Raw genomic sequence first — 115,344 nt, 5'->3', positions numbered from 1 at the left:
GTTTATTTATACAATGGTACCTCGGGTTAAGAACTCAATTCGTTCTGGAGGTCTGTTCTTAACCTGAAACTGTTCTTAACCTGAAGCACCACTTTAGCTAATGGGGCCTCCTGCTGCCGCTGCACCGCTGCTGCACGATTTCTGTTCTCATCCTGAAGCAAAGTTCTTAACCCGAGGTAGTATTTCTGGGTTAGCAGAGTCTGTAACCTAAAGTGTCTGTAACCTGAAGCGTATGTAACCCGAGGTACCACTCTATTAAGTAGAAGAAAAATATTGGAACACCAATTCTTCAGTCCCTGGAGCAGAATGGGCACAATTCCATCTCCCCAACCATGGTCTGGTTTCAAAGCAAACCTCTCACTTTTTTTGAGTGGGAGTGTCCTGTGGAAGTATCAGTGGAGCGGTAATAATAATAATAATAATAATAATAATAATAATCCATCTGGCTGGGTTTCCCCAGCCACTCTGGGCAGCTTCCAACAGAATATTAAAAACACGATAAAACATCAAACATTAACAACTTCCCTAAACAGGGCTGCCTTCAAATGTCTTCTAAAAATCAGATAGTTGTTTCTATATGTCTGTCTATAATATGTCAAGTGCAAAGTTCAACAGTCAAGAAACAGTCCCATAGAAGTCCTGGAACATCCATGCCAACATGGGCAGACACAGCACTTCAGCTCTGCTTCTTTTTGCACTTTACCTGCTGATTGCAGCATCTGGACTTGATGAGGGTGTGACCCTCACCTGTTCTGAACTACGGTACTCCAGCTGAGGAATCGCACACCTCCTCCCTGAGCTAGTGAGCCTCACCTGGCCAGCCTCAGCTTCCCAGAGTGTTCTCTCACTGCTGCCAACACTTCGGAGCCTGCCTTGTTTGTGGAGACAGGTCTCTCTGGTTCTGATGAGAGGTCCTGCTCTTCTGGTCCCTGCACACCGACCCCCATCCCCTTGCCATCCTCTGTAATCCCGTGTGTACTCTCCGTAACCCCAACCTCTCCTTTTCCACCCCCAGCTTGCCCCAGTAGGTCCCAGTCACAGCTGACCCCTCGCCAGGATCCTCCTCCCCTTTGTCCTGCCAGTTCATGACAGCGAGTCTTTTATCAAGAAATTGGCATGGAGTGGTTAAGACCCACACCGTGTCTTTTCTCAATTATGCAGTTGTTACTGCCATGATTTAATAGCTCTCCATTACGCTGAGCAAAAGCTTCTCTGCAGTGTTGCTGCTTCAGCACAGCCCAAGCTCCATCGGGAGCTCAGCTCAGAGCTGCACTCTCAACAGCAAGGAAGCTGCATGTTGGCTAAGTAAAGCCACAGAGGTTATGTCTGGCCATCTTCTTACCGTTCACCTTGCAAGACTTCTGGCTGCACATTCAATGTATTTGTGCAGCTGGCAAATAAGGTTGGAATATTTGTAAATGGTTGAGAACGACAGTATCTGCAAGTTGTGTTACTGAAGTGTCTTTCCTCCAATTTGGCCAAAACCATTCAGGAACTTTTTGCTACTGTACTATAACAGTTATACAGGCGCACATGGAGCTTAATTATTATGCTAAGACTCCGTGTTGCCATGCATGATGCCATAGTGGAGATTCTTTTCTTCCAGGTGCATGCATGCATGCACTTTGTAGTCACTGAAGGCAAACTGGAAAAGGAACAGCTCTGGATTTGCTGGCTCAGCTTCAGAACCAGATGTTTGCATTGACACCCAAACAAGATTGCTGCCCGCACTCAAGATGTGCCCTGCAGCCCCCTGCAAAATTATGCACCAAGGCTTATAGTTGTACGATTGCAGCTCTTGGGCTGGCCCTGCTGCCAATATTTATGCCAAGATTGTCAAACTTGAACAATTGCCATGTTGTTAGAAGTAGGTGGCAACTGGTTCCTCTATATTATTGCTTACATGGAGTGTGTCTCTGTTTTAATTGCTTCAGCTCAAGATAAAGAAGCCATAACACGACAGAGTATGTGCTTTATGTGCATAGTCTCAGGTTCAGTTATCAGTACCTCCTGTTAGGAAATGCCTCTTAGTAGCCTGGAGGGCTGCTGCCAACTGCAGTATAGGAAGAACATAGGAAGCTGCCTTATACTAAGTCAGATCCCTGGTCAATCAAGCTCAGCACGGTCAACAATGACTCTTTCAGCAGGGGTCTCTTCCAGACCTCCCTGGAGATGGAAGGGACTGAGCCATTAACCTTCTGTATGAAAATCATTAGCCCCACCAACAAAATGCAACCCTTCAAATAATCTTCCCAATAATATTATATGCCAGAGTCCAAAATTAATATAAATTATTGCAAGGGTCTTCCTCTCTTAAAAGTGTAGTAGTTTTTATAATTTTGTGGTCAAGGGACACGGTGCCTTTCTAATGTCCTCATAAATGTATAATTGGGATGTGCGATGCAATTTGAAGCATGTTGATGCAAAGGTTCCTTTGCAATGCTTCTAGCCAACAAGACAAAAGGGTTATCCTTCCACCACATATAATCTGCACAGTTAGTGAGACAGATAAGAGGGCCATCAGAGCAGAAGCAAACTGGAATGCAGTGTGATCTAAGCAAGCCCACTTCAGTCAGGATTTGGGAATCACTTGTTAACAACTTATCCTGGTGAAGCTCCACCAGAGGAATCAAATTGTCCCTTTTACATTGGAAAGGTTGTAAGATTCAAGGTCCTTTTCTACCTCTATGCTGGGTGACCATTTGTGAATGATTTGTGGACAAAGGTGTTGGCAGTAATCTCAGATACATTAATCTGACACACTCCTCTGTACAGTGGAACCTCGGGTTAAGTACTTAATTCGTTCCGGAGGTCCATTCTTAACCTGAAACTGTTCTTAACCTGAAGCACCACTTTAGCTAATGGGGCCTCCTGCTGCTGCTGTACCACCGGAGCACGATTTCTGTTCTTATCCTGAAGCAAAGTTCTTAACCTGAAGCACTATTTCTGGGTTATCGGAGTCTGTAACCTGAGGTACCACTGTATTTAAGAATCCCCCCCCCCAAAATGGATTTTTTTTCACCAAGAAACTAATGTTCTTATTAGCACTGAGGTGACTAAAACCAGCATGGGGTACTAAACCAGTATCAGTATGCTAGTGTTTGGCAAGTAGTGTTGCCTGAAGAATTAAACCTGCCCCTGCAGAGAAACTGGGGGGAACAATGGTTCAAGACCAATGTCTAGAAAGATGGTTTCCTTTTTCTCTCCTGCATGAACCAATTGATGCAAGTCTTTAGCCTCAGCCATCTTTTGCCTGCCCTGTGGTTCTTTTCATCCTTTGAATAGGTAGTACTCTTTATAAATCAAGACTCATCAGAACTCAGACTTGTACTCTTTTTCTTGTTCATTATGTTCAACTTTGCTTTAAAGATAATTTTTATGGGCTTTTCAAGTTCTCTTGTATGTCATGCAGGAAGAACTGTTGTTCGGCAGCTTATGAAGAGAATAAATGGAGCTTAGTCCCTAGAAAATATGTTTGACCATCTTTAGCAATACTTCTTTGTTGGTTAAGTTTAATATCCTGCCCTTCCAAAGGAGCCCTTGCATATACTACATATATGCAGATTTAGTAAATTGTTTAATTGGTTGAGGCCAAGATGATTAATTCCCTAATGCATGGATAAACCTACTTCCCCCAATATTATTGCAACCTCCAGGGCTGCGCCTTGGAGCTGCAATTAGGTTATGGAGGCGAGCCCTTGCGCCAGTGCTTTTAAAAAAAATATATGTTTAGGGGTACTCTAATTTTTCTACTTTTAAATGTATTTTTAATCTTTGTTGGAAGCAGCCCAGAGTGGCTGGGGAGACCCAGCCAGATGGGCGGGGGTACAAATAAGTTGTTGTTGTTACTCAGATTGAAATAATGCCCCTCAATGAGGCCAAACTTGGATTCACAAAATATTTAGGGGTATGCATACTCCTGTGTCCCCCCCCAGAAAAAAAGCACTGCCTTGTGCAAACCTAAGTCCTAGTTCCTCAGTGATAACCAGCTACTTCTGTGACCCACAAATAACCGGTGGAGATCCCCTTCTCTAGCAGGATCCAGTCCCCTAAACCTTAAAGTCATAGAATCATAGAACCAAATGTAGAGAGGGAAGGGACCCCGGGGGTCATCTAGTCCAACCCCCTGCAAAGCAGAAATCTTTTGCCCAATATGGGGTGCAAACCCACGTCACTAAGTCTCGTGGTCTACCGACTGAGCTATCCCTTCAGACAACGACGCTCGCCTCGCAGGATCGTAGCGTCGCCCACGAGCGCGAGAAGCTCCTCTCCAATGGCCTTCATCTTCCAAAACCTTCCCAGTTTCCGCCCACGCACACACAGAGGCTTCTGCCCCTGGGGTCAACTCCAGGGGGTCGGCACCCACAATAAGATATCTGTGGGGGCTGGGCCTCCCAAGTCGATGGGCAAAGTTGAAGCCCTTCATTGCGGACTCCGCAATCTTCAGTGCGAGAGCCTAGGGCTGCTGGCACGTTCTTCCCCGCAGGTTGCTCGCTGAATAGGGGGGTGCGCGCCCGCTCCGTCTCCCTCTAGGACCCCGGCGGAAGCTGGAGCCCGGCCACGGCCGGAATGCAGACCACTGCGCAATGCACACGATTTCTAATTCAGCAGCGGGGAGATCCTCGGTCGGCGGCAGCCGCCGGTCCTGGCGCGGGAGGGAGGGAGGGGGCGTGGTGGAGAGGCGAAGGCTCCCAGGAGCTGCTGCTGCTGTTGCAGCAGGCGAATGAAAACGGCTGCGGTTGCTGGAACCTGAACGCCGGCCGGCCCCGCCGCCCCCCTTCCCATTATTATTAGCCTTTGCTCCATGCATTGGTCGCCGCCTGCGTTTTGCTCCTTGCGCACACCCCTGAGAGAGAGGGGCGGGAGAGGCGCACGCGGCGGGGTTTGCAGAGGGAGCCTGGGCAGCGGCCAAGGCAGCATCTCTCCGCCGCTTCGGGCGGGTGGGGGGCTCTGGCTGGTTTTGGAGCAGAGCCACTCGCTCGTCTGACTGGCCGCGCACTGCAAGCAGCTCTGCCTCTCCTCGTTGTCGTCGTCGTCTGCCCCCCGCCTTCCCCCCTGAAGCGAGGCCGCAGGGAGGGGGCGCCCGGAGAGCGGGGTGCTGCTGCTGCTGCGGGGAAAGTTGCCGCTCGCTGGCGGGGAGGGAGGGCGATGCCTTCTGAGCGCGAGCTGCCGCAGGGGGGAGAGGTCCTTTCTGCGGCCGGGAGGGGCAGAGCCCCGCGGGCGGCGGCGGCAGAAGCAGAAGCAGCAGTAGCAGCTGCACAAGCCGGGTGCGACTGAAGAAAGAGGCAGGCGAGCAGGAGGACGGAGAAGCACCATGCCGCCCTTCTTCCCGCGCTGGGCGCCGAGGCTGCTCCTGCTGGCCTGCGGTGAGTCGTTTCCTTTCCCAGGAACCCGAGAGGGATGCATCGGGAAGCGCAGATCCTGCGGTCCCCAAAGGCAGCCCCGGACAAAGGAAGGACCCCCCCCCCCCCGCTGGGGATCCGAGGCTGCCTGCAGCGTGGGTGGGGATCGCCGTGGGGGAACCCCACGCTGGGGGTGGATCGGTGGGGCAGAGGATCTGGGTGGTGGTGGCCTCGGGGTTCCTAACTCGGGGGCGTTTTTTCCTGGTTTAAGGCACGGATGCGACACAGCAGCTTGGGCGATTGAGGTGGGGGGCAGAATGGAAATAGAAACTGTTTTCCTGGAGGTGGGGCTGGGTCGCGCAGAGAGAGGGGGCGCGCATACACCTTGGCAACCTCTTATTCTGGGAGGAAATACACATATAAAGGGGGAGGGGTTCGTATTAACTTTATTTCCAGTGCCAGTGTTTGAAAAGCTACACTTTGCGCGGGGGAGGGTTATTTATATTCTTGGAAGTTCCCGCTGTTGTTCCAATTCTCCATGGTAAAGTATAGACTGTACAGCTTCTGTCCTTCCTTCCACATTGCTTTCTGCCTCCCTTTCCTTCAATGGAGTTTAGGTGCTTCTTATTTTAAATGCCTTTTCCAGTAGCAAGGCTAGTTGCCATTCTAAAGGCGATGTGTCACCCCTTATTGACCACCATTGATGTTTCAGTCAGTGGGGTATCTTTCTATGAGGAAAGGTGTTTCTGTCATATGGGGCCACATAATACTTACCTGTAGAAAACAGCCTGGTGAGAGTGTCTCAGAGGTAAGCATTTTGCCATTCCATTTTAAGTTTTACTTTATGGTGCCATGGAAAGTCGTGAAGCACCTGCCCTGGCACTAAATAATGGCTTCTTTGTGTGGTGGAGCAGGGAGTATGTCAGTCTAGGCAACCTGGAACTCTCTTGTCATGGAACAAAACTTTGCAATTCAGAGATTTCTAGCCCAGTTTCAATGCTGTGAAATTCAATGCTGCTTCACACAACATATTGGGAAGTGGTGTTATATCATGTGGCTACAAGCGGCAGGGAGCTACAAGAAACTGCAAATTCACTGCAGCCTATAGCCATATAACACATGGTGGGGGGTGGGGTGGGGGTGGAACATCAAATGTATTTATTCTGTGCCCACACTGCAAACAGTGGGTGATATTTTTCCACTGCTGTTCCTCTCCATTTCAGGGAGGAGGGGGGAATTACTATAGATTTCACTTGGACATTTGCGTGGCATAGTTGTGATGAGCATTGTGAATTAGCATGGAATTTACTAACGCCAGCAAAAAAATAAATTAAATATAGTGGTTAAGAAATGTAGTGATTCAATTACCCTTTCACTGAAAAAAAAATGGCTAGTGAAGATTTGGCTGAAATGACAAAGTTAACTGCATAGACCCGTTTAAGAGATGGGCAGCAAGTAGAGACATTTGAGGGAAGATGGTTTCCTTTCAGTGACTTAATGGACCTAATATGTGTTTGGATATTAAGAATGTTGATCTACTGAGAGTTGTTGTTAATATGGATTTGTATGTTTCAGTAGTGTTGTTTATTGTTTTAGGGGTTTTTTAAGGGATGAACAAAGCGTCCCTAGAGATTGTTGAAAATAGCCTTGATGTAGTACAGTTTCTGCGTGCCAAAGCTGAGTTAGGATTCCTGCATACTGTATTTTCCTCTAGGGACTGCATCCAGAATTACTTTGTACTGCACTGAGAATCATTTAACCCATAACATTGTCCTGTCACCTTTTCCCCCGTAGGGTATTTTGATTGTTTCTCTTTCACCAAAAATATGCTGTCGAGAAGTCCTGACACCAAATTAGACTGTAGTTCTAAAGAGCCTAATCTGTAAATTTTGAAAAGGGGGGTGGGGTATTAATTAAAGCCGATTAAGTACAGAAGTAATTATAATTAGAATAGGTAGGAGGCCTGTGCTTCTAATTTTGTATAATCTCATTGGAGATATTTAAAGGCGGAGACCCCTTTCAAAAAAAATAAAACGAAGAATGTTGGAGGGGGCTATTTTTCTTAATAATGTGAGTGAACAAGCTCAGTTTGTAATCTTAATGAACAAAGTAAAATGGAACTTTGTAACAGACCATTAAATGTTTTCTTAAAAAATATAAAATTAATCAATACTTGGCAGCAATCGGCCTGGAAGAATGAAGACCATCTGGTCATTCTGCCAGTGATGGGATTGGAGCAGAGCATGTTCACCCTTCTGCTTGTAAATTGTGTTTCATCTCTTAAGTATTGAGAATAGATCCTTCTGTAAAGAGACACAAGTAAAGTTATGCTAGCCATAACTTTCCAAGGGGAAAAAATCCAAAATCCATGTTAGAACAATATCTTTCTCAGGCCGTTCAAAATATCACAAAATAGTATGCCAGCTTTAAAGTCCTGCAGAAATCTTTTATCAGACTAGATTGTTTATTTAAAAAGGGGGGAAAGGAGAGAAAACCTGGCTGGTGGTAACACCGTAAGTCTGCAACTGGTAATGGCTTTAAAAAAGAATATTTGAGAAGGTAGCAGCCACTCAAATGATGCACTTCTAGGGGCTAAGCAGGCAACAGGCTTCACTAAGGCCTAGTGGGAAGACGAAACGTAACTGGCTGATTCTCCATCTCTGAAAATACAAAAAACTGGCTGTTACCCAGGTTTATCTCCATCCACTAATGAAGCACACATGTTCCTTGATAAGGCGGGGGGGGGGGAAGAATGACGAGAAACTAGGGCAGGAGTTCCTTAGGCATGGCACCACCACAGAAAAGGCCACGTTCCCACCAGCCTAACCTCTTTTGGAGGAGGAGTATACAGCAAGACCTTGCAGAAAATATTATACTACAGACAGGCTCATACAGGAAAAAGATTTCATAAATTCTCTCCCCAGTCACTTAGGGCTTTATAGGTTAGAACCAACACCTTGAATTTTCTGGTCACAAATTGGAATGCAGCACAGTTAGTGAATGGCCAGTGTAATATTGAAGCACACACTAGAAGACATTCTGCTCTAGCTGCAGTTTCTGAACCACCTATTATTTATTTAAATATTTCTATACCTTGGTTTTGTAAAAAAACCATACAGCCTATAGAACATTACAATAAAGTCTTATAGAACCCAATGGAGCCATTTGGGATCCAACTTCTATCTAAATAGTCTCCGTCACCTGCTTCTTGGTGTGATCATAGAATATGGTAGAACTCTGGGACCTCAAACTGTTAGTTCATGTGGTGTTGCAACAAAGCCTTTAAATAAGTTTAACTGGTTCCTAGCAATAGGTGTTTTTCTACAGGGGAGGCGACAGGACATCAACAAAACTGCTCAAAGGTATTATATGCTGTCTTGTGTACTGTATAGGTAAAGGCATGTCATATTTCTTAGTCCTCCTACAACTCATGGCAGGTGATAGATGGGCTAACAAAACACAAATATATGCTTTCCATAGATGGCAGCAGGTTCTAGACAAGACTGATTTGAAAACTCAGTGGGCAATCCAGTTATAAAATGGTTGATACAATCCTTGTGCCAAGTCCTCTTTCATTTAGTGAAAGTCTATTATTATTTTAAAAAAGCAGGCAAAAGTGGAAGCCTGCAAAAAAAATCACAAATGCTTTCTATTTGCATGCACACACTTACTCTTTGTATTCATACATCCCTATTCACTCCATTTACATGTTATAATACTTGACTTCTTTCTCTGCACCCATTTCCGGTTTTCTGAGACAGCCCCCCCTTTTCTGAAAATTAGAGCCATTTTTAAAAATTGTGTTTTGCATACTTAATTTGTTTTATTATTAATTTATGTGATTTTAGGCTTGTAAAATAAAACAAATGAAGATAAAACAAAATAATAAAAAATCCAGCAAGACAAAATGCAGCATTAAAACAAAATCAAATACCGGTAAGTCCAAAAGTAGATACGGCAAAATAAATTTGAGAATGTGTGTGGAAGGAATCAGCAGAGTTCAATTAAATGATTTAATGCAAGGATGGTTAACTCCTAGTTCAATGGGCCTAATTCTGCCAACCAGTAACATTTTTCTGCCCTGATGGGGATGGAAATCGCTCCCTCTCCTGTCAATTAGGTGAGTGGAGAGGGGGCAATAACTACCCTTTAGCCAGTCTGTATGGATGGAGTCCCTTGAAGCCCCCCAAAGTCTTGCTGCCTCTGATTTAAGAAGCTTGGGAAAATAAAAGGTCTTAGCACCTGACCCAGAAAAGTAATCAAAGTTGGTGGCCAAGTAGACTTCTCTTGGGGGGACATTCCACAACTGGGGTGCCACTACTGAAAAGGCCCTTTCATCTCATTCACCTCTGTCCAGCCATAATTAAGTGCTCTAACATTTATCCAAAGCTTGCTTAACTTCACAAGTAGGCAAATAATAAATGTGGACTGGCAAAGAAACTCTGAGGGGGGCAGGACAGGGCAAAGGGGAGAAAGGGCTTTCCATCTTATCCTTCCTCTCACTGTCTTTTTTTTTTTGGCCAATTTTTATTGCTTTTCAAAAAAATTAACAAGTTCACATCAAATTACCGTGGTACCTCGAGTTAAGAACTTAATTCGTTCTGGAGGTCTGTTCTTAACCTGAAACTGTTCTTAACCTGAAGTACCACTTTAGCTAATGGGGCCTCCCGCTGCTGCTGCTGCTGCTGCTGCTGCTGCTGCACCGCCGCCGCGCGATTTCTGTTCTCATCCTGAAGCAAAGTTCTTAACCCGAGGTACTATTTCTGGGTTAGCAGAGTTTGTAACCTAAAGCGTATGTAACCTGAGGTAACACTGTAATTTGAATTTAATGCATACTTAAAAGTTGACTTCCTACCCTTCCTTGTTCTCCCTCTCTTGCTGCATTATAAAACATTTATTTATCTGCTTACCAATTTATGATGCTGCTCATCTCACTGTCTTAATCCCTAAATCCCCATGTTAGCTTCAAGAATGTAAGGTTTAAGCTCACTCCTTTTCCCATTTGGACCTGAAATGCGTAATTTTGCCTTGGACTCGGGATCAATATGGCAGGCTGCATTCATCTCTTGCCCACAAGGCACTCTGTGCTCTTCAGTGGCGTAGGAGCCAAAGGGAGAACTGAGCTTCCTTTCTCTCCACTGTGGCCTCAAAGAAACTATGGGGGCTTCTGCGAGGCTGAAGGGAAGCGAGTGATGGGCTGCATCTTAATTTCAACCACTCTAAACAGCCAAGTGTGACCAGCTGGGACTAATGCCTGTATGCCGTCATCTTGTGGCCCTCCAGATGTTGCTTGACTAGAACTCCCATCAGCCCCAGCCGCATGGCTGATAGTCAGGAATCATGGCTGTTGTAGTCTATCCACATCAGAAGAGCCACAGGTCCCGTCCCCCCGATGTATATAGATTTGGCCTTCACAAGTTTTGCAAACAAGTTATTTGTTTGTTTATTGCAAATTGGGGGGGGGGGCCTGAAATATTGGTGCAGACCATTTCTGTCCCTAAGTTACTAAGAGGTTGGGGGTTGCCTTTAACATATGAGATTCACTGAAACAATAACTGGGTATTTTAGGTGTAGTTCAATACCTAACATAGTTTTGAGGTTGCCTTTAAGTTCAGCTCCACAGTTATGGGTTACTGAGATGAGGAAAGCTTGTTCCCATCCTTGGAACATGGTGGTCATACTGAAGGGAGTGCTTTCACTAGGAAACATTGCCACGTCCTTCTGGAACGGAAGCCCTGCCAGGCTGGAGGAACAAGACCATTGTAACATTAGGGTAGAAAGACATTAAGTGTTAGAACATGTAATTTCTCCTGCCCCAATCCATAAGCTTCTCCAAAATCTTCATTCCTTCCAATGCCTACAGAGACATTGCAATAACCTTGCAAACGCTAGCCCTGCTTTTTAATAGGGTTGTTAAATTCAGCAAATTAAAAAGTCATAAAGCACTCCACAGCAGCTGTTGTTTGAAGACTCCAGATGTGTGAGCGATTGGGAAATTGTAGCTGTGTTTGGACAATGATATTAAGCCAATATTGACAGGTATTTTGCCCATCCATGCAGCTCCTTCACTTCTCACTTTGTGACATGAGCAATCAAATCAGGAAGTTTCTATCCATAGCAATAATGTGGTTACCAGGTTCAGAACGGGATATTATGCCATATTCAAGCCATGATTTTAATATCCCAGCTTGTTCTGAAGCTGCTGACCATAGTTTTCCAGGTTGGCTAATTAGATATTTCCTTGTTTAATTGTGGCTTGTGTGAAGGGGCAGAAGACTCTTTCATATTTCAGCTTATTAAATTGAGAGATATCATCCAGACTGAGTCCCTTTCCCCCCCCTTACTTCTGACCACGGAAAGGAAAAAGCAATGTGCCTGGTTGATGGGACACTCAACTATCATGTTGTGAATGAAATACTTTCATTGGCTTTGATCAATGGGAATTGTTCTTAAGTAAATGGAAATAGTTTCTCTGCAATTCCAGGCCAACACTTCTAGAATGTAATAGGACATGGGTAGGCAGACTAAGGCCTGGGGGCCAGATCCGGCCCAATCGCCTTCTAAATCCGGCCTACGGACAGTCCGGGAATCAGCGTCTTTTTACATGAGTAGAATGTGTGCTTTTATTCAAAATGCATCTCTGGGTTATTTGTGGGGCCTGCCTGGTGTTTTTACATGAGTAGAATGTGTGCTTTTATTTAAAATGAATCTCTGGGTTATTTGTGGGGCATAGGAATTCGTTCACCCCCCCAAATATAGTCCAGTCCACCACAAGGTCTGAGGGACCAGCCCCCTGCTGAAAAAGTTTGCTGACCCCCATAATAGCACAATGCTAGAACTTTGTTGCAATGTTACTGAATAACTAGGATGAATAACTAGGATGGTTTGCCCAGGTTCATCCCAGCAAAGGTAAGAGTCCCTTCCCTTAAAGTAGTGCCTATAACTTCCCATAATGAGATCTTCCATCTGCCAGGCACAAGATTGATCTCGGTCCTTGAGACTCCCTGGGGTTCTCATTCACGTAATGGCTCCTAAATAATTTTATGGTGATGAGAGGTAGCAGATGCAATCTGCTGCTAACTAAATTCTTAGCCTAATTAATAATCAGTGAAGGTTGTGGCCGTTCAAATGCTTGAACTGATTTTCCTGCTGCTACTGGGAACACGGATTTTATTTCACCAGAGGTCACATCAACATCACATTTTGAATACACATTTAGAGCACTTTACTCCCCTTAAAGAGTCCTGGGAACTCTAGTTCCTAATCCTGGTAATTGTAGCACTATAAGAGGTAAACTACAGTTCCCAGAATTGCTTTGGGGGGAACCATGTGCTTTAAATGTCCTTTAAATGTATGGTGTGGATGTGATCTATAGTGAGGATGGGTTCTATTGCCACAATAGGTAGCCTCAAGTTTTCTCTGGGAACTTAAGTTTATTTCTGGAATTAGCAGAACAGGAATTACACCACTATTGGAAAAGTTATATTGGAAACTGAGGGTAAAAATGTGCTGCAGGCTGCGTTTAAGCCTGGCACTCTGATGGCATAGTAGCAGACATTCCTCAGCTAAGCTACATGGAAGTTGATTATGTTTACTACACAGTTTGGATGAATGAGCACTAGAGATGAGACCTTTCTACAGAAGGACATCTCTTTTCCTTCCTCGGTCACCCTGTTCTTTTGTGTGTACAGTGCTGTGAGATTCCAGAGGGTGTTAAATGCATCTTCCTCCCTTCGGCTATCTTGCTTGACTAATTCCTTGTTAGTTAATCTGCTGGACTCCAGCAAATTGGGATGGCTACACATCCAACGCAGTCAATCTTTCTAAGGAACCGTTTCTTTAATTATAGGCACCCGAGGTTTAAATAACTATATTCATACTCCAAGGGAGAGCTCCAGGTGACAGAGTATGAATTAGAGCACACATTCCTCCCTTGTGCTTGAAATGAGGAACAGCCTTGTAGGATGTTGTGGATAAATAGGCAAAATGGGAGCACTGAAATTGGCCAAAAGGAAAACTAAATGGTCTCCTAGAGCCCAGAGGCTGTGCGATTTGCTCTCAATTCTCAATGCTACAGTAATTTGAATGAGCCGTCCCCAAAGAATAAGCCTAACAGATATTCATTTACATGAATATAGCTTGGGTGGATTCACACATGAGGCAAGGGGTAGCTGGGATTGCAAATCTTAGTGCTTCTGGGTTGTGCTTTTCACTTGCAGAAGCATCCACATACTTTCTCTTCAGCAACTCTCCTTCATATGATCTGACAGGAAACTAGTGGGCAAGAGGACCCAGAAAAACACTGTGTTGTGGCTGGGACTATTGCCTTCCCTATAGCTCCCTGTGTTGTTTGAGCAGCCTACCGAGCCAACGCTTTTCCTACCGACTACTCTGCAGGTCTAGGAGAGGACCATTGTATTGTTCTTTTCCATCAGAAATAGGAAAGGGTGCCTTCACAACCCTCTGTGGGCAGTTTTGGACCTTTAGTGGAGGTTGCCCATTGGCTGTGAGTCCTGGAAGACCTGCTCCCTGGCCTTGCAGGCCCCTGCCTGGCCTGGTGAGGTCCTGACTGACACCCAGTTGCAAAAGCTGAGGCTGCTGAACAGACTCTTGGGTTGGGGTATTTGGGGGGGTGTTACTGTTGCTGATACTAATTTTTTGTATCTCTATTTTTAGAGCTTCTTTTCATGTATGTGGAAATTGTTCAATTTGGTTGTGTACTTTTTCATGTCCTTTATTTATTACTGATGACTACTTCTGCTATATTTGCAATTATGTAATTTATTTCATGTTGTAAGCTGCTTTGAGCATGGTTTTTACTATGAAAAGGTGGTGATGGAAATGAAATGATGTATGTATGTATCTACGTACGCTCTATTTTCCTGCAAGTGTACTGGATCTCTGCTGCCCTCACTCATCTTTAGGTTCTTGGGATATCCATGCATAGACATCCTACTTAGAAACAAATAGTGTGCTCCTTTATCTCTTGCAATGGAGAAATCGGGGGGGGGGGGTCCTGTTAGCAGTTTCTTTCCATAGGTTGACAAAGAGGTGGGATTATAATTCCAAAAAAACCCAGGATTTTTTAAAAATGCAAAATCAATTCTAACAAACTGCTGGTTTACAGTCTTTACTAGTCAATATTCCCGTGTCCCCTACACAACATCATGGGTCATTAAACTGACATTTGCTTCCTGCTTTTTGCTACTAGCCCAGAAAATATACAGGGCTCCTGGGAATGTGGGTGTGCTAGAATCTCTGTGGGGTGCCTGCCTCTTTCCCGGCTTGGTCTGTGCCAGAGGAATGCTGACCTCTCGCCTATGTTTTCTGCAGTCCTAATTAGAAGTGATTGCTCTGCTGGGCTTCCTAATCCTGCATTCAGAATGTTCTACTAATAAATGAGAGACTGGCAGCAAAAGTCGGGGGGGGTTGTAGATATAGGGGTGCAGGACTCATTTCCTATAGAGAAGGAACCAGGGTCAGATGCTTTGGAATAATCATGGGGAGATAGACAAAAGGGCTCTGTCTGGGCTCTGAGCTCTCTCTGTGTTCACAGGCGGAAGCCACTGAGATTGTGGCTTTCTTGGTGCAAACCTGCAATCCTGGTGAGCCTCCAACATTGTGCGTGCAATCTGCACTACGTCCTGCACCGCCAACGTGGAGCAGCAGGATATCAGCCCAATAAGCACCACGGACACGATTGCAGGAGCCGCTTAAGCGTGGAGTTGCCTCGTACTGCACCATTTCTTTGTCAAGACAAACGGCTCATCAGGCACCTGCTTTTTTTGACTGCGGAAGAAGCGTGTCAAATCACGATGGCACAACATTTCTGCCGACTCAGGGATTTTAAAAATATATAGTTAAGCTGTGATAAACTACAGGAAACAATAGCTTGGAAGAAGGTGCAAGGATCATAAAGCCCACAGGCAGCTCCTCGCTTTTCATGTAGTCAAATTTTCTCCTTTCTAACCATTAAAAATGTTCCTCCTCTACTCAGTTGGGAATAAAATGAAACTCTCAACCACCCCTGCTCTCATTCTGTATGAAAGAACACAGATAATAGCATAGGAAAGATGATCATGGGTTGGCAATGTGTTTGTTTTTAGCGCTACTTCTGGATTGGTTTTGCAGCCCTCTGCCTGTAAGAATTGTTCTGCTTGATGGTGCTAAAGATCTGTCTGTTGTGGAGGCAATGCACTGGGGCAGCAGGGGCCAGATACCACCATAACGTTCACAAATAAGAGCACAATGGGTTCAACCACCCCATTTCTTTCCAGCTTCTCGTAATCAGTTATACTGCCTTTGGACATGAAAGTTCCATTCTTCGTTATTATGTCTGATAGCCATTGACAGACCTTCCTCCACAACCTTGCCTAATCCTCCTGGGGGAGTGGGTGGGTGCAAAAATCTAAACATCCTGTGCTAATGGATTTCATAAGCCAATTACACATTTGCGTGAATAAGTAGTTTGTTCCATTTTTCCTGTATTTTTTGCCTGCCAGTTCCACCAAATCCGTGCGGAGCCACTGTATTTTCTATAAATGATTCACTATTTCCCCACAGTAGCTTAACTCACTGCTATCCTGCCCTCAAATTTTCTCCCTGACAATGTGTAACAGAAGTTCCTTGAGATCTCTGCCTATCTTTTTCCACCAGTAGCCTGTACATCAGGGGACATCAGTGGCAGATGCTTCTTTTAGCTGATCATTGTTCCCCTGTCTCAAGTGATTATCAATAAATGACCGTTTTGGACCGAGCTCCCTATTTTGAATAACATCTGCTGGACAAATGCTTGGGCACAAATTTGGGGAGCCTCTCAAATGAAATCCAGATATAAACTGAAGCAGGTTAGCATGGGGTCCTTCTATGAGGTCCTACTCCCCAGTTGGCATAAACTTCACTTGTAGTTTGTTCTGAATGAGGTATTTTATCTCAAGCAGCAGATATTGAGGTACTTTAAAGAACAGGAATAGCTGTTTGAGTTCATTTACACAAAAAATTGTGCCCCTCAATAACACTCAAGTATGGTAGTAGTTACCGCCTGCTGCCTCCACATTTATTCCTCACTAATGTATGTAGGAGATAGTCATTGTGTCAAAATCTGAGTAGACCAATATTTGTGTTTCCCATCACCTTCATTAAAGCTGCTGTTCCTCAGGCAGTCAAACTGGGACAATGAGGCCTGCGTCTTCTGCCTTTCCTAACTCTTTGTCTTGTGAACCTAGAAGAATGACTTTTATTTTGTACTGTGTATCTCTGTGTGACAGGAATTTGCCAGAGGACAATGTTTTTACTCTTGAAGGAAATTCCTTATTTATTATATGTATTTGGGGCAGTTTAATTACACTTGCTGCTCTGACATTGCTCTGGTTCGTAGGCCAAGTTGGTAAAGATGTGTTGAATTCCTGGCTAAGGGCAGAGAGGTTTAAGTGCTTCTACGCCAGCCTTTTTAATAAATCAATCAATAAATATAATTTTTCTTCTTCCCCCTACACCATACTTTTTATCCAGTGTTGCTCATTCATCTCTGAAACTCCAGATGACATTCCTTCCAAACCATTGCATTCCTATCTCTCTCCCCTATTTGTTTTTTAAATGGCATTAATATAGCCTTTGTTTGTTATATTTCTTTCCTCCTAAACATCGTAGACTCCACGTTATCCACTTGAACCTCACAATTATCTAAAGCTGCTTTGTCGGTCTTTTTATTCTAAAAAGGGTGGGGAATCTCAGACCTGAGGGCTGAATGGAACACCCCAAGCCAGGCCACACACCCTCTCCGGCCATATCGCCTATGAGTCCTTATTTGCACCTTCCTTGGGTGTTTTTGCTGGCCTGGAATGTGTTCTTGAGCTCTGATAATGCTTCTTGGTTGCGTAGATGGCAAGATGACAGAGGTGTGTGAGTGTGTGTTGGAAAAAGGCCCTGCTGTACAAAGGTAACATTTACCTTCATTATTCCACCCACCTTTTCCTCTGGAAGGATGCTCAGGAGGTTCCTCACCCCTGTTCTAATGCAGCTTAAATAATATTTGGATCCCCATTTCCTGCACCTAAGATAAGCTAAATGTTCCCTGCTCATTTTGTTATATGTAGCAGGTACTGGTGTCTTCCTCCCCTCCCACCATGAATGTGTGGTTCAGAAGTATCCTTACTGACCATGAGTTTGTAAAAAACACTTCTGTTCTCAGTCACTTAACCAACAGAACTCCTATTAGCAGAATCCTTTGTAAGAGGCAGTCCTAAGATTATTGGCAGCTCTTGCAATCTGACTCATTCAGTGTATATGGGAGTCCCTGCATGGTGTGTGTTGAGTGAGCTCACTGAGCGGGGAGCAGATGGCACCAACTAGCAGTGCCCCAAAAGTCAGCTCACACCCTTCTGGACATACCTTGATATCTGTGAATCCAGTTGAACATGTGAAGCCCCACGCCCCTCAAAAAAAGTGTGTGTGTGTTGAGGAGCTTCTCTGCAGTCAGAAGAACCCTGCACCAACTGATTGGAAAGCACAGCCAGATGGATGTGCTATTGTTGGTGATGCAGCTAGCCGCCTCAGTGCATGCGGGTTTTTGCCTGTTTGTTTTGTGGGGAAAGAGCTTTACTTCTCTTCCTATTGGTGTGACCCTGGGAAAAGTAGGAAGGCAGATGGTTTCAAGGCTTCCAACCTCATAGGCATTTCTGTTCCTGGTCATCATCTGTGGCTGTAGGTTGGAGACTATAGGTGTGAAAGTGCCCCTCGTCTTCCCCTAGGAAAAGGTCTTATCCTCATTCCAAGCTTTGGGAGGGAGCTTGCCCCCTCTTGTTCACTGGCTCGTGGCCAAATGAGATTTGTTTTAAATGCCTGCTGCTTCTCTCATACCCAGGACATGTTGCTAGCACATTTCATCCTTACATTATTATAGTTGGAGGTAGTGTGTGTTGTGTGTGGTGGCATTCTCTCCAGTATATGCTTACTATAGGACTCCTTTCATTATTTATTAATGCATTGTTAATTATTACATCCACCTTTCCTTGAAGGTAGTCAAGATGGGGTCCATAAGTTATTTATTTCCGTTACGTCCTCAAAACAGTTCTGCAACCTGGGTCAGGCTGGGAGAGTGCCTGGTCACCCAGTGAGCTTCCTAGCTGAGTGGGAAAATGAACCTGAGTTTCTCAGGTCCTGTTTGTTATTACTTTGATGGCTGTGTGACACATTTCACTTGGAAACAGAAAATCCATACAAGAGAAATCCAATTTAGCCCCATGTGTCAGGGAATTCAGCAAGCTAGGGGGAGAAGCTAATTTTGGGATATAAGCAATCAGTATTGGGGGTGTATTTTAGTTAAGAGGTTCAACCATTATGCCATACTGTGGGGTTTTGTTTTGTTTTGTCCTGGATGCTGCCTCAGAGAGTACCATTGCCTTGGTTGGTGGCTATGAAGATAATCAGCTAAGAGGAGGAATTTGAGGAGAGGATTATGATGGCACTGCCACATGATAATAATGCTGGGGTCCTCCCTGCCAGAACATAGCCTCTGTGGATTTAATGATGCTTTCAGACACCCCCATTGGATTGGATTAGATGATCCCTGGGGTCCCTTCCATCCCTACAGTTCTATGATTCTTTTTATTTATTTAATTGCAGGCTTTGGGGGGGGGGCTTGGTTGCCTGTTTTGGGAGAGTGCCTATCTTTTTTGTCTGCATTTAATTTGTTTTTGTTTTTTGCGGGGGAAGGGTATAGGTGTTTTGCCTGTTTTGGGGTGCATTCCAAGAAACAGATATTTCATGGTTTTTGTAACAGATTTTCAGATGCGGCCCCCGATCTCAAAAAGGTTGGGGACTTGCACAGCTGGGCCCAGGAGGTTTCAGGGTGAGAGTACTAAAGTTGTAGAGAGGAATACAGTGCCAGATGCCTGTGCGTGTGTCTGTCTTTATAATTTCGCAGGGAAACTCACTTGTCAAAGGCTCTCCTGCTTTTCAGCATTGTGCTTTGTGTAACCTCATTTCTTACATTCTAGTTAGTGACACTCACGTTCCATTACACTGAAGTGTGTTCCCCATTCTGGGGTTGCCATATGGCAGGCTGTAAACCAATTAGTCCCTCTCTTTTGGCTGCCTGGCTTGGCTTGGCTTGTTTGCTTCTTTAGCTCTGCTTCAGTGTTACGCCATGGGCAATCCTAATTATTTCAAATGGAAAAGTTAACACAGGCATTGGCAACCTCAGGTCTGTTTTCATCCCTCCGTGCTTAGGCCTTAAGAAGCTGCCGTTGTGTGCTGGCAAGTGTGTTTGTTCTGCGCAACACGTGGCTTTTTCAGCGTAGGCCTGTACACTATATAACACTTCTAGGCCCTTTGCCCATACATATCCCTAAATGATGTTCAGTTTCTAGCCTATTGGCATCCTTTCTACAGGCTTTTAATCAACTTGTCGTCCCCTCCCCCCCGCCCCAATGCCCTGGACTTTCTTCCATGCCTTTTCTGGATTCTTGAGCTTAGTCTCACTTTGCCTCCTCGGCCTAGACCAGGCCCCTGACATGGCTCCAACACTAAGCCTCCTGACTCATTCAGTCCCCCTGCCCGACAGGTGGTTCCTCCTGATAGGTTTCCTTTTGGCTTTACAACTGGCCTAGTGTTTCCTTGGAGTTTTGTCCTTTGCTCTGTTAACTGTGTCGCTGCTTTGGGGATAACCTGCATCTGCTGTCCTTTGGGAATGGGCTCCCCCCCACCATGCCACAGCTGTTCATCTGAGGAACAAGTCTCCCTTTCTTTGACGGCCATCCTGTGTAAAATGTATGCTACAATCCTACCGCTGTAGTCTTCTTGCTGCTGTTCGCAGAATTTTGATTTCCTTTTTATTCCCTGGTAGCTTATTTTTACAGAAGAACTGACCTCGGCTGCACCCACTTTGCCAGCTGAATTCTGTGAGTGATTCCCACAATCGCTAAAACTGTGATAAAGCTCCTCTCATTCCTGTCTTCTCCTCCTCCCCCTAACTGTGCCGTGATATGACTTTTAAATAGTTGGAAGGCAATTTGAGTCACACATTCACCGCCTTTTCATGCCTTGCGATAAGCTTCGCCTATGCTGGCCATGTCTAAACTAGGATTGCCATATTTCAAAATGTTGAAATCCAGACAGAAAAGTTGTTGAATTTTTGTGGGGGTCTTTGGGCCAAAGTTGTTGAGCATTTTTTTCAAAACCTTAAAAAAATAATGAAGTTTTTGAGCTATTTTTAAGGAAAATTGACAAAACAACACTGCCGACAGGGGTTGCCATACGTCCGGATTTCCCCAGACATTTAAGCGATTTCCGCCGGGACACTGCTTCTGATGGCCGATTGCTGGCTATGTCTGGGAAATTCCGGACGTACAGCAACCCTAGTCTAAACTGGCCTGAAAGGTAAAGTGGGCCAGGCCAGCCCCCCTGGTCTGCCACTCAGTGAATAGCTTGTCATTCCTGTAATTCACTCACTAGGCCTTCCGAGGAAGTGAATTTCATATTCCATTTTTGTCTGGTCTGAGAATATAAGCAAATTTGATGTTAATGTACTTTGTCATCTGGCAGAGGTGTGATAGTGCGATTCCAGCGCATGATGATTATCATGACTTGCCCAGTTCTGCTTGGCCCAGGGCTGTGGAGGCAGTCAGGTCTGATCTGCTTGGCAAGGTGGCACATTTTAGGCTTCAGAAAGAGGGCAGAAAATTATCTTGTCCGCTGTACTGCAGTGTAACTGATGCTTGCATAAGGGCATATGGCTAGGCTTGAGGCGCTCTGTGTTGGGGCTAGCCTAGAAACCACACAACTGGTGCCATTTTGGATTGTTTGGTATGCTGAACAAAGGATCAAGGATTTTATAAACTACACACAAACAAAGCAGTGAAGAAAGAGCATGTTCTAATTTTGTGCCGTTTCTCTGTATTAAATACTTGATGCAATGAAATTGTTTTATCTATTAGATAGCTTGAATGTGTTTTATGCAAGAGACTGTCTAGATTGCTCTGCTGAATGCTTTCTTAGAAAAGGACATTCTGCCCAGATTAGCAGAGGAAGCTCAGAACACAGATTGGAACAGAGAAGTCTTGGGCCTTAATGCAGTTATTTCCCTGAGGCTTGTGTTTATTTTCAGGTGCCTCGATGGCTGTAACAACTTGTTGGTGGCAGCTGTTAAGAAGCTTTCCTTGCTAGTAAACTGGAGACTGCATAGCAAGCAGCCTTCTCCAACCTGGTGCTCTCTAGATATTTTTGACTGCAACTCCAATTAGCCCAGTTGATGTCAGGGGTGCCAGGATTTGCTGTCAGATTGGGAATGGCTGTTGTGCATGCTTAGGCTGAGTGTTTTACTCCTGTACAAAGGCACCAAGGAGTCTAAAGAAAGGGAAAACTAGAGCAAACTCCTTGGACGCCTGAAGTCAGGAGGCCAGGCTCAATGCAGAAGGATTAGTCAGGAGTCTTTCCTTCTTGTGGAATCCGAAAAAGGATCTGGCCAGGGCCTAGAAAATCCTCAGTGTCTGGTTACCTTGGATCTTTTCGTGTTGGCACCCAGGAATTTCCTTGGGTTTTAATTTCTGAGAATGGAACAAACCTGTTTTAAAATATGCTGTGTAAGTGCAAATGATGTGTAGACCCAATCATAATTGTAGGTACATTCAGGAGATCTTTGTCTTGTTCCCATCTCTCTTGGAGAATAAAAGGTATACTGAGTCTTCACTCAGTTTTCTATCTGTCTTTAAAACTTCCCTAAACAAGTCCAAAGAGACAAATATCTCTGTATAATTGCACTGGCGCCTCTCATAAAGCCTCATGTCTTATATGTCCTTGGCAGGACTGAGACGCACTCTAGGCTGAGGTACGCATATACAGGCCTATACTTGTGTTTTGTAAGGACTTGGTTTGTTGTAGGCAAAACAAATGTGGATATTGCTCAGGGCAATGGTATTAGTAGTATACCAGAGGTTTTGTAGAATTGGTGTGGCTCCTAGTTGACAATGATAAAGCTGAACCAGAGTTCAGATCCCTGCTTTGCCATTACCATTGCTCAGTGAGCATTAGACATCTCACAATCTGTTAGTTCTTTAACTGGGAAGAATCTTTGAAGGCAGGTAATGAAGATTGTAAAGCATAATCTTGATTGATTATTGATACTTGCACACATTGATACTTGCATATAGCTAGTGCTGTTTTGTTAGAGCTATGTACTTCTTGCAGGACCAATTTGAGCAATAAAACACCAGAAGGCAGGGCTGAGTTTGTTTTGCATCGGTGGAAATTTGCTGTGCAAATTAGAGTTACAGTAGCGCAAAGCAAATCCAAGAATCTTGGCTCTCAGATCCACCAAGTTTTGCAAAAGCAAATTTTCTGCAGCTCAGCTTAGCTGAGGTCTTGAAATTCCCAGGGTTAAGTTTATACTCAGAGAGGGAAGTAAACGTCAGATTGAGCCCACTGCTGATACTTTCACAACTGCTAATTCTTGTGCTTTGGCTAGCATTTCTTTTCTTTGGTTGAGGATAGTAGCCCAGCCTGGTAAACCGGATCATGAATCTTAAAGGGTTTAAACTGGGTAAACAGTTCAGTGTTAAATGAGGGTAAACAAACTGCTGGGAACAACCTCTTGCACTAATGGGATTAGCTCCCCTGAAGGCCGGGCTCATCACAGGTGACCGCATTTTTAAGCTTTAGGACTTTTATAGAGAATGCGTGGGGAAGGCAGTAGACATGAGAGACGTTTCCAGCACAATCCTGTATATGCTTACTCGGAAGTAGTCCCCACTGGCAATTACAGAAGTGGAAAAAGAGGTACAATGGTACCTCGGGTTAAAGACTCTTCAGGTTACAGACACTTCAGGTTACAGACTCCACTAACCCAGAAATAGTACCTTGGGTTAAGAACTTTGCTTCAGGATGAGAACAGAAATTGCGTGGCCGCGGCGTGGTGGCAGCGGGAGGCCCCATTAGCTAAAGTGGTGCTTCAGGTTAAGAACAGTTTCAGGTTAAGAACGGACCTCCAGAACGAATTAAGTTCTTAACCCGAGGTACCACTGTACTTAAAAATCTAAAGGTGGGTTCTTCAACAGTATTTTAGAAAACATTTAAAGATTTAATGGTCCCATATATATGTCTAAACTGTACAATGATACCTTAGCTGGAGGTTTATTGCCACCAACCTGGAAATTATCAAGAATTGTATTAATTCCCAAACCTTACAAGGTAAAGGACCCCTGGATAGTTAAGTCGAGTCAAATTTGTCTACGTGATGTGGCACTCACCTCCGCTTTCAGGCCAAGGGAGCCAGTGTTTGTCCACAGACAGCTTTCTGGGTCATGTGGCCAGCATGACATGACTAAACCGCTTCTAGTTCAACGGGACACCGTGACAGAAACCAGAGTGCACAGAAACACCGTTTACCTGCCTGCGACAGCGGTACCTATTTATCTACTCCCACTGGCATGCTTTCAAACTGCTAGGTTGGCAGGAGCTAGGACAGAGCAATGGGAGTTCACCCCGACATGCAGACTGCCAACCTTACGATTATAAAGACCCTTCATTAGTGGAATCATATCGCCCAACTCAACTGTCATGGACTGGCTGGATGCAGAGTAGTAATGGGAAGCTCCAGCTGGGGAACCCCCAGGGAAGAAGAAGGGGATTGGTGATGAGATGACGATGAGTGGGCAGAGGGAGAAGAGAGAGCAGACTGGAAGAAGGAGGTGTCAAGCTGAAGAAGCAACAGGGTTTGGTGAGCAGGAAGAGCCTGGGGCAGATAGCATTCTAGAATCAGAGGCAGGAAGGGGGTGGGCAGGAGACAGAGATTATGCAGAAGAATCCAGGGAGTCTCCCTCCCCTTCTCCCTGGTCTCCCAGAACAGTCAGAGAAACGAAGAAGGTGGAGCAAAGAGAGACAAGATGAAGGAGCCTTAGGCTGCTGGGGAAGTAATGCCCGTTACTTTAGTGGGTCTGCTCTGAGTAGAAATAACATTGCATCCAACCCATAAAGTTTGAATTGGTGCCAAAGAATTGGATGAATGGAAATTAAGATTCACGTTAATAATTATTTGTATCCCTCCCTCTTCTCTCACTGAGGGAGATATACTTTTGTATCCAGTATACTGATGGTTAGCACATGAAACTGTATAAGGCTTGCCCAATGTGTAAGAGTTCATGCTCCTCGAGTTTCAACCAGGTTAGTAAACCACTCCTCACCTTTCTTGGCTGAGGCTTCAATCTGAAACGCACTTACTATTGCATTTCTGTTGAACTCCATAGAATTTATTTCTCAGAGTAAACATGCTTAGGGTTGCATTGTAAATGTAGCTCTGTGTGATCTGGTAATAACTTGACTGCTGTTACAGTAAAAGCCAAAGAACCACTGGTTTAAATATAGAATACATTATATTATGCAATATGGCCAATTGGTGTCTCTCTAGTTCAGCATTCAAGGAACAGAACATTATTTACCTAATAAAGAGGTATGAAGCAACCTTGCCACTTCCCCCGCCCCTAGGAATCTGTGTTGGGTTTATTTGTAACACTGATGGGAGTTCCTCAAGAAGGAAAGAGAAGGTGAATCTTGGGTCTAAGACATTACCCTGTTAGGCATTTTTGACATGGTCTTTGCAACCCACACTTTCATTTTTTTAACAGATATATGCATAGCAGATCTAAGAGGGCTTATGTACTAATAAAACTGTTACATGCGTATGCAGTACGTGTGCTTTTTAACCATGTGTATCTTACAGGTACATGCACCAGGGCACTGTGGTTTGCCACAGCTTTGTCACATGTACACGTTGTAGCAAATACATCTTTGGCTGCATAGCAAATAAGGTTGCCAGTCATACACTTTCATTTCTTTGTGCCTCTGTACCTATCCCATCTTATGAACTTGTGCACACAAGGGAATTAATACAACTGGGCAACAGGGTCCTAGTACTAGGGCCTTCAAGGCCAGCACAAGATTCTAGCACCACCAACAGTGCAGCATAGGCAAGCAGTTACATGGCTTGGATAGGGAGGTGGGTTTGATGGCATTCTGCTGCCTGTCAGGCCCATTGGAGATCATGGATGAATTGGGAGTGGCTGGTGGTTTTACTCAATTTGAAAATCAAAGGCTCATGCCAGTCATGGCAGCTTGCATATCTGTCGCCACAGCAGATAAACAGGATTAGTCTATTCTGAGTGCAACTAGTGTGTGTTTGTTGTCTCACTTGCATATGTTTATAGTCCAAGCACAACAATTACACACACACACACACACACACACACACACACCCCTCTCTTTTTGGGGGTCTCAAGATGCTGCTGTAGTGCTAATAATAGCTCAGTGACAGCTGCTGTGTGAAGGCATAAAAATCCTAGACACAATTCTGTTCTGTCTCTCTCCTTGTAGACTGAGCTAGGAGAGTGTTCAAGCAAGATATAATCTGACCTGCAAAGGCATGCTGCATGCTCTATAATGGAGCATATTTTGGGATGTTTTGGCTTTAGTGACTGACTGACTCAGCTATGTGCAAATAACACTTGGTGAGAGTTGTCCATCCCTTGGGATGGCCAGAGAAGTCTTGGTTGGCTGCTTTATGCTGCAGTGCACTTCTTTTCAATGCTGCTTGCTCCTGTCATACTTTTGCTATCTCTGGTATTTGCCTTTGTCTTAGTTGATCTCCTTTAGCTAATTTTGTTTTATTGATCTAAAATGAGAAAGCACATAGGGCAATAAAAAGTCTCCAAAAATAGAGAGATTGGTTGCACTATCACCAAATAAATGAAGTGTTTAAATTGGACTGTAAAATTGGCTTCCAGGTGGAAAAATCAAAATTGGAGACTGAATTGTTAGAATCCAGTACTAAGAATCTGTCAAAAATGTACAATTTGCTGCTGAAATGGAATACACAAGATGAAACGGTTAAATCAACTATGATTAAATGGGCTCAGGACATTGGTCATAATATTTTGTTTGCTGACTGGGAAAAGTTGTGGACCACCGGGATGAAATTCACGGCATGTAATGCCTTAAGAGAAAATATTATGAAAATGATTTATAGGTGGTACATAACCCCAGTCAAGCTTGCAAAGATTTACCATTTGCCTGATAATAAATGTTGGAAATGTAAAGAAAAGGAAGGTACATTTTTTCACCTTTGGTGGACGTGCCCGAAGATCAAGGCATTCTGGGAAATGATCTATAATGAACTTAAAAAGGTATTTAAATATACCTTCACTAAGAAACCAGAGGCCTTTCTCTTGGGCATTGTCGGCCAAGGGGTGTTAAAGACGGATATAACTTTTTTTATGTATGCTACAACAGCAGCTAGAATACTTATTGCGAAGTACTGGAAGACACAAGATCTACCCACACTGGAAGAATGGCAGATGAAGGTGATTGACTACATGGGCTTGGCAGAAATGACGAGCAGAATCCGAAACCAGGGAAGAGAAGCAGCGGAAGAAGAATGGAAAAAGTTTAAGGACTATTTAAAGAAATACTACAAAATTAATGAAAGTTAGAATGATGTTGGACTGGAAAGTAAATGGTTACTATTAGCAATGGTTAAGACAAGGAGAATAAGGAAGATTAGCTTAAATTTAAAGTAAAATAAGGGAAGATTTGCTGAGTAATTGATTAGAATTTGGAATACAGAAAAGGGAGGCATGAGGAAGTCGAGGAAGAAAGGTTTAAGAAATTAGGATATGAAATGATACTTGTTTTTTCTTTTTTTGTTTTGTTTTTGTTATTGTTTGTTTATGTATTTGTCGTTGTTATGTTTTGTTTCTGTGACTATAAAAACTGTTTAATAAAAATATTTAAAAAAAATAAATAAATAAAAAGTCTCCAAAAATAAGGATGAATCAGTTGTGGAAAAGCTCTTGCAGACCAAGCATTATCTAAGGCTCAAAAAAGGCACTCCCTTTGATTTCAAGTTTCTAGAATGAATAGTGTGTAAATTCTCCCTTCTGTTTTCATGTTTATGGAGTCCCAATCCAAAGACTGCTCTGGGTACCAGCACCACCTCCTCTTAATACTTGCCCATTTGCTTACATGCTAATCTAGCTTGGGTAGCTGTTGCCAACCCACCCCTCTGTACACTCTGTACATCTAGACAGATATGGTCTCCTACAGCACTACTTTTTCTCCCTATTTTAATGAGTAATGTGTATTGAGCAATAGCAAAGCTTTGCTGTTTGATATAGTTTTAAAACAGGGAATAGGATCTGGCCAGTTAAGTATGCTCTCAATTCGCTGTGCAGTGTGACAGAAAAAGATGCCCATTTCAAAAAGTGCTGACTTTGACACAAATGAAAAATTGGGAGCGCTCCAGGTTATTTTTCCTTTTAGCTGTGGCTTGAAGTTTAAAGCTGCGGCTTGAAGTTTCCATTCCTGGCATGATGTCAGGCTCAGGAAAAGTGGTAGCAGTTTGCCCAAAATGGGCTCATGGGCCAGCGTCTGAGGCTTGTCGGGTGTCATTAGGCCCACAGCCTATAGGTTCCCGACCACTCAATTAACATAAACTCTTAAATGTAGACACATCAAAAACAAACAAAACAAAGGATTGTGAGAAATCAAGACAGTATAGCTATTTAAATGTCATGGGTCAGGGTGCAATTCTTAGTTCTACAGAGTTTATTTTACAGAGTTAATTCTGTCTCGGCCTGCAGAGATAAGCACATGCATCTCTAGAAACTTGTTATGTCAAAATGAGGGAAAGCCTTCTTATCAAAGGGACAAATTCTTTTGCAGTGCAGTGAAAACACAGTCCCTCGTTCATAATGAAGGATCTCTCTTTAGAATATTTTGAAGTTGTAATGAACAGTGAGTGGGCAGTTACTGAGGGTTTAATTGCTCAGGGTGACTTGGAAAACTTAAACTGAATTTTAGAATTCCTATTAGCATAGTGACCAACCAAAGATCTCACAGGAAGATGCAGTAAAGGAGGATAAAGAATTGTGGTCAATGTAGAATCTGCCCTGTTCTCATTGAGGGGCCATCGCATAGGGCAAGGCTAGTCGGTTGTTACAGCACCAAGGACAGCTCTTAGTGAGCAACTTCCTACAACATGGGTTGCATTGAACTGAGCTCTTTTGTGGCTCTGCCTCCAGTGCACCTCTCCTAGGCTTTGTCCCCTTGTGGAAGACTAGGGCCAGCCTTTTGGTCAAAAGGTAGGCAGTTCTGTGTATCATAACTTTCTGTCTGCTGTGCTCCTGGCAGCACTCAACTGGCAAGGTATAGTATGGGGGGCACTTGTTCCTCAAACCTAGGTGAAAGTGCTCATGAGGGTCCTAGTTCCAGTTCTGTGGGCTCTGGTGCTGTGAGAGTTGGATTAGTGGACTCCTGCCTGTCAACCTGAGGTTCAGTGGTCCCTCAATCATCAACATAGTGCTCAGAGCCAGGAACCCAATTTGACTCCTTAGCTTGATAGTACTGTAGCCTCAGAATTGGTGTCTCAGTCACTGCTAGACTCCAGGACCCAGACTCCGGAGGAATTTGAGGCGGGGGAATTTATCTGGATTTGCAAGGGTGTACCTTTTTTCCTTAGTGAATTAAATATATCTGTTTCTGAGGTCACTATGGCTATGAAATGAATACGCAAAACAGACTATTCCCCACCCCACCCCTATCTTTGCAGATGAGAATGGGAAGCTACTAGGTTCTGTCACTGAGACGTCTGATGATTGTTCATGCATTCATCTGCAGTATTTCAGCTTTTCTCTCAAAAAGGCTTAAGGGCTTTCTAGGCAGTCACTTTTCAATGCAGATACATGCATAGTTACTCACTGGTTTGTGCAGAGTTTAAAAGGGTTCCTTCAGGTTGCTTCAGTTGCAGCAGTATCTAATTTTCCCTGCAGTGGATGCATTGTGGTTTCCATACCTGAAAATGACGTTCTTCCCCCAGAGAGTATATTCATCACTTTTGTGTGATTGCTGTGGATAATGTATTTATACCAAAGTGAGTAAAAATGTTGCTGTAAAGGCAGAGAAGCCTATGACTGTTCTTAAGAGAATGTATGGACAACCCCACATGATCAGACGAAAGGCCCATGTGTCCAGCATTCTGTTCCGACAGTGACTAACTACATGGTTACAGGACATTGGAATGCAACAGCACTCTCCCCAGCAACTGGTATTCTGCCAGATTATAATTCTGCTTCAGGCATTGGAGGTAGAACATAACCACCGTGGCTGGTGGCCATTGATAACCCCCACCTCCATGAATTGTATAATCCTCTTTTAAAGTCATCCAAGTCATGGACATAGCCATCGGGGAGGGCAGCTGCCTCCCCAATAAATAAAAATACATAGCTAACTGAGGTTCTGCCCCCCCCAACAAATGGCCTACCCCCCCCCACACACACAAAAAAAACAAACAATCCTGGCTATGCCCATGATCCAAGTTGATATCCATCACTAACTCTTATGGGAATTAATTCCATAGTTCAACTATGTGCTTTGTGAAGAAATGCTTCATTTAGTCCGTCCTGAGGCTTCTAAAATTCTGCTTCATTGGCTGGTTGTTGGTTCTAATATTATGAGAGAGGTTTTAATATTATCTACCTTTCCCCCAAATGCATAATTTTATACACCTCAATCACCTCCCCTCCTTACTCGTCTTTCCCTGAAATGTTGTAACATTGCTCCGAACCTTTGATCATTTTGGGTGCCCTTTTTTGAAGAGGGAGAGCTCCATAACTTTTTTTCCCCCTTTGAGGTTCTGTATGATTACTAAAACTGTTATTACTCTCATTCTTGTTTGTAGGTTCTTTGTGCATCTACTGTGCAGTTTCAGAAGATCCTGGTACTGAAGGACTGACTTCAACCTCCTTCGTGGATTTCTCAGCCATGTCTCACTTAGAGTCTCTAGATACCAGCAAACAGCCAAACTTGGAGGTGTCAGAACCAGACCTTGTCCCCAATGCCCTGCTAGCCTCACCTGGTTCGGGCTTTTCCAGTGAGGAGAATGACGATTCCAAGATCCTTCAGTCCCAGTATATTTGGGATGATGGCGGAGACATAAATGATTCCAGCTTGTATGTGGGACAGTCATCAGGTAGTCTGTTTTATCCTCCCCCCCCCCCCCTTTGTATGTTGTTGGGAAGACCTCTGTTCTCTCAAATTGATGTGATTTGGGCTGAAGAAAGATGGGATTCATTTTAACTTCATATCTGTTTCCATTGAGTTGTGTGTGCAAAGCTTAAGAGTCCCATGAGATGGAATCCTCTCATGGGTGCTTCCAGGCAGGCATATTCCAGGACTTTCTAATAATTGCTCTTCCACTGTTAGCTTCAAGGAGAATTTCCATTGATTTTCCACACTTTGGGAGGTATAGAGGTGTGGGTGTAAGTATCAAGCTATAATACAGATCTGAAGCTCAGAAATGGCTGAAATGGTGGCAGCAAAGTGTTTCCAAAATCACTTTTACAATTAGTGCATTAATAGTTAGTGCTAATAGGTAAAGGTAAAGGTACCCCTGCCCGTACGGGCCAGTCTTGACAGACTCTGGGGTTGTGCGCCCATCTCACTCAAGAGGCCGGGGGCCAGCGCTGTCCACAGACACTTCCGGGTCACGTGGCCAGCGTGACAAGCTGCATCTGGCGAGCCAGCGCAGCACACGGAACGCCGTTTACCTTCCCGCCGGTAAGCGGTCCCTATTTATCTACTTGCACCCGGGGGTGCTTTCGAACTGCTAGGTTGGCAGGCGCTGGGACCGAGCAGCGGGAGCGCACCCCACCGCGGGGATTCGAACCGCTGACCTTTCGATCGGCAAGCCCTAGGCGCTGAGGCTTTTACCACAGCGCCACCCGCGTCCCTCTAGTTAGTGCTAATAAATAATAAAAAATCACAAATTTTACAATATTGATAAAATGGTGCTAACAGGAAAGGAAATAGAGAAGGAGCACCCAAGTATCAGTAGGTTTGCTGCCAAAGGCATTACTGCATGTGTAAAAACTATGCCTCTTGGAAAAGACTGAAGATTAGCAATCAGCTGTGGATATTGTGCTCCTGTTCCATTCTTTACCAGAAGGTTTTCTGTGGTTAAAAAAAAGAGAGAGATAGAAGTAGCATGTGGAAGACACAGATGGACAACGATTTGGCAATGACACTATGTAAATGAAGAGTGAAATGTGGCCATTCTACAGTAATCCTCCACGGTGGGGAAACATGTAGGTTGAGTTGGGTAAGTTTGGGATGACGGAACAGATGCCTCTTTGGGATTAGAAGGTTGTGGGAAGAGTAGAGCTGATGAGGTTCCTGATCATTGCCATGCAAGCTGGATAGCTCAGGGGGACCTATGGGACAGCTTCTGAACAGGAGTTTCTTGTTAAATAAGCACTGCACATTCTGCAGGTCTGCAACCAATATTATGTATGAGTATAACACCATAGTGATAGAACTAATGCATGGAAGCTACTGCTGCATTAGGACTTGGCAGAAATACTTGCTAAAATCTTATTCCTCCTCTCCCCACTCCCAGTGTTTTATAGAAATATTGCCTTTCCTTGAAGCCTCATTTTTCAAAAGATATCCTTTGCCCAAAAAAACCCCCACAACCCACCATTTTAAGAGTGTGCTTTTGATATGCCTGCTGAGTGAGATATGAGGTGAAAAAGGGTGTGAGCGTATTTGGTTTTTCTGCAAAACTCATGAGATTATCTTGTGCAATCTTGACCTGATTTTCAGGCATTGCATATTATGTACAATAGAAGAAGTTGACCGTCATCCTTTATTGCCACCCCTACTGCCTTCTGTGCTTTCATTTTTCTCTCAGTGGGTACCAGCCTAGTTTGAGTTTAGTCTGTTACTAGAACACTATATCCTTTCAAGTTGTCTATTTCTATAGACACCTGCCAGAAAGAAACTTAGCCTTCTGCTAGGATAAAGACTACATTAGCAATAGCAAGCCATCTTACAGTTCCCTCTTGCTCATGTCATTCTCATCCACATATATTTAGGAACCTGATTGAGGTAGAAGGAAAGAACCCTGACTCTCCAACATAACCTCTTCCCTTACTAAGAAGCTGCTATTTATGCATTGCAATCATCCATGTTTCTTTTGAGTCTGCCTTTTATAATTTTGCCAAATGCTTCTCTAGCCTTTGGCTGATTAATATTCTACAGCCTTTTAAATGTCTTTGTGGGAGGAGGGTTATTGTTTTGTTGTTTTTGTTTTAACTATTTGTTCTTTTACCTTGGTATCTTGTGAACCCCCCTGAGATCTTATGATGAAGGGCGGTATATAAGTCCCATAAATAGATGATAGATAGATAGATAGATAGATAGATAGATAGATAGATAGATAGATAGATATAGATAGATAGATGATAGATAGATAGATGATAGATAGATAGATAGATGATAGATAGAAAGAAAATAAGCTGTTGTGTTTTCCACATGCCTTTTCTTTGTATCAATAGTAGATGTTGGTAGCTAAAACAGTGCAAGTCTGTGCATCTGTGGCACAACGCTAGTGTTTAGAAGCAGTATCACAACCTCCTTGCTGCTAATTGTGTCTGGACTAAGCACCTTTGGCATATAAATCATTGGGTAGCTTTGGATGAAAGAAATAAAAGTTCAATAACCATCTTTGTCAGAAGATGAAGAGAAAAAGGAACACTCTTGCAGAGGCATCCCGGAGCTGGGAAGCTAAGATTTTCATACTGGGCCTAAATTTTTGAAGAAACTATTCAAAATATAGTAATGTGCTTTGTAATCTAGGATATTACAAAGTGTAACACTCGAGTCTTAGTGTAAGAGAGAGATCGGCGAGGGCAGGGAGGTTCTGGCATAACTGTGAGGAATCATGAGCTGTGAAATACAGCATTTATCAAGATGTTTGTTATCTCCCCTGTGTTTTAATTTAGTATTACATATTTACTAATGGGATAGAAAGGTTTCCTGTCACGATATTTAGACAGTGCTGGTGTTGGAGCTTTGGGCAGTTTAATTGTGATTCTTCTTATGTGCAACGCCACAAAAAGCTCCCCTGTTCTGGTGTTCCGTGCAACTGTCATAGTATTTTGACAAGTTCTTGCCATGCATGCTAACCCAGTACCTGAAAAATATGCATATTACTAGAAATACAAGTAGAAAACTGAATAGAACTTTATGTGCTTTGAATAGACTTGGACTGCTTAGGTACATGCTTTCCATTTCCACTTGTACATAAATACTTGCACGCTTGTGCTCCATTTTGGGCATTATTTCCTACCTATACCCTTTTTATTTTCTAACTGTGAAGCATTTGTTAAGGGCTGCATTCTTCCAAATGCCTATACATCCACACACACCTGGATGCTTCCGATATCACATATCCAGTCCCAACATGCTTATTTCACACTTTCCCTTATATGATCACTTAAACACACACACACACACACACAAGTTATTCTTTTATCAGGAAGCCCCTAAACCAAACCAACCGGTCAAACAAACTGTGATTTATAGCCCAAGTTTGGAGGGCTCACACAAACTATGGGAGGATCAAATGTTCATTAAACTGGTCCCGTGAGGAGTGTGAGGGGAGAATGTTAGCAAAGGTCTTGCTCTTGATCCTCTACTGTACAGTCTACACCATGATTTGGAGGACTGGAAACAGGGCCCCTAAACCAACTCAATGTCTTTATGGCATTTAATTTACTTAGTTTGTACAACATATTGAATTATTCAACAGGTTGAGTGCTGATTTCTGTTTAAAAATTAATTAGAAACCCTGCTGCTTATTATCTTGCAATGAATTATGATAAGTGGTTCTAAATCAGAAATTTGTAACAATGACTTCCATAAGCAGAGCAAGACAGGTTTTTAAACACCGCCTATATGCCAGTGTTGTAGCAATAAACTGGTGTTTTTCCAACACACCGCATGACAGTTCTTTTAGGAAGTACTATACAAAAAATGATTGTTGTTCCTCACCCCCCACATGACCTAAGGATATGAGGGCACAGAGCAACACTTCTCCCAGCAAAACCACCCCTGCAGTGCCACTAGTCATGAACTAGAATTGGTGGGAGAGGCTTGAGTTTCAAAGGGCTCTTCCAGAATGCTATTGAAAAATTTTGTTCGTTGTAGCCCTCCATGGCTCTTAGCGCATACATAGACAGAGGAATAGCACATTGTGTGTTTTGAAAGGAAGAGTGTCTCACAACAGCCCCCACTCAGTGAATAGAGGAAAATCCAGCCTGTGTTGCTTAATGACTAACTAAACTAACAAACTCAGTTTCAGGCACTTCTACTCAGCAGTAAACGCAATTGGGTGCAAAGGGACTTCTCAGGTAAATGTGTTGCTTCCTGCCTGTACCCCTGACTCCGGGTCGCCTCTTCCTCATAAGTAAGCCCCACTGAGTGTAAGGGGGTTTCCTCCCAGGTAAATCCACCCAGAAAGGAGAGGAAAGGAGAGAAATGTTCACCCAGAAAGGAACAGCAGCAACAATGAAAAAGAAATGAGGCTAGGAGGGGTGAGGTTTGGTAGGTGAGATTTGGGGAGCAGCGCAGAAGAGGAGCTAAGAGACAGAGGGAAATGGGATAGTCCCCAAACTATGATATGGCAAACGCATGTTGCATGGCACAGTGGCATGTAATCATTTTAGAAAACCTTTCTATGTTACTACTGGTTAGGAAAAAGCAGGCTTTAGCTCCAGAAATTTTTTTGAAATGTCACCCAGGCAATGGAAATGTCATGTGGTTCATACCTCAAAAATACAGGAACAGGAAATCTACAATACGAATTTGGAGACGGTGCTGATAAGCCATTGTTTGCTAATTGCAGCCACTTTCTCTGCTTGGTTCCGGATACATTAAAGGAACATTGAAATCGAGTAGGTGTGAATCTACACTGGTTGGTTATAATGTTAAAAATGCATTATAAAAATGTGACACCAGAGGCCGCCACAGAGCAGTGATCCATTAGCAATGGGAAATTGCATTGAGAGCTATATATCATGGTTTTTTTAAATAGTCTTTAATAGCGTTTTTACAGATCTGTGTAGGTCCAGCCTAGATCACATTCTACATAGCCACTGGTCTAATCAATGTCATTCCCAAAGGGAAATGTTGAACTTGCTCTTTATAAAAGGTTATCTGAATGTATACATGAGCATGTGCTCTGAGCAGAAGGAAAAGCGTATTACTTCTCATGAGCACTATCCAATAGGTGCCTTCAGCGACACTCCTTGCCTTGAGCTTTTACTGAAAGCATCTGGTTTCTGTGCACAGACTGACCACAAATTTACATCTTTTAATCTCATCTTTAGCCAAGCATTAATGAAATTAAGTGTCTTGTAAAGACAACACCTAAGAGGCTTAGTGCTGAGCCGCACTCTGCCTGGGAACTGCTGGTGTGTGTCCGTAGTTTCTTTTGTGCCCTGGGTTTAAATGGACAATGGCATTTTAAATAGATCATTCTTATGCAGGGTTTTTTCTCCCTATGCCAGCATGGTCCAATGTAAAGGTTAAAGTTCATTGGTGACCAAAAATTGCAGTTGCTGATGGGACACTTGTTTCATTACATAGATGCTTCTTCCAGAGGTCCTGCTAAATGAGAGGTGGGTAATCTCACTCATTGCTATTACAGATCCCATAACACAAGATTAGAGTGTGAGCACTAGCTTTCTGGCCAAATTCCAACTTTGATAATTGCTTTCTGTTTCCTCAATATCACCCACTCACCTGTCTTCAAGGCCTCTTTACACGTGGCATTTTTCCTACATAGGAATCTGTGAAGAATGGAACACAAACTGTTGTTTGCGTTAATAATTGTGAAGTACAGCACAAGCAGCATTATTCTATGAGCAGATGTGTCAAGAATTAAGCATGCCTTCCTGGATTGTGTGCTTACCACAAAAATGAATATTTCTGATGTACTTTACAGGTGTCAGTATACATTCTCCCCCCACACCACCACCACATGGATAAAGTTTGTGTGTCAGCAGTGTCATGTATGATATGGATCTCATTTCTCCTCCATTTGTGTAGTATAAATGGCATTGGTACTTATTTGATTCTATAATCAGATAAGTGTTAAGAGGTAGGCATACTGACTTTAGAATTGTTTTATGAAGTTGATGGACCATTTTGGAAGCTGGTCATAATAGAAATGAATATTCTCTTGATGGAAAAGCAAGAGAAACCCCCTTTTTTTAATAAGATGGCTTCTACTTAGCAGTAATTCAATTGCTGGTTAATATAATTTCCCTCTGTTTAATCAGATAAATCTGTTACAGCCAGATTGCGTCTCTTAAAAGTAAGACAGTGGGCCCTCCCTTTTCCAAGTATGGCTTTGTTGTTGTTGTTGTTGTTGTTGTTTGTTTGTTTGTTTTAAACTTACCCACAGATATACATGGGTGGTTAGGAAAAAATAATTATTAGATTAGCACTACCATGTGGGCAGTCTTTATATCGACAGCAGACAAATAGGTGGAGCTTGAACATAGGAGAACTGCTGTATCAGACCAAAGGTTCCCCAAGTTAAGTATACTTTTCCCACAGTGTCAAACTAGGTACCTCTGGAAAGCCCAGAAGCAGAACATTAAGGCACCAACCCACTCCTGTTGTTGTTCACCATCAGTATGCCTCTTAACCTAAAGATTGCAATAGTCATTGTGACTCATAGCTGTGAATAGCCTATCCTCCATGACTTTGTCTAATCCCTTTTTAAAGCCATCTAAGCTAGGACTATCATTATGTGTTTGCGCAGTGACTTCCATAAATTAATTATGCACTGTGTGGAGAAAAAGTGCTTCCTTTGTCCAAATTCTCATGCTGGGCAAGGAGATTACCAGCATGAATCACTTCTACACTTCAATTTATGATCAATTGTTTGCATTTTTAGCAGATTCTGAACACCTTTTAGCTCCTGTGTGGAACAGACTTTACACTGAAGTGTTTCTTGGTGGGTTCCAGGTGGCTGCTTGGTTGCCATAATATATGTATGGCTGGCTTTTCCCTTTAAAAAAAAATAAACTCTTGGCTTTAGTGGTATTAGATTGGGACACTGTTTTGTGCCTCTTATATTTAAACTATTAAGGAAGATTAGGAAGCAAGAAATGGCTGGTCGTACCTTGTGAATTTTCTTCTTATGATCTAATTGATCTAATAACTGGTAGCCCGTTTTGCGCTTTATGCATTTGTTTTAGTATCTCCATTCACTCAAAGATAAAATGTATTATGAGTTGCAAAAAGGAACACAAGCAAAATCATCTCCTTGCACCTAACCTTTAAATCATTTACAGAAAGGTAGCCGTGTTGGTCTGCCATAGTCAAAACAAAAAATTTTTTTCCTTCCAGTAGTGTATCTGAAGAAGTGTGCATGCACACGAAAGCTCATACCAAGAACTAACTTAGTTGGTCTTTAAGGTGCTACTGGAAGGAAAAAATTTTTTTGCTTTAAATCATTGTCTTTGCATTATCTTAGGCAGGGCTTTCCTTCCCACTGGGGACAGGTTATGCTTTGGTTTTTTCCAGCAAGCTATCCAATGTCCATCCTGGGGCTTAAAACAGAGTACATCATTTCCTTAGAGAGAGCATATAATATTCAGTTCATGATCTGTGGCTCAGACTTAGGATAGTTACTTCATGGATCGCATCTGTGCTCTGGCCAGCACCGTTTGGTTAGTAGGCCATCTGAATGAAGACTGGCAGGGGCAGCCTTGGATAAAGCAGCAGGCTTGTGTGTGTGCCCGCCAGTTCAGAGGACTAAACTAACATGCTGGGCCTGTGAGCTGTGTAGCTTGTTGGGGGGGGGGGGAGAAAGTATGGCATGTGAACAGCACTGAAGTGAAGACAGTAGCTTGCACTAAACGAGATGTTGAAACACCCCAAAGGTAGTTTGTGTTTACGTGACACATTTTGATTCTGGTGCAAATGGAGCTGCTTTTACGGCAAAATATGATACTAAAGCTGGTTTAGAGTTTGCAAATAGAACAGCAGAGATACAGCATATTAACATAGTCTAGAGAGATCAAATGACCACACATAGGAGCCAACAGAATAGAAACCATTCTCTTCTAAGGTATCTAAAGCTGCATTCACAATAAACACAAGTCAGCAGCATTTGTATTAATTATGATGTTGTTACAGAGTGCATGTCTTTTTATCCAGGGAGGTGGTATTCACTGCCACACAACACCCCAGAATTCTAGACTTTGCCTTATGGGATATGAATTGGACATCATGGCAGCAGTCCAGCAACATGTGCACTTAAGCCCAGGTCAGATACTTAGTGATAGTGCTGATCAGCTGTTGCTGGGGAAACTAAATCAAGCCCCCTGCTGCCCTTTTAGCAGCTGTTTGGCTGCATCACTTCTTTTTTCTTATTCACTTGGGCTATGTGCATTCAACTTGATTGGGGGAGAAACCCTACCCTCCTAAAATTCCATAAAATTGGAATGTGGAAAGTAATGCTATGGGGAGTATATGTGTGTGTGAGAAAGAGAGAGAGAGATGCTGTGGGATTCGCCATGGTGTCAGAGTTCCTTCGCCATGAGTATGTGGTGCCATCTGAGATTCTCTGTATCTTCTGTGTGAACTTATAGTATATCAACATTGGCTGTGCATCAGGGATTAGGTAGGCTGATTAAATGCAACCCCACCCCCCTTACTCATCACCCTTTCACAATGGACTTGCTTCTTCTCTGTGTGCAATTGGGGGAAGGAGCCAGTGTGGGCACTGCAAGGGGTTGCCTGGCTGGAGCTAGTCATGGGTGACAAGGCTTTGGATGGATGCTGGGGTGAAAAGCTTCTTCTTTTGCCCACTGGTTGACAGGAACTTTACTCTTTGCAAAACTTGGTGGTCATGTAGTGAGGTTTTCACCCTCATCGTAGAGCTATGTAAGTTGAATATAAGCTTTTGCCACAACTTTATTTGTTGGAAAGGGAGGTGAATTGGGCAGGATCTGTAGTCAAATGGAGGAACCTCATAGGGGATCTTAGGTGGGGTTGCTCCAAAGACTCAGCTCAAGCTCATGGGTCTGAGTGAGGCTTATCATTATGCACACAGGTTGTGGGCAGGGGCCTGTGCCAGGATGGGTCCCTGATGCCTATATAACTCTCTTCTGATTCCCCCAGCCTCTGGGCTGGGGAGGGATGCATCACCCAGCGGTTGGGCTGTCCAAAAACTGGATCCTTGACCTAAGCTATACCACCTGGATTATTACCATAATCAATAAAAGTTGTGTCCAGTGAGCAATTAAACTGACTATGGAATATTTATTTCACTGTAGGGTGAAGGTTAGTAATAAATAAATAAAACAAAACAAAATAAAATAATCAATGTCTATATTTAGATACTCGGCCTGTTGAGCGTGAATGATTGGCAATGAATCGTTTTTAAGGGTTGATGACCAATGTACATTGTGCTTCATAAATGGAGGTTTTTTTTCAGACTCTGGAGAGTGTTTTGAACAAAGAAGAAAAATGTCAAGGGGAAAAGAATGAATGTTTCTAATGCGGGTGAATGAAATTTGCATGTACCATCTACATGGGAATGTAAGATTTTAAGCATTGTGTAGCTTTGCTGGGAAAATGGGTTTTGACAAGCAATTTGAAGTAAAGTGAGAGGATAAAGCTGCCTGGGGAAGTTCAGCTTGAAGGAGCTGAGAGAGAAAATTGGTGAAGTCTTTTGGGACAGAAGGAAATTTCAGGTGAATAAGGATGGTAGATCATCTAGAATAATTGGTTGCTAACTAGACATCTATGCAGTGTCATATAAGGTAGAAGAAGATTTCAGGAGTGTGTTTCCTTTTCCCCAGTCTTCCTGGATTGTTTGTTCATGAAACCTCTTTTCCTCCTCTCTTTAGATTACAGTTTTCCACTGGCCTCCCAGAAGGCTCTGCCTAAACGAAATGGGACACAAGCTAAAAATCCTTGGGAAACATCCACTCTCCATCAGCCATCTGATTCCCTTGAACCTGACTCTGAAGCTCCTTCCACCAGTGTCCTTGAGGAAGAGGAAGGATTACTTCCTATAAACCAGTCAAAGGGACCTGCTCAGAGCAGCCAAACACCAGACGCTTTTCCTGAAGCACCTAGCCAGGACTCATTGTTCTCAATTCTTTTCTCCACAACAACCAGCAGAATGGGTCCAATGACTGAAACAGCTGCAGACAGGCAAGAGGAAGAATCTGCTCCTGAACATGCTTCCTCAGGCTTTGATCTAGGGAGCAGTATGGGACCCAGCCTCTTGCCTCTGTCCTCCATTTTGTCAGCCACTCCGAAAGGACCTCAGCTTGTCTCAGAGGTCCCTGTCGAGGTTTCTTCAGAAGGTACAGTAAGAGGAGGGGGGGGACCCATAGCAACAATAAGTACAGTGGGAGCCGATGTAAAAGAAGTGGAAACCACAAGAGGGGAGAGGCAAAAGCCCATAGCAGGAGCTGAAATGGGACAAAGAGATTCCATAGAAGGGACAGTGGCCCCAGAAATGGCTACAGCGGAGGAGACGGGAGATGATTTTCTAAGAGCAGGATCGCATGGGGACAGCACTCTTGTTGCTGAGACGTTTCCTAGGTCTTCTAGCAGCCCATCAAACCCCAGCTCTTCAGTGGGTTTCTGGGACTGGACTGATAACCCAGCTCCTACTTCCACTCCCAATCAGAATAGAACAAAGCTGCCAGTCGCAGCAACTACTGCAGCAGAACGGAGCTTTGCACTGCAAACTGAAGATGTCCACACGGCTGTGCTGTCCACAGGAGTGCCTTGGAGTCTGACACAGGTAATATTCCTTTGTGTGTGTCTGTGTGCATGTTGAATATTTCAGTTATAATCCAGTGTTTCAAAGTCAAGGGCAAACAACTTGCACACAATTACTTAAATTTCCTTCATGCTAGTACGAGTGTGAAATGGCCTTTAAATTTTTAAGCAGCAACATAAAAGGCATGAACCTGAAATGCTGTAGAAGTATAGCCGTGCTGAGATGCTGAGGTTTAGGAGTAACAGCTCTTGAGTCCAGGTTTTATAGTCCAGGAATTTTCAGTTCCTGAGTTGTAGGAGACATCCCCTCTTCCTCATTGATTCCTTCCAACTGGATCTTTTTCAGATTTCTTCTATAAAGCATACACTCCTGTTTCATCCAATAGCTAGTAAATGGTACTTGTGTATAAAAGGCTCCTCATTTAAACAAGAGGGAATGTTTTTCTCTTCCATTGAGCTGTGGGAAATGAACCTTGATTTGCTGCATTTTAATACATTTTAAATCATCGAAACAAATTCTATGCGGTTATTGTCAACGTATTTTATTCCATAGTTAAAGGTTAGAAAAAGAATGCTGACAAACAGCTGTATTTCAACCTTGAAGTTAGTTTCAGGGGAATTAATTCTGGTGAACACGCAGTATTATTATTTTTATACAGAAACTAATATTCTAATCTGCAAAATGAGAAAGTCAATTGGTACTAAAAGGTAGACAATAAGAAGATGCCATGAATATGAGTCACTTGTGGTGTATTGTGTGGAAGAAGTTTCCCCCACTGGAGCAATGTGGCCTTCAAGTGCATAGTTGTGCATAAGAACAATTAGTGCTCTACGATGAGTGTGTAGCTTTATATGTGGATGGGTCTTTGAGGACCCCATAGTGAGAATGCATTCATTCAAATGGGCCACTCCTGTGATCAGGCAAGGCATCCTAGCATTTAGTTCCATCTGGAAAATAGCAGAGTAGATTTGTCTCTGTCAAAAAAGAAAAGGGGGTGGTGGTGGAATGCCACCCTGGCAATTAGCACAAACTGCCTCATCACCTTATTGTGTTCGGTAGAGCCAACCAAGGATAGGTTGCGCTACAGAAATAAGTGATACTCCTTCCCAAAGGGGTAGTTCCAGTCTTTCAGTTAAAGTGTATGTTCGTGACAAGAGAGGAGCAGAGGAAGCTTTCTGCTTTTCTCTCTCTTTTTTTTATATATGGAGACCATGAAGAATTGTGTCATTTTCCCTGTTAACAAGCAAGCATTTATTTTAAATATTTGTAAGCTGCCCTTCACTTAAAAAAAAACTCCTATTGCCAAAGAAGCAATAATTGCAACCATAGGATAAAAACAGCAGAAAAATTAAAAGCATTTCATACAATATAGCTAAAAACCAGCAGCATCAATAAAAAAAAATTTTTTCACAGTGTTAAAAGATGCTGGATAACGTTCTGGAAAGCTGGACAAATAAAATAATTTTCACCCACACTCAGTGCTGGTAGGACATGAGGTTTGGCCCCAGGGAGTTTCCCTAGGAAGGGAATTTTATAAATATGCATTTTGACTGAGAAGTCCCTCTTCCTGGTCATCACAACCCTAACATTACAAGGCAGGGGGACCTGAAGAAGGTCTCTGATGATGATTGTAACAATCAGGCAGGCTTGTGTGGTGAAAGTGGTCTTTTAGACATTTTTTTTTAATGCATGCTGCTGAATGTGGGAAAGAATAGACCTTAACTCGCTTCTTTACACAGAATTTAGGCCAAGATTTTGGGAAACAAGATTACTTTCCTATATGCCAACAAATGCTTGTCAAATATATTATTGCATGCTACCCCAATCTCTGAGTGGTGAGAGATTCCAGAGGCGCCTGCACTTTACCTAATGTTTGGTTTCCTTAGAATGAAGTGGAGGCTGTGGTGTCTTTAGAATATATGTATTTATTTATTTATACATATATACAATGTGAGCATAGGATGAAGGGTCTCACAGTATTAACACCCCAACAGATCTTGCTTCTCCATTAAGTTTTCATACAAGCTCCCAAGTCACAGATCCAACACAGAGCAGATGTGTGTTTGTCTCCAGTATCAGCCAATCCCTCATACCAGCCAGCTGAGGGGAGCAGAAGAAATGCCTAGCCCCTCCTGGACAGCACCATCACTTAGTTATAGCTCTTGCAACCTAGCTCATTCTTTGAGATCCTGAAGAGAGCACTTAAATAGTCAGCTAATACCATTATATTTCAAACTAGTAGCCTCTTCTACTAGATTAGGGCGGTCCAACTTTTCATACCAAGTGGCCACAAGAGAACTTTGACATGAAACCTGTGGGCTGCTCACTGCTTTGTCGTGGGGAGTGATGCCAAAATTTGGCTACAACACTCTCCCGCCCCCCCAAGCCGAATAAACATGGCGCCAGGCTTTGGAAAGGCAGCATGAGTTTCTGGCAGGGTCCGAGAGCCCTCCCAGCTCCTTCCCAAAACATTTTAAATATCTCAAAAAACATTTGATCAGATAAACATGCTGGTACTTGAAAGAAGTGGGTAAGCTTGACTGAAGCATGTGTGGGAAGGGCAAAAAGGAAGGGACAACCAAGATTTGATCCATAATCTCTGTATTAGTGTCTTCAGAAATGAAGGCAAGGGGGAGTGCAGCTTATTTGGCAGCCCACTGGAGCCACACCTGCCCCTGTTCAAACATACAGTGGTACCTCGGGTTACATACGCTTCAGGTTACATACGCTTCAGGTTACACACTCCGCTAACCCAGAAATAGTGCTTCAGGTTAAGACTTTGCTTCAGGATAAGAACAGAAATTGGGCTCCGGCGGCAGCAGGAGGCCCCATTAGCTAAGGTGGTGCTTCAGGTTAAGAACAGTTTCAGGTTAAGAACGGACCTCCGGAACGAATTAAGTACTTAACCCGAAGTACCACTGAACATCTATCTTCACTCTTAAGCTGTGTACACGCAACATTTTATTCTAGAAACAATGGAGAATAATCACTTGTTTTTCCCCACATAGTCCACACCGAATCTACGTCTATTGACCTCCCCCCCCCGCCCCGCAGCACTTCTTTAGAAACTGGTTTCATTCTGAAAACAAAATTTCATTGCAGAATGATTCAGCATTACCCTGCAGAGTGTGTCCATTTGAAAATAGATGTAAACAAGGAGTGTGTGTATCGACACCTGCCCAATGATGTTGTGAGTGGCTGTTTACCAAGATCGCAATAACTTCTTCATTCACCTGGGACATGTGCTGGGAGGAAAAGGCATGGAAACTTTTCAAACAAGTATCAATCTAGATTGAAAGCAGCATTGTGAGAATGAGCATGAAATATTCTGGATTGAGGAAAGCTACATTTTTGTGCTATAAATGGGCTAGTGGTTACACAGCCTTAGACGCCTCATGGTTTCAGCGTGAGACCTTGGAATTATGCTGCCAGTTAGAGAAGTGGTCTAGAAGCACAAGGCAGTTTCATATGTTCATAGGTTTATACTACTTCCCAAATAATTTCCTGCTAAATTCATGGAGTTCTCTGTGTGTGTTTTTCAGGTGACCTGCAAGGACTGGAGCAACCTGGCAGGCAAAAATTACATAATCTTGAACATGTCTGACAACATTGACTGCGTAAGTGGCTTGATTTTTTATTAACATTATTTACTACATTTCTGTCCTCTTTTCTTTAAAGCTAAATCCAGATGGCCAACATTCAGTGCACTGTGAACAAGTACTAGAATAATAAGTTATTGATACTAGCAACTCCACGAGAATTTTTACATGGAAGGAAGTCCCATTAACTTAGTAGGATTTTGTTGCCAAATAAATGTGAATAGGATTGCAGCCATAGTCATCTGTATCTTATTGGAGTAGCATGGGATCCAGCCTTGAGGAAGTGGCAAATACACCCCCCTGGGAATACATGGATCAGGCTTTTTGAAATGTTGATGTTGATGAGGTCTCTGAAACAGAGACGTGGATCTTGGCTTTCTCACATCTCATACGTGACACATAACTGAGACTTGAGAGGGAGCACTCATGTCTTTTTGAAGTTCTGTAAGAAGCAACCCTGCAACTTGTCTTTCTAGGTAATTGCAATGATGTCACATCTGGGAGCCAGAGGAGATATTTGATAGGCATGACCTGATAACTAATTTAGGCTAATATGCAGTAAGATTCTGTTTTTGTCAAGCAAAGCAAACATTTATTCCAGTAAACATAATGTGTAGAATATACCATCTCCAAACCACAGGACTCCAAACTTTAAGGTGCTTATGTACCTGCAAATAACAGTTGCTGCAGATTATTCCCATCTTCACAATATATGTACAATTAGTTGCAGATCTGGCTGCATGCAGTGCTGATTGGCTTACAGGTGTAGTCCCTTCTGACCCCCTCCCTGGAGCAGTTAAAAACCTACATTGTGCTTTTCTTTCTTTTTTAAAAAAGGTGCTTCTTGAAAATTCACACAATTATCTGTTCATCTGGCACTTTTTTTAAAAGCACAATGCATTTGAGAACATTGTTAAATAGCTCCCAGGAGGAAGGGCTACAGCTGTTAGCCAATAAATGCTGTGAAAATGAACTCTGCTGCAAAACCCACAGAACTGGTTTACCTTATGCTTTGACCAGGAGGGGAGAAAGTCTGTCTTTCATCAGTGCTGTCAGTATACTTCCAGGGCACAGCAACTTCAGTTTCTTCTGTCTGTCTCTATGTGCCCATAGAATGAATTTCTGTCTTCGCCTTTAGTCTTCTTATACAACAGCAGAATATTAAGAAGAGGAATAAGCCCATCTGTGAATTCAAGCAACCTATCTAGTATTTCCTGTACACAATGGCATGCAACATACAAAAGCATATTCTTGTTTTAATGCAAACACAAACAAGATATACCGTATTTTTCGCTCTATAAGACGCACCAGACCACAAGACGCACCTAGTTTTTGGAGGAGGAAAACAAGGGGGGGAAAATCTGAATCTCAGAAGCCAGAACAGCAAGAGGGATCGCTGCGCAGTGAAAGCAGCAATCGCTCTTGCTGTTCTGGCTTCTGGGATAGCTGCGCAGCCTTCATTCCCTCCATAAGACGCACACACATTTCCCCTTACTTTTTAGGAGGGAAAAAGTGAGTCTTATAGAGCAAAAAATACAGTAATTCATCTTCATGTGTTTTCACACACATACACATGAAAACATTTGACCAGTGCTGGCTGGACGGTTGGACTTAACCATTATTATACAGTAGTTCCCAAGGATCTGGATCGGGGTAACCAGTGCTTTTTTAAGTTATTTAAAAATGAGGTGATTGTACTTCTATACTGATAAAAGTGTTGTGGGTGCCAGCACAAAATGGCTGCCATGGTCAGCAAAAAAAGAAGTGCTGGTGCTCTGCGGGTAGCCAATGTGGTGCCTTCCTTAGGTTGTTGGATTCCAACCCTCATCAGCATGGCCAATGAGAGGAGTCGTGGTCCAGTATTAGAAAGAAGGCACCACACTGGCCACCCTAAGCCAGATGAACCAGTAATATATGGCCCTTGCTCCAGTCTCCATCTGTACCTAGACATGTTCGGTTATCTTACTGCCTTGGCATAGGTGGACCAGAAGGCAACAAACTAACTAAGTGGTGGTGGCTAAACATAACTGGTGAGTGAATGAACTTGACTGCTGGCTGATTGAGCTGGAATAGCAATTTAAACTTACTTTGCTTATTTATTTACTTTTATGGTTTTTTATTCTGCACCTTCATTACCACAGTAGCTCACAAATAAAAAAAATTGCAATATTCATAATATGAAAACATACAAAATAAAAACAGCAAAGGACATATCAGTTAAGAATTCAATTCAGATAAAACCATTTAAAATTTCAGGTTTTAATGATTGTTAAAAGCCTTGGAAAACAAATATGTTTGTGCCCAAAAGGTGTCACATAGGTGACAGACAAGCCTTGGGAAGGGTAGTCCCAAGGAGTGGGTGAGGAGTCACCAACTTCCACACCTCAGATGGTGACAGCACCTGGAGCAAGGCTTTGGATGACAATCTTAAAAGACTTGACAGAACTGCTAGATTGGTGGGCAGTTAGCTAGGTGGGCTAAAGCTTATTCAACTAGTGAAGTTTTTATTAATAATGGTGGATCACCTCCTATATGAAAACCAGCAATTTATGTGTTTGGGCTTACACGTAGGCAGAAGCCACTGGAATTACATCACTAAAATAACACTATGATGATGATAAACAACAGTAACACTAAGAACAAAATAATAATAATACTAATAGCAAGCAGACATTTTTTTCCTGAATCATCCAGAAGGAGAAAAAATGTGGTTATTATTCTTTTTGATTATTTTAAAGTTGTTTCTCCTATTTGGGGCTGGTTATGTAGATAAATAGTATTTGAAGTTTATATAAATTTATATAATTATAAAGTATAATTATAAATTTATAAATTATAAAATTATAAATTATAAAATTATATAAATTTTATATTGAAATACAAAGGAGATGTTAACTTAGAGCTCTATTTTTGAGTTTTAGTTAGAGAAAATAGTGATCAGCTGTTGATTCAGAACAAATAGAAAACTTCTGCAGGCATTCTGATAATTTTAAATTCACATGATGGAAGGATACCAGGTATCTGTAGTGAGAGACAGAGAGAAAATGTGCATTTACTTGGCTGGTTGTAATAACTGGCTCATTAAACTTATTAAGACTTAGCTAATTTTGTTCTAATAGTTATAGAAAGAAACCTGGCTTATTTTTCTCTGGTAGTTACAGAAAATCAGATAATGTTCTTTTTTACACATTCACACTTCTGCGCCAAAGGGTTAAGGTATTCCTTTATTGTTGCTTCTGTCATCAATGATGCTAGAAATAAAAGCAAACAATTCCCAGTGTGAGTAGTTCAGAGTTCCAGCCTGCTGCCACTAAATCTCCTTTAAGTGCCTCTTTTGCTTCCCTGTTATCTTGTTTACTATCTAGTGTCTGTTAACCAGACACATTCCTCTAATCCATTACTCTTCCATCAATCCCATAAAGCTGCAGTTAATTGATGATCTAAAGTCCCTTTCCTGTTAAAGATCTCCATTCATAGGAATGTGTGATACAGCTGTTTATGAGAAACCTTTCTCTTTTTATAGTAGCGGTGAGGAAGTCCTTTAAAAAATTGTGAAAATGAGAAGGTCAAAACTGTATTTCATAATTTTAAAAATAGAACACCCCTTATCTAACCCACTCTAGAGCAGAAATTTATTTCAATTTTATTGTGGACATGCTTTATTTTCCCTGGCAATCTACTATTACTGTGTTTAAGGGCCTTAGAAATCTGCATGTCATATTTAGCAGCCTGCCACAGAATTGAGTCATATATAGAGAACTCTGACTATATTCAGGTTTTTTTAAAGTAGGGAAGTTCTTGTTCTCATGGTTGTGAAGAATAGCTTGAATAGATTGGTGAGGGTCCTGTTTAAACTGCCTTTTCTGCCAAGGTTGTGGCTGCCGCCGATTTTGAGCTGCTTGATAGAAATGAAATATCTTATTTCTCAGTTATCATATCTCAATCCTAATAGAAAACTCAGTTCTTAGAGTGCATATATACACACAGGAGAGAGGTAGCAGCAGGTTTTGGAGAAGCCCAAGGTTTGCAAAAGTGGAGAAAAAGTAGAGGTTGACCCCCTTTCCCAAAACTGCCCCAGGAGAACTGAATATGCTAAAGAGAATTTGTTTGACTGCTGGAGGGGAGGGAGAAAAGGAAAACCAGGGGGTGAGGTGGAAAGACATGGAATAACCTGAAAGGTGTCATGGCTTGCTGGCTAAAACAGAATGAACTTCAAATCAAGATGGTGTCTAAAAGATGGAGCATTTGTATCTTTTCAGTACATGTCATATGGAGCCAGTGGCAGTAGAAATTTCCTTTTAAAGATCACCAAATCCGATCGAACAATTGTTCAGTTACTTTCTAAATACATTATGCTGTCTGAATACAACTTCTCTTAGCACCATCCTCGTGCTGTCTGATATATCCTGGGCCTGACAGCACTAGCTGCCAATTTGTTTCTGGGCCAAATTAAAAGTGCTGGTTTTGACCTATAAATCCTTAAACGGCTCAGGAACGCAATATTTCAAGGACTGCCTCTCTCCATATGAACCATCCTGGACCCTGTGATGATCATCTGGGACCCATCTTCATGTGACCCCCTCCATGAGTGGTCTGGAGGGTAGCAACACGAAAACGGGCCTTTTCTGTAGTGGCCCCCCAGTCGTGGAATGCTCTCCCCAGGGAGGCTTACCTGGCACCTTTGTTACATATATTTAGGCGCCAGGCAAAAAGCATTCCTCTTCTCCCAAGTCTTTGGCTAATTAAACAACCCAAGGCCTTTTAAACTTTTTCTGTGGGGGTTACTGTTTTTGTTTATTGCTATGTTATATATTTTTGTGTTTCATCCTGTGATCTTTGGGTGAAGAGTTGCATAGAAATGTAAATTATTATTATTATTATTATTATTATTATTATTATTATTATTAATCAACATGTATAAAAGCACTGGTGCTTCCCCCTCGTTTCTTTTTGTACAATTCATGTGATGAATGGAAAGACTATTTTCCTGTATGCAAATTTTCTTGACTCATGCTAAAGAACTTTGCATGGTTAATCTGAACTCTGGTCTGTTGGGTGGCTGCTTGGAGAGGCATCATTTATGCTATGGTTATAGTTGTGTGGCCCCAAGCTTGTTGCCCCTGAGGGGCCTTAACACCTATGTCCTCTCTCCATTCCCCTTTTGACAGGTTATTTGCCTGGCCGTGGCAACATAAGTTTTCCTCAGCTGGCGTCCATAACCTTCGCCTTGCGGTGCTGATGGGTCTTTGTGACTCAGGCCTGACTCCTTCTTGTCTTTCCCAATTAGGCCTATGCCTGCCCTGAGCGCTTGAGGTTGCCATAGCAACCAGCACTGCTAGCTCGTATTAATAATCTGGGTGGCCTTTAGGTTGGCACAGCAACTGAACAAGAATAGAAAGGGAGAAGTGGGAGAGGTGCTGCCAAGCGATGTGCATCATGTCAGTAGAAAAGGACCATTCCTATTTGACCTACAATCTGAGCTGAATGATGAGGCCCCTGGACTTTTATAAACACTTTTATTATTCTTTGTATCTTTCCGTTCCTCCAAGGAGCTCAGTGGGAGTTGTACATGGGATCCAAGTGATTTCTGACCCCGGCTTGTTTACCTCAAAGCACCAGGCACCTCTGGATTCTTATACATTTACTGTGATGCTATTTCTTTCCTTATAGTGGGGGCTGAGTTTTTAAGGTTTTTGTTTTTGTTTTAAAGAGGAAAATTGTTGGTTTTCCATTTGATTTTCCTTCTCCCCAACATTTCAGGTGACAGTGTTCCATTTTGATATAAAACCCATTTCTGCAACTGGAAAACTAAAATTATAAATAAGTAAGTAAGTAAGTAAGAGTTTGAATTTTCCAGCTACAGAAATGGGTTTTATATCAAAATGGAATATTGCCACCTGAAATGTGACTTCAAGGTGGTTCACGAGATAAATTCTCTTCATACAGGAAGCCAAGATTATGCAACCAGATAGTATGAAATGAATTAAATGAATTTTTGGTGAAATTAGGACTATGAAACTGGGTTGCAAGTAAATCTGCATCTTGAAAATGGCAGCAACCAAGATGGACATACCACGCGAGGGCATTATTAGGGAGTGCAAGAGGAAAATACTTGAAGAGTAGGTGTTTGCAGGAAGAAAACAGGAATTGTAGTAAAGGAGTGGTTTGGTCTGCTAAGTGTCATTGCTGTTATCTGATATCCTCCATAGGCTTGGCCTTGAGACTGACCTAGGTCTCCTTTCCTGAAAGCCTGCACCCAAAACCACAGGCTTTTTTTCCTGCTGACAGGTTTGGTAGGGTAGGAGGAGTGTCTGCATTCAATGGAATGCATCAGCTTCTGTTTAAGAGACTGACAAATGTTCTTTTTTGCAGGAGGACTTCCGTGTGGAGAGGGGCCTTCAGTTGCTGGCCCTGGTGGATGATGCTTTCTCCAGGTATGAAAATGGATTGCAGGGCCAATGGTTGATCTCCTTAAGCAAACCCAATGAGAACGACAAACATCTGCTAATGACCTTGGCTGGAGAACATGGTAAGTTGTTATGGAAGGGCAAAAGATGTGAAGAATGTCTCACTGTACTTTTGATGGCTCCAATCTTTGTGTGCTATTTCTCAACCTTCCTCCATGTTTGCTTCTTATTTTCTTCCCTAGGGCAACCTGTGAAGTTCTATTCACAGATAACACTTTTGTCTCTCCATCCAAGTTTCTGAACTCTACTCGATGCATTTAAAATAGCTATCACTTCTTTAGAGAGAAAATTATTATGCTGATAATGATTATTTATTCAGTTTTTATACCACCTTTCTTCCAAAGGAGCCCAGAGGAGCAAATTTGTCAGTACAGTGGTACCTCGCAAGACGAATGCCTCGCAAGACGAAAAACTCGTAAGACGAAAGAGTTTTCCGTTTTTTGAGTCGCTTCGCAAGACGAAGTTCCCTATGGGCTTGCTTCGCAAGACGAAAACGTCTTGCGAGTTCTTGCGAGTTTGTTTCCTTTTTCTTAAAGCCGCTAAGTACCGTTAATAGCCGTGCTTCGCAAGACGATAAATCCGCAAGACGAAGAGACTCGCAGAACGAATTAATTTCGTCTTGCGAGGCACCACTGTACTAAAACATTACAATAAAAATTCTAAAAACAGTTAAAAACAACCTTTTAAAAACAGTTTTAGAATTCTTAAAGCAATCACCTTGGCTCAGTCAGTAGAGCATGAGACTAAAGGTCGTTGGTTCGAGCCCCATATTGAGCAAAGATTCCTGCATTGCAGGAAGTTGGACTAGTTGACCCTCATGCTCCCTCCAGCTCTACAATTCTATGACCTACTCTCACAACTAACAGTTTATGGGTGGCTAGCCAAAAACAGATTCTATAATGTGATAGCTAACACCCTTCCCTTAGTTATATGGTGGTGTGGTTGCCAGAAGTTTCTTATTTTAAGAAAAACCCAGTTGCAAAGACATATTGATAGGCTCACGCCGAGTAGGCATCCAAGCAGGGAGAAGATAGCTAGCTCTCAAAGCAGTGGCAATTGGGTATGCAAGTTTGGAACATGTTATGGTTAATATATGAGTGGCACCACAAGCAGTGTCCCATGTCACTTTTTCTCTATAATCTCCCCCATAACATTTTAGTAGGGCAAAACAGTGGAACATGATGTCAGTGTTTTCCCACTGAAACGCAGCTGCAAGTATCTGTGTGCATGTATGTATAATTCTTAATGCTTTATTATTTCAATTTTGCAACGGGCAACATTTCAATAAAACCGGCACCATTACTGCCACACCAAATGCAATGTCTTGGTTCAGTGGAACTGTCGCAGTGGTGGGTCTCTGTGAAACCATTTAAGTGAGCAGAGGAATAGTTTCTCTGCTTTGCTACCCCCACCAAGTTGATTACTTCCAAGGCTGCTCAACTTGGAATATTTCAGTCACTCTGTGGCTACCTTTCTTGAGATTTGTACAGAGAGAGACCAAGCAGCCACCAGTGCTGCTACTCAATCTGAGAATCCCTATTAAGTGTCTCGATGCCTCTTGGCCTGAGGCTTCTCAGTCCACTTTGGTCTCTATGGAAACAACACACAGTAATGTGCTTCCTTTGTGGCCAAAAGCCTAGGATGCTCTAGGACATATGGTGTTTATTTTATTTTATTCATTAGAACATTCCATCCGTTTTGAGACAGCATACAACAAATACTAAAGACATAACATCTACATGAAAGGAAACATAAAAAGGAAAATGCAGCAGGTGATCGGTGTATGATATATAACAATAATATGTAGTAATATTGAAACACTAGCCTTGGGCTGCCAAGACAATCCCTGCAGCCCTGCCTTGAGGCAGTTCAGGGGAAAGAGAAGCATTGTTTAGATCCCCATTAATTTTTGTTTCTAATTGGGCAACCTTCTTCCTGGAAACGTGTGGCTTTCCTTATGCTGCTGAAAGTGGCTGCAGAAAACTTTGACAGAAAACTGTTGCAGTATCTCTAGAATTCTAAAATAATTATCTCAGGGCAGCTTGGAATGGTCTCATCTGTTTGCCTAAGAAGATTTGTTGTTCTTTCTTTCTTTCTTTCTTTCTTTCTTTCTTTCTTTCTAATTTTTTTTATTTAAACAAACAAAAGGGGGGAGGCAACTTTTAAACAATAGTACATCATGTGGTATTTTACTTTTCATTTTTTAATACAAATCACTAAGATTGAGTCTAGACATTTACCAATGGCAAAAAGTATCATAAAAGTATATCACAGTCATTGTTAAATAAACTACCTCATTAAATGATGACTTTCTGCACAATTGATACGAAGCCATTTGTTTTTCCAATCTTATACGGTTGGTATTGAATTTTCAATGGAATGTAAATTAATCGTTCGGCAAGGGCATTTCTCTGTAATCAAAAGGGCTTGCCACTGTAGTAATCACTGGTGGTTTGGGCAGCTCCCAGAACCGGGACTATGTGTCAAATTATAGACCTTAGCAATATTGTGAACTAAAGTAATCTCCTCCACAAATTGACAATTAGTTGGTATAAAAGAGGAAGAAAAAGAGATGAAGTTCAACACACTTCTTCTTGTCCACATTCTCCTTGGCTTATACCCAACTGACTGGGAAAATAACCATGTTTGACAAGAAAGCCATGTAAGAGCTGACAAATGGTTTTCTAGACATTTCACTGTGTGGTCACTACTACAGATATTGCCAGTTTGGGAAGAAAGCAAAGCTGATAAGCCATCCATCATTTTCACTGGGATACCCTCCCACCCACATTTCTGAGAATCATAAGCTATGGTTGATTTACTGTCAGATTTGGCAGTGGAACAATCAGTGGGGAAAGAGTGGATTCAGCAGATCAGATTTGAAGTAGAACCACTGATTTGCGGAGGGAGGCATTTTATATTTCCTGCTTTCTGGATTCCTTTATTCCTCTCCTTCATCTGTCTCTGCTTACACACATTGTAGCTGATACTCTTGAGTTCTGAAATTGATCTAGTGCTCTGAAAGGTGTATCCTGTATTATTATACACTCAGGAAATTCTTCTTTAATACAGGTATTCTTCTTCTCCAGAAATGCAAGTGTGTTAAAGAAGAGCACATTGAACTAATGTTTCTATCCCCCCCCCCCATGTGTTTCATCCTCTAGGAGTTGTCCCAACAAATGATGTTCTCCTGGCACTAGGTGACATGCGGAGGAGCTTAGCTGAGGTAAGACCTTGTTCAGTCACACAGCAAACAATGCAGTTAAATTGCCCACCTTGAAAATTAGCCCCATGCTCTAGCCTAGCTGGGCTCTGAGCCCGGAATAGGCAAAGCAACAGCTCAGCATTCAGTGCAGAAATCCCTTCTTTCCTGTTTAGTAACTGCTGAGTCATCAAATGCCAATTTCTGTTAGCTATGACTGATTCTGGGGATTGTCTCTTTACACTGTGCACTTTTTAAAAAGTTACCATTATAGTCTTTTGAGATCCTGCTTGTCCTTGCTGAAGAGCATAGAGAAATGCAGAAATGATTTTCTGCATCTGTCACACCAAAAATCAGTTGGAGCGTTCTGAAGATGTTGCCTGTGGGGTCTTTTGAAGGCATGGTGAACCTATAAATCTTTTCTATTCACTGTGCACGGGGATTCATAGTTTTCTTGTTTGGAGCAGCTGAACTTTCACATTTGATCTCTGAAATGCCTTTGTCGTCTAGGAAGCTTATCTCATTCTCTGTTCAAATGAAAATATGACCTTACATTGTCCTTGGGCATGCTTTGTACCCAATCTACCATGTTACATGGACAATGTGAAGCTCTATAGAACTTTAATCAAGGTCACAAGAACTTAGAAATTGGCTGAGGGCCTTTCTGCATGATCACATCAGCCAATGTGTAATATTCTCCCAAGTGACTTCTTAGTGATATCGAAGTGATATCTTATATATTTTGTGTGAAATAACCTCACTGTATTTGGATAGCTGTGTTGCTGTTTGCAACTTTACAAAAAAAAATCTTGTTAGTAGATAAACATAGCTTTAAAAGAACTGAAGGAAGAACAAACAAAAAATATCCCTAAAAGAAATGACTCATAAAATGCTTTAGACATTGAGAAGAGGTTTGCTCCCACTTGCAACAAATTAAATCACAAACACTAGCAGTTGATGTCTGTAACTTTCCACCCAATAATCACAATAACAATGGACTTGCTGCCTGGAGGAATTCATTTTCCCCAGTATTGTGCTCTGATGGTTCAGAAAATGTGACATACTACTTCTGCACTGTATAAGGCAGAGACTAGTGGAATTATATCTGTGAGCTGGAAATTACCTACAGAGTTCACAGAACTCACTACAGGTGAGATCCACATGTGCCTGCCTACACTGTAGGAATGCATAAGCAGCAGACTCACAAAAGAATTGCTCCCCTTTGATTAGTTTCTTTGAACACCAAAACCCTTCAGCAAGAAGCCTTATTGCTTGAGTCCATGGCGCCCAATTCTGATGGCTCATTAGAAAAGCTCTTCTTTGGGAGCAAAATTGGAGGGTAGGGGCTAAAAGGAGCCCCCAGTGGATGATCTGTCTCACAGACCTGAGCCTCAGAACCTGTTTTTAGAAATCAAAATAAGAACTGCCTCTTCCTTCTTTGCCAACATAATATGCACCCCATCTTCTGTTACTGACTCCTGATTCCCCACAATCTAGCAGAATTTCCTCCTACAACACACTGCCTCCATTTCTGAACACATATGCCCTCCATTCATTGTCCCCAACCAGGGCTACGCTGTGCTACAGCTCAGGCCAAGAGTCTTATTTTCAGTAACCAAAGATTTGAGTTTATTGTGGTATGCAGTTTTCATAATCCATTTTGACTTAGTCATCTTCAGGGATAAAATATCACATCTTACTGCAGTGATTCACTTAAAACATTAGTCTAAAGATTTCTAGAACTACTTGCCTCTGAAGAAGGCAATTTATGCAACAAAGTCCTGAGAACAGATTGGAAATGCAACTATTTTTTGTTTTTAGATTGGAATTCAGAACTACACAACTACTTCAAGTTGCCAGTCACGTCCCAGCCAGACCCATAGTGACTATGGAAAGCTTTTTGTGGTGCTGGTCATTATTGGCTCAATCTGTGTCATCATCATTATAACAGGACTGATTTACAACTGCTGGCAGAGGCGCTTGCCCAAAATGAAGAACATGGTGAGTCCCAGTGTGGCATCTGGCTTGAACTCTTATTCTTCGAAGGATGGAGAAGGATTGTAGGAAGTGCTTCCTGATTTGCCTACCTTCCTTCCTAAACGTCAGGCTTTTGAATAAATAAATAAATAAACATTTTCTCTCGCATCTTGTTTGTCCCATTTCTTTTTCAGTCACATGGGGAGGAGCTACGGTTTGTGGAGAACGGCTGCCATGACAATCCGACCTTGGATGTAGCCAGCGACAGCCAATCAGAAATGCAAGAAAAGAAGCCAAGTGTGAATGGTGGGGGAGCTGTTAATGGACCTGAGAGCTGGGATGTCCTCATTAACAAGCGGGCAGGCGAAGAGGGAGATGTGTTTGAGGAAGATACACACCTTTAAAAGAGGAGCCGGGTGTTTCTGATTGCACTCTTGTTTGACTTAAGGGCCATTTGGTGAGGGTGGCTCCTCAGGAACTTACTTTTTCAGGTTTGGAATGGATCTGCCCATCACGGTCCTGAGGCACCATCACAGTCCTGGAGTCGGAAGGGCCACCCTGAGCAGAGTGGGTGGGGGGTGGGGCGTGTTTGTGTGTTGCTGTCAGTAGCGCCAATGTTTAATCACTTTTAAATGCACTTGCTCTAGTTCTTTGGTAGGAGTGGAGGATGGCCAGGTTTGAAAAATAAATGGTATCAAGGCTTAGCATTGCCCCAGAGTGGTGTTTACTGAAGGATTCATCACAGAGGCAGTAGGCCAGTTCCGCACAGGAAAAAGGGGGTTCACAACCTCTCTCAAAAGGTACAGTGGCAGCAAGGAAAGACGGCATATTTCTTGTCTAGGCTTCGGATATGATGCATTAAGACAGTCTTGCAATTCACCACTCACCTTGTTGCCCAGCATGAGAAACGTTTCCTTCTAGTGAATGGCCAGCAGGATTTTCTACTCAAGCTGCAAAATGGTTCATAACTGTTAAGTGCTGGGCTGACAGATGTATTGTGTGAGCTGGTAATTTTAAAAACTCTGTAAGGTTGCTATTTAGGCAGAACAAATCTATTCTGCTCAGGTACCTGACAGAGCCTAATTTTAGGTGCTAGCAGGATATTACATTGCCCCTTCCCTTACTATGACATTTCGCAGTAATAGCACCTTTTGTGGATCCAAACCTAGTGGAAACTACAGAATTTGACCATGCCCTGAACTGCTTGGTTGATCTGAATCCAGAAAAGTATTTTTCTAATACAGAACGAATTCCTGCTATCACCTTCACAAGTTTCCTGGACTGGCAATTAGAGATCAGAATTTTGGGGCGGCAGTGGGCAGGGAAGCCAGCTGGGAAGTCTCCTTCACTTTAGTTAATGCACTTACTATAACAGCTACGCTGATTGCTGCGCAAGTCTTGTTTGATTGACCTTGAATGAAACAGATGGAAAACTTAAGTGTCCTCTTCTGTACCAGTGGAGTAAATTTTGATTTCATCTACACAGCTATATGTCAGGAATAGGTCAGTTTAAACAAATGAGGTTAGTACCTTAGTACAGTAATACCTCTGGGATCAAAACTAGGCTCAAGGGCTGCCATATGAATGCTTTGTTAGCATGCCTTGGGCAAACTAGAATGCCCCAGGCTTCTTTGAGAAGCACTTGCATATGCAGAACCTCCCATTTTCAGTGCTGATGGCTGGTCTCAACATATTTTTGCTTCCTTTTCTCCAGAATGTTACTCCGTTACACACATCTCATGGCTTGTCTCACTTCAAAAGGAAAATGACCAACACAAAAACTTGTTATGATTGCCTGTCTGGCTCAACCGAGTTGCCATTAATAATACTTGCTCTTTAACAGAACCATCACACACAAAGATTCATGTATATTTAATGGAGATTGCCGATGAACTTGTAATGGAAATCTGTTAGCATCCAATCCGTAGCTCTCTCTGAGCACTGAAATCTGATCTCCCAAAGACATAAAGCAATCTTGTCAGCACAGTTTAATTTCACATATAAATACTGCATAAATCTTACGTACAGTATTGCTAGGATTCTTTTTAAAAAATTGTTCAGATGTTAGGCAACAGTATTAGTTCCCTAGCCAAATTCCAACTAAAATATTCAATTTATGTGAATATCAGGACTGCATTTTCTCTCTGCAGGGGAGATATGTGCCAGGAAAACTATCTCTAAATGTTTATTCTTTTTCATGGTTTGGATTCTATGCAGTCATATTGCTGCACGGAGCTCATTCAGGATTTTAGAGATCTTTTACATCTTCCCCTATTTATTTATTTTACTCCATGCTTTCTTTTTCCCTTCATTAGAGGTTTCTTCCATTTTGTCCTATTTTAGGGTTTATGAGAGCAGTTAGTCATTATCTTCTTTGCTGTAGTTTTTTACTTGTTTAAGATTTAACACACACATACACTATTTCCTCTCTACAATGAGTTAGGTTTGTTATAATCTTTGTTATATACATGGAGCCACACTGACATCTGGTGGTGGCTGAGAAAAATGCATTCAAGGAAAAATAGTTTTGTTCTTGCGCCGCCTTCAAACACACAAAATACCATGATTTCAATACCTACTGTTAACTGATTAGCATTTAAGAAGGAGCGGTTAGAAATGAAACTACAGGCCAACTCTACTCCAAAGTAGACGAAAGGAAGCCAGCAGAGCACTTTCCAATGACATCTAGAATTAAGCTCGTGGGAATAGTGATGATAGACCTTGAATCTTTAATCATATGGATTTAAAAATTAGCATAGAGCTATAATCCTGTTGGCTTCACTACTCGTCGTATGAAAAAATAGAGGAAAGGGAGCAATCCTTAATTATTACTAGAGATATGTTTTACTGGACCAGCTTCTTTTGTTGGTGTGAGAAGTATGCAAGCTTTTGAATGACGGTAAAACTCTTTAAACAGTTAGAATGACCTCACAAAACTTTTTGAGTCACCTTCTGATTTAATGCAATGTCATGCTATCATAAAATAATTCTTTGTAAGCCCACTATTTTGAGGACTGGATCATTTAGTACTGTAGATGGTGAACCACTTTCAGACAAGGAGATGTGTGTTCCTACAGAGATGAGAAATTACCATTCCCCTGGATGTAGGGTACAAGCGAGAGACATTAAAATAAATGAAGGGACTGTATAGTCTTAGTCCAGATACTACACCACACGATTATCTATGCTAAGCATAATTAAGAACCCACACTATGGTTTCAGCTTCCAAATGTACAACTCTGCACTCAGCTTCTAAACTTCTAAACTTCACAAATTCGCTTCTTTCACCATAGTGCTCCATAGAGCAATGTCCTTAAGTGATTTGTCAATGGTTTGTGAATTCAGACATAAGGGCAAATTACAATCGGTACAAACTGTGGTTTGCAAACCAGCTTCCAGTGTTGGTTTGATATAATGGTTTACAAAGGATTTCTATTACGTCTCCATATAGCCAAATAGTCACAAAGAGAGATGCTTCACTCAGCTTCATGGACTACTGCCCTTACTTGATGCATGGTTATGACATTCTAGGTCAATATGTAAGGAAATGCAGGGAGGATATGAGAATTCTTGGCAACTCAGCATGGTCGCGTGGTGACAGCCTTGCACTTTGAGAACCACTGACTCAGAAAATATCTATGGGCTACCTAACTTAACATCTGGTGCAGAAGCCTCTCTGCTGATTGTTCCAGCAGTGGACAAGAGTACAGATTGCTACACAGATGTCTCTCAGCAGGACTTGCCTCGGACCCTGTTTTCTCATGAATCTCTGATGAAACTAAAGCATACTTTTCCACTCTCTAAAACCAAACACAACTCCCTCCTCCCAACTAAAAAAACTAATAAAGGCTGAGGAATCTGCTGTCCTAGTTCTTTTGTTACATGCTTGTGAAGATAAAGCCTCTGATACTACTATTAGCCTTACTATCCTGGCTCCTACACTGCTATATTACATTAAGGATATGAATGGGGTAGTGTGGATCTCCAAATCACTGCAGTGATTCCCAAATGAGAGATTGAGAATCAGCTGGATAAGAGTGGGATGGATAGATTGCAGCAGAGAGCTGCAATGGTTGGGGAAGAATTATAAATCAAATTATTCTGATTGAGATGATCCCATTAGAAAGACAGACTGCAACCCTAGACCCACATAAAATTAATTGAACTTACTGAGACATATTTCTGAAAAAACATGCACAGCATAAAATGTACTGTTAACTTTTAAACATTTGGGAAACGCTGCACGATTGCTTCCTCTCATCCCCGAGTCTTATTTTTCTAAGGAGACTGAGAAAGTTGACCTTCATTTGGAAAGTTTCCTTAATATACATAAAAGTAGGATTCTTTTCTTGATGGAAATTTTACATACTCCAAAATGTGATGGTTTTATCATCTGTCATTTCACTTGCTAGCAAATGTTCCTTAGTCACCAGTAGCACTTTTTGAAATAAAGTTTCTGGTCAAAATACAGAATCTCCTGTGTTCATTTCCCCAGCATGCACTACTGACTTAAGCCTCAGCTTGAAGAAAAAGATTGCTATGTTGTATGTGTGCAATATTTGTACATGCACAATGCATGTGTTATGGTGAGGGTTGAAATTTGGTAAGGCATACTGAACACAGGTTTTGGAATTAACCGAGGGAACATTACATTTATTCATCAATTTATATCCTGTCCTTCCTCCCAGAAATATGGAGTGATATTTTAGTGGTGAAAGGTAGATTAGGTTGAGAGAAAGTAGCTTCCTCAACTGTTCTATCAGCTTCATAATGCAGCAGAGTTTGAATCTGGGATTTGATTAGTTGTGTTTCTTCAAACAAAGACCTCCTGATCTAATTGGCTGCATTAGCAGCTGGAAGAAGCTAACCAGGGCTATAAATGGGGAACAACCTAGCAAGGGAGTCCCATCTAATGAAACATTTTGGCCCCAGTGATAGCACCAAGGTAACAAATTATTAAGCAGTCAAACAGACTAATGCCACCCATTTAATCAATCAATCAAGAGCTCTGTGCTAGGGCTAAATCTTAGAGGTGTTAAGTCTCTATAAGAGACTTAAGCTAGTTTTCAGTTCTGCCCAAGCAGTGAAGTTTAGAGGGGACATGGTAAACCAGAAATCTAGACTAAATCCCAATTTTGGAGAAATGTTTAAAAAATCAATTAATATATAGTTCCGTACAGTACAGAGTCAGCTTTAAATTATAAGGTAGGCTTAGCTTTTAAATCAAGTTCAGTGTTGCCATTCTTAGAGAAGTGGAAAGTGTGAAGACGGAAAAGTTCATTTTTCAAAAGTTGCTTTATTGCACGTGGGCCACTCCCACACCACCCCCAGGTTTGAATCTTCAGGAACAGACACTTGTAAGAATAAGTTAACATTTCAAAAATGGAGGATTGAAACCCTACACTATCAAAATCACTCCATCAATGGATCTGTTTAATGAAGACAGTAGAATTTTTGTTAATTTATCGTTTTAACATTTGTAATGCTAAGTATACCAAACAAATAATTTCTATGACTCACACTATCTTCAACTGCATGTGCAAGAAAGGTGACTCAAGCTGGGTTGTTTATCTTATGTTGCCCTGTCATGTTTTGCCATGCAGAAAAGACAAGCATGGTGTACTTTGAACCAAAGATCTCACTTTGACTCAAACAAAAAACCTGTTCAATATCAGGACTGAGTTCTACCGCTAATATAAAAACAGTGTTTGCCAAGAACAAGTGTTTTATCTTCCTATTTTATACTGGGAGCTTGATTGTGGCATCACCTATTTTGTTAACTACGGTAAATGGGAGATAGATGCCTTGAAAAAAGGAATTTTATATAGAATTTAAGAGGACTCTTACCACTGAAAAACCACCAGTCCCTGCTTGCCTGAAGCACCCCATGCAAACTGATCCACCAAAAACTCACTAGGTGGCTCTGCCCCATTACCACCAAAGCTCACCTGCTTTTAGCTCTGTACTGAACAGGTATTTTAAAGGCACAAGTCGGTAACACTTATGAGCATACGTATAGCTATGAGCATATACGAGTGCTATTTGCACAACCTCAAAGGCTAGTAAATGCCTCCTGGATGGACCTATGGGAAACTCAAGGACATGAGCACAATAGCCCTCTCTTACTCTTGAATCCCAGATTCAGGTAGGTAACTGTGTTGGTCTGACACAGTCAAAATAAAAAATTGTCCAGTAGCAACTTAGAGACAAACTAAGTTTGTTCTGGGTATAAGCTTTCCTGTGCATGCACACTTCTTGAATCCCAGTAGCTGGTATTGATCCTGGGGATACCACACACCCCAGTGACTTGTAGCCATTTGATTAGCACTTTCCATGAATTTGCCTAGCCCCTTCTTTAAATGCATTCAAATTGGTGTCCACCCCAACTTCTTGTGGAAGTGAGTTCCTGAGTTTAACGATACACTGTATGAAGTAGTACTTCCTTTTGCCTATCCTGAAGCTTTAACCACTTAGCTTCAGTGGAGACTCAGGTACTACAATTATGAGAGGGAGCAAAACGTTTCTCTATTTACTATGAATAATTGTACACACCTCTATCACGCCTACACTTACCCTAGTTTTTTACCAAATTAAAACGTCTCAGGCAATTAGCAGCTTAAAATGCAACAAAGCCGTGGCCTCCACAACTCCTATTTGTGAAGCTGTCATCTGCGGGTAAGCAATGGGCGTCCCACATGCACACACCCCGGTTTAACTGGTCGGTTTTAAGATTGCCTTTCGGATTAAAGCTGGTTTGAGGGGAAACACATCAAGCGGCAGCATTTCTCAAGAAACTACAAGATAGCTCTGGGTTGTGTGCACACGGATTCAACAAAACACTTCCGTCGCCCCCTTTTCGCATCTTTTCTAGCTTGATAACATCACTTATTTTGGAGACGAAGAGAACTGAACAGAACAGTCTTCCTTCCATACAATAAAAACTTGAGTAGGAAAGCGCATGGGTGGCTGCCTCCCTTTTCTGCTTCTCCTACTTGCTTGCGGCCCTGCAACGAGAGACACTGGGGGTTTTATTCCTCCTGGTCTCATGACATTTTTTTTATTTTATTTTCCATTCCTCTGGGGAGAGGCCACCACGCGAAGAACACGGCGTCAGAAGTAACCTGGAAGCTCCCTTCCGCGAGCAGACAAAGTCATTGTCCGCTTCAGCCTCGCTCCGACCGAGGCTTCCGGGCCACAGATTTGCAGGCGGCAGGCGGGGCGCTGGAGGAGCCCGAACTTATTAAAAACACGAAGCCCCAACCCTTTTGAAAACAATATTTATATATATATAGACGCACAAACGCCGGTGCTAATCCTCGCTCTTGGCAGCGGGGAGAGGAGGAGGCGGCGGCATCTAATCGCGGGCGAATCACAGAACGAACCGAGGCGGGCTCTCGCGCAAACGGGGCGCAGCAGCAGGAGGAGAAGCGCGCGCGGCGCCTGGAGAAGCGGCAGCTGCTGCTCGCCCGTCCGGGGCTTTGCCAGACGGCGGGGGGAATTAAAGCCGCCCAGGCACGACGCCGGCCTTCCGCAGCCGCCCGGTCTTCTAGGCTGACCCCGGCGAGGTGGGCGGGCCTGCGCGCCGCCGGGTCCCCCAGGAAAGGGCGGGGAGCGAGGCCGGCCTCCTCGCTGGTGTGGAGCAGCCTCTCCGGCGCCGTGTTTACATCCGGCGCCGCTTGCCCTGGGCTGCCCTGCTCCTCCTCCTCCTGGGCCTGCTCCCGCTGAAGCCGCCTTCGCTCCCCTAGGCCGGGTCAATGCGGCGCTTTCCGGCGGGCTATGGACACCAGCGACCTCTTCACCAGCTGCAAGAAGGGCGATGTTTTCCGAGTGCGGTGAGGCCCTTGCCCAAGTTATGGGGTGGGGGGGACCCCCGGGAGGTGCTGCGCCTTGGCAGAAGCTGGGGCTAGGGAGCTTAATAGGGGGCTGTCCCTTGAGGTTCCGGTTTGGGGAGCACCTGAATGGCAGGTGGAGGTTTAGGGGCTGCCCTGGGACTTAAGGTAAACTCGTCTATTTTTGTCCCTAGCTTTCCTCGAAGTTTGTTGTGTGTGTTTAGGATGTTTAGATGTCTCTTCTAGACAGCAGCAAAAAAAGGGCTGCCTGAGAAGTAAAACTGGGAAGCTATTTAGAACAAGCTTCTGGGCTTGTTTGCACACATGAAAGCAATAACCTGGGTGAGAGGGCTCTGGGCATGTACAAAGTGCCTTCGGTAACCCCAGCTAATGCCTTCTCCACCCACCTAGGCTTAAAGGGAGGAGAGACTTCCAAAATAGGAGCTTGGAAGTTCTAGGCAAGGCGGATTTCTGGCGCACACTACTTTTAGAAAGCAAACATGGGGCATAGGGGAAGTACTGGCTGGGGCTGAAAAAATAGAATGGAGGATATTGGGCACAACCAGGGATATTTTGGAGGGAGGTCACAGATCTGTGAGGGGAATAGGGAACAAGCATGGACTGGATAACTTAAGAGTTCTGTTGGGTGTGGCAGCTCTTTGGTCTTCAACTGGTGGGTTGGAACCCAGGACTGTCACAGCCTGATCTAGCATGTTGCAGCAGCAGCAATACCATCATACAAATATGTGGTAATATTTTTTTGTTAAAAAACGGGTTTACAGATGCATGTTTTAGTTAAAAGTTGAGTCTTAGGTCTGGGAACATTGAAGATTATTGTGGCAGAGAAAAAGTTAGGGGGCAGATAAACAGTTAGGAAGCAAAGAAATTCTTTTCACCTGCCTGTTTGCCAACCTTCCCTCCCCAAGCTATTCATATTTGGCAATAGAATGGCTGCTACTGTGTTACTTCATATCCCTAATGGGAGGCCCCAAGTTCTTGCTGTGTTTTTAAAAAGGAAAACAACTTTTGCCTCTTCTGCCTATCAGCTCAGCTTCCTGTCCTGAAACAGCTGACTACTTTAGATATCCCCTGAGAGCAGGACCAAAAGGAAACAGACGCATAAAAAGGCAAATGGTATTTTAAGGCTTTATAAACACATTTTCTCCTTTTTTAAACTGAAGATGTTGTAGAATATAAACTATATGCTGCTTTTCCACACACGTGTGCCCAGCGTGACTCAACAGAATACAAGCACTGTCACAAAACACATCATTACAAAGACAAAACAGTTAACATGACAGTAATTCATGAATAAAAGAATAAATATATACCAATCATATATTTTAAAAAAACTATCAATTAATTTCCTGATTCATTGCATTAAGATGTGGTAACAGCCAGAAAAGTAATGTTGATCACAATATAATATCAATTCAAATTCATTGTGATGTGCATAATCACCATAAGTGATGCTATCCATCAATTTCAGTGTCAATCTTAAGAACTTACAACTCTCAGGTGCAACACAATTTGCAAGCAGAAACACAAAAAAGGACAACAGTAGCAACATACTTGGAGAACAGCAACCAGTTGTCTTAAGGTTTTTAAATAATGACTAATTTTTGCTCATGATTTAAAAATGTCATTTATATTTAAATTCATTCTACCCTCCCCCTTGCCTTTTTATTTAATTTTTGCAACCACCCTGTGAGATAGTCTAAATTCAGAGACAGGGGCTGACTTTATCCCCAGTCCTAGTCCAGTACTCTTAACCATTGCACCATACTAGCTCTGTTTTTTTAGGGCCTTTCCAGAAAGCAAAATAAAAACACAAACTATTTTTCTTTGTGTTTTCTGTGCTCCTGATAATCTGCATATGCACTGTTGTGCCCCCATAGAATTGGTGAGGATATTTCTCACTATTTTTTTAAAGAAAAACAAAAAAAGAGGGGAGGTGTGTGCTACTGGAATGTAGAGCAGGAGTAGCCAATATGATGCCTCCAGATGTTAGACTAAACTGTCCATCATTCCTCAAATGGCCAAGGCCGATGGGAGGTGGAATCCAAAACATCTGGAGGGCAGCATGTTGGTTTCTTCTGATATTTTGGAAATTACACAGACTTAAAAATCAATGGTGGGGGTAAAGGAGAATAAATGTAATAGCCTTGTTATTTTGTGTCCCTTCTTTTAAAGGTTGCATGGGCACTCCCAAACTTGAGCATTCTGTGAACCGCCCTGAGATCTTATGATGGGCAGTCTAATCTAATAAATAAAAATAATAAATAATAATAGGAAAAGGGGCTTTAAAAACAGGTAATTTCTGAAGCTGTAGCTGAAGTGAGTTAGATGAATTCTTAAGTGCTAAAGCTGTGCCCTTGTTTGTCTTTCAGATACCTTCTTGAACAGAGAGATGTTGAAATCAATGTCCGGGATAAATGGGACAGTACCCCTTTGTGAGTGCTTTGGCCTTGAGACATACATGCTGTTTGGTAACTTATACAGGATTTAAAGAAATGCTTTCAGGCATTGCAACGGTTCCTCATTTTACTTCTGTTGTTGTGTTCAAAAAAGAAAACATTTTTTTCTTCTATCCTTCTCCTACATTCTGCTCCCCATTGTATCAAGTTTTCAGTGTTCCCATGCTGTTTTTTGTTGACAAGGCTTGCTGTTGGAAATAATTTTCCTCATTCAGAACAATATTCTGGAAGGCAGTTGAATGCCTGCCACTGCTTTTGGGATAATTTGTGGCAACCATTTTACTAGCATTCTAAGAAGAGGCCTGCTCCAATTGCACCATTGGTTCATCCTGTCTAGCTCTGGTTAGCCATAATGTTCTGGGAAGGTTGCAAACAGGGCATGAAGACAATAGTCTTCTCTTGTTTGTCCCCAACATATGTTCATCAGCACTGTGCTACGTCTGTCATAAAAAAAAGTATAGAATGGGAATCCCTGGAGTTGTACAATGTGTCCTTGGGATATTGTCATGTCAGCCTTTATATGATTGCATTAGCTGCTGATCTATTTCCACATAAAATTCAAGGTACTGGATTTTATGTTGAAACCCCTAAGCATCTTAGGACCTAGGTTACTTTTCCTGCATACTTTTCCTATCACCTGTGATCATTGCTAGAATTCTATTGCCTTCTGAAGTGAGGTGGGTGGGAATTGGGAAAGGGATATTTTTCATTTTGCTGTCTCCAGGGAGGCCCACCTAGCACTAACAAGTCTGTCTTTACAGTAACAGATGGAAGACATTTTATTCACCCACACCTTTTAGTGTCAACTTTTAGAAGTTTTAAAAAATCTGGGATTGGGTTTTACACGAGAGTTACTGCTGCCTTTATCTCGCTGATGGAAACTGCTCTGAAAGTCTTGACTAATAGAGCAGGATGTAGATACTTGCAATAGAAATACTAAGCATGTGCCCTAAAGTTCTTGTTGGTAAAGTTATCATACAGTGTTGGGCTGGTGTGCAGATTTCATCTCTCTCAATGTTGTCCCATAGAACTTGATGGGAGCACTGAAAACCAAGGCAGCTCTGTTTGCATGGTCCCACCCCTTCATCTGCATAGCCCTAGTCCATATCTCTTTTTTTTCTACTTGCACATGAAGCAAGCGCATATCTCATCACTAGAAAAGGAGTAGGAAAAGACTCTTGTTCTCCTTGTCACAACAGAAAGAAGTGAGAATGCTATGGAGAGGACTGGATCAATTTCTTGTAAGGAATTAACACCATGGGGGGAGCCAACGTGGTGCCCTCCAGATGATGTTGGACTACAACTTCCATCATCCCAACCATTGGCCATGCTGCTGGGGCTGCTGCGAGTTGCACTCCAACAACAACTGGAAGGCAACACATTCGTTGTCCCAACCTAATGTGATTTTAGGATCTTAATTAGATTGCAAAGTTGGTGCTGTGGGAGGACTTTTGAAGGCCATGATACATTGAATCAGCAAAACTTAGAAGTTTTCATTTCTAAGTGTCTCTTTCTTAACTCCTTCCTTGTCTTAACAGGTATTATGCTTGTCTCTGTGGACATGAAGAGCTTGTACGGTACCTTTTAGCCAACGGTAAGAAAAATGCTTCTTCTCCTGGAGACTGTGTGCCCAATATATATGGTCACCTGTGTGTCTCTAGAATTGTCACTGAAGGTACACCAGAATTAAAACAGTATAACCCTGCTCTGATGGGAAACTGCATAGCTGCTTTTGACCTGTTATGCTAATCAAAAAGCTAGAATCTTATTTTGCAAGGAAAACTTTTCCTCTCATGGTAGGGTGTTAGTACAGGGCTCAGTTTTTTACAAGTTTGTAGTACTAGCCATAGCGTGACATTAAAATTGGATCTTAGTCAATGGGGAGAGCTGCTATTTTTAATCTAGTCTGCTTGTTGCCATTTTGTTTAATAAAATGCACCTAAAAGTAAATGTCCATTTGATGTTTTACTACATTTTATATATGCTGTAAGCCACCCAGAGGAGTAATAATAATAATAAAAATAATAATCTCATTTTTTACTTTAAAAAACCCAAAAGTTAAGGCTCCTTGTTGGTACATTTAATATTTCTGTTCTCATCATAGCACCCAGCAGGGCAAAAATAAATGGATTTAGTGTTTGGCTTTACTAGAAGGAATAAATTCACCTGTAATACACTGAATCGGTAGCTGCCACCATTTACTGAATGACTAGTAGGAACAGTTATCACCAGGAATATGTGCTTTTGCTTGCAGATCTATCTAGGTTACCAAGTAACAAGTCTGCCAGCATCCATTCTTGAACCACCCAGCTCCCAAGGGCATTATTGCGCTGTTTCTTAGTAACTTGGCTAAAAGGACAAAGGCAATAATGTAGGGCAGAGCTTTTCATGTTGGTGGTACACTTTTTAGACATGCAAGATTTCACGACACAGTAATTCAGTTTTACTAGCAAACAAGAGGTTTAACTAACCCCTTTCCAGCCCTGGGAGCACTGTGAGAAGCATTCGTTGACTCACCTACACACTGCAGCCAACACTATAATGTGTCGCGACACACAGTTTGGAAAACTCTGATGTAGAGTGAGATAAGCTTAGTTCTCTCACCCACACCATCAAAATACATTGATTTCATTTAATCAATGTTGTTGTTGTTTAGTCGTTTAGTCGTGTCCGACTCTTCGTGACCCCATGGACCAGAGCACGCCAGGCACTCCTGTCTTCCACTGCCTCCCACAGTTTGGTCAAATTCATGCTGCTAGCTTCAACAACACTATCCAACTGTCTCATCCTCTGTCTCCCCCTTCTCCTTGTGCCCTCCATCTTTCCCAACATCAGGGTCTTTTCCAGAGAGTCTTCTCTTCTCATGAGGTGGCCAAAGTATTGGAGCCTCAGCTTCACGATCTGTCCTTCCAGTGAGCACTCAGGGCTGATTTCCTTAAGAATGGATAATCAGTGTTAGGTCTGTTGTTTAACAGGTACAAAGAATATAAATCCAGTCAGAGAAATAAAACAAAAGCATGGTTTCTAACTTTATTTATCAGAATATTTATAAACCACCAACACAATTATTATTGAGGTGGTATACAATACAGTCATTGAAAATAACAAAATTGTACAATTATAAAATCATAAGATGACCCAGGCTGAATCAGATTAAGTCTTTAAAAACACTTGGTGAAACAAATATATTTTCAGCAGGTGACAAAACATCAGGATTGTAGGCGCCTTTCAGATTTCCATAGGAACAGCATTTCAAACTTGGTATTAGATCATAATTCATAGCTTACCGCTAAAGCAAATAATAATCCTTCTAGGGATAAGAAATCCAAATCATTCTTTGGTGGAGTAATGTTGAATTTGGTAAGCATAGCTTGTCAGTGAACCGTAGCTACATGCAGACTCTATTAGAAATGGGTATATTCCAACCAATGCAGGCACAGACTTGAGAGAGAATTATATTGAATTTGGACAATAAATTTTATATTCCTAACTGTAGTTAAACACACAATCAAAAAGTTGTTTTAATTTTTCTGGGAAGCTTTTTAGCTTTCTTCTAACTTGTATTTTACTAAATATTTACAGTGTACTTTAAAAGAGATTCTTTTCTCTGTTTTTTAAATTGTAATAACTTCTCTCCAAGGAGCTCAATGTGGTGTTCATGGTTCTCCTCCTCAGTTTATCCTCTCATCAGCCCTGGGAAGTAGACAATGACCGTCCCAAGGTCACCCAGCAAGCTTCATGGCTGAGTGTGGATATGAACCCTGATCCTCATCCAACAATCCAGCTCATAGTGTAGCACACTCCACAATCCAGCTCATAGTGTAGCACACTGGATCACAGTGGTATGGGTGCAGCAGAAATGTTTTCTGTGAAATAGTGTAGAATGTATGCAGCTTCATGCAGCTATTTTCTTTTAAAACTGAGTAGTCTTGCAGTTGTCCCAAGGCAGAAATTAAGAGACTGGGTATTATGGTTGAATGTTAATTTTACTTCATGAGCTCTGCTTTAGACCAGAAGAACATATGAAAGTACTTGTAACGAGGGATGAAGGTTGTTCCAGTTGTTTAGTGGAAGCAGTTCTTAGTACTGTTCCGCAGAGAAAGACAATATCACATATGTAAATGATATGTCTCCTGTAATATGGCTTCAAACCTAAATTCCAGTTGGTATTGGTTTACAGGTGCCAAATGTGAAGCAAACACCTTTGATGGCGAGCGTTGTTTATATGGGGCCCTGAGTGATGCTATTCGGCGGGTGTTAAAGGAGTACAAGCAGATCACAGCAAAGTGCATGAAGAGAGACTACTATGATGTCTTCCTTCAACGGTAAAGAGAGAAGGGATGCCTTCATTGCAGGCGGTTAAGCATTAAAATGCATCTGTTTCCATTGGACTGCCACGCCCACTCCTTGGATGGCTGACCCCTCTTGCTTGTTTTGTTTCAGGAGATTCAAAAGATTTATTATGTTCTTGCCTTATGGAGGCTTGCTTGGGATGATGACAAGTCTGTCAAGCCACTGTTAGTAGATAGTAATTTGAAAGTTTCTATATATATATATGTAATTCCCTCCCCACTGAAAAAACTTCTCATACGGTATACATGATAAAACTGATTAATCACAATCTACTTTGTAAGTGGCAGAAGTAAATAAGACTACTTAATATATATGTGTGTGTGCAGTCCTGTTTATGGAATGCTGTCCCCAGAGAGGCTCACTTGGTAGCATCATTATATAGCTTTAAGCGTCAGGCAAAAACATTACTTTTTTCCCATGATGTAGAACTGTAATTTCCTGTGGCCTCGAGTGATTCAGATTCTGCCTTTTTAAGAAGAAGATTGTCATTTCATTTTTTCATTGTTTTTCTCTGTGCTGGTTTTAATGTATGTTTTTCTTTGTTTATATATTGTAAGTCACTTTGAGTTACCTTGGTAAGAAAGGAACCAATTAATAAATAATAAAGCATTATTTTAGAACCTTGATTTTGAAGGAACAAGATGCTCGCAGATGCTGAGTCCTCCAGTCCAGTTTTTTCAGACTTCTTGTTCTCATTCTCCTTGCAGACTTCTGGAACAGGGTTACCAGAGTGACATTGTATTCATTGTGCATGGGAAGTCTTTCTGCGCCCATCGCTGCATTCTCGGTGCCCGGAGTGCATATTTTGCAGAAATGTTTGAGACCAAGTGGAAGGGGAAGAATATCATAGCACTAAAGCATCCATTGGTGAGAAGACTCAAGCTTTGTTTTAACTGGAATAGTGTCTGCAGTTGGTGCTTGCTTTATGGTTTCATGTGCTAAGTCTAGACCCTGATTTACACATGCATCAGAATGAGACAGTAGAGTGGACTGTACCACTTAAGACTGTGGGTGAGGATGTCATTTCAAATACATTAAAAAACATAAAAATCAACTAACTAAAAAAACCATAAAAAGCAACTAACTCCATGAATTGGCTCATTGAGAGGAAGTTGTTCTGGGCTAGTCCTCTCACTGCCATGCTCCTTTTTTTCTTTTTTACTTGCAGTGAATATTGTTAAATTTGGAACACTCAAAATGGGCTTCTCCTGCTTGCAGTCTGAATGGTACAGTCCATTCTGCCACTTTATTCTGCTACACGGGTACCAAGCCTGATGTTACTAACTAATCAAGCTTCTTTAAAATAGTTTTACTTGGATTATCTCAGCAATGTTGATCTGGAACATTGTATTGAGATTTCATTGTGACTACTGTATTGAATCGCCCCTTCCTGTTCCTACTGGTAAACATAACAAACAAGCCATTCAACTTCTCACAAAACAGGTTTTTGTTTTTTTAAGCTAACTATATAAGTGGTTATCACAACTTGTGGTCAGCTCCACAAGTTAATTACTTTTTGAGTGACATTATTTAATGTTGTCACATGGTGCAAACTGAGCTGGCATTGAGGAAAAGGGAGATACAGCTAAAATCTTGCCCTTTTTGTTGCTTGCCTCTCCAGAGTTTGCACTACTGCAGAATCTCATGGGCCCTCATTACCTTCTAGTTTGAATATAGCCGATGGGGTGCCCTCTGGAAGTTGTTGTGGACTTCTGATCATTGACCTGACAGGCTGGGGCTGATGGGAGTTGTACTCCAAAATACCTTAGCTACTGCTGTTCTAGCTTGTTTCTCACTTATATCAGTGTATAGTTCAAGCCATGGCAAAATGCAACCTCTGTAAATAACCACTTTCATTCATTATATAGATCAACCCAGCTGCCTTTGGTTCCCTTCTCCAGTACCTCTATACAGGTAAATGTGGGCATGTGCTGCATTGTAGTGCTTACAAGTGCTGCATTTGGATTCAGAATAACATCTTGCGTATATCTATATACTTTGCATAATTATTTCAAAACTTAGCTTGTCAGAAATGGCTCGGGTGACATACTTTTTCTCTTTCTCTTGCAAGGACTATACTGATGGAAAGCATTAGATACTGGGGCATAGAATAACAGCATTGATGGAGAGGCATGGAGCTGCACAAGTTGTGTTGGTCCTTGCTAGAGTGAGATTATGGGGGATTCAGGTTCTTTTCTCTACCATCGTGTTTTTGCTTTGGGGTTAGCCACTCACCCACCCAAGCAACAATATTTTATTGCCCGAAAACATTGTCTCCCACCACCCAGTTGATGGGTTTGTTTGTTTGTTTTGCAAGTGTTGTATCAAATGCAATAAGGGCACTGGCACTGCTAGTAATGAGTGACACAACTTTGTGTCTGGACATATTCCCGGTATGCCACACTGTTGCTCTAGTTAACTTTTACGTCTAAAAGCGTCATGGCATTAATCCCCTTTATTTCAGCAACAGTTACTTGAAATGTTGAGGCTTCAATTCTAAACACACTTGTTTGGGAGTAAGTCTTTCTGCAATTCAATGAGACTTACTCCTGAGTAGACGTGCAAAGGATTCTGCTGTCTAGAAGATTTGTTTGCTGGTTGGGCATTCTAACCAGGCACAGACTGTGCTAACATGTTTTTCTACCTCCATTTGCATATGCCAATAGGGTTCCTTCCAATTCCAGAGCACAGCTTTGGATTGGAGCTACCAAAGGAATAGCAAAGAATAAAAAATTGTCTTATTTTTGTTTGTTTTTAGTGAACAAAGGTCCTTATCCTTCACTAGACAATGGCCATACGTTTCTGGATATTTGTGCTCAGGAATATGTATGAATCTGGCTATTGAAGTTGCTCCTCTTTTTGCTTTTATAAGACAGGAGTACCTTGAAATACAGAAGGATACGGAAAGTGATACATGCATCTTTATTTAAGATGTGGGACATGTGGATTAAACCTATAGAAGGCATTCTGGTTTAGCCTTCTCTACATTTGCTCATTGCTTTGGGCAGATGTATGTGGGAAAGTGGCATACCAATTGAAATAATAGCTACATTATTGTAGTTATCAGAATTGACAGACTTGTATGTAACATTTCCTGGCTTTGTCATATGTAGACATGTGCATCCATATTTTATTTATTTGGGTGATAGTCAACCAAGTTGTGTATCTGTAGTCTGTTTGTTTACTTAGGGCAGCATGCATCTCTGTCATATTCTTTGTAGACTCATTGCAATTAATGGACTCAAGTCCACTGATTTTAATAGGCCTATACCAGTATCGCTAACATTGGATGTCAACCTTACTACAATTTTGTAGTGCTAATCCATTCAAGGTGGTTTGCACTGTAAAATAATAAAGATACAAAAGGTAAAAAAAGCAGAATTTTCTCAGGACATATATCTGAAAAGCAACATAAAATGTGGCACAAAAGAAGTTGCTGTACTCGCTGTACAAGTGATGTTCTCAAAAATATAAATGCAGTCCTTCCCTAAGTCACAAGGGGGTGCTGAAACATAAATTTGCAGCTGTGGATGTAAGGATGAATTTTACGTGTTGGTGAATAAATAATAGGGAGAATTGAAAGGGTCACTTGCTTTCTTTTCTTTTCCTTTGCCAGGCCGTTTAGACATAGATGTAGAATATGTGAGCGACTGCAAAAGATTGGCAAAACAATGTCGGCTCCAGGATCTCATCGAAGACTTGGAAACCAAGTGTAAAAAGGTGCATGAATTTGGTAAGGTCCAAATTGCTCAGACTGGCATTTTATATAAGAAAGTGGAAAGCTGCTTTTTTTCTGAACAGCTTATATTAATTAGCTAAAAATTCTAGTAATAACTTTTTTCTGTTCCGCTGTTCTCCTAAAGTGTTCAAAACAATCACAGAACACCATGCAGATAAGCAATTAACAGTATGAAATATTCTTTAACATGGTATTATTATTATTTCCATTTCTATACTGCTTTATAATTTAAAGAAAAAATTCTCAAAGTGGTTTACAACAGGTTAAAACATCAAATAAAACAATACAAAATAAAGCATTAATGAAGAGAGTAAAAAAAAACATGTATACATTGAAAGCAATGTAATTAACAGGAAACTAAAATATTATCTTAAAGATTTCAAAATAAAATATTACTAAATAAGTCAACTACAGAATACGCATTTAGTGTAGTGAAATTAACAAAAAAATTATCATAGAATATAGGAATATTTGGAAGGGACTCAAGGGTCATCTAGTCCAACCCCCCTGCAATGCAGGAATCTCAGCTAAAGCATCCATGACAGATGGCCACCCAACCTCTGCTTAAAAACCTCCAGGGATGGCGAGTCCACAACCTCATGAGGGAGACTGTTCCACATTTCAAAATTTAAACATTTCAAAAGAAAACATTACTATAGGAAGCTAAATATAATATGCACATTTAAAACTGCATAATTAGCAAGAGAATAAAATATTATCAGAAGTTTAGAACATGCGGCCTAGGACCCTCGTACCTACAGGACCACCTCTCCTGGTATGCCCCGCGGAGGACCTTAAGGTCCACAGATAACAGCACTTTGGAGGTCCTAAGCCACAAGGTGGTTAGATTGGTCTCAACTAGGGCCAGGGCCTTTTCAGTACTGGCCCCGACTTGGTGGAATGCTCTGTCACAAGAGACTAGGGCCCTGCGGAACTTGACATCTTTCCGCAGGGCCTGCAAGACAGATCTGTTCCGCCTGGCCTTTGGTTTGGACTCAGTCTGACCCTTATGTTTCCCTCCCCTTATGGTTTTGATTTATGGGCTACTATTAAAATGAGGCTGCATTTTAAATTGTATTTTAACCTGAATTTTAATAAACTGGTCCCCCCCATTATGTTTTATTGTAATTTTATTGGTGTTAGCCGCCCTGAGCCCGGCTCTGGCCGGGGAGGGCAGGGTATAAATAAAAAATTATTATTATTATTATTATTATTATTATTATTATTATTATTATTATTATACCTGCTGCTGTTGCTGCCAGTCCTGCCCATGGTGGTTGGCAGGTGTGGAAGCTCAGGCTTGATGACTTGTACTAAGAGACAGCCAAGATGGTCTCTGGCCTTTTCAGCAGCCCTAGCTTTTGTAGCTGGAGTCAGTCCTCCCTGCCCTCCCCGGCCAGGTGGAAAAAGGCCTGCAAGGCAGGGAGCAGGTCTTCCAGGATTCACGGCCAAGATGGGTCTCCAGGATGGTAAAGTCAGTCAAGAGCAAGATCCAAAATTACACCGTGAAAGCCCAAACAAACAAAAATGTCTTCAAATACATAGTGGAAAGATTTCCTGATTGAGGTATTCTAGAATTGTAGCACCCACAGAAAATGTCCTACCTTCTGTAAGTTACCCAATGGATATTTTGAAGTGGTACAGAGAATAGAGACTTCAAAGCTGATTTTAAAGCCCATGCAGGCAACAAAGTAAGTGTTCCTAATAGTTATTTGGTCTTAGGCCATCTAGGATCGTCTTCAGTGTCCCACATGCTGTACTGCAGTAGTCTGTCTGGGAAGTAATTAAAGTGTAAATAACAGGCCAAGTCTGTTGCTTTTAGAAACTGTGTAGGTCTTGCACTAGCATGGGCAAGGTCTTCAGGCTTGTCGGTGCAGTGACTAAGGAGAGGTAGGATAAATTCATGTGCCCTTGATTTGGTGACAAAGTTCTGTCTCCATTGTACATCAAGTTACTGTGCTATGCATATACTAGTGGGTGAGCACTCCAATGGGACATTTAATTGTTTTTAGCATAAGCCTTTGCAGCATTCTTGTTTTCTAGAAAGAGTTGTGATACGTCATAACAGGGACACATGGGTATGGTCCAGCAATCTGCTTTTTGAATATTACCTGCCTTAGGACCATTCCCATGATCTGGAATATAAATACTTGGAATAATAAGCAACTCACTTGTAAATAGCTTAGTTATCCATCTTTGTAGTGCTATATTCTGAAATGGTACATTATTTGACACTCTCGTGGTTTTAAATGTATTTTATTGCTGTAACCCACCATGGGATCATGAACCAAGGAAGAACAGACTAGGAATCAAACTTAAATATTTAGTGGGGCTCCGGGCCATTTCTAAACTGGATGATATAGGTTGCAGAAAATGAGGCAAGCAAAAAATACATCTCTGAACCAGATACGATTAATCTTGAATTGGATACTTGAGGAGCTCCCTCCCAGACTTAAATATATAGGTTGTTTTGTAAGGTTAACTGTGTAGATATCAAACAATAATGTATTGTAGTAATGCTTGATAGATGAAGATAGATATTTCACACCCTGTAGTGTATGTTTTCTGCAAGTGTGTTAAGAATAGTTGAATTTCATATCCCATGAGCATAGTTTAATAAAAACCATGCTCTCATCACCTTAAAGAGATAATGAATAACTAATTTAGCTATATTTGTGTTAATGCTTGATTATATTTCAGCATCTCTAATTACACAGTTTTTCAGTTCTTTTATTTGAGGTTAAGCTGATTGATGCTAATAAACTCTTATTCCCAGAAATGCATAGTTATGATTTCTTCACGGATGGAAAAAGTCAGGTGGTTGACACAAGTTGCTTTGCTGCCTTGGTTGTGTACTAAGACTACCACCTGATGTCATCCCTGCCCCCCCCCCCCCACCAAGGTCCATTGCACCAGTGGAAGTTGCTTTCTCTCTTGGACACTTTGAAAGGCTAAGGCTGTCGTTTGTTTCGCAGCACTCATATTAGACATCAGAATTTAAATAGTTGGCCAGGCAGATCATAAATTTACACTTCTTTAGGATTATTTTGTACTCTGCTTCTCACCATTTGTGAGAAACCCTTAGGTGATAAAAGGAACAGTTTAGCTTGCTTCTGTATGCTGCTGTCTTCAAAACTGAAGGTACTAGAGCATCCTTTATTGACAATCCCCTCTTAACATCATCTTCTGCCACTGCTGCTTTTAGTACTGGTAACACTTAAGCTTTGACCCTGGCATAGCTAGCCATGTTGCAAAAACTACAAAATATACTATACTCCATTCAGCTTCCCACTTTTCCCACTGGGGAAGAAGGAAGCATTTGGACTGGTGTCCTAGAGGCACAGGGGTCGCGGGTGGTGCTGTGGGTTAAACCACAGAGCCTAGGACTTGTCGATCAGAAGGTCAGCGGTTCGAATCCCCGCGACGGGGTGAGCTCCCGTTGCTCGGTCCCTGCTCCTGCCAACCTAGCAGTTTGAAAGCACGTCAAAGTGCAAGTAGATAAATAGGTACCGCTCCGGCGGGAAGGTAAACGGCATTTCCGTGTGCTGCTCTGGTTCGCCAGAAGCGGCTTAGTCATGCTGGCCACATGACCCGGAAGCTGTACGCCGGCTCCCTTGGTCAATAAAGCGAGATGAGCGCCGCAACCCCAGAGTCGGCCACGACTGGACCTAATGGTCAGGGGTCCCTTTACCCTTTACCTTTTACCTAGAGGCACAAGTCCCTTGCTTTCATCTGTCTGGACCATTGTTGGTGCTAAATGAATGTTAATTGTTGCTGCTGCCTTGTCCATTTTCTTGACATTTTATAAATGTGAGTTAATCTTACTGACGCTGCTGTCACCAAAAACTATTTACTTTTGACTGACCACACTCACCTTTGTATTACATCTGTTCTGAAATCTTAATTAGTGCAATATTGCTGTCATAGATTGAAAGATGCAGCCCATCATAGTGGTCCATTTCCCAGAAACTTGTGATAAAGTGCTTTACCAAAACTCATGACACAAACTGGTCTTTTAAAAACTCTCTGTGTCATAGATAACACATTTGGAGGGGGGCGGTCTTGAGAGGAAGAGGCTGCCTCGCTTAGCTGTTCTGTTCTTCAGCTTGCACTTCATCTGTGTTATCTAAGCACTTCAAGCAGAAAATTGCTGTCTTCTAAATGAGCTAGAAACTTCAAACAAAAGCATCTCCATATACAGCCCTCTGACAATGTTCTTTTTCCTCTTCCAGAGAAGAATATCTTGCTGCTTCTTAGTGTCTCCTGGATAGGAAATATAGGCTGACTCAGTCCTCCTTGAAAGCAAATTGCATATGCTTTTGGCTTCTGAGTTTAAATTGGCACCAGGCTGCCAGTTTCTCTTTGGAACAGTTCTGTGAATGTACTTGAAACAGATTCTACAAATAAACAAATTGCATGCACCCACCAAGTAGGGGAGAAATCTGTTCCTAACAACACACACATACCCAAAGGCTAGGTAATCTGTTAGGTTGATGACTGAAATAGTGCTGAGCCTTAACTTTGTTCGCATTGAGCCTGTCACAATTGCAAAGCATAAGGAGAGGATGTTAAGGAGAGGAACCAGATTTGCCACTAGGCACCCAGGCGTTCATTTCAGTCTCTTTGCATCCGTCTTAAGAACATGCTTTGTCAGGCCAATAGTCCATCTAGCACTACAGCATATTTTCCACAGTGGCCAGCCAGATGTTTCTAGGTAGTCCACCAGCAGGATGTGAAGTCAACAGCTGCCTTCTGCAATAATAATAATAATAATAATAATAATAATAATAATAATAATACAATAATTTTATTATTTCTACCCCGCCCATCTGGCTGGGTTTCCCCAGCCACTCTGGGTGGCTCCCAACAGAATATTAAAAACACAATAAAACATCAAACTTTAAAAACTTCCCTAAACAGGGCTGCCTTCAGACGTCTTCTAAAAATCAGGTAGTTGTTTATTTCCTTGACATCTGATGAGAGGGCGTCTCACAGGGCGGATGCCACTACCGAGAAGGCTCTCTGCCTGGTTCCTGTAGCCTCACTTCTCACATTGAGGGAACTACCAGAAGGCTCTTGTTCCTAGACCTCAGTGTCCGGGCTGAATGATGGGGGTGGAGATGCTCCTTCAGGTGTACAAGGCCAAGGCTGCTTAGGGCTTTAAAGGTTTGTACCAAAACTTTGAATTGTGCTTGGAAACGCACTGGGATCCAATGAAGATCCTTTAGGACCGGTGGTAAATGGTCTCAGCAGCCACTCCCAGTCACCAGTCTAGCTGCCGCATTCTGGATTAGTTGTAGTTTCCAGGTCACCTTCAAAGGTAGCCCATGTAAAGTGTATTGCAGAAGACAAAGTGGGAGATAACCAGAGCATGCACCACTCTAGTGAGACAATCTGTGGGCAGGTAGGGTCTCAGCCTGCGTACCAGATGGAGCTGGTAGACAGCTGCCCTGGACACAGAACTGACCTGCGTTTCCATGGACAGTTGTGGGTCCAAAATGACTCCTAGTCTGCACACCTGGTCCTTCAGGGGTACAGTTACCCTATTCAGGACCAGGGAATCCTCTACACCTGCCCACCCCTGTCCCCCCAAAACAGTACTCAGCCGCCATTCTCCAACCACCTCCTAACACTCCCTCAGGGCCTTCATTGCCCTCACTGGTTCTGATTTAAAAGCGGTAGAGCTGGGTATCATCCACATACTGATCAACACCCAGCCCAAACCCCCTGATGATCTCTCCCAGCAGCTTCATATAGATGTTAAAAAGCATGGGGGAGAGGACGGAACCCTGAGGCACCCCACAAGTGAGAGCCCAGGGGTCTGAACACTCATCTCCCAACACCGCTTTCTGGACACGGCCCAGAAGGAAGGAGCAGAGCCACTGTATAACAGTGCCCCCAGCTCCCAGCCCCTCTATCATCCTGCCTCTGAAATTTGGAGTTTCCAGTTACTCAACGTGTTTGTTTAATTGGCCTCTGAATCATCACTACATCCTGTGGCATTGAATTCCATAAACAATTCCTTGTTTTCCTTTTTCTGCCCTGAATTCATTGGGTGACCTTGAGTTCTAGTGTTGCATGGCAGCAATAAGTCCTTGTGTGGGTATCCGTCCAATATCTGCTACAGTGAAAAATTCATGCAGCTTCTTTGAAATTTCCCTATGCTCCTCCTAGCGATCCTTTCACTCTTCTGTCATCTAGTTGCCCAACTGTCTCCCTAGATTTTCTGCTCCCATTTAAAAATATGTCTTAACACTTTTATAATAAGCTACAAATTTTCTTTTCCGTGCCTCATCAACTTCCACTTGTTTTGCCTAAATTTATGCTGTCCTCATTTGAACTAGACACAGCTTCTTAAGGGAAGCCTTAATCGATCAATCAATCAGTCTGTGTGATGGGCTTTCTCCAGTGCTTCTTTTAATGGGGATTAACATCCTAAAGAAACTTGAACTCCTTGATTTTTCCTTCCAGTGAATACCCTCATTCTTGCAAAATTAAGTTAATTCATGGTCTGATGTATCCCCCAAGAACTTCAAGCAGTTTACTCAGTTTAGACTCAGTTTAGAAGTGGACATGGGATCATACTTGGCAGTATTTGCTAAATATAAATGATCCCAGTACAGTATGTGTTTTACCATTAAACACCTGTTGCTTGAGTGTCCACACTCCTCAGCTGCTTTCCAATTTTTAATGCTCATCCAGACACCTCATAGAATCATCTGCACCAGGGTTTTTTCTCTGTTTCTAGTTGAAAATATTCATTTACATGTGTTTCAAAACAATAGGTTGATTGGGGTTATTGAGACTTTATTGAGGACTGAAGGAAGCTTTTTGTAGAGATTAAGTGTTCAGTACAATATGATCTAGTGGAGGCATAGGCAAACTCGGCCCTCCAGATGTTTTGGGACTACAACTCCCATCATCCCTAGCTAACAGGACCAATGGTCAGGGATGATGGGAGTTTGTTGGGGGTCAATTTCGTCCGGGGGTCCGGCACACTTCCTCTGCGCTCTGGTCTTCCCCCCTGGGACCTTTGACTCAGCAGAGCTTGTAAACACAGCGGAAGCAGAAGCAGGAACGTTCTGTCGTGTGGTAATAACTCAGGCTGAAACGCAGCAGTCTCCTTATCTTAAAGTCTTTATTCCTTAGCAAAACACAACAGCAATAAATCTCCTGGCGACAGTTCGCCCATGTTGCTCCTTTCTCCACGGAGCTAACACGCACACTGAAAGAACACAGAGAAACCACTCCCCTCGGTGTTCTAAACCCGCCCTCAGAATGTGAGGCGTCATCACTCAGAACTCTTAACCCTGTAAGTTCTGAGCCTCTCCTAACACCCCCTCTCGAATCACGTTCTGAGAGGACTTCTGAGTGTTCAACACCTTCCCCATTGCCTTCCGCCCCTTCCTGGCATTGTTGTTAGGCACCTGTTGAACCTCACAAACCTTAGGTTCGCACTGTGCGAAACCAACCCACGCATTTGTGACCTGAAACCTCTCAGGTGGAATTCCCTTTGTAGCCCGCGATGACCGCCTGGGCACAAACTGGGGTGCTCCTTTTGACCCACTGGGGCCAGCATGTGCGTCTTCCTCATCAGACGACTCCCCCTCTGACTTGACACGTCTGTGAGCTTTCTCCATTATGCGCACAGGAGATGAGGGCTCACTCTTGGACACTCCCTTAACAACCTGTGGAGACGCCCTACTCTGTTCAGGGACCCGGTCTCCACCAGCAGGTTCAGGCTCTGGCTCTCCTTCCTCCTCAGAGTCAGACAGACAATCTGAGTGAACGTCAGAGCGCGCTTTGCGCCTTGCCCAACCATCCTGCTCAAAGAACTCAGCCTGTTTACTGACCAGAAGCTTGGTCTGATCACCTTCTGGGTATGCGAATCTCCACCCTTTTGTCGCAGGCTCATATCCACAGAAGATCATTTCCTGGTACCTTGGGCCACCCTCCTGCTGCAGAAACTTTGGTACAGGCACTATGGCTCTGCTACCAAAAGTGCGAAAGAAATGCACAAGCGGCTTCTGCCGATGAAGCAGGAAATACGGGGTGTCACCTACCACTGCATTGTAGCACCTGTTCATCGTGAAATTGGCTGTCTTTACCGCCTCCCCCCAAAAACTTTGAGGCAAACCAGAGTCATCCAGTAGAATCTCGGATGCTCGAACCAGAGCTTTACTCCTAAGCTCTGCCACGCCATTCTCCTGAGGAGAAGTCACCTTGTGACGTATCCCCCTCTGGCGAAAGAAACCCTTTAGAGCAGACCCAGTGACCTCTGAACCTCGGTCACACTTGAACCCCTGCACCTTGGTGGAGAACCTTAGTTCCACCTCAGCAACCCAATCTTTGATCAGTTGCGTTGCCTCATCCTTCGTTCTCAGCGTGAATGCCCATGCGTTCCGCGTATAATCATCTGTCAGCACCATCAGCCACTTGGCCTTGCCCAGACTTGGCTGTGGCATACCTAAAAGGTCTGCATGCACAAGCTCAAAAGGCTTTGTGGTTACTCTCTCCACCCTGGGATCATTAAATCCCTTGTTTCTGGCTTTTCTGCAAGCCTTGCAATTCAAAGGTTTACCACATTCTTTTACCATGCAACCTTTGGTGCACTCTGATAACATCTGGACGTCCTCACAGGACCCATGTGACATCCTCTTGTGCCACACGCAAGCACACGACACATGAGTGTGATCAGTGGCTTTCCCAGTATTCCCCTCACCCTCCAGAGGTGTTTCCAGAACAAAGAGGTTGTTCTGATCTTTTGCAACACTTATGAGCTCCTTCCCATCCCTGGAAATCGTGCAAACATTTTTTTTAAAACTCACAGAATATCCCTCCTGTAAAAGGCACGGTACAGATAGCAGGCAATGTTTTATCTCAGGGAGAACATAAACCTTCAGTTCAGCCTGTAAAAAAGAGACAAACATGTTAGAAACATGGGTTATACGTCCCTGTGAACCTGTAGCAAATTTAACTGTTTTCTCAGTTGAAACAGCCTTGCAGTTCCACATTTGTCCATCAGGTGGCGCTGTTACCAAATGGGCATTCGCAGCCGAGTCAACAACCCAACGTAGGACTCTCCCCCCTCCGGAGTTGTCCTTCTTTGTTGCCTTAGCAACTGACTTCCTGCTGCCCCCGACCTTGGGGCGTTCGCTGCAGGTGTTCTGCAAAACAGCCATCGAAGCAGTCAGCTGATAAGCCTTCCCACGCCTGCCCACTCTGCAGGCCCAGTTGCCATGGAAACCCGGCTGGTTCCCATGGGAAGCGACCTTGGAAACATCCTGCCCTGGCTCCCTTGCTCTCTGTGGGCAGTTGTGACGCAGGTGTTCAGCCGAAGCACAAACAAAACATCTCCGAGTGGAAAACTTTGCAAACTTGCCTTTGGTCTTCTCTGCCCCCCCAACCTTTCCAGCAGCACCGCTGTTGGGGAAATGGCTTTTGGCTTCTGCTGTGGTTTCTCTGCAAACCCCCTCCAGCTCCTGCCAAACAGCCTGGGCACTCTCAGGACCCTTGGACTGGCCTGCATCCCCACTCTCAGGTGCAAAGCTCTTCTCTTCTCTCAGCTGCTCTCTAGCATGTAGCTCATATGTAGGGGCATTCTGGCAGCCCTCCAACACAGTCCCAGCCCCCTCTGGGCCTTCTGGGCGTCCCTCAGCCCCTCTTGGACTTGCAGCCCCCTCTGGGCTTGGTGCTTCCTCAGAGCAATTCTCAGCCCCCTCTGGCCTGGCTCCCACTGCTTTCTTCAGTGCCTGCCTTCTCCCGGCCCAGGGCTTGCTCCCGTCCGCCTTATCAAAAGGGAATGACAACTTCTGGCTGTCTGCCATCTCTCCCACGGGGCCCGGCCTACTTACAATACAGTAGCACCTCCCGGTCCGGCAGATCCTTCCCAGCGAGCTCTCTTCGCTCTAGCTGGCCCCAGCTACTCCTTAGCTGGCCTTTGGCTGCTCCTCAGCCTCTTTGCCTGCAGTTTCACTTCCCAGCGTCTCATCGGCTGGCCTCTGGCTGCAGCCTCCTCACACGCACGAACGTTGCTTATCTTTATTGCTGATCTCCATAACCTGTTGGGGGTCAATTTCGTCCGGGGGTCCGGCACACTTCCTCTGCGCTCTGGTCTTCCCCCCTGGGACCTTTGACTCAGCAGAGCTTGTAAACACAGCGGAAGCAGAAGCAGGAACGTTCTGTCGTGTGGTAATAACTCAGGCTGAAACGCAGCAGTCTCCTTATCTTAAAGTCTTTATTCCTTAGCAAAACACAACAGCAATAAATCTCCTGGCGACAGTTCGCCCATGTTGCTCCTTTCTCCACGGAGCTAACACGCACACTGAAAGAACACAGAGAAACCACTCCCCTCGGTGTTCTAAACCCGCCCTCAGAATGTGAGGCGTCATCACTCAGAACTCTTAACCCTGTAAGTTCTGAGCCTCTCCTAACAGAGTTGTAGTCCCAAAACATCTGGAGGGCCGAGTTTGCCTATACCTGATCTAGTGACTCTGTGCCAGCAGATCTAATCTATCTCCCTTCCTCTTCTGTCTTCTACCATAACGTAACCCTGATGTAGCTCCTCACAATTAACAAAAGGAGGGGCAGGGAATTGTCATTTCCTGAGATTCCTGTTGAGAAGTTGGTACTCTCTCATGTGAAGGAAAGAGTGAGAAAGAAACAGTCTTTCCTCCTACCCACCACCTTCGTGTGTTGGAGCAAAGTTTCAAGTGGCAAAAGGTATAATTTCATTATCTGCTGACAGTAATGGTGTATCTGTTGAAAGGCATTATATTGCCTGTTTAGAATCACACTTCTGAGGCATATACAATTCGTTAATTTGGGGCAGGAGGGTTGGGAAGAAAGATATTGTACTGTGGCAGTCTTCTTTCACCCACCTCTCAATGTTGTGGTAAGATGACATCCCTGTGTAATCTGTAAAATGTCAAGAGCGGCAATTTATTATGGCAATGTGAGTCACCTGAGATTTGGAGACAAGTTCTAAATCCATTGAGTCACACTTGTACCACCTCTTGTTCCGATGCAGAGTTAACTTAGCCAGCTCAGGAGTAACTTCCTTTTCTTGCTGAACTCACAAGTGTAAACCAATGAAGACTTTGGGTATATTGCTAACTAGTTTATCATGGCATGAGCTTTCAGCTCTTGGTTACAAAACCTCTTTCCATGATAAACCACTTAATACCAAAGGTCCTGAAATAGCAGTTTTGTTCATATTATTATAAACAAGTTCTCTGTATTAAAGTAAAAGGTAAAGGCCCCCCTGACCATTAGGTCCAGTCATGGCAGCGCTCATCACTCTTTATTGGCCGAAGGAGCCGGCGTACAGCTTCTGGGTCATGTGGCCAGCATGACTAAGCTGCTTCTGGTGAAGCAGAGTAGCACACGGAAATGCCGTTTACCTTCCTGCCGGAGCGGTACCTATTGATCTACTTGCACTTTGACGTGCTTTCAAACTGCTAGGTTGGCAGGAGCAGGGACCGAGCAACAGGAGCTCACCCCGTCATGGGGATTCGAACCGCCGACCTTCTGATCGGCAAGTTCTAGGCTCTGTGGTTTAACCCACAGCCCCACCCACGTCCCTCTCTGTATTAACAAAAGATATAAATAACATTCCCTAAAATAAAGACCACATGAGCTGGGTGTAGGAGGAGGAAACAAATAACACTGTTGAATAATCACAAGCTGAAATCAATATGGCATCATAAATACATACTACTTGTTAATGATTTAGTATTGATCACAGCAGCTTGCTTTACTGTACCAAGCTATTCAGGTGCTCCTTCTTCCATACAGCAAGGCTTTGGAGACTCATAACATGTAGGTAGCACTTACAGTAAGGACTATATATGTGTACATGCCAACAAGTGCCCAGACATGCACTAAACAACCACTTTTTCATCAGCAGTTATTGATCTATTCCCTTACTTTAATTCTTGAAATGGCTATGTAATATGAACAACGAAATGTTCATAGGTGATGAACACAGATGATGGCTGTGTTAATATGAACAACAAGGAAAAAGCAGCCAGGAGCCTCATACTTACAGGCTCCCTTCCCTCTCTCATAGCAGAGAGGTGGATTTAAGCAGAACTTAGTTTCACTTTCCACAAAACATGGCTTGCTTTTATGAGCTAGAGATTGTTCTTTAAAACAAGCTCTGGTTAGTATTTGAACAAGCCAGCTTCAAACCATGGTTTATGAAACTACAGTTGTGTTATATTATAGTTTCCAGTTCATACATAACAGCAAAATTGTGGGTTAAAGCAAATTCTGGTTAGTTTAAGCAAGCCAGTTTCATTAACTGTATGGTTTGAAGTTGGCTTGTTTTAAACCATTATTTCTCCTTCGTTCATATTGCCATGTCAGGTTCCCTAGAAAGGGAAACTTAATTCTGAGGAACTCATTCTCCAAACCATGCAGGAAATGTGAGCATGGTAGCTCAAGGCAAGGGGAGGGGAATGTCTGATCGTCCCAATAGATCCTTCCTGCTCTTGGATTTTATGCTGAACCATGCTTTAGTGTTGTGTGCAAATTGGGCCATTATTTCCATATTTGTGAGAGAGGCTTCCTTTAGGAGATTCAGTTAATTGCCAGGGCAGGTACAAGCTCCGTTCTGATCTCGCCCAACATTGTTTTTGTGGTGTATTCCTCCCCCACCCCTTTGGACCATAACATCAAGTGCCAGCTTGTTCTCATGCAGTGCAGTGGAGTGGCTTGGTGCTCGTACAGTAAAGCAATCCTTTATTTCCTAAGAGTATTTGATCCCCTCAGCATTTATGAAGGCCCTAAGCCACCCAGAGTTTGGGAACGAGCAGAACCACTTGACTTTTTTATTATGATTATTTGTTGTCCTTATGCTAGGAGGGTGTTCAAGTATATTTTCCTCTTTTTGAAGAGAAGTTCACTATAGTAGTAATCCTACTTGGCATTTATTTTTTTTTTTTTTTTATAATATTTTTTATTACGTTTCTTTCCAAATTTTATACATTACAAACAAATAAGGAGTTTACAAGAAACCATTTTTTTTTTTTTTAACAAAAATCCCAACTTGGACTTCCCCACCCCTTCCGATTCTGCGTTCTTTATATTAACAATGTCAGCAATTTGTTACCTTATGTCATACCTTATTGTAACTTTTACATGTTATGTATCTATATTCAATGTATTATGTAAAATAAACGTAACATGTTCAATTTCATATTATCTCCTTTTCTCTTTTATCACTTAGTTTACTATTTACTTAATCATAATTGCTAAAGCGTATCATTTCCAAATCATGCACCGTCTTAAGATTCATACAGTTTGTAATACTTTTGCAAGTAGTCTTTAAACTTTTTCCAGTCCACCTCAATTGTTTCTACATCCAAATCTCGGATTCTGCCGGTCAGTTCAGCTATCTCCATGTAGTCCATCAACTGCATCTGCCATTCCTCCAGCGTGGGTAAATCTTGTGTCTTCCAGTTCTTTGCGATGAGTATTCTTGCTGCTGTACTAGCATACATAAACAAAGTTCTGTCCTTCTTTAACACTTTCTGGTCTACCATGCCCAACAGGAAGGCCTCTGGTTTCTTGGGAAAGGTATACCTAAATACCTTTTTCAACTCATTGTAAATCATTTCCCAGAAAGCCTTAACCTTTGGGCATGTCCACCAGAGGTGAAAGAAAGTCCCCTCTGCTTCCTTACACTTCCAACATTTATTGTCAGACAGGTGATGTATCTTAGCTAACTTGACTGGGGTCATGTACCACCGGTATATCATTTTCATAATGTTTTCCTTCAAGGCCGTACTGGCCGTGAATTTCATTCCGGTGTTCCATAACCTTTCCCAGTCTTCAAACATAATGTTGTGTCCAACATCCTGTGCCCATTTAATCATAGCAGATTTAACTGTCTCATCCTGTAAATTCCACATAAGCAGCAAGTTATACATTCTAGATAACAGCTTTGTCTTTGGTTCTAACAATTCTGTCTCTAGTTTCGACTTTTCCACCTGGAAACCAACTTTTTTGTCCATTTTGAAAACCTCTTGAATTTGAGCATAATGTAGCCAATCTCGCACCTTATTTTTTAGTTTGTCCTGGCTCTGCAACTTCCAATTGTCTCCAATTTTTTCAGTCAATTCCCAATATTTCGGCCAATAGGCCTCCATATTGGGTCTTTTTCGGGCCTTGGCCTCCACTGGTGATAGCCACCTCGGAGTTTTACTCTCTAGTAAGTCTTTATATTTCATCCAGACTGCAAAAATTGCTTTTCTGACAATGTGGGTTTTAAACAATTTATGTGCTTTAACCTTGTCGTACCATAGGTATGCGTGCCATCCAAAAGCATTATTAAAACCTTCCAGATCTAGGACATCGGTGTTTTCCAACAAAAACCAATCTTTCAGCCAGCAGAAGGCTGCAGCTTCATAATACAACCTCAAGTCCGGCAGGGCAAACCCCCCTCTTTCTTTCGAATCTGTTAATATTTTAAACTTTATTCGGGGCTTTTTGCCCTGCCAGATAAATCTAGATATATCCTTCTGCCATTTTCCAAAGCAATCCACTCTGTCCACGATCTGTAAGGTTTGAAACAAAAATAACATTTTCGGCAACACATTCATTTTTATAGCTGCAATTCTTCCCAACAAGGAAAGTTTCAATCTTGACCAAATTTCTAAATCCTTTTTAACTTCCAACCAACATTTCTCATAATTATCCTTAAATAAATTCAAATTCTTGGAGGACAAATAGATCCCAAGGTATTTCACTTTTTTAACCACATTCAGTTCTGTTTCTCTCTGAAACCCCTCTGTTTCTGTAATTGTTAAATTTTTGGTCAGAACCTTAGTTTTTTGTTTATTCAACCTAAATCCCGCCACCCGACCAAATTCAGATATAAGCTCGAGAACTCTTTTTGTACTGGATTCTGGCTCCTGCAGTGTCAAAACTAGGTCATCTGCAAAAGCTTTCAGTTTATATTGTTTCACTCCGACCTCTATCCCTTGTACCAACCGGTCCTCTCTGATCATATTCAATAGCACCTCCAGGACTGAAATAAATAACAGAGGGGATAGAGGGCACCCTTGTCGTGTCCCTTTTTCAATTTTAAATTCCTCCGTCACCACATTGTTCACTATTAATTTAGCTTTTTGTTCTGAATAGATTGCATGTAATCCATTCTCAAACCCCCGTCCCACTCCCATCCCTTCCAAGTTCTTCTTCATAAACATCCAAGATATGTTGTCAAATGCTTTCTCCGCATCAATAAAGATTAACACCGCCCTTGTGTTCCTGTTAGTCTGCAAAAGTTCTAAAATGTCAATGATGTTTCTAGTGTTCTCATATAAATGTCTACCAGGGAGAAAGCCAGCTTGGTCTTTATGAATTACTTCATTTAAGACTTTTTTAAGTCTATTTGCCAAAATGTCTGCAAATATTTTGTAATCCACATTTAGGAGTGAGATGGGACGGTAGTTTTTAAGCTGAGTCTTTTCAGATTCTGACTTAGGTATCAATGTGATGAAGGCTTCTTTCCACGTTTCTGGTGCCCTCTTCCCATCCATAATCTGGTTACATACCTCCAACAAAGGTTGTATCAAATAGTCCTTCAGAACCTTGTAATATTTGGAGGTAAGTCCATCCGGGCCTGGAGATTTGCCTAGTTGCATATTCTGAATGGCACCTTCAATTTCCTGTGAGGTTATTGTAGAGTTCAAGATTGATCTTTTATCTTGAGTTATTTTTGATAGTCCATTTATCTTTAAAAATTGATCTATCTCTGATTCTTTCTGGGGCCCCTGTGCATACAGTTCTTTGAAGTATCTGTGGAAGCACCTCCTGATTTCTTCTGGTTTCTGTACGATCCTTCCATCAATCTCTAGATTTGTTATCGTGTTTAGCTTTTGTCTTTTTTTCAGCTGCCAAGCTAGCAGCTTTCCACATTTATTTGCTGATTCAAAAGATCTTTGCTTCATCTGTTTTATTTTCCATTCAATCTCCTGATTAATCAATTTTGAGTATTCTGCTTGGTGGAATTTAATTTCTCTCAGCACCTCCTTGGACTTTGGTTTGGTTCTCAGTTTTTTTTCTCCTTGGTGTATTTTCTCCAATATTTTATCCTTCTTTCCGTTCCAGAGTTTTTTCTTGATTGAATTCTGTTGTATCAGAAACCCTCTCATAAGAGCTTTGCTTGCGTCCCAGATCGTTCTTTTTTCAACTGTAGTATTCAGATTTATCTCAAAATAGTCCTTTAATGTTTTTTGGGCCTTTTTCACAATCTCTTGATCTCTTAGTAGTGTGTCATTCATTCTCCATCTGAAGGAACCGGGTTGAGTTAATCTAAGTTCTATTTTCAAGGCGTTGTGGTCGGAGCATGTTTTTGGGCAGATTTCCACCTTTTTAGTCTTGGGTGCCAGCCCCCTGGAGGTCCAGATTTGGTCGATCCTTGACCAAGACAGGTGGGCCTCAGAGAAAAAAGTTCCTTCTTTACCTAGGGGGTTCTTTGTCCTCCATATGTCGATCAAATCCAGATTGTCAGTCAGTTCAAAAAAAGTTTTGGGCAGTCTGCCGTCTGATGTTAAGTTTTGGTTGTAAGACTTATCCATATGTGTAGACACCACTCCATTCATATCTCCCATCATTATGATGTTAGCATAATCCAGATAGTCCAGCAACGTCTCATGCAGCTTCTTGAAAAATTCTGATTTCCCGTCATTTGGGGCATAAATTCCTAATATCAATATTTTTTCTCCTTGGGTTTGAATTTCAATTGCCAAAATTCTTCCTTGTTCATCCTTAAATAGAAATTTGGGTATCAGGCTCTCCTTAGCGTAGATCACCACTCCTCTTTTCTTTACTTTGTCAGACGAAATAAATTCTTGGCCTAATCTTTTATTTACCAAAACCTTCCTGTGGAGCCTGGTCACATGGGTTTCTTGTAGGCAAATAATGTCCAATTGTTCTTTCTTCAATATGTGAAATAACCTCCTTCTTTTCTCCGGGGAATTTCCGCCATTTATATTCCAACTGAGTAGCCGCAGAGACATCCTGAACTATTCTGCTACACCTAGAGCGGTGTATCTTCTTTCTCCTCTGGTTCCGGAGGTGCAGGTATTGCTCCACCTGGGTTGGGTATAGGCCAATTAGCTGCTGCTTCTTTTTGGAGGTCTTCTCCGTGATCGTGCTGGAACTTTTGTAAGTCCTCTGGTGATCTTATTTTAACCTTCTTCTGTTTGTAAGTGAATGATAGCCCTTGTGGGAACTCCCACCTGTAAGGAATTGTGTTGAGTCTCAGCAACTTAGCCAAATCTGAGTAGGTGGCTCTCAAGTCCAATAACTGTTTAGGAATATCTCGGTAAATTTCCACCCTTTTCTCTTGTATCACAATTGAGTTTTTGAAGTGTAGGCCTAGTATTTTGTCTCTCTCCTCCCTTGATCTCAAAGCTATTAAGCAGTCTCTGGATCTATCTTTTCTTACTAATCTTCCCAACCGAAAAGCCGATACAATTTTGAAATCAATTTCTTCTTTTAAGTCCCAGAACTTTGTAAACTCTGTTGTCAAAAGTCCTTTCAAATCTTCTTGTTCAATTTCTGGGACTGCCCTTAGTCTGAGGTTGGTCTCGCGATTTTTCAATTCCACCAACGAGAGATAGGTTTGTTGGTCCCCTATCTGTTTATGAAGAGGCTTGACTTCCGCTTTAACTTCCTCGACTTCTTTTTTAGCTGATGTTGCAATTTGAACGGCTTCCCCTGCCAGTTTACGATTCTCTTCTGTTGCTCCTTGCAATTTTTCAATTGCTTGGGTATGTTGGGAAACCTGATCTGTCAATTTCTGGATCGAGGATGTTGCTTGGTCAATTTTTGTTGATTGGTTATCAATTTTTTGATTTATTGCTGACAATTGTTCCAAAACTTGTTTCAATACTGCCTCAGCTCCTCCTGCTGCCATATCTTCCTCTTCAGATTTTTCAGGCTTTTCGGTTTCTACTTTTTGTGTTGCAAGCACAGCTGGAACTGATAATCTACGTCCCTGAGTTAAAGTTGTTTGCAAAAGCTGTGCTTGCTTTTTTGCTTTCTCTTTCTCCTTAGCTTCCTTAGCTTTGGCTGCTCTTGTCTTTCCTGTGCCACTCATCAGTCAACGTTCAAGGTCAAGTGTTGTAATCCCATGGGAAAGGCAAGTCCAGAATTAAAAACAGTCTATTGAGAGAAGGTAAACAGAGAAACTTTCCCAGGCCTCTATATTCCCAATGTCCTCTAGGGGGAGTGCCACCAAAGTTTTAGTAAGAAGAAGGTAACTTTCCGCAATTAAAGTCTCTTTGTTCCAACTTTAAAAACAATTTTAAAAGCAAATTAGTTCCAGCACGCTAAAAGAAAGGTCCTGCAGAGCCCTTTTAAACATATAACAAAGTTCCAGCAAGGTGCCTGCAATTGTATCCACTTCAGCTAGGTGAGCTCAAAATTACACTATCCAGTTACAAAAGTATCTGGAAGCTTGCAACAGTTCCGCAGTTTAAACAACTTTACCCGGCCACCCGGGAATTTGGGGTTAGAGTCTTCCCTTGCCCTTGGGGTGTCCGCTCCAGGTCAATTTTATGCTGTATTTATTCTTTAAAAGTAAAATTCAAATGTGCACGAAAGTCCCGATTTAAAGCTTCAAAGCTTCCCTGTTCACAGCGCTTTCCGCTCTTTAGACCGTCTGCTTTGATCTTGAAAGCAGTGTCGGAAGACGGACTTCCTCTTTCTCGTCTCCCGTTTTTAGCCAAATTTTCCGATTTGATTTGTAGAATCTTAGGTCCTTACTCACGGGTTTGATGTTTCAGCCCGATGTTTCTTGGAAGAAAGGTCAGCGCTCATCCGTGACAGCCGCGCGGCTTCGCCTCCGCAGAAAGAGCGATGAACCCACAGCACCGCTCCCCCTCCTTCACTCCGGAGCCCCTTACGGGGTTCCTTTTGTGATTTCGGGGTCGCTCCAGGTGCCCGCCGGGTCCCACGGCCACGGACTCACTCTGCCCGTGGTTTATCTTGATGGGTTGCCGCTGCGCCGTCGCGAGCAACCCTTTTCTGCGGTGCCCCTCTTCAGAGCTCGAAGAGGTCCGCCATCACGGTTTTGCGCCGCCTCCGGAAGTCTCTCCTACTTGGCATTTATATAGCCTTTTTGAGAATTTAGAGCACTCTGTTTTACATTCCTTCTGCAATCCTTGGAACAACCCCGAAAAGTGGGTCAGTGTGAGCCACCGCAATACAGAGCTGAAGGCAGTGGCTTTTTCAAGGCCCCCATAGTGAGGGCTGACGTAAAATTGTAGCCAGAGTTTTTACAACTTGCATGTTTAACCAGTGCACATCAATGTGGTTTTAGCATGTAGGAGAGAGATTAGGAGCGAACAGTGTCCTTCCCAAAGAATCATGCTAAATGATGATAAGCTGCCCGATTTCTCTCTGCTCCCTGTAATTGTTGGATCCCTAGGGTAGATAGAGGAGTTCTGTTTAAAGGCTTATTCCAGAAATGACTAAGTGGTTGCATGGCAATTACCAGGTCAGATGGGTCTCTGAAACCATTTTCACATGTCCATGAACATCCCTAAAGAGGGGTGGAACAGGGATGCGAGGAACCTGAGGGCTTCCTGGCATTGTTGGACTTCAGGTCCCATAATCCCTCACTATTTGACATGCTGGTGGGGCTGATGGGAGCTGGAGTCCAGCAACATCTGGAGGGCACCCACTGGCTCTCCCACTTCTGATCTGGAAGCAGTTTCATATTCATTAACCATATCAAGATGTGTAATTCAATACCAGCATCTTCATGGCGATGTGAATGCTGCTGAAGAGAACTGTTCTTGTTTGTCTGCCTACCACATGTAATCTGTTTAATGTATGAATGGGTGATGGGTGATATCAATAGAATTTGCCATTTTTAAAATGTTCATGTCCAGTTGAACTGCTACATGTTGTTGGGCACTGATAAACTCCCCCACCACCACCTTTAGCTGTGGTATTGGTTGTGTGTGCATTGGTGCCTGATCACAGATATTAATTCGGCAGAGCATGTGCAGACACTCTGGTCTTGTGCGGAAGATGGCCATGTGGGGAAGATGGCAAATAAGAACTTCCCTTTGGCTCTCAAGTTGCCTTTTTGGCCAACTAGTAGTCATGATTCCCCTTCCCCTCCTCCAAGCTGTGTAGTCATAAATCTAAATCACAAAATGCATGCAAATCTCTTACAAAGGGAGGCCTACTGCTCTGTGAAAGCAGTAACAGAAGCAGTCATGAGCATGAGTTTTGTGTGGGAAAATTCTACTTGTTTTTCTGTAGCCAGAGCTTTTCAAAGAAGGAGGAAAACATAATTCTTAGCAGTCTCTTCCATATTTTTTTTTTTAATGCTTTATTTATTTGCCTAACATTTGCATATAAGGGGTGTGGGCCATCCTTGAATTTTAAAAACATCCCCAGATAACTTTATCCATCACATTCCCAAAGGGATGTCCATATAGTCTTCAGGATTCTATACTTTGGAAATTTTTTTTTGCCTCTTCCAGTTTCTTCCAAGCCAGGGACCTGTGTGAAGGTGCTGACGATTGAGCCCCCAGGTAACTCGCGGCTACAGGAAGACCTGGCTCTGCTAGCAGACTGCGCCCTGCCAGCCGAACTCAGGGTAGGAAGCATATGTTTTTTCCCTCCCTCTTCTTGCAGGGTCCTGCCAGTTAAGCCCTCAGCAGTCCTGCACTTCTGCAGTTTGTTCTGGTTTGCTCTCTTTAGGCTGTGCAGCAGCCACTCCGCTAGTGTTGAACGTTGGCAGCTCCTGCTTCCATGGTGTCAGGGCACCAATCTTGCTGGATTCCCTTACATCTACTCCTTTCTGTTCCCTCTCAGGCATCCACGTTGCTGTGTGAAAGAGGAGATAGTTGCGTGGAATATCTGCATGGGAGCTTCCATGCTCCTCTGTACTTTCGGTACATGACTGAAAGTGTGTGAGAGAGGTTCCCCCCAAAATGAATGAATGAATGGCCAGGATGGTCTGCCTTGCTATGTCTGGGCTATTCCACTCTCTTACAGCCTGTTATTCTCCTATATTTGGTAGTGTGAAAGGGAAGTGGCAAATGCCATGCCTTGTTTGGTCCTGAAGCAGCCATTTGTCTTCTCCACTCTTCTTTGGGAGTCCAACATACTGTCGTCTCTCTCCATGAAGGAATACTCTAGATTAGGCCTGTTCCATTGTTGGTCTTCTGTAAGGGTGTGGCTAAACTATCCTGACTGTCTCAACTTTCAGGAGCGCCTATGACCGGAACATGAAATGTGGTGACATATAAGCTGGGTATTAATTAATAGCACTGCCCAGATCATTTTATTGTAGAAGTCCTCAACTTTTGGTCAAAAGGTCTTATTTTCATGGGAAAGTTTTTCTGGCCTCTAACGATATGAAAACAGTAAGGTGGGGGAGATAAGGGTGTGCGGCATGTATCTTGATCTTCTGGTTCTACTTGCTTTGGTGTTAGGAATGTGATTCTTGGATATTTTGGATTCTGAGTGCCAGATTGTCCTGCTTTATTGTTCCCTGGTGCAACATGGTTGTTTTTTTATGGCTTGGCACTTTGCCCATTGCAACATGGTGCAGATCATGGATGCAGGAAGTGTTCTTGTGCTTAGGCTTTCTATTGCACATTCTCGAATTTCATAATGACCCACAGGGAAAATTTTGGACACCCAAATGTAGACTGAGTTCAGTCCAGTGCTCATGGGGAAGATGCCTGATTTCTGTTTTAGATTTGTGGCAGATAATTGAAGCATGTCCATTTGCCCATGAGCAGATACCCTGTGACTGCATGTGGACTACACTGATCAGTGTCTTAATTCTCAGGTTTTCTGTGCGCATATGTGTGAATTATATGTAGAACCCTTTTTCAATTTTTTATTTGTTTTAAATGGGTTCAGCCCTTTTATTGAATTTGTAACTAAAGTAAACTAATAAAATATAGCCCTAATTTTAAGCAGTTCCTGTGCATATAAATCTGAACAGTTTATTAAAACCTCCTGTGCTTTCCTGTGCTTAAGACAATTCCATGTGGTAAATTCACACTGAGAAAAGGGAGCTGAGCTCTCTTCTATTAGGTTGACTCTTTGGCACATTCCAAGTTACCACTGTGCTGCTGCCACTGTCCATAAATGGAGGGAATCTTCTCTACCCCCTCCAAAGATTTGCTGGTAGGGAGTGGAAAATGCCAAGCATAGGAAAAAAATGTCCCTATTTTTTTCTGCTCCCACCTCAGAAGTATATAGTGAAGCAAACCTGCACATTCACTGCTTTTTCTAAAACACATTTTCATTCCTGTTGCTTTGGACAGTTTTGTTCTTTCTTCCTGGTTTCAGGACAACTATGCGTGTAACACAGCTGATTTGGTTAAATATAGTTAAGGCAAATTGGGACTGCACTGTAGAATCATGGGTTCCCTTCACCTACCCTCTCCCTTTCGGAACCCAAATTCACCTCTTCTCTTCCCTGCCACCTGCCCAAAAGCCGAAGTGTGGTTTGAAACTGGCTTCAGGCCCTGGATTATGCAGAACCCTGGTGAGCCTTAACTATGGTTAATGTCACTTAACAAAATGTTGATGAATGATGTGACGGTTAATTATGGCTAAGAACTACTGGTGGAATTTGGGCTCCATAAGGGAGGGGGTAAGAAAAGGAACATAGATTCCTGCACCCAAACCCTCAATGTGGTCAAAAAATTGGTAACACATCATTACTATTTACTAAATTTATATATCACCCTTCACCCGAAGGCTACAGGGTGGTCGACAACATAAAAATACAAAATGAGAACACAAACTACAGAATAAAAAAAAAACCAAAACAAACCAATAACCCCCCCCCCCACACACACAATTTCTCCTGGCACCTAGAGATGCATAATGAAGGCTCCTGGCGAGCCTCCCTAGGAGAGCACCCCACAAGCGGAGAGTCACCACAGAAAAGTCTTGTTCTTATGTTGCCACCCTCTGGACCAGTCTCAGAAGGGCCCATGAAGAAGAACCTCAGGTGATGATTGCAGGGTCTCCGACAGTTCATATAGAGAGGCAGTCCTTGTGCATGTGCACCTTCCCTCAAATAGTCAACCTCCTGTAATGTTTTTTCCCTAAAAAAAAACCCAGCAACATCGGGTATAATATTCACTGTTACAGGATTATAGTTGTTTTTAGCACTTTATATAAAAAAAGAAGTTTGTTTTTCCACTCTTTGCCAAACTATCGAACATCAAAATTTGGCATATTTACCCGCCCAGCTTTCTTTCAGCAGCTTTTGGTACATACCCAGATTATCATGTTTCCTCAAGATTAGTCATTAAATATGTTGTGTTTTGGTTTGTGTGTTAATCTTCACTGTATGAAACAACAGGAACAAGAAGACAAAGCTGCTGTTTGTCCCACAAATTTTGTTCAGTGAATAACTGACAGCAGCTGTGTATATCAGTAATATTTGGGAACGATAGATAATCTCCTAAGACTAAATGTAAATATCCCTGTCCTACAGTTCACTTAAAGGTAAAGGTACCCCTGCTCGTACGGGCCAGTCTTGCCAGACTCTAGGGTTGTGCGCCCATCTCACTCTATAGGCCGGGGGGCCAGCGCTGTCCGCAGACACTTCCGGGTCACGTGGCCAGCGTGACAAGCTGCATCTGGCGAGCCAGCGCAGCACACGGAACGCCGTTTACCTTCCCGCTAGTAAGCGGTCCCTATTTATCTACTTGCACCCAGGGGTGCTTTCGAACTGCTAGGTTGGCAGGCGCTGGGACCGAGCAACGGGAGCGCACCCCGCCGCGGGGTTTCGAACCGCCGACCTTTCGATCGGCAAGTCCTAGGCGCTGAGGCTTTAACCCACAGCGCCACCCGTGCCCCACAGTTCACTTACTATTCTCTAAAAACAAATCTTTGTAATCTCAGTTCTCTGCATTTTACTATGTTAGCCTGATTTGTTTTTCAGACCCCATCAATAGCAAAACACCATGGTGGTCAAATTATGCACTGAAATCCCAAAGCCACCTTTTCTCTCCCCAATGCCCGATCTATAGTTATTACAGCTCTACCTATTAGGAAAATAGGTATAAAAAGGTAAAGGTACCCCTGCCCGTACGGGCCAGTCTTGCCAAACTCTAGGGTTGTGCGCTCATCTCACTCTATAGGCTGGGAGCCAGCGCTGTCTGGAGACACTTCCGGGTCACGTGGCCAGCGTGACAAAGCTGCATCTGGCAAGCCAGCGCAGCACACGGAACGCCGTTTACCTTCCCGCTAGTAAGCGGTCCCTATTTATCTACTTGCACCCGGGGGTGCTTTCGAACTGCTAGGTTGGCAGGCGCTGGGACCGAGCAACGGGAGCGCACCCCGCCGCGGGGATTCGAACCGCCGACCTTTCGATCGGCAAGTCCTAGGCGCTGAGGCTTTAACCCACAGCGCCACCCGCGTCCCTTAGGAAAATAGGTATACATGTGTTTAATTTACTGCTTAAGGAATTGTCATGTGTTAATTTTTATGCCCTTTACTTTATCTCTTAATGTAATAAATCCTGGAATCAGGATGCAGGTTGGCAAAACTAAAGTTCTGCAGATTTAAGAGAGATTTGGATATTGTAAACTTCTGTATATTCATCTTCTTGGCCAAATTATTGTTTACATCCTGCTCTGCAGCTCTCATGTTTTGAAGTTGTTATTACTGATGACTTTATTTGCTAGATTCACTGAAATGAAATTAAAAACTTTTTTAAAAAGTAGAGGTGATTGTCTGAATGCACCCTCAGTCTTACAAAGCTTGGTTAATGCCTTGTGAGAATACTTTAGGATTTATTGCTTAAGTATAGAGGAATGTTTCTGTCTGGTGATAGGTATTTATTTTAAAAGGGGTCCTAATACAGAAGGTGTCATAACAATTTTTTTTCCTGTTTCTGTATGTACAGGTAGGTTTTGGAGAGTTGCCTTTTGACAGCACTGACAACTTTAGCAGCTGTCCTGACGTTTGTTTCCGGGTGGCAGAATACAATTTCTTGTGTCACAAGGTATGTATTCATATTGACTTAATTTACTAGGGCAGCTTTTTTGCTTGCATCTTCCAATTTGGCACATACCAAGGTATATTTCTAAAGCCAGACAGATTTGTAAAACTACGTTGCGGGAGCAGGGGGAGCAGGGATTCTAAGGAAGTGCTCACTGCAATTCATGAGCATGCTGATTGTCTAGTACACAACAGAATCCCATGCCTGCCTACTCAGAAGTAAGTCACAATGAGTTTTGTGGGACTTAGTCCCTGGTACGAACTGTCCCACTGTCTCTTGGAAGTGATTGGTATTAAATGTTTCTGCCTGACAGCTTTTCTTAGCCACATGGCTGCAGTGCTATGTGACACTGAAGACGACAATTATAGAGCCTCCAGCTGAAATGAGAAGCTCACCGCATGCTTTTTCATATTCCCAGCTCTACTAAATGAGCTAGTGTGAACTGCCAGTACCTGCTATGCTAAGGCCAGCAGTCTGAGCACATGTGTAGCCGCATAAGTTGAGAATCGCCTGTATGTTTCTACATGCTTTAAATGTGTGGGTTTCTTAAGCTGTATTACATCACTGATAGGTGAGCTGCCTTGGACTCCCTTGGGAGGTAGGGCAGGATGTAAATGTAATAAATAAACCTTAGAAAGCCAGGAGGGTCAATAGAAATCATTTATATCTGGTTGCTCTCCTGGTGTGCAGGGCAATGGTGAGCCAGGGAGATTCCTGCTTTCTTCTCTTCTTGCAGGCATTTTTCTGTGGCCGCAGTGACTATTTCAAAGCACTCCTAGAGGATCACTTCTCTGAAAGCGAGGAGCTGCAGACCCAACCTAGCATCCCTGTAGTTACCCTCCATAACATTTCAGAGGAAATCTTCATCAGGGTCCTCTATTACATCTACAGTGATGACACAGAGGTGAGTTTTCAATTTTCACCCTTTCTGAGCACAGCCCATTTCTAGAACGTTGGTTCTAGCCAGGACTGCTGTGGTCCTGGGAGAAAAGTGCCAGAATTGCCACTGTGTGGTGGGAACAGAGTATTAAGCTTATTTAATGAGGCCTGTTAACTTGCAAATGTCCCAACCATGGGATAAAAGAACCCTATCTGTTCCTGTGAAATCATAGAATCATAGAGTTGGAAAGGGACCCTGAGGATCATCTAGTCCAACCCCCTGCAATGCAGGAAAATGCAGCTTTCCCATATGGAGACCGAACCTGCAACCATGGTGTTATCAGCACCATGCTCTAGCCAACAGCTATTCAGCTTACCCTGGATCTTTTGCTTATCTTTCACTGCATATTAATACATCACCATAAAAAGCCATGCAGCAGTCGTTCAATAAACATTTCCCCCATTTTCTTGCCTTTTCTAGTGGGTCTTATGTCCCTCCCTCCCAAAATGCTTGAATTTTATTTGAGGTTAGACGTGAACTTTATTTACAAGACTGCAGTTCAGCCATCCGTAAATGACAAGAAACAACCGCCATGGATAAAAATATATCCTCTAAGTCAACATGTCTCTCATACTGACTGCTTTCTTGCCCCCATGTGGTCCATTTTTTCTGATGCCAACTGGGAGTACTCACTCATCTGAGGAATTCTGTGACAGCACTAGAATACATAGGGCGGTCAATCTGCCACTAGGGGGCAGTGCCAATACACAGTGAACTAGCTAGAGATGCACTGTTTTCTCCTGTTTGTACTGCTGCTTGTCTCATTCAGAACAAAAGGCGTGGTTGCACTTTTCCCAGAAGTCCTAATCTAGATTGAATACTGGAGTGTGTGAATCCTGCACTTGTTGCACAGGACTTGGCATAGGATGCTTAAGGAATTGTTGAGTGTGTGTTGTGTTTTGAGTAACCAGAGGGTCTGCAAATGTAGGAGATGCAAAACCTCAGGGTGGTGTCCATGCTGTCAAAATGGTTACAGGCATTTGCCTGTCGACCAAAAGTTGACGCAGAACTTTTGGTCACTGTGGAGCAAAAGTGTTGCTGCTGTCAACATCAGCAGCCTGTTGTGGTGCTGTCTAAGCAAGTGAGTGGCGAATCTGTGGGAAAAGGAACACGGCAGCAGCAACACTCAGCAAGAACGGTTTGGGGGATGAAGCCATCACTGAAAGAAAGGCTTGTCAAATGTCTCGTTAATATCCTGAGAAGTGCATATGCATTTTGGCTGCAGTCTCCCGTCAGCTACAGGACTGACAGGTGAAGTGGGAGGTGGTAATCTCATTCCCAAGGAAATTGAATCCCTGTCATGCAGTGAGCTAGCTCCAGCTCACTGCTCTGAGCTCAGAAACGCAGCAAACTGGAAAGCAAGAGCACTTTCAGAACTGAAAAATAGCTGCAGCTTTCCCTCTCCTCCAGTGGAATTATACATTGGCTGGCTCTCTCAGAGCTGCCATTTGCCTTGTTTTGTGTGCTGTTCCTTTAGAGAGCAGGGCTGGGGGACCAGATGTTGCTGGACCCCATTGGTTGTGCTGGCTGGGATTTTTGGGAGTGTGACTGAAGGCTATAGGTTCCCCACTCCTGCCTTAGAATACTTACATGTTGTGCTGGGGGGGGGGTGTGGAGAGACTGAGAGCCATCTTCAGCTAGTTGTTGTCACAGACTCTTACCCCTAAATCTCATTGCGTCTGGAAGGCATTTCACACTGTAGGGAAGTGAGATGCTAAAGGGTAGAATGTAGTGAGAGCAACTTTGCTCTGCAGAATACTCTCTGAGACCATGAATCTCTTTTCCCCCCTTGATCTGTCGTCCTGCAGGGCAAGAAGCAAAGCTGCCAACCAAACCATCTGTCCTTGTTTTCTTTCAAGCTAAGGAACTCTTGAAACAATTATCTTCTTCTTGACACACACACACACACCCATCCCTTGCTTTAAGGCTAGGGAAGTTTCTTTTAAAAATCATGACCCATAGCACAAGCATTCCTGTTCTTGAGTAATTCCAAAATTTGGGTATGGATTACTACTGAACTTCTTTGCATTTCAGATGTTATTTTTATTAATTACTTCCCCTTCACCATAACGTCCCAGGGCAGGACCCAACAGTTTAAAATAAAATACTAAAAACAGTTTAAAGCAAATGGGATGGGTCTTACAAATACATATATCAACTGTCAAAGGTCAGAGATGCATCTTCATCAGCATATGATGAAAACTGCATAGCGAGGGCACCAGAAACACCACTGTCAGGAGGGTATTCCACAACTTAGGGGCTGACACAGAGAATGCCCTCCCCAATTCCCCACCCCTGCTGAACTTCTGAAGGCAGTGGAACAACCAAGAGGGCCCAACAGAGTTTGTAGGAAAGGAGGTGACATTTCCGATATTTGGGGCCTAAGATGTTTGGGGCTTTAAACACTGAAATGAGCTCCTTGACTTGGGCCTGGAAATGAAGTGGCATCTAATGCAGCTGTTTTAAGACAGGGTTCTACAAGTTCCAAATGCGACCCCAGCCAGTAATGTGGCTGATGCACTTGGGCTACCTGAAGTTTCCAAGTGGTCTTCAAGGGCAGCTGCTTGTAGAGTGCAATAATCCAGTCTGGGAGTTACCAGAGCATGGAGTACAGTGGCCAACATCTCTGTTGCAAAGTTGGCTGTAACTGGCAAACCAGTCAGGAATAGCTGGCAAGCCAACACCCCTAGCCACCGAGGCTACCTGGGCCTCTAGGTGACCCAGGTGTAGACCCAAAGTACAGAATTGCTCCTTCCAGGGACATGCAAGCCCATCCAGACCAGGCTGTCTCACATATTCACTACTGTAGATTCACTGCTCAGAGGTATGAATCTGTCTCCCTATATACTCCACTTAGAAGTGGGATCTTTTTTTGTTTCTATATTTTCCCACAGTAATGCCCAGGCTAGTGTTCATGGGAATGCCCTCCCAAAATGTCCAGAAACTTCTGCTGGTTTAAAAACTGGTGACCGGTGTTGCATCTGTTCCTTGTAAAAGGGGTATGATAGAAGTGTGAATAGTAATAACCAGGGACAGGGTGTCATGAGCATTTTATGCCACTGTCAAAAGAGCTGTATTGCCTCCTCCTTGGTTACTGGGCACATTTTTACCTATAAAGTTCAGCACAACCTTGGACTGGGGTGTCCGAAGCAACATTCTCCACATGAACTCACCCAGCAGTGAATTTCCTTGCCTGTCTGAGACCCTTTCCTGGTAGCTCCCTGCCTTCTGAGGTTAGGTGGTTGGAGAGAGATTGCTTTTTCAGGGTTGACACACACATTCTAGAATTACTCCCTGATTTGTTTCTGGCACGTTTTGCTATTACCTCTTAAGCACTAGATGAAGACTTTCTTGCTTTGTTAGGCTTTTAATGACACCTGCCTTGCCTTTTTATGCTATCTGCTTCCCCCGGCATGTGTCTTTGTTTTCAATGGCTCTTCGTTTTGTGCCATCTGTTGCTGTTTTTATTTCATGGTTGGCCACCTTGAAACAATTCTTTTTAAAACTACACAAGTTATAGTGCTAAAATGTGGCCTGTACATCTGTACTCTCCTTAGGTTCACTTCCTGCTGACTTTGGTTTTAGTCCTCCTCCTAAATCATTTCTTTCTTTCTTTTAAAAAAGACACATCTCTGGTAAATGTTTGCCATGTGAAGAAGTTTCAAAATGCAGTGACTGAGGAGGGAACTGAACAGTGCAAACTCTTCATCCTCGGAATAACAGTGAAATGGGCAAAAGCAATAGACCCGCATATCAGACATTCAGGATTTTCTCCCAACACTTTTTCGAAGAAAACAATAGGGAGATCTTCCCCTCTTGAGCCCAGTACAATGTTTAGCTTGTTAGCGCCAGACTTCATAATACCTACAACAATTGAGGCTAGGTCTGCTTTGAAGCAGAGTGAAGCAACACACTATAGGTGGTAGTGGTAGAGAAGAGATGAGGCCATAGTTTGGTGTCTGAAGGATGCAGAAAGAAAGAAGTGTTGCTGGGTGCCATTTAGGCTGTTCTTCAGACAACAGAATGCTCTGGGTTAGCACTGACATCATGAGTTGTCATATTTGTGTATGGCAGTGGAAATAGCAAGGCTCTTGGCTGTAATGGCCAGTTAACTGTGCTGTGCCAGTTTACTATAGTGTTCTTTACAAAGAAGAATAATTTAGTTTAGTTTCTTCAGTTCTTTTTTTAAAAAGATTTTCTTGGCTTACAAAAGTACATGCCTTGTCTCTTTAGTTTCTTCAGTTCTATGTAACTAAAGTCCAGCAAATCTTTGCAGAGAATCCACTGGAGCATTGCTGCTTTCACTTTCAAACAGCAGCAAAACTACTTGCAATGGGACTTCTAGAATCATAGAATTTTAAAGCTGGAATGGACCCCGAGGGTCATCTAGTCCAATCCCCTGTAGTGAAAGAATCTCGGGTTACTGATACATGGTCCCAATTAAATGAACATCAAGGATTTGAACTGACGAGGCAAAGAGGAATGGCAAAGTCAGATTTGTCTTGGTGTTATGTTTCGGAATGCTTGGATGAGTTGCTTAAAGTGTCTGGGAGGAGGAAATGTCAAAGCCAGGCAATTCAAATCATAGCAGTGAACTTGCAGTGAATATTAAGACAAATTTCCTGGGCCTAGATTTTTTGCAAGAGGGTGATTGGTGTACGTGGCATGGGGCTTAGCAGCTTGCAGGGGACAAGGAGCTAATGGAGGAGAGGAGTATTATCTGTTGCACCATTGCACACTGGCTGTGTCCACGTTTCCTCCAAACAAATCATGAGCTCAGGTTCTACTGACACAACAACAAGCCCAAGACTTGTGGTTTGTTGCTTCCAGTATGGTGTGGCCAGGAGCAGGAGAAGAGTGAAATAGGAACTTACAGGCATTAAACCATAGTTAACTGGCTAAGTGAAGCATACGAACAAGGTCTCTTAAGTCACTTGCATTTGATCGTTAAGCAAAACAAGCAGTGGTCCAGTATGAGAGCACTTTTAAAAAATGATCCTGCTGTAAGCATGCATGTCTAAAGACTCTTGTTGGTATGATGCACCTGTGCAACTTTCAGAAATGATCCGAGTGGTGTGGTGGTAATGGATTCCTGCTGCATCCAACTCACAAAATACTCCTTCAGCAAAAGTTCTATGAATGGCACATTCCAACAAAATGCACACGCAGGCATTTATGGAAATAATTACTAAAGATGACCCAGCACTGGATTTAGTGCAGGTGGTTCCCCTGCACAGGGCGCCAAGGTGAGGGGGCGCAAAATGATGATAATAATAATAATTTAAAAACCTATATTTATACGGGTGCTTACTGAAAAGATCCATTAAAAAAAGCAGGTGTAGCAAAATGAATTATTGTGAAAATAATTAATATTTAGATACCCAAGACTATCGTAGAGCATCTTAGTGATGACTTCTGTGCATTGTCAGGAGATATATCATATCCAGACAAAACTGCACTTGGTGAATGACCTGCAACTGAAGATTTATCCAGGCCTGAGAATTTTTCAGAAGTGTTGTTGTAAAATATTTTCACTGGTATGGGTTTGAGCTGGCAAAGCTAAGTCTTGTATGTGAGTATTTGATTTGGTTGTGCTTGTGCCTAGACTTTTAAACTAGTTATGAACTTCAAGTCTTCGGGCAGAATATAAATAAATTGCATTTAATCATATAAATGAGGGTCACTGTTGCAGTCAGATGTGATTTACAGACAGGGTTTTAGTTTTGATACCGAGCCCATTTTGATGGATGCCCTTTTGTCATGGCAGCTGTCTCCTGATAATGCCTACGAAGTGCTTTGCGTCGCAGACATGTACCTGTTACCTGGGCTCAAGCGCCTTTGTGGGAGGACTTTGGCCCAGGTTCTCGATGAGGAAAGTGTTGTCAGCATCTGGAAGATCGCAAAGCTGTTTCAGCTGACCCGGCTGGAGGACCAGTGCACGGAGTACATGGCAAAGATCATTGAGAAGGTAAGGAGGGGAGCTTTCCCTAGGGATGGGTTGTATGCAGCAGCCAACAAGTAACCAGCATTCATCTCTCTCAAAGCCTTTTAAGCCTGGTGTATGCATAGTTGCCCACATTTCTTAAAAACAAGGCATCATGTTCTCTGTAGAAGAGAGTGCCTGTAGAGCAGCAAGGAACGTTTACATGGAGGACTGTGGATCAACTGCTTGCCTGAACTAGTTGCTTGGTTAGTTTATTTGAAATGTGAGGATTTTCAGGTGCAGAAGTAACACACAAAAGAGCTCAGTATCCTAAGTAGTCCTAAAATATGGTGGCACAGTTTGCATTTTAGAGAGAGTTCTCATACATATAAACTTTCTGTTGATTTGTATCAATTGTGGCAGATTCAAAAGTCTATTACTTTACTGTAAGCTTCTGTCAGCGCTGCCCAAGGTCCCAGCTCACACAAGACCAACGCTGCTTCTTTCTCTAGTATAAAAGTCTTTATTGAAGTTCAGTTTCACTTCCAGGCGCGCAGCGCGCAACGCTACGTCTATACCTTAGACCGTCGAAGCTCCATCTGAATCTCCTCCCCCCTGACACCAGTTTAAGATTCTAGCCTTACTCCACCTCTTCCTCTGTTCCTTCCTTCTCTGGGTCCGCCTGCTAGTCGGAGTCTCAGCCCTCCTAGACTCCTCTGACGCTGAGTCCCCTGACTCTTCCCCCTCCCTCCTTCGGGCTTTCGGACCTGGCTCCCAATCCGGGTTTTCTGCTGTCCCGCGCTCCTCCACATTTGAACTTGGCGCGCGCGCGCAGCCTCCCACTTTCCTTCTGACCGTTACACTTGTGTCACTGCTCCCTCTTTCGGGGAGGCTAGCTGGACCTGGCCTTCCCTCCGTTTCCCCACTTCCCGATGGGGGCGTGGTTACCCCTGACTCATCTTCTCTCCCCGCTGGAGGAGAGGCTGGTCCTGACTCATGTGACTCTTCCCCCCCACTGTGCTCTGGTGGGGGAACTGGTCCTGATCCTCCGCTGCTCCCTTGGGAGTCCCCTCTGGTCCCTTGTTTATGGAGCGTCCCCCCTGGGACCCCCCTTGCCCTTACCATAGGCGCCCCCTTCTGGGAATCTTCTGATTCGCTGGAGAAGCTCATGGAATCTCTCGGGTCACTGTCATATTCCCCTACACTCCCCTCTGATTCCTCTCCTCCGCTCTCTATTTGCTCTCTCCCCTGCTCTTCTGCTCCTGAGCCTCTGACAGCTTCCATGGAGAAGCATTGGCCTAATAATACAAGCCATATCTTCTTGTGCTGAATCTTGGTTACAAAGATCAGTTTGTCCCACAACCCCACCAGGTTGCACCTTAAGCATTAACTACATTGCAGACCTCAGTTATGTGCAGAGTACATACATCCTGCTACTTTAATCCCATATTATATCATGCCGACTCCCCAAGAAATGCTTAGGCAAGGATTATTTGAAATATCTCCCAACTAAATGGGTGCAGAAATCTAAATTGTGCTTTAACTGGCCAGTACTAACATGCATTTATGCCAATGTTTGCCCCAGGAGAAGAGCAAGAGTGCTGCCTTCTTTCCATCTCCTCTCCTGCTTGACCAGTTGTAGTATTGACAGTCCCATACTACAGTCCCATGAACACAGGTTCACAGTCTTGTCTCTGCTGGGCATTTGGGAGCCTGGTCAATTCACTGATTCTTTTTTTTTAAAATGGCTCTAATTCGCACACCCACACAAATGGCAACTATTCTTAACAGGCTTTGAGAAAGGTGTGAAATTCTTTCTTGACTGTGAAAGCACATTGAAGAAAATGATTTCTTAACAGATCCACTTATACAAAAGTTCCTCTCCCATTTGAAAACCCAGTGAAAACAAGCAGGAAGTGGTTCTTAGTGGGGAGCCCTTTGTTAGCCAAACAAAAATCAGGACTTCCCATTTAAGTGCACCACTGTTAAGAATTCTAAAGGATTCTGTTTTTCCTGCACCTTCGCCGTGCTAGTACAATAGGCACCAATATTTTCTTTAGATGATGAATTTATATTGGAATATAGAGGCACAGGCCTGTGGAACCATGTTTTTTGTAGCCTTTGGTGGGTATCCTACTTCATCAGCCTTTTTCGCTTCTGTGAAAAATTGTTCTAAACGCCTATTCCTGCTTTACAGTGTATGGGAATCTTTGTTAAATGTTTGAGCAGTACCCACAAAGTCAGTGGGCTGGGACAGCTAGTGAATAAGTTGACCAAGATTGCTTAGATTAAGTGGGTGCTATGTAATGGCTAAAACACCAGTTCTAGAGTGACCTTGTGTTGGGTAACTTTTTGTTTCTGAGGTTAAATAGTTCAGTAAATGGTGGGATGGAGGGAGCAAGAGGGATGGGTGGTTCCAAACAGAAAGCCTTTATGTAGGTCCAGTTACAGATAGGTAGCCGTGTTGGTCTGCCATAGTCAAAACAAAAAATTTTTTTCCTTCCAGTAGCACCTTAAAGACCAACTAAGTTAGTTCTTGGTATGAGCTTTCGTGTGCATGCACACTTCTTCAGATACACTGAAACAGAAGTTGCCAGATCCCTCTATATAGTGAGAAGGTGGGGAGGGGTATTACTCAGAAGGGTGGTGGGAATGGGTGATTGGCAGATAGCTGTGATGAGCCTGTTGACGACTCTTAACGACTGCAATAGGTCTTACAGGAAAAAGCAAGGGGTGAGAAAGTGAAAAATGGCTTTGTCATGTATAATGAGATAAGAATCCAATGTCTTTGTTCAGACCAGGTCTCTCCATGGTTTTAAGTTTGGTAATGAGTTGCAATTCAGCAGCTTCTCTTTCCAGTCTATTTCTGAAATTCCTTTGTAGTAAAACAGCTACTTTGAGATCTTGTATAGAATGTCCTGGGAGATTGAAGTGTTCTCCTACTGGTTTCTCTGTCTTGTGATTCACTTTCTCACCCCTTGCTTTTTCCTGTAAGACCTATTGCAGTCGTTAAGAGTCGTCAACAGGCTCATCACAGCTATCTGCCAATCACCCATTCCCACCACCCTTCTGAGTAATACCCCTCCCCACCTTCTCACTATATAGAGGGATCTGGCAACTTCTGTTTCAGTGTATCTGAAGAAGTGTGCATGCACATGAAAGCTCATACCAAGAACTAACTTAGTTGGTCTTTAAGGTGCTACTGGAAGGAAAAAAAATTTTTGTTTTTCCTTTATGTAGGAAACATGTTTTTGGTTTTTTTAAGGTTTCAGATAGTTGTGCTGCCATTTTTTAATGGCAAAGTTGCATCCCACACCTAGGTCTGCATTTTTTTAAAGAGATGCTTTTCTTGCTTGCCAGGTCTTTATCAAATTATTGAGCTGAATTAGGCCTCCTTATGGAAAAGGTGGTCTCTTTTGTGTGGTGTTACAATAAAGTGATTCTTCCTCCCACTATTCTGAAATTTAATATTATGCTTTCAGTGTGAATCTTTTTTATTTTCTTTTTTTTTGGTAACTCATGTCCATATGATGCATAATTGTACACACTGAATCAGAATTTCTTCTGTACTACTACTGCTGTTTAAAATTCTAAATGACATCATTATGCTGAGGACTCTAATGTGCTTATCAGCCTGCCAATTTCCATCACCACTTCTCTTTCCAATCTAGCTAGTGGAGTTTGAGGAGTTTGCTGTGGCAGTGAAGGAGAATGCTGAGGCAGTTGAAGAACGGCAGGAGACAGACTCAATCCCTCTTGTTGACGACATCCGTTTCCACATAACCAGCAACGTGCAAACATACAGTGCAATTGAAGAAGCCAATCAGAAACTGGAAGCTCTGGATAATCTTCTGGCCAGCATAGGACTTGAATGCTAATCTGGGACATCACCCTGTGTGACTTCACAGTAGATCAGCTCAGAGTTCCCTCTCCTCGCCCCCCCCCCCCGGGGTTTTGTAGCTGCTTTCCCCTTTTATGCATAATTTCAGTTTCTAACTTAACATTCTGATAATTGCATACTGATCTACCTTTCTTCTCATGAGAACCAGGTCCCCGGAAGCAGCTCAGATTTGAAAACATTGCTGCTTGTACAAGATAGTGCTGATGGGGGATCTGCAAACCAAATTGAATGAATGTATTGATTGGCATATTGTGAGGCTGCCAGATGTTGCAGGCCAGCGATGCCTAGTGAAAATTGGTGCAGCCTGCAAGAACATTGGCACAACACCTTCCTGCAAGCAGATTAAATTCAAGGCAGTTGCTGGTTAATGAATGAATCAGACTGCCTTTCATGATCCATATTTTACAGGATAATTAGGGAGATAGGCACTTTTACTTCTACAGGCCTACAGAAATGTTGTGCTTGTGCAGTGGTATCTGCATTTGCCTGCTGCTTGCCTTGCAGAAATGGCTGTGTTTATTCATCCTGCAGCCTTATCTTCCAGATTTGCACAGTGGGGACAGAGCAGAACCTTGGCTTTCTAACCCAGATGCCTTATTATTCAGCAAGCTCCTGTTCAATTCAGGTGTCCCATTTGTTTTTTTTATTCCCCATTTCTGCAGTTCTTACTGGAATACAGTAGTACTCCACGAAATTGCACGGCTCAACTTTTGTCTTGAGTGCAAACACACTTGGCCACCTACTCCTTACATATTACTTTTGTAGAGGATGCTCAAATGCTGATGTTTAGCAGGAACTTTAGTCATGTGTCTGTTCCACTTCAAGCATAGTTGTGACATTTTGTAGATATTGCTGGGCTTGGAAGTTTAGTTCAGGTGGTTCGCAAAGTCTTCAAATCCTGGTTTGGAGTATGTGAGTGTATGTGTGGCATGCAGCATTTCCCCCTTTCTCAAGGAAGCATAACTTATTGCCCTATTCAGGTAGTGGGGTGGGGTGGGGTAGAACTGTCATGCAACCATCTTCACCCCCTGACCGCCCAGTGCCAACGCACTTGACCTCACATTGGCATAGATCCAAATAGCGTGATCAACACATTGCGAAATTAGGGTCTATGAATCACATTACTCTGGTATATGCATGTTGGTGTACAGACAAGAAAAGCAGTGTCTCACTACTGCTCAAGAGTGTGCAGTGTGTCATCTCCCCCTGCCCCTCCCTTTAGAGATAGCAGGAGTTGGAGGCAGCTACAATCTGGGCTTGCATAGTGCTAAACTCTACTGAATTGAGTGAAACAGCTGCTTGTAACAAAGCTTACCAAGGCATGTCCTTTAAGGCTGCCACAAGTTAGTAGGTTTTTTTAAACACAAACCCCTCTTAAAATCTTCCTAGCAAGCGCTACTTTGAGACTTTGGCAATTGGAGAACATATTGGGAGGAGGTGGAGATGTGAACAACGCAGGAAAGGGCTGTGTTGCCTAACATGGAAACTTTCCTAGCTAAGATAATGCAGTGGCTCTGTACCACATAACCTCAAGAATTATGTGCTGTATAAATATAAATATGACAAGGAGGCCCACTTTGGATTATCCTGGCAAATGTGAGGATGATTATTCATATATACAAATACTATTAAGCATGAGTACAATTGCATTAGTAGATGCAGTTGCTCTGGCTGATGTAATACTGGACCTTCAGCTTTCCACTGATAAGTAATCACAATCAAAGTCAGGTCAAGAACTTGTTTTTTCACTTTCCATTGACGGGTGTGATGAAGTGAGAAACTTACATTGGGTCTTTTCCCATTTTCCTATCTGGTTTCTTGACTTGGAACAAGATAATGACATTATATAACCATGTAAGCAGAGTCAGGGCTTACCAGAAGTTACTGCCTGCCACACTGGAGATTCATCTTCCTTTAAATGTTTTGTGATAGAATGGGAAAAGGTAGGGTGGGGGTGTCCTAGATTCTACACCTGTAGTTTATGTCCCTAGAGAGAGACAGTGGCAGGACTGAGTTTTTGGTGTTCTTGGCTCTATCTCAAGGCATATATATCATCCATATTTATGTGATGTTATTCCCATGCAGACTCTCTTAAATGAGGCACTTAAACTCTGACTTATTTCAGTCTCTGCTTTGGAATACACAGCCAGTCTCTGCTTTGGAATACACAGTCTCTAAACAAGTCCCCTTTGAGCCACCACAAATCTACAGTAAGGGTCCATGCAGTATTTGACAAATGAAACTAACTTGATGTAGAATTTGACACTTCTGACTCCTGATTTTGTGCCAAGGAAAGCACATCTCTTAAAAGAATGGTACTTGTTCAAAATCATGTGGAACAGTTCTGTTATGCAGAGGCAGCAAACTAAAAACCTGGCCAAGGTATTGTTTTCCCTACTTTTCACCAAAAAAAGTCACAGAAGTTAAGTTTGATGCTAGAGTGTTTGGGACCTGAATTGGCTAGGCATAATTTCTCTCCATCGTGTAATAGCAACAGCTTGGAAGGGCACCTCACAGAATAAAAGGGCATCATATTGAAAGGGGCACAACTTTATTATTGAGCTGCTGATTTCATTCTGTTCCGTAGTCTTCCTGTTATCATGAAAAAGGCTATCTGCTGAATTTAGCAAACAAATGAGGCTTAACCTTTTAGAGTTCATGCCAATACTGAATTATTGGGGCAAAAACAAACCAGAAGCACAGAAAGTTTTTTTTAAAAAAGGCATACTAGTATTTCTTCTTTCAAGTGTCTGGTAAAGTAAATGTGAAATATAATTAGTTAATTGTCAAGAAGCATGGCACCTGGGTGCTTCTGGTGAAATGACTTCTGACTCTTTCTTTTAATTGTAGAGCCAGTGAAAGAGTGTCAGGGTGGCCTTTGTTTTCTTGCCTAGTAACAAAGGTTTGCCCAGACTGCTAAATATGCTGGAGAAATTAAGAATGGATTGCCAGTGTGAATGAGTTTTATAGTTGCATTTCTGAGTTCAGCTCCTTGGTGAATTGTCCCATCACTCCCAACTAACTGTCTGGTAATATTTAGATTCTTGCCCTTTGCAAGAGGAAACAGATACTAGGAGCCACACTTACAAGTGAAAATTTGCCTATTTTAATAATTTAAAAAATGAAATTAATGGATTTCTAATATTTATTGAACTTGTTTTTCTTGGCTATTGGTTGTAGTTATATTGCAAGACAATTTAAATGTAAATTGTTTCCTTTGTTTACATTGGTTCTGCCCTCTGCTACTTGTTAAAAAGAAAGAGAATGTAAAGCTTTTCAGAATGGCAATATAATAATAATATATTTAAAAGCTTAATATATAAGCATGTGTGCAGCAATAAAGAGTTTATTTCATTAGATCTGGTTTGGATGTGTGTCATTAATTCATTATATGAATGAGTGCTTAAAAGGGTTTCTTACATGCTCTCCACCCCCCTTCCCAGGCAGTAGCTGTGGTTGTGATGACATGGAACTGTCAAATGCCACACAAATGCTTTTCTGCCCTGGCACCATCTTCAGATTAATATGTTGTGCACATGTTATGAGCAAAGAGCTGGGTGCTTAATAGTGGTGACTTGACACCATTTAACTCCATGCTTCTAGTAATGATCCTGAGGTAAATATACTACCTGTAGATGGAGTATTTGCATAATTTCATAGTTCCTTCCTGAAATTCTAGTACCTCATGAAACTCTCCTCCCATGACTCACAGCCTGTGGTAGCAATCAGGGTAGGAGTAAGAAAGGAGGTTGGTGTGAGTCACTCAGAGGGATTTACAATACAGTGGTACCTCTGGTTGCGAACGCCTCTGGTTGCGCATGCTGCGGGTTACAAGCTCCGGTAACCTGGAAGTACCCGCTCCCAGTTGTGAACTTTGCTCCGGGATGTGAGCAGAAATCACACGCCAGAGGCACGCGCACAGCGGAAGGCACACGTTCGCTAATTGCGCCTCAGGTTACGAGTGGTTTCCGGTTACGAACAGACCTCCAGAACGGATTCCATTCGTAACCAGAAGTACCACTGTACCTGGTCCTGTCAGTGAAAACATTTAGGCCTAATATATGGGATCACATGTCACTGGTGGTATGAAAACAGTACTGACGGTTCTGTGTGACCCCACCTCCCCCTGCCTTGAACAGTAGTTTATTTTCTCGGTCCTAGCACATATGGATTTGCCTAATTTTATTTTAGCAGCAGCATTGAATTTGGCTAGTCTGTGAAAGCAACTTGCCCATGAAATTCAGGGACTTCATGACTGGGGAGAGGGGAGAAGGGAAGAAGAAATGTCCGCTTATTCTTGTATATTCTAATGCAACTACCAAAAAGGCATGTACTGACACAGAAGGGACAAAACATGGGCATTGCAATGAGTCTTCCGAAACACTGTTAACATATATGAGTTGCACTCAAGTATTTCTTGTATTATTATTATTTAAATTTGTATACCACCCTTTATCTGTTTATCTGTAGAATGTGCTGTCTACATTCACCTTGAGAATGTCTTGTCATTGCAAACCTAGCTAGGACCAGTTCTGCCCCCAATTCTTGTTTACTCTCTTGCCTATTTCTCTTTTGGAGCCTTCAGAGTTTGCCATCACTGCATGTTCAGAGCTGCTTCTGAACTTGGGATCTTTTCTCAGTTTGTCACGCACTGGCATATTTTTCAGCTTCCTCTCTCTGTTGTTCTCCATCCCTCCTCCCACCAAGTACCCTGGAAGTTTTGTGCCTACTTTGTCTAGGCCTGGCTTACACATGCAGAAAACTGAGGTGGGGGCGAGGTGGCAGAATAGGCTGGGATGGCAGGTAGGATGCATTAAAAACACAATTCTCCTCTACACAAACTCCCTGCAGATAGGTTTGAGCCCAGACTGCTTTGTTTGTCCCCATTTCTCATTTTGTGTGTTAGTTGCAATGTTCAGAACGGCATCCACAC

At 42.7% G+C, this 115,344-nt stretch overlaps 2 protein-coding genes across 2 annotated transcripts; both read left to right on the top strand.

Annotated features, from left to right (window-relative positions):
- Positions 1 to 4,593: 4,593 nt before the first annotated feature.
- PODXL2 (podocalyxin like 2) lies at positions 4,594 to 56,935 on the top strand. Its single transcript, XM_053377994.1, has 8 exons — positions 4,594 to 5,366; positions 30,064 to 30,354; positions 40,097 to 41,007; positions 44,529 to 44,603; positions 50,958 to 51,114; positions 54,217 to 54,278; positions 56,076 to 56,255; positions 56,426 to 56,935. The coding sequence occupies exons 1-8, from the start codon at positions 5,315 to 5,317 to the stop codon at positions 56,633 to 56,635; spliced, it is 1,938 nt and encodes a 645-aa protein (XP_053233969.1). The 5' UTR covers positions 4,594 to 5,314; the 3' UTR covers positions 56,636 to 56,935.
- Positions 56,936 to 63,331: 6,396 nt separating this feature from the next.
- ABTB1 (ankyrin repeat and BTB domain containing 1) lies at positions 63,332 to 110,783 on the top strand. Its single transcript, XM_053377995.1, has 12 exons — positions 63,332 to 64,063; positions 66,451 to 66,513; positions 68,076 to 68,131; positions 70,718 to 70,862; positions 71,598 to 71,757; positions 72,759 to 72,804; positions 74,507 to 74,623; positions 95,146 to 95,261; positions 99,552 to 99,650; positions 100,384 to 100,551; positions 106,355 to 106,555; positions 110,182 to 110,783. The coding sequence occupies exons 1-12, from the start codon at positions 64,008 to 64,010 to the stop codon at positions 110,386 to 110,388; spliced, it is 1,434 nt and encodes a 477-aa protein (XP_053233970.1). The 5' UTR covers positions 63,332 to 64,007; the 3' UTR covers positions 110,389 to 110,783.
- The last annotated feature ends 4,561 nt before the right edge of the window (positions 110,784 to 115,344 follow it).

Source organism: Podarcis raffonei, chromosome 2 (assembly GCF_027172205.1).
Source record: "Podarcis raffonei isolate rPodRaf1 chromosome 2, rPodRaf1.pri, whole genome shotgun sequence".
Lineage (NCBI taxonomy): Eukaryota > Metazoa > Chordata > Lepidosauria > Squamata > Lacertidae > Podarcis > Podarcis raffonei.
The sequence above is the reverse complement of the archived record's forward strand: the minus strand, read 5'-3'. Positions and strand labels throughout refer to the sequence as shown.

What these genes read in the sequence shown, in the direction of transcription:
- ABTB1 (XM_053377995.1), top strand. Translation starts at nt 64,008, where the DNA reads ATGGACACCAGCGACCTCTTCACCAGCTGCAAGAAGGGCGATGTTTTC. An exon ending in GGCGATGTTTTCCGAGTGCG is followed by an intron (nt 64,064 to 66,450) that starts GTGAGGCCCTTG and finishes TTTGTCTTTCAG; the next exon opens with ATACCTTCTTGAACAGAGAG. An exon ending in TGGCAAAGATCATTGAGAAG is followed by an intron (nt 106,556 to 110,181) that starts GTAAGGAGGGGA and finishes TTTCCAATCTAG; the next exon opens with CTAGTGGAGTTTGAGGAGTT.
- PODXL2 (XM_053377994.1), top strand. Translation starts at nt 5,315, where the DNA reads ATGCCGCCCTTCTTCCCGCGCTGGGCGCCGAGGCTGCTCCTGCTGGCC. An exon ending in TGCCTTGGAGTCTGACACAG is followed by an intron (nt 41,008 to 44,528) that starts GTAATATTCCTT and finishes TGTGTTTTTCAG; the next exon opens with GTGACCTGCAAGGACTGGAG. An exon ending in TGCCCAAAATGAAGAACATG is followed by an intron (nt 56,256 to 56,425) that starts GTGAGTCCCAGT and finishes TTTCTTTTTCAG; the next exon opens with TCACATGGGGAGGAGCTACG.